Source organism: Xiphophorus couchianus, chromosome 12 (assembly GCF_001444195.1).
Source record: "Xiphophorus couchianus chromosome 12, X_couchianus-1.0, whole genome shotgun sequence".
Lineage (NCBI taxonomy): Eukaryota > Metazoa > Chordata > Actinopteri > Cyprinodontiformes > Poeciliidae > Xiphophorus > Xiphophorus couchianus.
The window spans coordinates 5,954,502-6,066,384 of NC_040239.1; the positions used below are offsets into that span (position 1 = coordinate 5,954,502).

Genomic DNA, 111,883 nt, shown 5'->3' on the forward strand with positions numbered 1-111,883 from the left:
TTCTTTTGAGAGTCATAGACATGTTCAAATACTTCTGTTGATGGGATGATGAGATTTTTTTTCTTCTTTCAAAGAAATAAAATAGCATAATGAGAAAAGCTGTGTCACAATATAGAACCTTAGATAAGGATAAAAAGAAAATACTATGGTTTTACTGCATTAATTACTTTTATTTAAAATAGAAATAAAATATTCAAATATACATTCCAGCTTTACTAATATCATGACAATTTGCATGGTTATTCAGATTTGTACAGACATTGATATAAACATGCAAAACCTAGACAAGTAGGAAAAGCCAGTGGGCAATATGAGTACAGACAAACAAGACAAAGAATTTGAAAGATTTCTTTGCTTTTTTGATATTTTTATTTTGCCACGTTGTTGTTTACTAAATTCTTATTCCCTTCTCCTTAGGGAAAACTTTTGGCGGCGCTCTATATGAGAACCAGGGTCTGAGACAGAGAGAGAGGAGAAATGGTGAGAAGTACTTTCCTTTTTCTTTTAATGACCAAGAAGGTCAAGTGGATTCTTGAATAAACTCCCCTGAGAGCTTTCTTTAGTTTATTCCTCTCCATTTGTATACAGTACAAGTGCATAGATACAGTTTATAAAACCAAGCATGCACAGCAATATTCATTTTTTACTTCAAATGTCAGAAAAACAAACATTTTAATGAAAAACTCTTGTGTTTTTTAAACTTTGAGAAAATCTTCGTAGAAAATATTTTGGTGTAAATCTTAAATGCACAATGCTTTTCAGCAAAATGCATTTCAGGTTCAGTGTGTATTTCTGTGACATGTTTGTCTTGGGTAATTGAAGATATATCTTCTTCTAGCAAAGTCACAATTTTTTTTTTGTGAGTTCTTCAGAAAATGTTACCCTAACAAGAATAGATCTGTCTTTTAATGACTTTGGCAGAGAAGGAGCCATCGCTTTAGGACAGGCTGTTAAGAAAAACAATATTGTGGAGGAGCTGAATGTTAGGTCAGAAACTTTGCTTTCTTTGGGATTGATAATCAGATGAAGTACAAGGGACAAGTTCAAGTTAAAAATGAGCATCCAGAAAGGACAAATGTCTTGTTTTTGCTTTTTCAACAAAACCAAGCTTTCTTTACAAATTCCTAGCGGTTATTGCTACTTGACTGAATAATATAATTTAAAAGATAACACTTTATGATTACCTACATCACACTCCAACACCCTTTTTCTGTTATCTGTATTTTTGTCATGCCACAGTAACAACCGAATACCCCCTGAGGGAGCCATCCACCTCATCACGGGCCTCAAAGTAAACAAGGCAATCAAACTCCTGAATGTAAGTTGTTGAAAAGAGATTGGTTCTGGCTTCACAAGCAACGGGGGGCAGCAGTGGATAAAATGGGATAAATAAACGGATCACTGTACTTTGCTTTTATGTCAGCACCACTGCTGAAGCGTCATGGCCACGGAGAGAGAGGGAAAAAAAGTAATCGCCAAGACTCTGAAGTCAGTTAAAAGCATGAGCAAGTGTGATTGATTATGTTTATGTGCCTGTGTTGGGAATCTTTTCCTGCATATTGATGTATGAGAAGTTGTTTTTTGTGGATTTAAATGAGATGATACTTTGGTTTTAAACGAATGAACTCAGTTTGTGAAACAAATGTAAAGCCCAAAGAGAACAAGGATGAAAGATAAAAAAGAAAAAAAAAACCTTCACATATGAATAGAGATCTGAGCCAAGATTATGGCAGTACGAATAAAATTAGCTGTTGTTTGTTAGGTTAACAAGTAAAGTATGCAGTGGGTGAGTGGAAAGTTCAGAAAGTTAATCATTTTAGGTCTCTTAAAAAGCAGCATTTCCAAAATTAGTGCTTCAATTTACACAGCTGGGTTTTAAAAGGTAACAGGATCACTACAAAGTTATATCACACTCACCTGCTACTTTTTATTACTCAGTAAGCATTTTTTGTAGTTGTTTGTTGTTTTGCACATCAAAAAATGTATATATGTTTCACATGTATCTCAAAAGACGTGTTTTTTTTTATAAGGGAGCGATTTTCTAACATCTAGAATTTAATTTCTATATTTATTAAAAGTCTAAATGCAGATGTGTTTTAGCTAAGACTTGCTAATGCAAAAAAATAAATAAACAAAAATAAAAAAACACCAAGAGGGATACACCCAGTTTTGAATTCGAGAGCTCTCAATCTGGAGCAGCAAGTTTTACATTTCTTGCTGCTCAGGTAACATTTCTCCATACATAGAACAAACTTGATATCAAACAAATATTGTGCTGTTAGTACCTGTACAATTTGAAGGATTAACAATTCAAAATAAAGTAAATGTGTTTCTATCCATCAGTGCAGTGTAAAACTGTTAATTTATTTAGCTTTTTGTCAGCAATAAAAAAAAGCATGTTTGTGCAAATCCAGACTATAGATTCTAATCTTTAAAACTTCTGTTTGTGACCAGATCAATAGAAGCCCCATCCGGAGCGATGGGTGCCATGAGATCCTTCAGTCTGTTAAAGTAAACCAAAATTCAGTCATGGAGACATTAAAACTTTCAGTAAGTGACACATTTTACCACTTTTTTCTGGCTTTTTTGCAATAGACGAACCGATCATTACATCTGTCACTTTCTAGGACATACCAGTCAACCAGGATTTCGAAGACTTGTATAAAGCAGTGAAAGAAATATTCCCATTGCTGAGAGTAAAACACGGAGGCACATTTGGCATACTCAGAAAAGCATTATCTTGAAAATTGCTACTGTAATTGCTGTACTTATTTGCCAGCAAAAAGCTAGGAAGTCTGTTCAATGTAACAGATGAAAAGGATAAAATCTTAAAGAAAAGTAATTTTTTATGAAGATTAATTTCTTTTACAAACTATGCCTCAGACTGAAATAATTATGTCTAGTTAAATCCTAAGTCACTTTAATATAAAGGTGAAAGAAATAAATGGCATTTCTTCAGTGCACCAAGCATATCATCCACAAAGTCTCTGAAATTGGGCAGATATTGAGGATGATTCTTTTTAGATATGATGTGATCTGATTTGATGTTATATAATGCAGGTGGGTAGAAATGATGGAGAGGATCAGAGAGCACTGCATTGTGTTTGAAAAGAAGTGAAAGTGGGTTGCACAAAAAGGATTTAAGTACAGCGTGACTAGTTTAACAGAAAAACCCAGCTATGAAAGAACCACTGTCCGCCGTTAGGTAACAGGTCTGTTTACAGCAGCAAGACAAACTCAAACTGTGATAGATACAGAAAAATGTCACTTTGGATGCATGTAACTCCCCCATACACAAGTGCCCCAAAAATGAACTCCAAACCAGATATTTTAGTGTAAATATCTGATAGATACAACTAAAAAGCTGCGTATTCACTTAGTTTTGTCAAATTTGGGAGATCACATAAGGTGTAAAAATTACATAACCGTTTAATAAATTTGTGGTAGACAGCAAGGGGAACGGATAGCATACAATGTGTTGATCTATTACTCAAGAGAATACCACTGAACATATAACTGAGTTCATTCTTTCAAGAGAGAAAAGACAGAAGAAAATTAACAAATTAGGAACAGAAGGAGTAGGTGATCTAAATTATTACAAAACTACTGCAAACTTTTCTCTGTGATTTTGACCTTTTCAGATGTGTTTGTTCATATCGTACTATAGGTACATTCGTAACAAAAGTTGGTAAATAAATGTTTTTTAAAGTGTAAAAGAAAAACGTACAAGCAACTTGCAGTTTATTTTCTGGCTCTAAATTATAATGACATGCGTCTTTTGATAATAATGTGATCGATCAAAAGATAAAGGGAGACAGAATATTTTGCTGGGATACACAATCACCTGTCAAAAGATTTTTTTTAAAATTATGGTACTGTCAGTTCTCAAGCTTATTACTGTGAAATAACTAACAAACCTTGGTGAAAATAAAAAGTATTACCCTAATGCAATTACTGAAATGAACAAATTTTAGCTTTGTTAACCAACAAAGTCTGTAAGTGTATTTGCAGTCAGAGGAGAGAAAACCTGCACTGAGTCATGAAACACATCTGCTGGTAGCTGTGAAGCCTGTGGATACAATATGATGACTCTGCACAGCTTCCAGTGACTTATTTATCTATTTGACAGAAGATGGAAGAGGGTTAATTCCGAAATGTGTCGGCATGCTGAATGCTGTCTGCTGAAATTCAGGCAATGTCAGCAACTGAATGAAGGGTAACAACCTGACTATTCTGTACTAAGTCAAAACGCCTCGTCTCAGCCAGAAAGAGTGAAAAGTGACAAATCAAAAAGGGAAAAAAACAGCTGCATGATTGCTTAGTGACACAAAGCCTTTACAACTTGAAGTTTTTACCTTTTGCTTTCAAAAGATTGAATACAAACCTAGCATTTATATGACCATCTATTGTCTTTTGGAGATGTTTTTTTCTTTCATACAAAGTGTGTCAACACTTTTAGAAATTCCTAAATGTATTTTTAAAAGTAATAACAAAACTGATGCAATTACAAGATGTCAACCTGTACACAGTATACATGTAAGCCTACTCTTTGCCTCAACCTGCACCTCTCACAGACCCTATCTGCTGGTCGAGTTTGCACATTGGATCATTGCTTCACAGAGTCCCGCATGTTTTTAACCTCTGGAGGGCAAAAACGTATCAGCGGTTTTCAACCCATCAGATTACCTGTCAATTCACCTCCCGGAAGCAGAGGTAAACATTAACCAGCAGGGAATGCTTGAGCGTCAGACAACTGTTTTGCTTTCCAGAGGAACATGGCGACGAGCTGCAGATCTGTGCAGAGTGCAGGACACGTTCTGTACAGGTGCTCTGTCTACTTACACCAAGCCTCCAGGTACGTTTGTTTTTTTTTTGTATGTTCATCCTTTCAAACTGGACGATAAACATTGTACATTGTTAGTCAGGAGATTTTTAAGTTTGTCAGCAAAACCATGAACTTGTAAAAAGTTGGAAATCATCTTACTACATTTCAAAATCTATCTGCTAACATTCAGAAACATAATTTATGTTCTTTTTCTTTGTTTAGAGTTAAGATCATGAAAATCACCCCAAAACTCTAACTGTGACTGTTGATTGTAATAGCACACTGTTAGAAATACACAAGTTTTATCTCAGTATTTTGAAAATCTCCTATAGATTAATATAAATTTGTATTATCAAAAATAAGTCCTAAATGTTATCTAAGACCCATTTGCTAACCTACTTTAATGATTTGCTAGACCTCTGAACCTTGTACTGTAAAAGCACACTACATGCACATTTAGGGCCTCCATCAGCATTGATTTCTGCTCTTACTGATATTAACAAAATTCAAACACAACTTATGCTTTTTTTCAAAAATGTTGTGGTTAATCATAGCTCCTAATTAAAGCCTTCAGCCCACAGTGTTACTAAATGGGGAGTTTCATTGACCCTGGAAGTTTGAGGGATTTAGAAAGCCTTAAAACATGTTTGTGAACTAACAGATGGCTTTCAAAAAGCACAAAATGGAACCAGCTCTCCCTGATCCATAAGTGTGGGGGATATATCACTCACTCATCCTGTGACATTTCAAATCCTTTGCAAAAGCCAGAAATTGAGGTTAATTGAAGCAGTTTTGAACGGATTTAGACATTATGAGTTTATAAAAAGCAACAAAAGTCACTGAATTGGAGGTTAAGCTGAATGTCGCAGGCCTGTTTAATAGTGGATATGATTGTTTTGTACAAATACAAATATTGATTTTTAGTTTCAATATACCTGTAGTTATCTATAAGTCTGTTTTTTCTTTTAAATAACACCACAAGATACCTACAACTTTTATAAACATGATGAATAATATAGTTTTCAGTCTGTGGTGTTTATAGTTTCCCATATTACAGTTTACATTTTGTTAAGCCACTGTCTATATTTTTCTTAGTGTTAAAAACAACGTACAAATGCTCCAGATCCAGTTTGAAAACTCAGAGTAATTCAATAGCTGTGCTCACTGTGCAGAGTCACAATTATTAGCAATAAACCGACAAAAATGCTAGTAGTCTGTACTGCATGTAAAGGACAGTTTATTTGAAGTGACGTGAGCTCGTACGACGCTACAGCTAGTTTACCAAAGGATTGTGTTGAAAATAATAATGGAAAACTGGCTTAAAATTAAGTCACTCAAAAGAAAAGCGTCAGATACCAAAGGAAATAAAACAACTCCAGGACTACTAATATGATTAGAGAAAGCTAAGTCACAGCTGCTGAAAATGTTTATTTGTCGTTTACTAGCGATTGGATTCCTTTGAAAACCTCTATGCGATCAGCAGTAGGACTCGACTCAGTTCATGTTTGCTGATTTTTATGACTTTGACTCTGTTTACACGTCTACAGCTATTTTTATTTTTATTTAATTAAAATAATTAAATGTAATTAATTAAATACAATAAATAAATACCACCGATAGATATGAGTATTTCTATCAATGGGTGGATTATTTTATTCAATGGTGCAGACAATGATTTTTTGTTTCTGCTAAAGCAACTCAAGTCTATTTTTCTGCTTCTCAATCACGAATAACCCTAAATGTTATGCACACATCCGATAAAGAACAACTTCTGTTTTTTATTTCTTTATGTTTGACAAGCTTAGACGCCACACTTTCAGAATCTGTAAATAACTCAAAATGCCCAAGTAAACGTGTTCATGGTTTTGTCGTGGTCAGTCACATTTACCAAAAAGCACGACTCTTCTCAGTAGGATGATAACAGAAAACAACAATATGTGAGTTAAGAGACTACTATTTTCATTTCAGGTTGCATTATATATTAAGATGTGTCGTCGGGCAATTTAAGAGGTCCGTGATTGAGTGTTAAATGGGTTAAGGTCTCCTCAGCCTGAAGAAGTACTGGTCTTGAAGTATAACTAAAGACTTTTTATTCAAAACTTACTAGTAATTAGAATCTGATTTGAGTCTCTCAGGATTTAAGTAAATATTTCTCACATATCTACTTCAGTGGGTGAATACAAGTTTTATGCTGCACTCAACCCACTGCCTGATACAGTATGCATATTTTTCATTTCAGACGATAACAGCATGACTATATTTTAGCCCATGTATCATGACATTTCCTACAATCCTTTGAGTTGTGTGTTTTTTTTTTACTATTTGAAAATTTCTCTATGTTAATGGTTTTTCTTTGCGCTTTTGTTTGCTTCTTTCATCTCGTTTCTGTGTAGGAGGTTTTCAGAAAGCAACGACAAAGGCTGGTTCCGCTCCTTATTTGTGCACAAGGTGGATGCGAGGAAAGATGCCCACTCCAACCTGCTGTCAAAGAAAGAGACCAGCAACCTGTATAAAATCCAGTGTAGGCACACGGTATTTTACTAACATACAAAGAGAGGGTCATTGCCTTTAAATGTGGGGTTGCTGAGGTTCAAAGACGTGTGAAAAATACAAAAAGAGGATTTCTGTTTTTTGTCTATTTAGCCACATATCTCTACAGAAAACAGCTAAATAAATTATGTTTGTTTAAATCCAGTCTTTGCTGAACCACAGGGACCTGAGAGCAAACTAAAATTTTCATTACACATGTACAAGAAGTGGGCGGCTGCCAAGTTGATAACATGATGTATCAATTTTATACCTTTTTATGACATCAGAAAAAATAGTCTTTTCTTTAGAGTCTTAGATCATAACTGTGTCTGTCTCCTAAGAAGAAATTACCATTTTTCTCCAGACTTTGATCTTTTATGCAGCGTACATCATGCTGTGCAGAGATTTCAATTGGAACATTCTATCAGCCATAGCCTATAACCTTGTGCCAGTGAAACAGCTTTGTATATAAAGTCTGCTGAATTGAGGTGTGAAATTACTTTGTTGGAGAATTTGATTGTGTATTTTAAAAGAAAACACAAGCTTTGATAACTATGTCTCTCTTTTCTTTTCTTCTTTTGTTAAGTTCACAACGTCAAACCCGAGTGCCTGGATGAGTACAACAACCTGGAGTGAGTGTTACCTGGTGTGAAATATTACTTTTATTAACTTCGCTTTCCTTCTTGTGTTTTCTGTCGTAGATTTTAAGGTTTTTTTTTCTTACTTCTTCAATATATTATGTCAAACTGTGTTGTCAGTTTAACCTTTGAAGAATAGAGAGCTATGAAGCAGTTGAAGATGGCAACAGATTTGCACTTCTGCATAATGTTTACTGAGGTTTCAATAACTTATTTGCTAGTGACAGGGTTTGGTTCCAAATGATTGTTAGGAAAGGCCAGATGATGCAAATTTTAGAGAGCTATAAATAGCCTGACTGTATAAACCTTGGCCTCTGCAATGGGAAAACTGTGGACTCTTCTAAACTGCTGCTTTGCACTGGGAGATTTAAAATTATGAATACAGGAGAATACAGTAAGAAGATAGCAAAGTAGTTTTTTCATCGATTATGATGTTGCATGAGGCCTTAAAGGAAATCTGCTTGTAAAAGTTGCTTAAAAGACAAACCACCTGCAGAAAGAATTACTAGATGTGATGGATTATGCTGCTGAGCAGCCACAGCAGGCACAGACATTGCATCCATGAAAAGGTTATCAGGACATTCCCTCCATCAGCAGGATCAATTTAGTGTCACATGTTTGCAATGAAAACCTTACATATTTGGGAAACATACAATGTCTTGCAAAAATATTCAGACCATTAACTTTTTCACAGTTTGATGTGTTACAATCACAAACTTAAGAGCATTTCACTACAATTTTATGGTAGACCAACCCAAATGTATATTGCATAATGTTTTTAAATTCTTGGATTATTTATTTATATTCAAATATCTTAGTCAAGATTTTGTACTACCAGATTTTGTTGCAATTATAGCTTCAGGTATTTTGGGTGAAATAGCCCAAGCTATTTTCAATGGACTTAGATTTTTATGTTTTGCCACTTATTCTCAATTGGATTTTGGTCTGAACTTTGATAGGGCTATTTTCACAAATGCTTTCATCTATGCAGTTGTAACTCTGCCTGGATGTTAGGAGTCATTCTCCTGATGGAAAATTTAACTTTTGAGTTTCTCCATTTTTTTCAATCTGAGAAGTTTTTTAATGAAATTTCCTACAACAGTAAGGACTTCTAATGCAACACTGGCTGCCACAGGAAACCCACCGCACAGCGTATTTTTGTTTTCAACCTCCTGAGTAGGGATGACTCATTCATGTTGCGTGAATCTTGCAGCTAGCTAACTTCATGCAACGTGTGTTTATCAACACAAACCCTAAAATTGCTAACAAAAATCATAGATTTAACTGAAAAATATTTGTTTTACCTGAATGCAAATGTTAACTTTGCATGTGTTTTATTTGTTGCAGACAGACCCAGTGATTATTCTTGGTTAGATAATCTGTTCCATCTTAATATGTAACTGAGTAGCTCTACTTGCATTGAAGTTAGTAGTCATAACATTGCAAAATGGAAATCACGTTAAAGGCTTGTGAATACTTTTTCAATGGGAAAATATTTTAAGTGATGAATTATAAATGATGAAAACATGATGAATTCACACCCTTTGGATTAATCATGCTTCTGTTTTGTAGAAATAGCCCATAAACCAATAACCTGTGTTTATTCTGGCCGCTTTTGATTACTTAGGTTGTAAACAAAAGTCAACATCTTATGGACTGATAGATAACAACAGAGACTGTCAATATTTTGTGATATCCAATTAGTTTGCTCTTGATACTTACACTGATGGCTGATGAAATTTAAACATTCTTATATTTTTTTTGTCTTTTGTTGTATTTTGTCTGACACAGAATGGGCTAAAAATATAAAAATGAACTCTTTTTTTCTCAACTTTTGGAGAATATAATGCTGATTTGCCTTTAGCAAAACAATATATTAGATTATGTTTGATAGAAGCATATTTGAGTGGAGTAACTTGCTTTGATATATTATCTAAACAGTACTTTATAAATACAAAAAAAACTACACTGATTATGTTTTATACCGTTTACTGATCCTTTTTGTGCTGATGGTAGGGCTGAAGTGCAAAGAAGACTACATCAGGATCAAGATTTCCCATGTGAAGTAGTTGGAAGCTGGAATATCTGGTATGGAGAGCAGGATCAAGCCGGTAAGCTGAAGTGAAAGCTTAAATGGGAACTGACAGAAACTTTACAAGACAGATAAGTTGGATTGATCCTAGATCCTGCAGGAGAAAATTCATTTTTCTGTCTCAGTGCCTCAAACACTTGCTTGAAGTGGCTTCACTTTGATCATAATCTGTTTGGAAGAGCGTGACTGAAGCCTGCAGAAGCACAGATACTTCCCCTGATGAGTCGACACATTGTCTTTCTTTCTACAGATGATCCTTTACAGTTTATGGTGTACATTAGGAGCATTCAGAAAAAATGAGAGCTCGAAATGAGATGAAGGTTTTGCATGCCACAGCTGTGTGGGTGGAATGTGCCTTAGTGAAGGGCTACAGTGACATCTGCTGTTCTTGTTGTTCAGTGCATCTGTGGCGATATAGAGGAGGCTATCCAGCTCTGACTGATTGCCTGCAGAAATTAAGAGTCAACAAGGTATGATGTAAGCAGTTTTATTTTCCAACTGTAACAGACCAACAAATTGTTTCATTCGTCTATATCTTCATGCATTTTGTTTTCAATTAACAACCATTTTAGGAGTACTTGGAGTTCCGGAAAGAGAGGGCTAAAATGTTGATTTCAAGGCAAAATCAGCTTCTTCTGGAGTTTAGCTTTTGGAATGAACCTTTACCAAGAAAAGGACCAAACCTCTATGAACTACGCACCTACAATCTCAAGGTAATTTGTGTTGGTCCCTTCAGGTTGCTGCTTGATGTGGAAAACTAAAATAAAATGTTAATTTTCCATTGCGTTTCAGAAATGAAATTGTAGCCAGATGTTGCTGATTAGATGCACTAGTTGGCAGCAGTGGCGACTTCTTCTTTAAAAGAACGGTTTAAGCAGTTTTCTGGGGAACACCAGAAAACTACCTAATGAAGACAATGCTAATGCAATGCAGGGACGATCTACACAAATCTAGAAAAGAATGGGTTCGAAATAAAATAATCAGGGCATTTTCAGTGATCCATGCAAAGTCCAAGCTTAACTACAGTGCTTCTGTGGAGCCTTAAGAGAGCTGTGCAGAAATAAAAGCTTGCAAACCTTCTTGAACTGAAAATATTGAAAACAAAAGTGTACCAAAATGTCTCCAGGACAATGTGACATACTGATAGGAAATTTAGTTCAAGTTAAATGTGGTACTATTGACTCACTGGAAATAGTTTGTTTTCCCATGACTATAATGAGACTAATGAGAACTATTTTCTGATGACTGTGATTATTCACCATTTGCATTCAATGGTGTTTACTTTTCACATTGAAATTATATGAATTGTATCGGTTGAAGCTTATTGCGTGAGCTAACCGCTAAGGTAAATTTGTAATCACTTCTACTACTGTGATTGCTAGTAATCAGACACAAATATGGCAGGATATTGACTGTTGTCTGCAAATAACAGCATTTTCACCTTAGACTTGATGTACTTTTTCTGAGTCTCCCTGCTGCATAATTTCTATTTTTTCATAGCTGACTCACTCAGTGAGGGAGTCACTTCTTTATTCCCAGGAAAGAAAGCAAACAGATCACCTCTGTTTGCAGCTAGTGCTTCACTTGCTCTTGCATGTAGACTCAAGATACAAAAACATTTTTCCTGATGAAATTACAGACGTATATAAAATATAAATGACATGCATGAATTAAATTAAAGCTGTCTGTCTTTGCTCTTCTGTCTTTCAGCCTGGAACCATGCTTGAATGGGGCAATCGCTGGTAAGACAAGTTTCACTTGCCTGAAACGTAACATCAGGCTCCTGAACTTCTGTTTGAGGAATTTTTAGATCTGTCTCTGTGAGCAATTCCCTCCTGAAAATAACCTCTCCCATTACAGGGCCAGGGCAATCAAACACAGACAGGAAAACAATGAAGCAGTGGGAGGGTTCTTCTCCCAGATTGGTGACCTGTATGTTGTTCATCATTTATGGGGTGAGTCATTTATGATGCTTGCTGTGTATCAAAATATGTTTCAGAGTTTTTGGACGAGTCATGAAAGAAAATAATATTAGCAACTACTGTATATATAACTTGTTCGTGGTAAGAGATGTAAATTACGGTCATATTGGTTTTAAGCAGATAGTTACATCCAAGCCATACTTCATCTAAATATTCATTCATGCTCATGTTTCTGAAATTTTATATATGGGCTGATGTCCAACCAAACGAGGAGTGAACAATTAATTTTCCAAGATGACTACATAAATACCTATGAATGTTGTTGAGGGTCAGATCATTGGTTGAACTTCATTTTTTCCAAAAATACCCAAATTTGATTATGAACTTTAAATATAATTTTAAAGGTTATTGGTGTCAGTGATCATTGCATCAGAATAAGGTGCAACACGCCACGCTGCCAGCTGAATGGTTGTGAACTTTTGTTATGTGACTGTGCATAGTTATTTTTTGGAAAAATACATTTTAAAATAAAAACTTTTTTTCCATGTTTTTGTATATCACTATTGTGTCTGATGGTGTTCAGTTAAGCTGTAATCATGGAGAACAAACTGTTCTCCATGAAACGGATCCATTTTACCTTTGACTTCAGTGAATAAATACTCAAGCAGACAGCTGCACAATTTTAGGAAAGTCAATTTGGATATTATTACATCTAACAATTTCTGTGATCTTAAGTATGCTTGACACTATTAGCTGAGTCAGCTATGGGCGCTGAGTGAGACTCAATCCAAAAGGCAGGAAAATATTTGGACTGCAAAAAAACAAACAAACACATAATGCATGTTTCATTTTATATTTTACTATTGACTGCCTCAGGTAGTTTTAGGACAGTTACCAGGCTGGATGTGGCTTGAAAGTCAAATCTGTAGATCTGAGCTAAGCCCATCTCGCTTATCACAGACTTCAGACAGCTGGGGAGGATAGATAATGCTTAATATTTTGTTTACAAGCAACCTTGGAATAAAAGGCATATCCTCACAGATCAACTTACAAACCGTTACACCTTGTATAAAATGTGACCCAAGCTCAGACATTAACAGCTGAATAAGCATTACGATTTGGCTTTGTAGGAGTAACTTTTATACCCTGAATGTTTCCTCTAATATGCGTACAACCAATGCATTTGTAAGCTCGTCCTGGGTAAATTTGCATACTGTTAGAAAGACTCTGATGGCAATGTTAGCTTATTCCTCAGGATGACTCAAAACTTTAAAAATAAAAACAGTCCAACTTAAAGACGAAACACGGAGATGGAATGAGAGTCACTTCTGTTTTATTATGCCGTTGGAATTTTTTTAGTAACAATAAGCAGTAATGCCCATATTTTTCTAATATGGGCATTATTGTATTATATTAACAGGAGGAGGATTTTTCTAAGTTTCTTGCTTATGCCTCATGACAATAGCAGAAGCTTATGTTGCAAATTTGGATAAACCAACAATTGTTGGTTAGATAGATAGATATTAATCTTTGATATTCTTTATGTTCCTTTTAAGCTCATGAATCATAAACCGAGACTCTAAATTCTGCACACATTTTTAGCTGCATGTAAACACTTTTTAGGCTGCAGAGAAGTAATGCACTGTTGTGATGACTACTGTGGTAAACAGAATATCTAATACTAAAGAATATTTTTGATAGTTTTGCAACAATCTTTGACAAGCAGATCCAAATATTACTTTATGGGAATATATGAATGGTGATTATTACAGTGAACATAATAAATGGAAGAAACAAGATACAGCAATGCACAAATTTTGTTTTTTTGATCTACTATAAATTCACTTACACATGATATAATATTTTTTATGTCTTTGTAGCCTATGAAAGCCTTCAATCTAGAGAGGAAACAAGAAACTCTGCATGGCAGAAAGAGGGCTGGGATGTTAATGTGTATTATACAGGTAAGACAAGTCCAGCAACAATAATGCTTTAAAAAAAACTAATAATGTCAAAAGAAATTTTTTTGTTTGTTTTGTGAGTTTACATTTATGTGAAAATATGCAATTTACAAAGGTGTCTTTTCTGATAAGAAAAAAAAAATATTGTGTCAGTTTTAGTGAAAGTTAATTTCTATTAAATGTGGAGTATGATAAACAGTATTTAAGAAAACTAACATCATACATCACAGAATCAAACCTGTTGGAGGTAGTGAGATGACTTGGGACTGCTTTACAACTCTGGATCTGGATTGATAATTGAACCATTTAATTCTCCTATCTCAGAAAATCCGGCAGATGAACATCTGGTCAACAGTTTATGACTTAAAATTTAAGCTCACTTAGGTTAGGCAGCAGGACCATCGAAAGTACACCTGGTAGGATGTTGATGGGTCCAAAGATAACACAATGTAGGTTTTGGAGTGGCCTACTCGAAGTTCAAAGTCTAAACTCAAATCCGGTTCAGATGCTGTCTCATAACCTTAAAACAGCTGTTAATGTTTGAACCTTAAAACAATTCTGCAAAGTGCAATGGGGCAAAATTACTCAAACGTAAAAGGAGAGACTTATTATCAGTTATCACAAGCACTTTGAAGCAGATGATGCTACCTTGATTGGCTCATCAGCTATTTTGTTTAGGATGTAATTACATTTTCAGACAGCACCACATTGCTTTGAATCAGATGTCTTTCCCTGTTTTAAATGAAGTTGTCATTAAAAAAATATTTTATGTAGTCAAATCATCCCTATTTAATCTTAAGATTTGTTCAATGACCCGAAATATATAATTGCAACAAAAAGCAAATAATTTATGCCAACTGGAAGGGAAAATGGTGTTAAAAATGTTGTTGAAAAAACTTTATGAATTACTCTCTACTTTGAACTATAAATGATAAAGTTGTCATTTTTAGTTTAAAGTAGAGAGGGAAACAAGCCAAAAAAAATAAATAAAATACTAAAGCAAGGAATATTTTAAAGCTAAAACCATAGTACCAACTGTCAAGCATGGCAACAAGAAGATCATGCTGTGGAGCTGTTTTTCAGCCAGTGGTGATTGCTGTGGTACAATAGGCATTGGATGACAATGAAGGACTGCATTTGAAATTCTTCAACTTCACATCAAACGCTATATATCTCAAACCTGAACGTAACATTGTGTTATTCTAGCTCAATAATATCAAACATGCATCAAAACAAGTCAACATCTTTATTACATCAGAAACTTTTTGATGGCTACAAAAATAAATGTTATCCTGTAATGCAAATTTTTGCACCCAAATCTTTTTAAGCATTACTACGGCTGTGAGCTGCATAGTCATTACATTCCAAAAATGTATTCAGTAGTGATGAACATTTCAATGATGAAAGAAAATGTTGATTTAAATAGATTCTATTCTTCATTAATTTATCCAGGTCTATGTCATAATATGTGTCTCTGTCTGTTCTCAGTGCCTTTGGTGAGGAGCATGGAGTCTAGATTAATGATTCCTACCAAGAGTTCACCTTTACAGTGAGACGTTGACTAAAACTACAAGCAACTCGATGACTAAAACTTACCATCATCCTTCCTCAGAGCTTATTCAGTGGTGTTTGTTAAATCTGCTGAATGATCACTATCTTCCTGCCTGCACTCCAGCCACTTGTTGAAAATTATACAGTAGTTCATTGTTGGGGGTATTTCAGAATATCTGTATTCCAGACAACTTGCCAATTATTTGAGAAAGCATCCTTTAAAAATGCTGACAAACGCTTAAAAGGAATTAGTCAGATTGACAGGGGCACAGTATGTGTCATTTACATTTAATTATAAATGTGTAAAAGAATTTTCTGGGAGTTTTCAAAGTGAAAAACTTTGAATATGAACTATTGTATGTGCAGAAAGATCTGCAAACCGCATGTGCAAACTTGTACTTTCTATTATGAATAGTTTTCAAAATAAAAGTTGACTTTTGTGGCGTTTTGAAAACATTGGCAACTCAGTAAACTTGAATGTGCATTCATAAATAAAGCTCAACTGTTTGAAATAAGTTAGTGTTGTTCTTTTTAATAATCTGAAAATTAATCATGCTTAACTTGAAGAAAACAACTGAAAGATAGAGTTACCTTTACTTTTTGTTGAAACTTCATTTTTGTACAACTTAAATCACAGGCGTTGACAAACATAGTTTCATCTTCTCAACTTGTCTTTTATAATGTATTTGCAGCCAGTTCAACATATACTTAAACTGGCAGCAAACACAAGTACAAATTGTTCCCTTTGCTCTTTATTTTTACTTCCTCTCTAAAGTTTATATATTTATGTGTGTATATTTTCTAAAGTAAATTATTGTTTTGGGAACCACTTTTCCTTTATTTTGAAATTCCAATACGGAAGTAATATTTCTGCTCGTTCATTCAAACTTTTCCTAAGCACGTGCGAGTCATTTAAAAGCGTTGACCTGTAGCTTTAACAGGAGGGGGCGTGTCCGCGTAGGGCAGCCCCTTGTATTTAAATATACAGTAGTTCAGGGAGGCTTCTTTCGTCGGATGTTTTTTTCGTCCTGTGAAACGAGCCTAGCGGGACGTGGGGGAGTACATCCGTCGGTAATGCTCCTCATTCAGGACTATATATAACATTTGAATGGCATCGTCCAGCTAGAGAGACGCTTTCAACGCTAAAAGACGAGCGGAGAGAGAACTGCTCGTTTGCAAGAAATATGGACTTGCAAATACTGGATCACAGACTCCGGGTCACCAGCATATCCAAGAACGGGCTGGTCAATTACACTCACCCTCTAATAAAACTGATATTTCTCCGCAACAGGACGCGGTAAGTAGGCTTCCTGCTCTGGCCGGGTGGTTGTGAATCAGTCGGGTAATCCAGTTCGGATACATACAGCGCCTGCTCATTCACTGGGTGGCCGAGCTATTGTTGGGTTGTTTGTCTGTGCATGCCTCACTCTGCAGCGACGGTAGGCATGATGAACTGCAGTCCATGAAGCTGTTGACTTCAGGGAAGTGTATTTTCTCACATAGGTGCAAACTGGGAGAAAAACTTGCAGTTGTTGAATATCAACATTACTCATTTTTGTACTTTAGTTTTCAGTAAAACATTTATGTGACTACATCCTGTTTCATCTGTAGGTGTGATCTGAAGGTTGGCAAAAAAAGTTGGGTTTTTTTGTTGATTTTTTTTTTGGTATCTCCAACACAAACTTGACCTTTTTGACTCCTAACCCACATCCATTTTTAAGTTGTTTACATCTCATGATTTCAGATAATCCCTGGAAATCCAGATGTTGTTATGTAATTGTCTAGTTCTCTGGCTGCCCCACATGTGCATGGATAGAGGAAGAGCTCTACATCCACTGCTCTGTCACTAAGCTGATAACATGCAAACAAAAATAAGGAACATGTATCGTCACACTGTTGTCACAAATCTACTGCTTGCTGTCGAAATTTCACACTGTTGTAAAATATCTTACAGCATTCATACCCCTAGAACCTTCTCACTTTTTATGTTATAGCCACAATTTTTTAATGTATTGGTATTTCATGACATAAACCAGGGGTCTCAAACTCCAGTCCTCGAGGGCCGCAGTCCTGCAACTTTTAGATGTGCCTCTGCTGCACCACACCTGAAAAGAATATTTAGGTCATTAGCAAGGCTGGGAGAACTGATCTACACAAAGAGGAGGTAATTAAGCCATTTCATTCCAGTGTTTTGTACCTGTGGCACATCTAAAAACTGCAGGACTGCTGCCCTCGAGGGCTGGAGTTTGAGACCCTGAAAACAGACCACCATATAGTTGCAGAAGTGTGACGTGGGAAGAACATGTTGCATATTTTCCTATTTCCTGTAAGCTGCAAAATGGAGTGACGCATTTGTCATCTCAGCTGCCCTGAGTCAGTATTTTGCTTTTACATCTATGAGCTTTGACAAAAGCTCTATGAGCTTTTTCAGATTTTCCTATCTAGAGACAGAAATGTTTGCACATTTGTTTGTTTTTGCAAAATAAGTCGGGTCAGTAAGTGTGAAAATGTATTTTTTTTTCTTGTTCTACAAATGTGCTGTTGGATGTAGGTCTGGACTTTGACTGGGACAGTATTGCATATGAATGAACATGTCTTGATAGCTTTGCAATCGATCAAAACTCTTTTTATTATTATTATTTTCAGATGATGCACAGAAAAGTCCGCAGTGAGATTTTCAAAACTAGCTTCATGTCCCAACGCTTCTTTAACCATCTAAACATCTTTGCCACTCATGTGCCTGATGGTTGTAAGCCTGTCACAATAACACATTTTGCTTAGCAATAATTTGTCCCAGAAGTTATTGCAATAAACAATAATATTGGTGTTTGAGTGAAAAAATGGTAATGGCATAATAATGCAAGTACACCCTTGCATTATTATGCAAAGTGTTCATTAAAGTCTATTAGAACTTTAATTTCTAATGAAGATTTAACACTGGAATTGGAAGATATTGTAAATATCCAAAATAAATAAATAAAACAACCAAAACAATGAATAAAATGGTTACTGAAGTCTCTGTACACAAAAAGAGGCTTGAGACCAGCCTCTTGTCTTTGTCTTGAGACTGAAGGCTTTTGTCTTTGGTAGATAGAGACAGAGAGAGACTCAAGCAAAACAATCAACTATGCAAATTTAAATTATAGAGGTTGTTTTAATTTAACGTGATCAATTGATGTATTGCTTATTACGACATATGCTTTAAATTAAAATGTAAAGCACATGAACTTGTACTTTGAGACACTTCTTTTTGTATCTGTTCATACCTTGTTGTCTCCTGCCAGTTGAGTCATCGTGTTGAGTAATAAACTAAGTTTTAACATGTCTGCAAGAAATAAACTTGCCAAAAAGGCATGATCTGGTTACCAAGAATTATGACCTACCTTTCTGCTTTCTGAAGTTTTCTCTGGCTGTATGATGAATAGAGTAATGCAGTGCTCCCCCTACCTCACTACCTCAGCTGGCTGAAATACACCTTTTCAAATGAATAAGAACAGCATTTTTGGGTGCTAGGATTTTCTTTTTTAAATGCAAAGAATATGCACAATTAAAGTGTTGCTATTAGACAGTGCTGTACATTTCTACAGAATTTTACAGCATAAATGCTATGATATAAAAAAAAGGTTATTTTAGGACCATGCTAAATGCATTGGCCCAGAACTAACCAGTAAAATCATCCATGCCTACTTCCGTAGATCTCCACAGGCCTCTATTTTGTTCTTCTCTCTCTTTCTTAACATATTGTGTGTACTTTGATGTTACATCATCACACTTCTATGGTGGATGTGTTTTGCCTTGCTTTTCCTGTTCTTATTGTGTACTTTTAGTTTTTCCTCTCCCTGTAAAGCTACATTTGATTTAAAAGGGAGGAGTGTTGGAGAAAGTTGAGCAAAAACAAGCCTGGCTTGGCTTGAATGGCTTTCTCCCCTCTGCTCCTTTCAGGCCTTCCTCTATTCATTAAAGAACACCTCCCTGGCCTGAACACAGTGGCTTTGACAGCAGTTCTGAGAGGAATTTTAATGAGTGGATCTCTTACAGCATTGCAAATTGCATATTATTACATCGTAGATCTTACTTAAACATCCATTATAAGAGGAGTTTTGGCACGGACTGAGGATTAAACCAGCTATGTTTACTCTGCCACTAATATTTAAAAAAATATGAATAATGGATATAATCCATTCACAAAGTCTGACAAAGCATTCATTATGCATTCTTTGATTGTAGTCTTACATTGTACTTTTAGGTGGGGATATTATCACAGCCCAGTATGTTGGTGTTTCTGCATTGTGGATGTAGCCCTGCAGGCGCTACACTGTTCTCCTTTCTTCTGTTCAGCTGTTAAATAACAAGAGCATGGCTTGGAACAATGCTTCAACTGAGCCAGAAACCCAGTTTTTCACATTTCTGCTTCAGTGATCTTCTAAAGTTGAGGCTCTCACTCCACTTTATGTTCTCACTGCCCAACTCTAATCAAGGCTACATGCATTCTTTTGTATGAATTAGACATAAGCCAGAGTTTTCTCCGGTTCAACATATCAGTGAGTAACCCCTCCCAACTGTTGCTGTACACACTGCCCATCAGCAGGCTTAAAGACTGATCCCAAACTTGTCCACTTGTTAAGTTTGATTTTCTGAATGTATTGATGGTAAAAACAATTAACATTTCTTCCAATTACCATTTGCAAATTATTACTAAACTTATTTAATAACAGTGTAAACAATAAGTTTGGATATGCTGCAGAAAAAGACACTTTTATTGTCTGACATTGAAGCTGCGGCATGTAACTTATAAAAATGTTCCTGGTCAGAAATAACCAGTAAGAGCCAGAGGAGGGTCTTAGTATCATCACACTCATGTACATGCTGCTCACACTCTTCCCTCTGTACAGTGTGTACAAGCTCAAGATTTCTGATTTTGCTGCTAATGTCAGAGAAACCACCTAATGTTAGGAAAACTATTTATCTGCGGTTATCAACGGATTAATAGTTTTTCCCTTTCCCTCTGCTGTGCCACAGCTCCTCCTCCACACCGTAACCTCACATCAATGCTCAGACTAGTTAGCATAGCCAGCAATGACAACGGATAAATAGCTTTTCTTGTAATATTAGGTTGTTTCTCCTCCATTAGCACAGTTGAACCTTGAGGTTGTACATATCGTGTGAGTAGCGCTTACACGAATGTGTTTGATATTACTCAGTCATTTCTTCTGACTCTGATTGGTTGTTTCTGACCAGGAGCGATACATTTCTGGAGATGGCAGTAGGACCACAGGGAGGAGGCAGAGGAGCTCAGTTTTTATTTTATTATGTTTTTTCTCCACAGACTACCTGTCTCATATTATATTGTCAGTTTTAGCAAAAATGCACAAAAAAAAAATTGTAAAACTTATTTCCTGCTCAGATTCCTATTTTGTCCTTGTTCCCGTTTTAGGTCAGTTAAAATTAAAAATTAAATGATGAGCAAGGAGGAGAACTTTTCTTTTTGCTTTCTTCAAAGTCATACATTTACATACACTAAGGTCGCCATTTCTTTAAAAACATTGTAATCCCAGGTGATGATGCAATGGCTTTGTTAGCTTCTGATTTTAAGGCAACACCTCAAACGCATTTCTTTGTGGTGTGACTTTATAAAAAAAATATATAGACCTTAACCAAACTATGCAAAAGAATGTAAAATGTTAAAGTATAGAAGTTGAGAGAACTTTGCCATCATCTGATGATATGTTGGCTAAGTTTTATTTCTTATATTTTGCATCAGTTTTCTTCTCTTATCATGTTTTCTCAGCTGGAATGTCAGTTGTAACCCCCCCCCCACCAACACAACCAGCCGCCCTCGGCCAACAACTCTGCTACCACCCGTTGCTTCGTGCGGCTGGATCAAAGTACAGAGTCTTGTGTGCTTTGGTTTTCATCTCCTCTCTGTCTCTACCTGTTGCTTTCTTCGTCTCTTTAGGTTATTTTCCTTCCTGCATCAGAGGAAGGAGCTTATTTTTCCAGCCCATTACCACCAGCAATCACGCTGGGGTGGTGTATTGGAGTGCTCTGCTAACATTAGAGCTCCACAACACTTGAAACAGGCTGTGCCTCATCACAGATCCTCCATGTTTCTTCGTTTACCAAGCCTTATTTTCTCCTTGAAACTAAAATTGTCTTCCAGAAGAATATCTCTTGGAGATCCGTTACAAAACTTACAGTCTGGTTCTGGTCCTTCTCAGTATAAGGTGCTGTGAAATATTTGTCCTCTTACAAATTACCTTTTGTTCTTTCTTCTCTTGTCACACTTTAAATGTTTCAGACAAAGATAACAAGAGTAAATACAAAATTTAATTTTCAAGGCTGCAGACCTGCTTCTGTTAAGTTCAGTATTCATAATTCAACATGAAAAAATAGACTGGGCAAAAATGGCATCGATGAGAGAGTCACTAAGCCAAAAAAAAAAAGCTCACTGTTGGAGAAGTGAGTGGTGTCTGTGGCTCATCAAGTTCACAGAGGGCACACAGTGTGGTGGGAGGTCTGGTATCAAACAGAATGAATATGCCTTATGTCAACGTGAACTCTTCAAAATGCCTAGGCATATTAAACTATGTTTTGTGAACTCTCTTACTTCACCAGACGCACGGAAAACTTTTTTCAAGCCTCAGGCCTAAATCCTAAAGAAAACCTGAGGGGTGAACTAAATTCAGGAGAGAACTGAGAACTCTGTAAGATGACTCTAGACAAATTATCAAAGATCCCTTTCTCTTCATATGATGCATGATCAAACAGTTGCAGGTTCAATATTCTGTTAACGGACAAATCTATATTTTTACAGATTTGCTATCAAAAACTAATACTAATTTTAAGTAATTGCAATCTTTTGAAGCAATGAAGAGGATTGCAGTCAGCAAAAGTTGTAAGGTCTTTAATTCTGCTGTGTTCCCCTTTGTATTTGGTAATAAACGGATGCCTCTCTTATCTATCTAATCTGTACTTTGCAAGCAGGAAATCAAACAGATGTGGTTCCTTCATGTTGCTTGACAACAAAAAGTGAACATATTGCTTTTACTTCACTTGTTTCACTTGCTCATGCAGGGTTGTTGCACCTGCAGGAAACTGCGAGCTGCGGAAGGTGAAGGTTCATCAGGAAGCGAGAAGGTCTTTCTAACACAATGGGCTGGCAGAGCCTGCTAGCACAGCTGGCAGTTACTGTTACAGTGTTTTCTCTTTGTGTCTTTCCCTCTTTGTCTCTCAGTGGTGTTATTGTCCAATCCCATGGCAGGGATTGGTTTTTGCTGAGTCAGGAGCTTTTGCTCTTGCACTCAGGCGTCAGCTCTAATAGCTTTTGCAGACTGATCTGCTGAGGAGGAAGGTGTATCCTCAGAGGGATACCATGAAGCAGGAAAATGTGATACTTCCTGTGGATGAAATGTCTGTCCTACAGATGTGACTTTTCATTCACAAATTTAAAGCCTTGCTTAACTTGGTAACTTGCATTTTTGTATTGTTATAATAGCAAACAATTTCTCCTAGCCACTCTTAAAAATAGAAGAACTTTTGCATAAGTTCTGAACTGCTTAAACATGACCTATGTGGTCCAGTGGTTTGGGTAATGTGGGCTTCTTTGGCAATCTCATAAATGCTAAATTAGCTTAGATTTTAGGCTTAGTTTTATAGGTCAAATCAAAACTTAGAACTATTTTTCTTGAACTGTTTTCAGCAGTTTGTTTTGCTAAGTCTAGGGCCCTGTTTATGCAGAGACTGGATTAGGTGTGTCCGCAAATATTTCTCGTCATTTAGGCTGTGTGTCCACAGGACTCTGGGATGCACAACATAACATTGCTATCTAACTCTCTAGTTTGTCATGCTCATTTTATTAATTCGGATCTTTTTTACCTTCCTTCTCTATTCCAGATGCAAGTTTTTTAGCCTGACAGAAACACCTGAGAACTACACAGTCGTCCTTGATGAAGAAGGATTTAAAGGTAAAATAGTAATGCATAAACATGTAAAGGCAATTTAGAATTTCATCTTGATTCACAGGCTGGGCTGGGAAAGCAAACTGGACTACCTGCAGAAAATCCATCAATCTTCTAGCTCCTTACCATTGCTAAGACCAATAGCACACAAACAGAGACATTTGTCATATTAATTTAAGTGATAAGATTAATGTTTGGCTTTCTGCCCAGAACATTTTGTACTTCACTAAAACCTCAAATGCAGAACTTGGGCCTCATGGGTTTCTCCTTAAGCAAAATTTGAATGTATTTGATTGGCAAATAAGAACAATCTTTCTGCCCAACATCTTTGTCATGAGCAAAGATAGTTTCTTGATGTTCCTGAGAAAGTTTGGCAAGAATTTGTGTCTGAGTAAAAACTAACACAAAAAGTAAAGAGAAGGAATGTGTTACCTATTCCTAATGCTCCCTCTTTTTTCTTAAAAGGATAACAATTTTCTGCCTGAAGGAACGCTGAGATCAAGCAGATCAGGGAGTTCAGTCCATTTTTTCTCAGTTTCTGAGTGATGCTTTCTCTCAGTATTTTACCTCAAAGTGTATGATGGCACTTTTTTGGAGATGTGATTGATTGACAAATAGATGTTTTGTTTACTGTAGATGAACAGATTCGTCATTGCCATACCCGCTGAAGCAGATGTTTGAAGGCATCCATTGCCTTCAGGGTTTTCTTGTTCTGAGTGCCTATTTTAGAAGCTAAGAGTTGGTGTATTGAGAAACCACAAGGGGCTGTCTGTGAAAAATTATGCCAACTAGAGCAAAGGCTCTTTGAAGGGGAGGAAAGAAAAAGGAGCATTCACAGTCAGTTGCTGTTTGGTAATGTTTTTAGTAAGGTTGACCCTTTACTGAAGCTTCCTGGTTGACCAGCAGTATCAAATTAAACCAAGCAATTGTTTATTTCCTATCATTTCCAAAGACATTTAATTCTCCACACTACTGTAAAAATATGGTGGCCCAAATTTACAGAAAACAAGACTTTCTAGCATTTTTTTAAGTGATACAGAATATTCTTATGTAGTGCTCTATTAATCACTATGTAAATGTATTTGCTTTTTAAAACGTCTTAATTTTACATAGCGTCTCTGTACCTGCCCTAAGAAGTTATCTTGATCTTGTATTTTCTTTGTATGTTTTACTTCATGTTTCCTAAATAGACATATTTCAATTATGGCTATCCAGCTTTGGAATCTTAGGAATTTACATTATTAAGATTTGCCTTCAAAAATCCTCTTAATGACCTATTAACATGTCTGAATAGATAACAAATACTGAATACTGCATACTGGTACTTGGTCTCAGTTTACAGCCTTTCTGACTGGTGTTGGCACTGTGGCCTGTCTTGAGCATGATATATTCTTGTGCTGCTTTTGTGACATAAATAGTGGGAGTTCTTTAGCTCTCTGCTTAAGGGGAAAGATGGAAGATAGCATTTCTGTTAGGATGGTAAAAACAGGAAATAGTAACTTTAAACTGCCTGATAATTTAGGACCTCAAGAAAGTAGAAAATGGATTGCATAAAATCTAAATGAGCTTCAGCATCAAATCCTATATGCCTGCATTAAGGACTAACATCCTCCATATATAGTGCCCCTATTGTACTTCATTGCCTATTTCTGGTGTTAACATTGATAAACTGACTTTTATGGATGAAATTCTAGCACTTTGTTGTAGATTTCACACAGTGTAGTCCAGAGGTAGATGTGTCTTGAATGATCATTAAAGGCTGTGGCACAAAGTTTATCAACAGAATAAAGTATCAGTAAAAGCTTGTAGTACCAAATCAAAGCTTTAATTATTAACCAATTTATTAAATTGAATCAGGAAATGCTGGAAAGTAAGAAATGTTCACTGGATTGTCTGTATTTGAATCCAAATAGAAAGTACACAACTCTTGCTAAGTTAATGTTAAAGCAGGCTGTTGCGGCAGGCTTCTCTTGAGTCGCCTCCTGCTGGACATATGAAAGAATGCACGTCTGAGACACTTGTACATTGCTGTTGTTATTCAATACAATAAGACTATTTCCATGTATCATAGGGTATGTTCAAAAGCTTACATTTTTATCTTGATTTGCCATGTGGATGATCATGGACAGAAGGCCATGTTGTTCGCGGTTCGACACAGATCACTCTTTCTTCCCTTGACATTTGACAGAGCTGGCACCCTCGGAGCACCTCCAGGTCGAGAGCTCTATCTGGCTGCCCCTCAATGTTGCCTCCAACGGCAACGCCTCCAGCAGCTCCCAGGCTGTCGGTGTGACAAAGATTGCCAAGTCGGTCATCGCTCCGCTTGCCCAGCAGCACGTTTCTGTCTTCATGCTCTCCACATATCAGACTGACTTCATCCTGGTGAGCGTCCTCTTAAAAACATTTGCAGAAATCTGTTGAATTTCTTCCTACCCGTGAGAAGCTTTTAGTCTCCAGGGTCTGAACCCCATCAGACAAAATAGGCCACCATGTCTGCATCTTGAGCTAAAGTCATTTCTGACAGAGCTGACAGCATCAGAAAATTGGTTGATGTATTACATGTCAAGAAGTAAATGAGCAAAAATGTTTAACAACATGGCAAACCACTGCGTCAGCAGGAATATTAATGGTTTACTTGCCGACTGAACTGTTTAAAGACTGCATTCTTTGGGCTTTAAAACATGTCATCTAAATATATGCAAATGTAACATTACATTTACATACACACCCCTGTTAAAATGCCAGAACTGTGTGATCTTAGATAAAAGAAGCCATGCTAAATCAATTAAAAAAGCAAATAATGTGACATTCATCCTGTTCACCTACAACTAAATCTGTATGTAAAAGCCACCTGCTTTTACATACTCTGCACACCTTTAACTAATACATTGCTGAAGTACCTTTTGATTTCATTTCAGCATTCAGGTTTTTTTGGGGTTTTTTTGTGGATAGTCTTTCAGTATTCCACATCTTTGTAATATTTGCCCTTTATCTTGCAAGATCTATATATATATTTTATCTCTGAATTGGCTCTATATATGCCTTGACTCGCAGTGATGCCAACAATAAAAATATCTATTAATTTTCAACTTTCTAACTGAAACCTGATGGTTTGGGGTCAAAAATTAACATTTTGAAGCATTAACAGTTTAATCCGCTTTGATTTAAAGATAAAATAAAGTAACCATAGAGCTTGACACATCACAATTAAAAAAGCCCAGAAAGTTTTTGATCAAAAATATCAGTTTAAATGTCTGTACACTTATGCAGAAGGTTGTTTTTTCAAATTCTCACTTTTTCAATGTCTCTTCTAAACAGCTCATATTTGTAGTTAAGTTGTGGAGAATAAAAATAGCTGTAATGTTAACAGGGGTGTGTAGACTTTTAGGAGCTCCTGTATTCAACACAGTTTTAAAATGTTACATACAGTACAGTGTTTCAGTTTGTTCCCAATATTTGTTTGCAGGTTAGAGAGAAAGACCTGTCAGTTGTCATCAATACGTTGAATGAGGAGTTCAACATTTTTAAGGAGGTGGAAGGAGAGTATGTGCCTGTGGGTTGCCAGGACTTTACCAACGGCCTCTTGAAGAACGCCAAAGAAGGTTTCAGCATGAATTTTCTTAACTTTCAAACATTCACCAGACTTGCCTGAGGGACTCTAACTCTAACCTAGAGCAGAAAAAGTGTTAACAATCTTGTAAAAAACCTGTTTGCTCACATTGTATTTAGTTAAAAATAGAGAATATATTTTTCTTTCCAATGATAAAACCAAATAAAGAAGTAGCATGCATTATAATCCAATTAAAAAGTAGCAGGAAAAGATTAGGGTTTCTATAGCAGCATATTTGTGAAAGTAAAATCATATTTTTGACTTAAAAAGAATAAATTAAAATATTAATATGTTGGAGATTTCCTACTTAATTTCTCTAAAAATGCTTTATTTCTTAGCCCTGTTTTTGACTTAGACTGTATTTCTAATCAAGTGGTTTTCAACAGCCACACTCAAATGTTTTTTTTGTTTTTTTTTACTGGTTCTGTGGAAACTTGTAGCTTCTTTTGTTTGACCAAACCAGTTTCATCTACACTGCCACAACTTGCATGTAGTTTTAGACAGCTTGTTTTCTTTACTTTTAATTTGGTACAAGATGAGATTCTTCTACATAAATCATTCTTCACAAAGTAGTTATGGCTTGTTCAAACATCACTTTCATCTGTTTTACAAACTTTTGCTATATATAGGTAATCAGTATATTTAATCATTGATCTATTGTAAGCCTATTTCAAGATATTCTTACAAATTTGTACATTTCACTTCTCCACTTTTTCTGTTAAGCTAAAAAAACTAAGTGCAAGACTGTGTGGTTAGTAAAATTTAATGATCAAACTAAGATCTGGTGATGATGGCCATCCCAGTTTAAAGGATTTAGATCTGTATTCAGCAGGACAGTAGAGAATTTAGATAGACATCACTAGAAGAACAGAATCAACAAAGTCTGCTTTAGGTTTTAGTGGTTATTCTGCACTAAATGGTGGCATCCTTTATAGGAAGCTGTTATTATGTAATCCTAAAGTTTAGAATATCCTGAAAGGTTCATTCTTACACAATCTCCTATGTCTTTGCATCTCCATGGGATCCTGGTATTTTAACGGCTCTTTGGATCAACTGACTTTTTAAACTGAATGTAAACTGTCTCATAAATACATCAGAGGGCGTCAGTTGTGTCCACATGTTGTCAGTGTGGACTTTTAGTTCAGCAGAGGAAATCAAGGTTTGTTGGAGATTTATTTATGGGTTCTAGAGCAAATGAGGCTAACAGTGCAAGATTTCAGGTGATATTTTTACAAGTGGTTATATTAGATTAAGGAACTTTTTATTGATTTAAAGTAAGAGAGACTGATTGCAGAAACGAGCTGTGGGGTGTTCTAAGTTGTTTCCAGTGAAGTAACTCAAGTACTATGGGAGAAGAACAAAGAAATAACATTGAATGCTTTGCTACATTTATGTCTATTATTATTATTATTATTATTATTATTATTAATTATTTCATGAATCTGGATTATACTGTAAGTGGGATTAAATTTTGGGCAGCAAAATTCTGCACAATAATGCATAGGACAGTCTGCTTTAATTTGATGGTCATCAGCATTATGAACTGATGTGCCTTTTAAATCAGTTGTCGGATTTATCAATACCCAGGTGTTTAAAAGCTGGGATTCGCCCAGTGAGGCCCACAAATGATGCCCATTGTAACAGTTGTGCCAACTGATAATGCAAACTCTTAAATTTGTTTATCCCAAGTCATTCACATTTGTGAAGTGGAATAATACATGTAACTCTAGTTTCTCTTTTTACCACGTAGACAACACTGGTACAGCATTTTCAATAATGCTAAAATTAAGCTGCAAAAGATTATAGAGGGTTAGGAATTAGATGGAAAATATCAACTGAGTCTTTGACCTGATAATTAATGTTCAGTATTTTATCAGTATCAGTATATTAGTTGAGTTTTTTTGTTGAAATGAAATGTTATGGGTCTTTTTTTCTTTTTAGACTCCAGTTGTGGACTTGATCCTTCCAGAAAAAAAATATGTGTTTTTCTTTGGCTTAAATTAGTTTATTAAGAGATTAAATTGACTTCATCCTTTTCCTCAACCAAACACCAAGCACATCCGAATTTTAAGGTGTTGTTGTGTTTGCTGTTCCTCCAGCCGTCCAGCCCACAGTTCACCCAGTGCTGATCCCACAGAACCAGTTCTGCGTCATGTCTCTGGACCCGGACACGCTGCCGTCCATCGCCACCACGCTCATCGATGTCCTCTTTTATTCCAACAGGTGAGATCAAATTTCTTCACAGTACTGCAGTACTGCACTGAAGCACAAGATGGCAGCACACAATCTCATTTCATTATTCGCTCAAACCATGTGAAATGACACCAGGTTGCTTTTGTATAGGTTTTGCACTCTGACTGTATTGCTGTAATTATTTGTTAAAACTGATAATCAAATGTGGGAAACTGAAAATAGACGAAGCATTTTTTTTTCAAAATTCTTATTTTTGTCTTGTATTATCTTTTTACTTTTTAAAAAACTTTTTCATTAGCTGAAAGCTGAAGTCATCAAAATGACAGAAATAAACACTTGAATTCTCAAAAGAATGAACCTATTTAGTATGAGAATTACTTTCTAAAACAAATGTATTTTTCATTGATAATTGCATTTAGAGATATACACATGTATAGCTAAATAAAATGCAAAATGAATATTTTTGCTGCCATTTGTTTTTGTCATTCTGAATGCGTTTTTGTGTTTAGTCCTAAGGAAGAAAGCGAATCGTCTACGGGTCAGGACTTGGAATGTATCAAGTTCTTCTCCTTCTCCCTCATCGATGGATACATCTCATTAGTGATGGACACTGAGGCTCAGAGACGGTAAGGATTCACTCACCGTATAGACATGTTTGTAGCTACCATTAAAACAAATAAATGACACCCTGTTAGAAACATTCCCAGTCTTCATGTTATTATATTGAACTATTATCAGTTGTTCTAGAGCAGGGGTGCCCAAAGTGGGTCCTTGAGGGCCAGCATCCTGCATGCTTTAGTTCTCTCTCTTAGCAAGTCAATGTTCATCGTAGCCCTTCTAATGAGCCATCATTTGATGCAGGTGCATTATACCAGGAAGAGAACTAAAACATGCAGGATGCCGGCCCTCCAGGACCAACTTTGGACACCCCTGTTCTAGAGTATACATATTTGATCATTGTTTCTTAGCTTATAGTAAAGCAATATCATATTGTTCCAGGTTTCCTGCTGACCTCCTGTTCACCAGCTCCTCCGGGGAGCTCTGGCGGATGGTCCGTATAGGTGGTCAACCGCTGGGTTTTGGTGAGGCAATCTGCTTTACCTTTTTTCTGATTTTGACAGAACAATAACCACTTTAACGTCAAGTTTGAAGTGGTCTGTATATCTATTTACTTTACACTAGAGCTTAAATGAGCAATAAAAATAGCATTTCTCTATTTAAATATTTTACCAGTACAACCTTTCTAAGACTCATCTTATAACTTTCAACATTATTGAAAAGATTTTATCAAGCAAAATGATAAAAATGAACAAATATCAACATAGTACTTAAAAGCTGTCACAGGAATTGAACACACTGAAACTTCTTAGTTAATGTGTATAAATGCAGTGCATTTGATATTATTATTATTCCTGAATAACCATGAAAATGTGATGCATGTTGTTGTCTCCTGTTCAAGTCTTAACTGTTAAAAGGGACATATCATACAAAATTAACATTATGCACATGCTTGTACTTCCATTTGGATCTTTAATGCTTAAACAAACAATCCAAGCGTTAAAAAAACATCCACATGTCTAGCAATAAATAATTTTTTTTGGTTTCTGGAAACTAGCTGTTTTACCATTGTATGTGCTGGAAAATGCAAATATTTTGATGTTGACTTGCCAATCAGAAACCACTTTCTGCATCTTTAATCGTTGTGCAGGAGTCTCCACTTCTTCTACATGAGAAATAAAAGTTTGTTCATTGGAAAGATAAACCCATACTGGTTGGTTTTAAAATTTAAATTTCTGAATCAACTTTTCTCACCATTCAACCACATCACATCTGCCTGTGCATTCTGTGGCTGCACTAACTCTATGTTCATACAGGAAATCTTGATCTCAATTCTGAATTTTTGCTAAAATCTGATTTTTGGACTTTTTTGGGGGGGATTTTGTTCTTCCCACTAATTAAATGTGACCTCAATGAGACTTCTGTGTAAATGGCTTGCATCCTCAGATTGCCCCACATGCACAAAAGAAGAACATTGACATGACACAACAGCACATTGTTTAAGAAGGTAATAATTTTGGAGCCATTTATGGATCAATTTTATTATTTAAACTGCAATGAGTGGTAACAGCACCATTCTAGAAACATAATGACTCGAACGAAGCTAACTAATAGCAGTGACATTTTGTGGAGCATATACTGCAACTTCTGTAGCGAAGTTTGTTTGGATGTTTAGTCAGAGATGGGAGTGGTCTGATTCAGTGATACAGACTTCTTTCATGAGTTCATAAGTAATGGCTGGTTTACCAGGACTCTTAATTTTACTGCACAGTAATACAACAACTCTGGATTAATATATTTTCTATATTTTAGCAAATGATTTTCTGGTACTGATTAACATTCTGGACAGAACCAGCATTTGATCCAGACATATATTTTATACTGTGAAAAGTTAGAAGTGAACGTCCAAAAAGTGCCCTCATACAAAATATGTTCATTTCCTGATATCTAGTAGGTAAATTCCAGCTTTTGTTTTTGACTGTGCTTTCCACAGAAAGCAGGGTGGTTGTTTCCATTGAAACGGAACTGTGAAGACTAACATAAACATTTTCAAAATTTAAAAAAGCAAAGAAATTCACAGAAAACTCCAGCATTTTTTTATGTGCATTTGTATTGATTTAGAATTACAAAAATGAGCGAACAGAACAAGATCTTGGAGTGAAAACTGTTGAATATTTTGAAGAAACCATGATCTGCTGTGTAGATTTGTATAGAACTGGATCTCCTCTCCTCCTGAACATCCTTATTACTAATATAAAACTGGCTTGAGGCAGGTAGAGCTGTCACAACTTAATTTTTTTTCATCCATCCATCCATCCATCTTCTTCCGCTTATCCGAGGTCGGGTCGCGGGGGTAGCAGCTTCAGAAGGGAGGCCCAGACTTCCCTCTCCCCAGCCACTTCTTCCAGCTCCTCCGGGGGAATCCCGAGGCGTTCCCAGGCCAGCCGAGAGACATAGTCCCTCCAGCGTGTCCTGGGTCTTCCCCGGGGCCTCCTCCCGGTGGGACGTGCCCGGAACACCTCACCAGGGAGGCGTCCAGGAGGCATCCTGACCAGATGCCCAAGCCACCTCAACTGGCTCCTCTCGATGTGAAGGAGCAGCGGCTCTACTCTGAGTCCCTCCCGGATGACTGAGCTTCTCACCCTATCTCTAAGGGAGAGCCCAGCCACCCTACGGAGAAAACCCATTTCGGCCGCTTGTATCCGCGATCTCGTTCTTTCGGTCATGACCCAAAGCTCATGACCATAGATGAGGGTGGGAACGTAGATCGACCGGTAAATCGAGAGCTTCGCTTTTTGGCTCAGCTCTCTCTTCACCACGACGGACCGGTACAGCGCCCGCTTGACAGCAGACGCTGCACCAATCCGCCTGTCGATCTCCCGCTCCCTTCTTCCCCCATTCGTGAACAAGATCCCGAGATACTTAAACTCCTCCACTTGGGGCAGGACACCCCCCCTGACCCGGAGAAGGCACTCTACCCTTTTCCGGCTCAAGACCATGGCCTCGGATTTGGAGGCACTGATCCCCATCCCGGCCGCTTCACACTCGGCTGCGAACCGATCCAGCGAGAGCTGCAGATCACGATCTGATGAAGCCAAAAGGACCACATCGTCTGCGAAAAGCAGAGATGAGATCCTGAGGCCACCAAATCGGATCCCCTCAACACCTTGGCTGCGCCTAGAAATTCTGTCCATGAAAGTGATGAACAGAATCGGTGACAAAGGGCAGCCCTGGCGGAGTCCAACTCTCACCGGAAACGAGCCCGACTTACTGCCGGCAATGCGGACCAGACTCTGACACCGGTCATACAGGGACCTGACAGCCCGTATCAAAGGGCCCGGTACCCCATACTCCCGGAGAACCCCCCACACAGCTCCCCGAGGGACACGGTCGAACGCCTTCTCCAAGTCCACAAAACACATGTAGACTGGTTGGGCGAACTCCCATGCACCCTCCAGGACCCTGCTGAGGGTGTAGAGCTGGTCCAGTGTTCCACGACCAGGACGAAAACCACACTGCTCTTCCTGAATCCGAGGTTCGACTATCCGACGGACCCTCCTCTCCAGGACCCCTGAATAGACCTTGCCAGGGAGGCTTAAGAGTGTGACCCCTCTATAATTGGAGCACACCCTCCGGTCCCCCTTTTTGAACAGGGGGACCACCACCCCAGTCTGCCAATCCAGGGGAACTGCCCCCGATGTCCATGCGATATTGCAGAGTCGCGTCAACCAACACAACCCTACAACATCCAGAGCCTTAAGGAACTCCGGGCGGATCTCATCCACCCCCGGGGCCTTGCCACCGAGGAGCTTTTTAACCACCTCGGCGACCTCGCCCCCAGAGATTGGAGAGCCCAACCCAGAGTCCCCAGGCTCCGCTTCCTCAGTGGAAGGCATGTTGGTGGGATTGAGGAGGTCTTCGAAGTACTCTGCCCACCGGCCCACAACGTCCCGAGTAGAGGTCAGCAGCACACCATCCCCACTATAAACAGTGTTGGTGCTGCACCGCTTCCCCCCCCTGAGACGCCGGATGGTGGACCAGAACCGGAATTTTTTTTCCATGTTTAAAATTCCCTAAAGATCATGCCACTCTGGGCAGTGAGCCATATTGCCCATATCAAGAACTGCCACTGGCAACAACTGTTTTTCAGTTATTTATTTTGCATCAAAGAATCTTTGCTTTTATCTTATTATTGCAGTACTATAATCTATGAACCTATAATCTATAATTATGTGATACTTTTACATTGATGGCATTTCCTCCTTGTGTTTCAGATGAATGTGGCATAGTCGCCCAGATATCTCAGCCCCTGGCAGATGGTGACATTTCTGCCTATTACATCAGCACCTTCAGCTTTGACCATGCTTTGGTGAGTCCAGAAGGTTTCCCTATGACACCTGTAGCGGTAGAAACTAAATGTATTTGGGTAAGATTTTGTAATCTTCACTTATCTCACTTTATTACATACTTCTGGTTTGAGTGAGCATCTTGATGATAAAAACTAGATTCTGAAAGTTATTTTCTTAAAGATTCAGCTGCTTGGATCTTTTGTCATCTTCCTGAAGACGTATGATTCAACCTTAAGGGGTTTTTTTGTACGAGTAATTCAGTCTTATGACTAGGAGGAAAAATTCTTGCAGCATGTAAAAAATGACCCTCTTAAGTGGAAAATTATGTCTTTACTTAGTCTTTACTCACAGGTTGGAGCTTACTCATTCTTTTAATTTCCGTGCACTTGAGATATCCTGATTATTCAAAATGTGAAAAACGTATATTCTGGCATTTTGATACTTAAGTTTTTGGAATCAGACTTGTGTACCTTCTCAGATTCCCAAGCAGCTTTGTGATTTCCTGACATCATGATTATTGATTTTTATCAGACTTTTTTTTTTCTTTTTGTACCCACATTGAAAGGTAATTTCTGCCAACCGGTTCATTTTAAAATGGATTGGGCACATTTATTTTTCCATGGAAACTATCAAAAAAATTAAAACAACATAAAGCTGCATACAAACTTTTGGGACAAATAGCCAATAAAATGTATCTTTTTTATCTTTTTCTTGATTATTACCGTTCTTTTCCTTGCTATTTGCAATCTTACATGTCAATAAAGTGCAAAACATTTGTGTAGCTAGGCTCTACTTTCCATTGCAATACCATCCATACATCCATCCATTTTCTTCCGCTTTATCCGGGGTCGGGTCGCAAGGGTAGCAGCTTCAGAAGGGAGGCCCAGACGTCCCTCTCCCCGGCCACTTGTTCCAGCTCCTCCGGGGGAATCCCGAGGCGTTCCCAGGCCAGCCGAGAGACATAGTCCCTCCAGCGTGTCCTGGTCTTCCCCGGGGCCTCCTCATGGTGGGACGTGCCTGGAACACCTCACCAGGGGGTCCAGGAGGCATCCTGACCAGATGCCCGAGCCACCTCAACTGAAAGTAATCTTGTTTCCGGTGAGAGTTGGACTCTCACTGGAAAAGAGCCCGACTTACTGCCAGCAATGCGGTCATACAGGGACCTGACAGCCCGTATCAAAGGGCCCGGTACCCCATACTCCTGGAGAACCCCCCACAGGGCTCCCCGAGGGACACGGTAGATCGCCTTCTCCCAAGTCCACAAAACACATGTAGACCAGTTGGGCGAACTCCCATGCACCCTCCAGGACCCTGCTGAGGGTGTAGAGCTGGTCCAGTGTTCCACGACCAGGACGAAAACCACACTGCTCTTCCTGAATCTGAGGTTCAACTATCCGACGGACCCTCCTCTCCAGGACCCCTGAATAGACCTTGCCAGGGAGGCTTAAGAGTGTGACCCCCCTATAATTGAAGCACACCCTCCGTTCCCCTTTTTGAACAGGGAGACCACCACCCCAGTCTGCCAATCCAGGGGAACTGCCCCCGATGTCCTTGCAATATTGCAGAGTCGCATCAGCCAACACAACCCTACAACATCCAGAGCCTTAAGGAACCCCGGGCGAATCTCATCCACCCCCAGGGCCCTGCCACCGAGGAGCTTTACCATTGCAATACCCTTACAGAAAAGAAGATGCATATGATCAGCTGTTGGGTGTCAATCAGGCTGACAAACCTGGACACTGCATTTTATTTCCATTTTTCTTGTAAAAATGTTCAACATCCATCAGGTTGTGTGTGAATCAGCGGTCCCTTTTCAAACCCAACCATAAATTCTCTGTCAGACTGAGGGCTAGGCTTTGACTTGGCCAGTTCCACAGCTTCCATCTTGTTGTCTTCAAACCATTTCTGTATTGTTTTAGCTGGAAGCCTCAGGTTGTTCTTCTGCTGAAACATAAATGCTTTTTTAGTAGTACTCTTCCATATGGAAACAAATTGTCCTCCAGGATGGCCCTATGTTTTGCTGAATTCATTACACCTTCTTTCTTTACAAGTCTTCCAGGGCCTACTTTTTATCTAAGCTCAAAATAAGGCAAAATTAACCTTCTGAGAATTTTTTGGAGAACCACATTTGGTTTCTACATGGTCATAAATATAAATTAGATTCCAGAATCCTCTAAAATGGGTGCATGTTTATAGCAAAATCCCAAATTCTATACTTGATATGGCTGCCATCTAGAATTTAAAGAGGCCCATGTGGTTTTTCAAGAGAGGGCTGTCTAAAGGAGTATCTATGCTAATTTTGGTGCATGTATCACCATTTGAAAGACTCTACTAAAGTATTGCATTATCTGCTGCACTACACAGTACAAGGCTTCCACTACCATGCTTCACAGTGTGGATGGTGTCTTTGTGGTGATGCACAATGTTTGGTGTCTGCCAAACTTAGCATCTTGGACAAATCAAACAAAATGACGTTCTTCCACCCAACCATAGAGTCTCCCACATGCCTTTTGGCAAACCTTATTCAAGCCTCCCTCAGGGAACTCCTTCAGCTCAGTCATAGTTACTAGCACTCAGTTAGTGTGGACAGCCTGATGTGGGCAGATTTACACATGAGCCGCAAGTCTTGATGCTTGATTTGAACTGAATTCCAGGGAATGGTCAGTTCCTTAAGATAATTTTTTGTTTCCATTGCTTAACTTATACTTTTCACTAACCTTCACTTTGATTTGCTTAGGGAGTTCTTTATTTTTCATGTTGTAATGGTAGCCAGGAATATTAATTAACCAGTGAATGGACATTCCAGACACAAGTGTCTTTATATGACAGTTACTTGAGACTCGGTCACTGCACTCAGGTGATCTCCATTCCACTCATTGTGAGATTACTAGCACCTATTGGCTAAACCTTTATTGACTTATCTCAGTCACTTTAAGGAGGGTGAATATTTACACAACCACTTGTTTTATATTACATATTTTTAATTGTCATTATTTTATAGAAATCAGTTTTCATTTTGAAATAATAGTTTTTTGGTATTTTATCTGTCATAAAAAGCCAAGATTTATTGATCATGATTGATTTGTTAAAGCAATTAAAAGGGTAAAATAGCTTTTTGGGGTTTTTTCTTCATAGAAATAGAAAAAAATTGGGGCCCTGTCAATTACAAAATTATATTGTGTTTTTTAAATTGTTTTTATGTCGGTACAAGACAAGAACCATGGAAATTAATAAAGTCAGGTTTTCAAAGGGAGAGATAGAAAAAAGAACAGTGTCAATTTGTAGCCCAGTTTTTCTCCAAGAGAGGTGGTTAGGCTGTGTGAGATTATCAACCATTTAGCATAGTTAGCTTTGCTACAGACTACTGTTTGCCTTCATTTCACTAGCATTTAAAGAACTAGGGGAAAAAGAATCTACCAACATATTCATATATTTAACTTGTACCTGTACCTTTTACCAGTTAACAGGTGAGTCAGTCAGCAGCAGCTCTAACCCCCATATCACAATAATCCCTCCCCCTGTCCCACTGAAAACGGTGAGCAATACTGTGTTCAGTGACAAGTTAGTCAGCATCATTCCAGGGAATCTGTGTGGATTTTTAATGTCTCACTGCTCTTTTTACAATTACACAACAAAACAATATACTGTATATTAGTGACAGAAATTCAAACCATCTTTATGAAGTTATAATAAAAAGCAGATTCTTGTCAGTCCAGATAGTCCTGCCTTAGCTTGCATTTATGGGATGGGATGGGTCAGGAGGGACATGACCCTCCTGACCCATCCCCTCCTAAGTGAAATTAAAGCTGCAGTATGTAACTTTTATTAACAAACGGTACATATTTGTTAAGCCTGTCAATATGTTGAGAGATTATCTGAGAATAATTTAATTCCTCTGCCTTCTCCCAGTGCTCTCTAGAAACAACAATCAGAGACAGGAGGTGGGTTTTAGTGCTGTCAATCACAATCTTTAGACGTCAGTAGTAGGTCAGGGAGGAGCTGAAGGAGATTATTCTTTTCACAGATAATCTGTCTCATAACAAACTGTCATGACAGAAAAGCAAGGCAGTTGCATGCCTTTAAAATTGTGATGCTGTTTATGGGTCAAATAGACTCAAGAAATTGTAACAGCAGGGAGGGCGGCCAATTAAAGTTTTTGTAGGCCTGTCGCGATACACGGTAAATCAATTAATCGTAAGATAAATTAAAACTATCAATGTCATTTTAATTATCGGCATTATCGTCTCTTCCGGCCCTTTTCTCTTTCTGTTGATGACACCGAATGAAAAAAGGCTCAACTCCGGTGCTCTCCACTGACTCCCCCTTCCTCATTTTACTTAGTGTAAAGCCCAGCGCACACCAGCTGTCGGCCGATTGTCGGCCCATTTTCAAAACCTGAGAGACCACACATTAGCCGACAGAAATCCTAGCTATAACGGTTCGATCGGGTTCGTTCCTGCCGTGTGGTGTCCAACAATGGGCACAAAATAATGGCTACAAGTTCAGTTAACTAATTTTAAAACCAGGCATTAATCAATGCTTTACTACAATCTACCTGCAATGCATGTGGCTAGTGTCAGCGTAAAGTCCTGACTGAATGAAAATCATTAGAACCTGTTTACGTCACGTTAACGAAGAACAGCTGAAAAGTTACCGGGTTTATCAACTGTGGTACCAATTTCGCTCCAACTCCTCCCCTTGTCATTTCTATATTCTTTGCATGTTGAATAAACATTAATGTTGTTTCCATGTATCATCCGCTGGACTTCGGGTTGCGCCGTGTCAACTGTTTGGGATTCCCTTCTATAATTTCCCCTCAGAAAACACGGAGGAGAATCCGGGCTTTCTGATTGGCTACCTGTCACATTCAACAGGCTGCGTTAAAGCTCCCAGTCGGGGAAAACCCTGATTTAGATCGGAGAGGCAACGACGATCTACCTTAACACACCACACAATCTTAGAAAGACCAACGTGCTAAGATTGTCTTAAGGGGAAAAATAGGAGCAAAAAATCATGTAGTGTGAACTATTGCATCAGGTAGTCGATGTGCCCATCTTCTCTATTTAAATCTAATTATTACTGAAGGGCAACATAATATACAGACTTCATAAGCTGCACTCTTTTGGTTGAATGCAGTATTTATTTCCACTTTGGCTTTATGTTGTTTAGTTTTTTTTTTCAAGTGAGTTTTTTGTTAATGGAGACTGAGAATCCATTTTATTTTTTGTTTTGTTTATTTTGTTTATCAGCTCAAGTGTTAAGTGTTCTTTTGAAAATAAAGTGCATCTATCTTTGGCAGGAAATCGCATGCATCATTTCCATTAAATCAGTGTAAAAAGGTCTTCAAACAATATTATCGTTTATCGCAATAATTTTTGAGACAATTAATCGTTGATCAAAATTTGCTATCGTGACAGGCCTAGTCATGGGGCCCAAGTTTCCTGGCAGTGCCACTGGCTATAGGAAATCCTTTCTGCTTACACACATCACTATCTACTATTAATATTTAAGCAAAATTGGACAATATAAGTTACAACAGCATTGTATTTCACTCTGGGATTAATACATATTCTTGAATTGAATTGGATCACATCAAGACTTCCAGTCTAATGAAAAACAAATTACAGCTTGTTGTCACTGGTTTCCACTTGTGATTTTTTTTTTTTTCTGAAGTTAAATTGGTGGACTTGAAATTGTTTAGAAATTTGCTTTCTTATCTTCCCAGATTGCTGGGCAGCACAGTTGCTCCTCTAAGATATTTTCCTTAGTCTTTCCATCTTAGTATTATATTAATACACTTGTAGCAAAACTGCCTAAAATCCTGCTTTTGTAACTATTACTTACTTCCTGTGAGACTACAGCAAGTGTAGTCTCACAGGAAGTGAGACTCCAGCAAGTGTGAGACTACAGCAAGTGTAGTCTCACTTGCTACTGATCAGTTAATTATACACATTTGATCAGCTCAAAGAAAAAAGTGATTTTGATGCATTAATTGATTACTTCAATTTTATGTTAAACATTTTCCATAGTTGAAGGTACTTTAGCACATGTTTTTTTGGTTCTGGCCAAAATTACGTATTTTTTGGTCTCATCTTTCAGTGGTTTTCATCTGTGTTTAAAATTATTGTCACACCTTGAACAGCTTTGTTTGGGTGCCTGAAGAATCTGGATTGTAACTTATGTATTGCTCTAGCTCTTTGTATGATGATTGCAAAGCAAAGAGGTGTATTCTGAAACTGTGGAAGTCCGATTTAGCCCCCAAGTTTCAGACCTGATTAACTGAACTTGTAAGTATCCTACATGTGGAAAGATTGGGATACAAACTTTCTGATACACTCTGAAGTTTTCTAGAATAAAATGTTGGACTATGTGACGGACTAATGATGCTCCCTTTACTCAACCACTTTATTCAAGTGTCTTCCAGATAAGATGGACAGTTGAGCAAATAACACAGTTGTGAAATCTGTCCCAGCCTTTTATTTATGTATTTATTAGTTATTTTATTATCATTTTTATTTATTTTCTTGTGTAACATTGACACTTTTTTAGTTTTGTTTTTTTGTTTCTTTTGTTTTGTCATTTTTTGTTGTTCTGTTGTCTCAGGTGCTTATTGTCTTTGTGTCCTTTAATATAATTTTATTTGAAAATCTTCATATTATTAAAAAAATATATATATATACATATATTCCATAGTTTAATCAGCAATGCCCAACTGTTTAGTCAGTGTCGTCTCCTATGTCAAGTGATGAATGCTAATCACATGTAAATCTGGTGAGGTTGGGCGTTTGCGTGTTTTTATGTCTATGTCATGACTCTTAATGTTCCACCCAATGAATGTTTTAGTTTGTAACTCCTTTCCGTGCCTCGCAGCATGTCATAGAATTACATTGTGTAATCATAATCGTTCCTTAACCTTGGAAAAAAAAAACCACAAATGGGCTCTAATAATAGTGAACCTGACGACATGCATAGGAAATCATTTTTAAAAAGTTCAACCACTTTTACACTTCTGAAAAAGTCTCCAAAATGACTGGTTGATAAAGGCAACTAGTAAGTAGGAGTATTCCTCTTTTGGTTGAATTTTAAGTATTCCTACTCCTAGAGTATAGCAGAGATAATCTTCCATGATAATGGAGGCAGAAGAAACGGGTAACTTCCCGAGGTCAACTTTATAAAAATAAAAAAAACCTATTTCAAAAATAAAATATCTCCCTTTAATTAATATTAATATTACCACTGTTCACTACTGGTGTCATCTTCCTAATGAACCTATATACATGGCAGTGTCTTTATTTTTTTGGTAAAATGACGCATAACATTTTTTGTAAATTGAAAGAATAGAAAATAACTGGAAATGAGATAAAAAACACTTGGGACAAATGCAACGACCAAATGATTAAAGGCATTCCTAACTGGTTGCAAAACCAAACCTTCGTCACTGCAGCTATGGGAGGTTACTGCCTGGCCTCTAATATAGCAAATTATAATTATTTAGTATTTAGGTTAAATAAATTCACTTCATCTAGCTGAATCTTTAAATTGGCAGTTCACAAATATTTTATTTCATTGCATTGGTCTGTTTTTGTATTTCTATCAATGTGCAACCTGTGAAGACTGGCTAATTATAACCTATACCCATTTGCTTGTCCTGTTATGTTCCTGCTGCTTAACCTGTCCATATATTATGTCATCTCTTTATTAAGAAAATTCTCTTTTATGCTTTTCATGATCTTTTATTTCAGTACTTTCTGTTTTAGTTAGCTTTCAAACCCCCTTTTCCCTTTTTTTCAGTGGGACAAGGTTCTGATAAAACCTAAAAGCTTTTATAGCAGACCAAAAAGGGGTTTGATGGAACAAGTGGTTTATAATGTATTTTCAACTCTTATGAGCGTGTGTATTCTTCGCATAACTATGTTTCTAATAAAAATATAGGTAAAGTAAATAAAAGTTCTGTAACTTTTCTTTTCCAGGTGCCCGAAGAAGACATCGTGAGTGTGACGGACATGCTCCACCACCAGAGGAATGAACCATCCACCACTTGACTCGTCGTGTCCTCCCCTCCTTGGTCAGTTCTTCTTGGACAGCGGTATCAGGAAAGGATGTTAACTGTGCCTAGATCCTCACTGCATCGCCAACAGTATTAACAACTATGACTTTGCCATTAAAACCAGGAGCGCTTCTTTATGACTTCTCTAAAGCTCGTCTGTGACGCTTCTTGTCTTAGCTAAGCTAGAAAAGATTTGCAGACAGCCCCACCAAACCCCAGGGGGCCTTGAAGGACACACATGATGCACATGATGGAGACAACAGCGCACTTATACAATTCAAATCAGAAATTCAGGTATGAACAGGTAAGATAGACTCTTTGTATTTATGCAAGATCCTATGATCTATGTCTGGTATAAAGTCAAAGTATTCTACAGGACTTCCTCATGTGGCAAACACAGACTACATAGTCTTCCTTTTATATGTACAGCTTGAATAATGAGACTAATGCTGGGTTCTTTTGCTTAATTAGGAGAAAATGCATAGTATTTTTCCCCGTTACATAAAAGGCATGTTCATGCACTTTGGAAGGTCCATAAGCAGCAGATAGGAAAAATGTGCAAAGTTATCCAAAGTGTTCTCTGTCAAAGATCTCTCTAATTGAAATTGGATGTTTATGCCTTGTGGTTGCAATCAGCCCATTAATAGTAACTGACACAGCCATTAAAACATATTTCTGTAGGCAATTAATTGTAGTTTACTCATTTCCTGGAAGCTGAGCATCAAAAATCATCCCTTACCTTTTTAAAATGCAAACATGACAAGAAGATTGTGGGAGAATGTCATATTATTCCAAGCCTTCTCAGCAACCTTCGAAGGAAAGACTTGAAAATGTTATAGCTATAAGCTGTAATTCCAGAATTGGTTTCATAATTTAGCTCCTCAACAAGTACAAGTATGTGGATATCAGGTTTCTAACTCCATAGCTAAAATATGTGAGAAGTAACCTGTTAATTATTTTTCATCTAAGAGTATTATGAGAGTTCTTTAACACAAGTTGTAGCTCATTTTCCTTTGATAAGAATGAGGAGTGTGAAATTCTTTTTTATAATGAGTCAGCATTTTTAAACAACAATGTCATGGTCAATAACACTATGTCTTAGTTTTTGCTACTTGCACAATAAACCTATGACTAATAAATTTCAATCGGAAGTTGTTGTTTTTTTGGTACAACTACGTTTTCTACCATTTCTGAAGTGTTCTGTAAACCTTTGTAACTTTTGTGCTGCTTTCTTCATTCAATAAAAACAGATTATATTAAAAAAATCTTATTTTTGTCACTGTAAAGTGAAATTATTTTGTACATTGTAGGCCAAGAGCATTGTTGAAATGTTAAGTACCTCATGACATCAAGGTATTTAGTCATTTAGGCTTTTTTAAAAAGGGAACTAATATGGTGATTAAAACATTATTGATGGATTTCTCATCACTGTATCTTTAAAAGGAAGTTTTGAAGTCACTGTCAACAATGTCATTACTTCACATCTAAGAACAAGGATTCGGGTATAAAAGTCTGTCTTAAAGGAGGACAAGTTCAGTAAATCTTTGCACCTAGATATTCAGTACAAGGCTCACATCAGTGACAGCGCTGAAATGGCTATTAGTATAAAAAAAACAAGGCACCTGAGACGGCCGGACCTTAGGAAACAACGCATTTTCAGAACTAAAAACTCAAGCTATTTGGCTTCACTGCTGGCTTCAAAGAACGGTTAGTTTTGGATGAAAAATAAGGTGTTGGTTGTTTTTGTTATTTTTCTTCATTTTTAATCTAAAGACTCTAAAGTTGTATATTTAAATGTCAGATAAAGAGTTAATTTATAAAAACTGAGATGAAAAGGAACCAGAGCATATCCTTGGTACATCGTGAAGGTGGACCACAAGATCAGAAAGCACAGATAAGAGATTTATTTTCCTTGTTCTCATGAAATAAGTCACTTTTTCTGATCTGATGTGTAAGCATTCATATGGAATGCTTACACATCATGTTTTATGTGCATAAAAATGAAAATAACATGGATGTCATTGTGAATCTTGGAATCTAGTTGTGAAACTCCTGATACAGTAAGAATGACTTTCATTGTTATGGTATCCTAGGTCGCTAAAAGAAAAATCATAAAGGAAAAGAAAAACGTTTTTGGGATTGAAATTGAACAATACCTTCAAATTAATTCCCGAGTCTTTAAAATTCTAAAACAAGCCGTTATCTGTCATGACGTAAGTGTCTAAAAAAATGTCAATGGAATCTTATTGAATGACTGAGTAGATTCTGTGTGGGTGTTGTCTTCTATAAATGCAATATAGGTCACTATTGTCACTGAAGAGCAACACCTTGAGTTAATGAAGTCACTTGCTACCATCATTATGGGCTCTAAGTTCAATGGATGTCTCATGCACTATGGTAAGTACTTTTAACTATAACTAAAAAATTGTTTTCAGAGTATCTAATATTTTCTTTTTAGTAAGTATAATTTAATAGATTAGCTTTTGTGGCTTTTCCTTTGGTTTTGTGCTTTTGCAACTTTTTGTAGTTGTTGGTATCTTCTCATTAATGTCTCCGTTTGATAATTGAGCATGACTTTTGTTGTTACTTACTGGAAGAGCAGTTAGATTAAAAGTTCAGGAGTTTTATGATACATAAAACCACTGAAATGTAAATCTTGGTTCTGTTTACAGACTTTTCTATGCCACTTTTAGTATAAACATTTTCATTTTAAGATGCCAAGAAGATCTACAATACTAAGATTTATACATGCACTTTACAGAAGAAAATACATAGTTTTCTGCTCAATGTCTGACATTAAAGTAGCTAAACGTTCATTGTTTTTAACCAGTTACACTTACACAAATATTGTTGTTTTCTAAAAGCTAGAATAATGGGATTAATGTGTTTTTCATTACGTTTTTATTAGTATCATTCAAAAATCGACATCTATTTTCTTTGTAGAATTTCATTATAAATTATATTATTTGGGTCAAACCTTGAGGGTGTTTATCCAAAAGCTGTGAACAGGTAGATTTGTTTTTTTTTTTTGTTTTAGAGTAGTGGTACTGGTCATTGTATCTGTACCAGGTCATTGTCTATAGCTGAATCCCATCTGCAGTCCCATTGCAGGCCAAGATAGGAAAAAGCCTAAAAAACAATTAAATACTGAGACATAAATTACATAAAATAATCCAGCAACATTATTTCATGAGTATGTATTATCTTACACAACTCTGAATCCCACACCACCAAAAAATATTTTTAAAAGATCCTAATCATTGAATGTAAATGTTTGGTTCCACCTGAATGTACATAATATTTTTTTTTATTTTTTTTTCTGTTTAGTGCTGGTCCTGGTGCTTCTGGGGAATCACTGGAGTCTTGTACTTCCAGCACCGACTGAACACAAGTGTTTGTTCGAAAAAACGGTGGATCTTATGAATTTACTGGTACATGAGACAAATGAGACACTGCAACAATATCTAAGTACCAGTGTAAGTGATTTTATAATTTGCTGTACCAAAGCATAATTCTGTTGCTAAATAAGTCCAAACACTGGCAACAATTTTTATCCTCACCAACAAATTATTTGAATTTGAATCAATTCTTTGTAAATTGTTGAATTTAACAAAAAAAACACAACTAAATACCAAAGCCCAACCCAGAAGTACTTTCAATGGGGAAAATAAAAAGAAAGAAGTTAATGGGTGCTATAGTTCCTTTCAGAAAGAGCAATTAATCTAGTATTGTGCAACTACTAAAAGTACCCAATATACTAGCATATACGCTATTCTTTTAGACGTAACAGTAAAACAAAATTAACCTTTGACATAGCTCTTAAGATGACTGATTGGCTGCTTTCTGAACTTCCCAGTTATCTGTGGCTCATGCTTTTTGCTCTTCAAATCCTTCAGATTTCCAGACAGAATGTTTTGTGATTGGCTCTAGTCTAAAACTAAAATGTGTATTTTAAAATGACTTTTTTAACCCACAATTTTTCACATTTGCTTTTCTTCTATCACAGAAGAAGAACAATTCCTGTAATCCTCACATTCCAGATGAGGTTCCTAGCGCCACGGTAGCTGGTTTCAACATGATTGAGAAGCTGCAAGACATCTATTCCAGGAATGAGCTTTTTTCTTTGCATCTCTCCCAAGTAGAAAGATATCAGAAGAGCCTTTTCAAAACAGATTCTGTCCTGGAATCTGTTTTGAACTCCTTGTCAATGCTAAAGATGAGACTCAACCATCTTTTAAAAACAGTAGAACGCCATATCAAAACCATGAACCCATCGACATCTGTGCCTGCATCACCTGCTGCACTGAACCTGCCCCATCAATATTTCTATGAAAAGAAAGTCTATGGATGTGGTGTTATAGTCAGGCTGAGGGACTGGGGACAGAATGTACAGGAGGTACTGGAATCCATGTGTAGCAGCAATATAATATAATATATATATATTATATATAGCTTTAAGAAGCTATATATAGCTTCTTAAAGCTAAGGGAAAGGGGAAATTTCTTAATGATGAGGAGTTTAAAAAAATAATTTGTGTTTTTCTAATGTTATTTATCATGGTCAAGATTTTTATTTAAATATTTATACTGATGTTGGAGTGAGATAGCATAACTTTATTCCTTTTATAATATTGTTGCTAAAGATTTTCTTCTGACTAAATGTTGTGTGCTCAGCTTTGACTCGTGTATCTCCTACAGTGATGATGATGAAATGATGGCCAACCTTTGCAGAGTTCACAGATTTTCAGAATTTGATGCCATTTTTGGTTTTGTTAAGACTGTAGTTAAATGCACTGGAATTGTTTGCACTATAATGTAGTTGAGACCTGAATTATTTAGATATTTATAAAATATGTATTTATTTAACAATAAGAACACCTGTCATTTTTATAACTGTATTTAAACTATTTATAAAAATTAATTTATTTGACTGGATAACGTGGTGTAATGGTAAACTTTGGAACATTAGAAGTGAAAAAAGAGGTGGCATTCTCTAAAAACTCAAGAGTTTTGAAGAATGAAATTATATTTTTGGGGGTGGAAATTGGCTGCTCAACTATATATACACCTGGGTACAAAATGATAGCCACACATCACTGATCATAGAAATACATTTCTGTGATAGAGTAATCAACAAATAATGATAATAATATATACAGTGCTTCTTGTGTGTTCTATCACTTACATTGCCTGTATCTGAGTTAATGTTGGATTAATATTGAACTTAATAGCTAACATTACCAAACATTACCAAGTATTTCTGTTTTACTTCTGCTCATTTTAGTCATGCTTCTCTGACTCTGGTGTAAATCATCTGCTCAATCAAGAGATGAGTGAAAACAGGTTTGCATCATTTGGGTCCATTACAGTGAAGAGGTAGCTACTGTCAAAATGTGAGAGGGTATGTTTTAGACTTTCTAACAATAAACTCTTTTCTGATTAAATTATCACACTCTCGGATATCTGTATTCAACGAGGCTTTCAAAAATGTTGGTGTCAGTGACTTGGAATATTTTTTTTGTAAATGATTTTGTATTATTTTAGAGCTGTTTATATGTGTTTGGGCTACCCACTTACTCAGAAGGTGGTATGTTCCAGTTACTAGGTGAGGCTCCTAAAACAGATTTTTGCACTCTCATTGAAGCAGCAAGTGTTTCTGTTTGTTTTTACTCCTATTTGTCTTTACTTTGGATTTATTGCTTTAAATTATGAATGCTCAACATTGTGGCATTAATATTTTGCATTTCTATAAATTATATTTTCCAATTAATTTTTCAGGTGTGTGTTTTTCTGTTTAGGAAAATGGACAAGGACAGTCTCAGGCTTTGTAAAGGCATTAGATTTTAGATGAATGTATTCAAGTTTATTATCCTGTGTCAGCCTGGTATTCCTTTCATTAGCTATTTTATTAAAGTAAGTCAGTCTGAAAAAGAACAAGATTCACTGAAATACTTCTAGTTAACTTGTGGTAAGTTGCAAAGATGCACAGGAAGCAGAGGCCTGTCAGAAAGGTAATGAATCAATCATAGCGAAAATGTGTCGTCATAAAAGTACCTAGAAATCAGCTGACGTTAAAGAGGCTTGACACAAATTTTGGATTTCTGGTTTGCAGTAAAAAACAACTACAAATGTTAGTAATGTGAAAGTTACAGCACTGTTCAGCTCGAGACAGTTTTGTGAAGTTCATAGTGTTTTTGTGTCATTTGCAGTATTTCCTTCAGTGGAAGCGACAAAAATCATGGTAAGATGCTGACTTAATGAATGAACCCTGCGCTGATAGGCGTATCACTTTTGTGTTTTCAAAAAAAGACATGACTGGAAATAGGGGAAGTTTATCTTCAGTAGATCTTACACGCCTCTTTTAGCCAGGTCATAAATATACATATGATGCTGTTTGACTGAGATGACATTTCTTTACTGATCTGTCATTTAAACTCTGTGCCCAACAAAAATGAAAGTCAGAGCAGGTACTGTATACCGTAAACTTTTTTTATTTTTATTTACACTGATAAATTTGCATCGACAGTATAATGTAACATATTTCCTTGCAGATAGTAATTGTTCTAAAATGTTGAAATTATGCACCGACATTTGCAGGTCTGCTTGGTGTGGCATGTGCCTGCATGGTGCTGCTGGTGGAGGGCTTGGTGGCAAGAAATGCTACAACAAAATGTATTGCTGGAGGAAGTTGCAAACTCAAAGAAATGGTAAATCTCACAAGACGACAGATGAGAGACAGCTTGTCAGACTTTGTAAGTATGCACTAGTGCTTGTATGTGCAGAATGGTTTACTTTGCTTTTAGGTTGTTGCCATTTTAATGCACTTTGAAGCTAAAAGGATAAAACAAAATTAAAGATATTTTAATCGGTTGCATTTTAAAGCTGTTACTGTGCATTCTTTGCTTAAACAAATACACTCATAGTTTTAAAGAAGAAAACAATAAAAATGTATTTTAATATGCATATATCACTGTCTAAATGCAACATCTACAGGAAGAAAAATAAGAATTATGTGACAAAACCTTCCTTAAAATATCAGAATACTTTAAATTAGTGTTGGAAATATTCTGCTCAGTACATGACAGCAGATTGTATATTTTTTTGTTCCCATGCCACCAGCATGGTATTTACAAAGGTAAACTACTGTATATATAACTGGATACTTTCGAAGTATTTATCAGCACTAATCTTAACTGACTCAAGTCTTGAATGGTATGTAGGTAAATGAGTAGACGAAAGGTGCATTTTGATGTAAGAAATACTTCCTGATTTAGTAACTGAGTCATCACATCCAAAGATTGTGCTAAATAACTTTAAGATCATGTTGAAATAAAATTTAAGACATTAGCAAAGTATCCATAAGCCTCGGTATGTAATGAACAACATTATTAACGTATGTAATGGACCTTTCTTTCAGGACAAAGTCAATGGGGAACACCTTGGTACTTGGTCGCCTGGCTTCCCTGAGCTGGAGGTTCACCTAAACTCTACTCTCGACGCATCAAAAGTCCTGTGTAGCCTCACCTACATGGCTGAAGGTCTGGAGAAAATCTTGGAGGATCAGAATGATCTGAATCCCACAAATATCTTACTTCACAATATGCTTAGAGAAACAATTACATGGGTCAAGATGCTTAAAGATTGCATGAAGCATTCTTTCGAGGCCAAATGCCCAAAGAAAATATTGCCACCCAAGATGCCTGAGTATACTTTTGAGAGGAAACAGTGGAGTCACACTCTGTTGATGTCAGCCGAGAAATATCTAGGTTGGCTGCAGCATAAAATTACAGCTAGAAAGGCCAGACAGATTAGCAAAAAGACCCTTCATACTAGTAGCACTGATTCTAGATACCTAAAAGGCAGTGTACATCATTTGTGATCGCATCGGAAAATAGTTCGTTTCAAATGCTGATCTGATTACAATTAGTGCCTTTAACTTCACCATTAGTGACTTTCATTCATGCAGCAATTATTTCTTTTTACTTTTGCAAGACTATAATAATTAAAAGTAGGTTATATAATTAAAAAAATAATAATTTTAAAGTAAACTGACAACTCTAATGGTACAATTTACATAAACTGTTAGCCTTGTGTTTATCAAACAGCCAATATGACTCACATATTTATCTTTTAAGTGCACAGTTCAGAACCAGTTGGTCTAATTTAGACAATAAATAGCTGCCATTTAGCATAGCAATACGGAAAAAAATACTAAGGATACATTTCCAAACCAAGACTTAAAATTATAATAAAAGTGGCAAACGTCAAAATAAAATGAAAGTGATTACTTGCTAAAAGAAATATTCTCGTACTTCTAAGTATTGCTGTTATGCTAACATTAAGCTAGCTATACTTCCTGGGCATCATTTCATCTACATAGACCAGTTCACTAAAATTAAGACATTGCTACATACAAGCTATATCAGAAATGGCTTTGTTTTATTAAATTTGATAACCCCCAGGAATTGACACATCTCTTTGTGACTGTAATTAATCAACTTGATGAGAAGGGGTTCTAATGCACTTCTTAATTACAGAAGGGTGTTTTCTTAGGCTTCACAGTGATTAATTGTTTTGCTCTGGTCACCCATCCCTTGTGAGAAGGCCAAACTGCCTGAGGGGAAAAGTTAATCTGGAAGAATCACTTTCTGAGGGTTGTTGGTTTAGCCTTTAATCAACAAACTGAGCATGAAAATTTGCAGCCAGGTGGGTATCTGGGCTTGCATCAAAGAAATAAGAAAACAATACTGGAAAACACAAGAGGATTCATTCTGGTCTCATCCTCATCACATCAGGTGATGAATTCATTCTTTGCCATTTATTCTTTTGCATGACTGTTACATTAGTGTTCAAAATGTGTAACGGTTCTCCAGACTTAAATGTATTTTATCAATGTGCTGATCCATAATCATGAATGGTATATATATGTTTTGCTGCAATAAAATTGTCATTTCAAGATTTTTTGACTTGCATGATTCTTTTATAGTACTTTAAACTTAGCATTGAGCAATACCATTTACTCTGTCAGCAGTCACCACAAAGGAAACTGCAAATGTTTCTGTTTCACAGTCACTTTTTATTAAATATCCATTTTATATGCATGCAATACACACAAAAGCACCGACACATTACTAGCCATTTCAGTTTTGTCCACAAAGCAAACAAACAAAAGAAAACAGCTATGTTAAGATTAAACCAGTTTCTTAATACGAAGATGTATGAAACAAAACCTGATGAGGAAGCTGTCTGTGCAGGAGACCTGATGATCATCATGGATGAATGTATGAAGCGTTCTATGCACTTATGAAGTGTAAATAATACAATTTAACATTTGTCCTTCTTTCTGAGGTTGGAGGTTTTGAATGTCTTCATTTGCAAAGATAATGCCAAACTGTGCCAAACAGCATTTATTTTATTAAGTCTCTTCTTCAAAGTACTTTTTTTTAATGATCCATGGTTCCACTTGTCCTTCTTAAACCAACTAGGTAGTTCCAGTTCACACAGGTAGAAGCTCTGGAGGACTCTCACCATAGCAATATTTTGCTTGGGGGTTTCGATAGGTGTTCTCATGCTGAACACTCTGTGCAAAAGGAGAGAGAATTGTGGATAAAGTTAGCCTTTTTTTTAATCAAAATCTAATATAAGCTTAAATTTCTCACTTAAGAGGCCCATAATGTTGCAAGCATTCACAGAGAATGATAAAGTCAATATATAATGAATATGGAAATATATTTAAATATAATTTTTGACACAGGAAATGAATGAGACAACTGTAACAAATTACTGATAAAAAGCCACTAGTCCACGGTTTTTAATCTGGATTACATAGATGCTAATACAAGCAAAAATCTTGGCTACTGTTGGTAGTACGTGTCATTAGGTATCTGTGGGGAAAAAAACCACAAATTTTATCATGGATATAAAAAGTCTACACAATGGAGTACGTGATTATTATGGTGCAAAACATGACATCAAGATAAATCATTTATACTCTTTTTCTAACTTAAATGTGTCATTTATGTGTATAATTTCCTGTTTGGTTCAAAAACAACATTGCACATCACCAAAAGAACACAATGCACACAGTGAAGGATGGTGGTGGCAGCATTATGCTTTGGGAAGGAACCTCAGTTCCAAATACTAATAAACGTTGGCACAACGCCTTTAAGATTCTGCTAGAAATATGCACAATAGCCCAAAGTATAAATTCAAATCAAAATAAGGAATTCCTTCCATAACTGGGTATTACATTTTAGAAAGGCCTCTGTCACATTAATAGGAAAAAGTTGCATTGTAGCTTAGCTTGGTCTCATTTCCCACCTTTCTTTTTACAAAGGTGCAGAGACTTTTTATATGCACTGCATATTCCTTATGCTTTGTCAATGTAAGCGAGGCTATAATACGAAATGCTAAAGTTTTATAACAGTACTCTTTACTGGGATCATTACGTACTTGTGAAGAAGTCCTACATTTGGCGAGGCACAACTCAAAATGATCCTCCACGGCTGTAAAAAGATTCTGGAAACCTTTAGCTGCACGATTCAGGAAGCGCTCTAGAAGAAGTTGCTGGGTAAAAATACACAGATAGGAAATGGGTCAAATGCAAAACACAAGATGAGCAGATAAACTATTGAGGTTTTTTGTCTTGCACAATCCAGTAGATAATGCAAAATCATATTCAACTTTGATAAAAGTAGACACAGAATCCTTGCATTTTATGATCATTTCTTAACGTTTATGTTGAAAAAAGGTGCAAAGAGCTTCTCATTGCAGTTATTAACCAAGTTTCTCATTGTGGTTATTAACCCTGATCTTGTAGAGCCCAGATGTGACAGACTACCTTATCAGGCTGGAGGCAACAAGACACGCAATACTCATAGATGCTGCAGCAGCCGTTGGCCAGGCAACTTTTACAAATATACTGTCTGGTGCTGGGAGCATTGACGTTACAGCAGCCATTAACCAGCAAGTCCTTTCTCTCACAGACATAACCTGTCAAACACAGGAAAGCATAAACATTGATTATAAATAAAAGGCGATGTTATCACTGTGATGATAGTGAGTAATGGTCACATGACATACCAAGTTCATCTGTGAGTAATATCTTGCCCTGAATGGAGTTTCGACACTGAGTAATCTGACGGCTGCTGTTACCCAGGTTGAAACGCACTTTCCAGGGGATGCGATGGTCTGAATCTTTAACTTCTAGCAATGTGCGATCCCGAATGGACCTCTCCTCCTGCAAAATCAAAGCAAGGAGATGTCAAAAAAATGCATCCAAGAAAAAAAAAATGCATAAAAAAAAGCTGGACAGAAGCATGTCTTTTCGCATTGGTATGTCAAATCCATCTGGATAGTTTTTTATTGTCTCAACCTATCAAATTGTGCAAAGTCTAACTCACAATAAAATTGACATTTTTATAGACTTGTTTTTTCCCCCCACATATTCAGTTTTGATTTTCACAATTTTCTAAATTTCAATAGGAAACCTGTAATCTAGAATCCAGAAAACAAAAATAAAGACACAAGAGCAGACTGTGTCTCGACTCAGATATGTTTCTGTGAACAACGTGGCATTATATTCAACACATCTAACCAAAAAAAAAAAAATTATAAAATCTGCTTAGTTTAATAGCAGTGCAACTAAAATCTAGGTAAAATATACTGCTTATCCATCAAAGTAACAAGGGAGAGTTGTTTTTAGCTCTGCTATTAAAAATACAAGAGGCCTGGTACAAGAACTCATTTAAATGACAGTACAAAATTTCACAACAAAGTCTAACTCAGAAGTGAAGTGAAGTGCAACAAAAGAAACAAACAAAAACAGACATATTAAAAATATATAATCAAATGATTGCTTTTGTTAAGTGGGCAACAAACAATCATCAATCTATCTTTCTTTTTGGTTCTATTTCAGAACATCCTTCCTTTGGCTTCTCCCACTTGTCCTAACAAGTTCACTGATAGACTATCTCCAGAGACAGTTGGCTGGACAATTGAACCTAATTGTTTATAAAAGTGGGAGGAACCTCCAATACCCTGAATAAAACTCTAAACTATGTGCAGAAAGGCCACAAGTTGTGGCTCAAATGCAGAACCTTCCTGCTACCAACTGTGCAACCATGCAGCTGCTTTTTAATATTGCACAAGAAAACATAAAGAGATATAAGATATAAATATATTTCTACTATCTTACTGACAACATACATTATAAGAATAAATTAAGTAATTTTATTTAGAGTTCCTAGCTTCATGTGGCCTGCAGACAAAAAAGGACACCCCTGTTTTAATTGTGCCAATAGTAACCTATAGAAAAGACTATTTGATAACATGGAAATGTTTGTCAGCAATTAATAGATTTAATCAAACTATACTATATAATCTATACATCCTACTGCAATAAAAGACGAATTTGAAAGCTTTTTGTACATCTTTACCTGGATTGTCACCAATAAATGTGGCCAGGATTGTACATCCCTGCCGAACCGCCCCCTCACCTCAGCAGAAGGTAAACCCATTTTCCTCAGGTGTAGTGTGTGTACCTGTTTCAGTGTGCTGGTGAGGAAGTAGATAAGGGACAATCCGAAGACGACCCCCAACACCCAGCGCCTCCTCAGTAACCTCCGTAGCATCAACATCATAGCATGACTTTTTTTTAGGAAAGTGCAGGTGCCAGTCCAGACCACCAATCCTCCTCCTCCTCAGGTATAAATCTCCGGACTGCCTTCAGCTTCGAGAAATTAAAAGCGATGTGACAAAAGGTGCAAAACGTGTTGAATCAAACCAGAGCTGCCTGCTGACTTAATGTCAACCTGATCTGTCATTGGATTCCATGCATAGTTTAGCTAACCCATGTTGCGCTTTTAAGCTTTTCCCATTTACTTTAGACTGACGAATCTTCCCGAGGAGCTGGTAATTAAAAGCATGCAGTGACCAAATAAAAGTAAACGGTAGAAAGGTAAGCTAACCGTGCTTCATCATAAAAGCTCGCTTTGTTAGCTTGCAAACTAGCTAGCTGTTGTTAGCATTGCATTAGCGTTTGGTGAGCAGTGCCAATGAGACAATGCTAACGTTGCCTAATAGTGATGTTTTGATCTGCACCGACGACGCTGTCTCGGAAATTTCCAGCGTTAAAAGCAGCAACAGTTATGTTTTTTCTGCGAAATCTGACATCTCGCTGTCAACAACATCAACACGTATCTCAAACACGGATGTGCTCTGATGTCATACAGGAAGTTTTCCCAGCAGTAAACCCTCAGCATCATTACCACCATCATCCATCCAGCGAGTCAAAGCTTTCCATGCTAACTATGACAGCAGCTGAAACAGAAGGGTAATTCACGAAGCTAACGCAGGTAAAGTAATCATGTAGGCTAGCCGTGCAACTATTAAATGCGCCAAGTAAAGCTGGAGACCTTAAAAATGGGCTTTAATAGCCATGTTGCTTTGTATTTACCTTTTCAGGGCTGGGCCATGTGGTGATGCCATGCAGAGGAGACACAGCAGCAACACGGATGGCATGTCCTCTGAAAGGTGGGAGGAAAGGACAGCTAGGACGCTGCAATCCACACCGTTATGTTGTTTAGTCTGCCTTGGTGGTCTTGACAACTTCTGTTACTATTCCTGATTAAGGAACAAAGATGGTCTATATTCAAGATCTTGTTCTAGTAGCTGCCCAATATGCAAAATTGATGTTCAGTGGGATGAGTATTGAAATTTAAGACTTTTCTTTAACACATACTTAATGCATTACTCATCAGTGTGCAACTTATTCATGAGTTGCTATGTTTACATTTTTAGGAATTCAGTGTTACTCCTACACACTGCAGTTGTAGCTTAAAATACTGTGATATTATGTCATTTGGGGCATTCCTTATCCTGCCATTTGTACAAACTGTTCAGATTTACCCTTTCAAACATATTTAGTTACTTTCACCATGGTTCTTTTTTTTTTACTCCTCCAGGGGGTCTTTTGTGGGCTCTAGTGTCCCTTATATGATAGTAGGCTGACAGGAAACGGGGAAGGAGAGGGGGGAAGACATGCAGCAAATGTCGTCGGGTCCGGGATTCGAACCCGCGACGGCCGCATCAAGGACTGAAGGCCTCCAAATACGGGTCGCACCAACCGCTACGCCACCACGGCACGCCCCACCATGGTTCTTTAAAATGCCTTCACCATGACATAGATATGGTTAAATTAGCCTTTCATTCCGCACATTAAGTCCCAAACATTCAAGATACTGGTGCTTTTAGCATATTTCTCTGTTGGCCTGCTCAAAATCTTAAATTTTCAGATTATAAAACTAATTTTGATATTTAACAATAGTGACCCATGCAGACACATAAAGCTGTGTTCAAATGGTGATTTCATTCACTGAGGGGGAAAAAAAGCTATCCAAACCATCTATGTAAAAAAGTATTTGGCCCGAAAACCTAATAACTAATTGTTAGCTGTTAGCTGCAACAACTGAAATCAGGAATTTGCAATGAGTCTTTAACATCACCCCGAGAAATATTGGATCACTCCTCCTTTCAGATTGTTTTTCTAATTGTACGTAGAATAATCTGATATGTTAAATTTATTTTTAGCCAATTAATTACATAAATGCAAAAGGAAAAGTGATTTCTTGAATAGTAATTGTTTTATAATCTATTTGTTTCAACTCAGAACTCGAAGCCAAACACTGGGGTCGGAGAGCAGCCTGGATGAGAGTGGCGTGTTTGACTGCCTGAAGCCCGATTCGTCCACTTCACCCCAGCAGATGTTCTCAGGCCTGGTGGGCATCCCCTCCAGCTCCGTCTCATCTGCTCAATTGCAAGCAGCTGGTTTAGTCTTAGGCTCTCCCCCTGAAGTTTTTATCCAGATGACTGCGTCTTCCAGGGAAGAAGCAGGCAGCCATCGAGCGGAGGGTGGCCCGTTCCTCTCCCGGCCGCCCCAGCACCACCACCATCACCACCACCACTTTCACCAGCCCCTGCAGCACAGGACATCCTCACTGCTCCAGCAGGCCACCACAGCAGCTAGCCCAGAGAGGCACAGCTCCAGGGAGGAGGGACAGGACGACCAGTCCACCCCAGCTCCGGCTTTGTCCGAGCTGAAGGCGGTGGTTGCGTGGCTGCAGAGAGGCTTTCCATTTATCCTCATTCTGCTGGCTAAAGTCTGCTTTCAACACAAGCTAGGTATTTCAATATTGAAATCTTTTTTGATGTACAGCAGTATTACCAACAAACTGTCTGTAGCAACAGATGGTTATGTTTAGTGGCCATGTTGCTTCTTTACTTTGCAGGTATTGCTGTCTGTGTGGGAATGATTAGCACATTTGCTTACGCCAACTCTACATTCAAGCATCAGGTTTCATTGAGGGTAAGAGAATCCGTAAAGAAAAGTCTTAATATTTCTTATTAAAGCTTCAGTCTTGATGCATCAACAAACTAATGAGGTGAATGTGTTTATACTTCTAGCAACAGCAGGTTCCATGTGCTTAATGTACACAATGCACCTTAGCCAATAAACTAAAGTTTTGCTAATTTAAAACAAATACAAGAGGAGTGTTTTTTTTAACCATCTTTAGGATTAACTTGACTCAGAAAATTCCACAAATTTTTCTAATGCAGAAGATTGCCAGCATTGAGTCTTCTTCCCTCAGTAATAGCATTCCTTGTATGGAACATTATCTGTTCAGAAAAGGATGTGATTGTTGAGTTTCCAACCACCTTTCTCCTCGCTTGGGCTGATTATACTGAAAACTAGTGATCTTCTGCAAATTTCTTAATGAGTCTCTAAAAGGCGCAGTGCTAATTCAGCTACATTTTCCCTGTTATTTTTGCCTACTTCTTTAAGGAGGAGCGGTCCATACTTGTTGCTCTGTGGATCATCTTGTTTCTCGGGGGAAACATTGTATACATCTACTACACTTTCAGCCATGAGGAGCTGCACCACAGGTCAGTGGAAGCTGAAGTGCTTTTGTAGGAGCTCTGTGTGTGTTCATCCACCATCCTATGTTGATTTATTTTGAAGTTATTCCATCATCGTGTGTTTTATTTTCACTTCCATTTCCTTTAGGGAGTGTTACAGTTCTTGTTGGTCATGCTCTGTGAGTATTTTATGTTTGGAGGTTTTGTTTTCTTATGTTATGCTTCTCATTTTTCATTGATCTTGTTTTTAAATGCACCATGCTGAGTAAAAAAAATAAAAACTGTTCACATGTGGTCTAACTCAATGTTGTTATTTTTCTCTAGTCTTATATTTGCAAAGCCCAGTCTCAACAGCTTTGACTTCTTTGATCTTATCTGGGTGGTTGGAATCACCGACTTTGTACTTAAATATGTCACCATCGGCCTGAAGTGCTTCGTCCTCTTCCTGCCCAAGATTATCATGGCCTTCAAGTCAAGGGTAAGAACCCTTTAATATTAGTTTAGAATGTAATTTATTTAAAATAGAATACAACTAATATGAGCACAATTGTCTGCGTTAAACATGTCTTACAAGTCTTATGTTTTGAAATGTCTCAGGCAGGTAAACAAAGAGAGTAAAAAAAGAAGCTTGCTTTTCTATGAAAACAATGTTTATGCCTGTTGCTTTATTATTTCCATTTCCAAGAAGAAAAAGAAATGTTCCTCAGTTATCTGATTTTCTGTACTTTTTGACTTCTTCTGCACAGCTTCTTAGATGCTGTTTCTTTCTGTAATTTGTCATTTGCAGATTTTCTCTTTATTTAGTTACTTCAGAAAAGATGCAGGCCATGTATTGTACCTAGCTCACAAATTATTTGTCATGACATTAATAATAAGTAATTGCTTTGATAATGTGTAACTCTTGCTAGTTTGTATTAACTACATTTTTTATACTTCTTTTAACTTGAAAGCAAAGCCTAACTGGTGTGATATTATATAGCTAGAAATCTGTCTGGAGTGAGTTTAAATTTCCATACATTTTAATGTAACTGTAGCGCTTTTTGATAGGTTAACAATAAAAAGTATAATTCTGTTAATCTGCTTAGCAGTGGATTTTGAACTTTCAAACACAACTGCACATTAGCGAACTCTTTACTTCACCTTCTAAAGACAAAGACTTAAAGTCAACATTTCAAGCAGTGAAGAGTTCACAAATGTGAAAAAAAAACAGATTTTCTAAACTATGATGAAATTCTCCCTTGAGTAAAGAAAGTGCTAAGGGGTCACAGTGTGAAGCTGTTTTGTATTCATAAGCTTTTTAAATGGTGCTCCTTAGGTGTGCTGTTTTCATGTTGTTGTCTGCTTGAGACTTTTGCTCTAGCCTGAGGCAAAAAGAACATGTCTGCAGACACACACTCGCATTGATTTCCATACAGGTGCAGTTCTTTGTGTTGGTGTGTGTTTGTGTGCTCGGTAGACGGTGGTGGCAGGGAGGAGAGGGGTGATAAAAAGTATTAGGATTAAATTTTCCACTGATAAACAAACCTGTAGGCATATCAGAACCACTTCAGCAAGCAACTGAGCTCATTTAGCCACGAGGGAGTTACAGGGGTGAGGTCATCCCTCCCTGGAGCTGGACCATTACCTGTTTCCTCCACTCACACGCACGCGCACCCCCTGCACACATACAGGGTTTAAAAGCTTACAAAGGAGTGTTTAAGTGCTGGGAAATCCCAAATTGTTTTATCAGTTTAATTTATATATATATATATATATATATATATATATATAAGAAATCCTCTGTAAGGTCTTCTACATTAAACCCCATGAAAGCTCATTATTAGTGTTTAAATCTCTCTACTGCATGCGGTCCAGTGAGTCACTAAAGATCTAACACAATGACTGCAGTCAGCACATGTCCGCTTTAAAAAGATCAATGCAATGCATCAATTTTATTACTTGTTGCATTAAAGCAAACTATTTTTTCTGCACAAATAATTCACCTGATCGCTTAGTGCAGGGTGTCCAAAGTGCAAAAGATTTTGTGTGGCCCCAGACTGCAATTCAAGAGTGGCTTCAATTCAGCCAACAAGCAAAAATGTTAAAACACCCACTGTTTTTGTTACTGTGATTATTTTATGAAAACTGGTCCTAACATTTTAGAAATGATGTCTTTCTTATATTTCAGGTGTAACATAAATTAAAGATTAATTTTCTTGAAGAACTCTAACAAGCATTTAATAGAAGTATTCTGTTTAGTTTATTGTTAAGCATGTAAAACAAACAAACAAAAAAATCACTATGAAATTAGTTTGTGTTTTCTTAAAAAAAATCTAATTTATTGGGCTAGAGGAACTTTCAACTTAACAGTTTCAGCCCACATGGCAACACGTTTTAAACACCACTGTCGTAACACATAATTGGTTGATACTCTCTCTGCATTTATTATGATGAAAACGTTATGAAACCAATGAGCCACAAAGCAAATCTGGGAATCAGTACAGAATCTACATGCATATTTACATAAATGTAAAACATAAGATAACAAGTTGTTTGCTTAACAGATTAATTTCTTCATGAAATGATTAAAAATAGGATAGACAATTGATTTTGAGTAGCTATGTGATTTGCAACCCTAATGAACTCTTTTTCTTTTCAGCTTTGTAAAGTAATAGCTATTACATTCATTTTCACAAAAGACATTAAGAAACAATGCAAAAAAGTATGAAAGAAAAATACTGACAGATGAGAACAAAGCTGAAAGAGTGACAATTTATCTTTTGAGGAGTGAGAGAAATGTCAGATTGGTAATTTGGAGATCTTAAAGACCGACACCCTGTTGAGATTTTTTAAGTGCACTCAATGTTTAGTTTTTTTTAAGAAGTGTTTTAGAAATTTCTTCTTTGAATAATAATGGAATGCCTGCTTATTTATGTTTCAGACATCTAATTTATGTATTTTGTGGCTCTAAAATATATTTCCCCTCCAACATTATTTGCCTTTTTTCCCTTGCTGGTTTGGCCTGTAAAGGTAAATTAAAAAATCCATGACATCCTTGTGAAACGATTAACTTTGATCTTGATGAATAAAAAACTACAAACACAAATTAGACTATTGCAAAATAACAATGTCTAAGATTCCACAAGGAGAGACTTGAACTCATTTCTGCTGTTGTCGTTTTCTTTGTGAGATTCACAAATGAATTCCCCTACAAGAAAAAAAAAAAAATTGCTTTGGTTTCTTTGATTATTAACCAATGCCTTTATAAGGAAAACACAGATATGCCCACCACACAAAATATAACAGGCAGGAAACTATTCAAACAGGGCCTGAAGTGCAGCTTCCTCAAAGCGACTGGCTTGTGTCCAAACTTTAAATTTGACAGTTTTCGCGTGGGCATGATTGGCACTGTGGGACGTAAGTCAAAGCTGAACAATAAGGAAGATGAATTAGCAGTTAGCAGAGGTCTTTCTCCCCTACCGACCTGGCTGCTTGTGCCTCTTTACCCACAGTCATCAATCTTTGTCTTCTCCCGTGCATGAAGTCATTATGCAAGCTGGGATGCCATAGGGCCCAGTGGGGAATCAAGTTTACCTTCATTTACCCACCTCTGTTGTTTTTTTCCCTTAATCTCCCCAACTCATTTAATGCACTTTGTAGCTGTAGGGACAGAAGAGTGTTTCTTTTCTGATTATTAGGAGGGAGTCCCTTTAAAGACAGTTTCCGAGCCCCCGTAGGGCTGGGCTTAAAGTGGGCACAGGGGTAGCAGGTGGAAAGAGGCGCTGCCAGTTTCCCTTGCAGTGAAGGGAAATTGCCTGTACTGCTGTGAAGCCACTGAGATCTGGACAGCGGCCATGTTTGGGCCGGAGGCGTGCTGTTTTAAGCTTTTAATACCACACTGCTCTTGACTAGATAGAAGAAGGCCCTGAAGCTACTGAGCTCTTTCTGGGTTTCTGACGGCTCAAACAAAGAAAATCCATTATCATTTTGGTGTATTATTTTAAAAAAATTTAAGAAAAACTTGCTTTAACTAATTCACACTGTCTGATTACTGGGTTTCTCATCTACCATAGTAGTTGTTCATTTCGCTTGGTTTTCCAGGGTAAGTTCTACCTTCTGATTGAGGAGCTGAGCCAGCTGTTTCGGGCTCTCGTGCCAGTGCAGCTGTGGTACAAGTACATCATGGGCGAAGACCCGTCAAACAGTTACTTCCTGGGAGCAACACTCATCATCATTTACAGCCTCTGCAAGGTAAGCAGGACCTCGGAGCAAAGATGTTGTTTTGGTACTTTGCATGCGGATCTTATGAAGTACAAACACTCATTTTTAGATTTCAGCTGTGTTTTTAGGCTAAAGCAGTGATAGGGACTTGACTCTGAGACTTGGACTTGAGTTGCATATCAGTTGCAGATACAGTCTATGGGCCTGATTTTTAATTACGGTGTCCTCAACTACAATTGCATAGGATATTCACTGACATTCATGATGTAACTCCGCATTCAAAATCTCATATAATTAAAATACATTAAGGAACTTTTAATTGAGAAATCTAACATAATGGCCAAGGTGTGGTATGTACACATTATGTGGAAGACTTCTGGAGATAAACCTGAGATTAAATTTACATTTAAATAGGAAAAATAAGGTCTCACAGTCTGGAGGAATAAAAGTTGATTAAGTGTGAAACCACTGGAAACCTACAAGGAAATATTGGAGTCGGTCATGTTTCCCTCTGCTGACAAGCTGACTTTGCTTTCCAGTCAGACTTGACACCTGCCAACAGTGTCACTAACTAGTCTAACGACTATGTCATCTCTGTTCTTGATTGACCAGCAAGCATGTCTGACCTAAAACCTTAAAGAATCTATAGTAATCTTTTGTGCCAGAATGGATTGCCAAACTGAAATGCTCTGAGGTGGAAGTGGAACACAAGGGGAAGTTACTTGCAGCAAGAGATCACAGTTAGTTCTGTTCAAATAAAGACACTTAAAAGTATTTTTAAAGCTCTGAGTCAAATATCTGTCAGTTAAGAATGCTGAGATCACGAAACGCGAACGTATGAATCCCTGGATTGTGCAAGGATTATTGTTACAATGCGGTTTGTATTGTCACATATATGTGACATCTTGGTCCAAGCAGTGATTCAGTAGCTGCGGTTCTTGTTTATGAGCCTCTCATTTGAATCAGATGGACAGTTTCCTGTGCAGTGAAAGAGGTGTTTTCCAATATCAAGGCATAGTAGTGTTTCGATATTAAGATACACTGATCCGCATGTATTGTTTAGTCAGTTTTGTATTAGTCAGTTAGATAACTGAGCAACTATAAAGTTAAAATAAATATCATCAGATCAGGGAGTTGTAGAGTTAAGTGGGAGGAAGGTTGTGAACCATTTCTGAGAAAACTAGCGATTTTCAAACAAATGCTTTGAAAATGAAACGGTCAAAACAGTTTTAAAGATTAATTTTGTACGTTTTCTTAGGTGGTAGAACTGCAGACAGTTTTCAAAAACATTCATACCCTTTAAACATTTCATGTTTTATGTTACAACATTGTACATTGCATCATATTTTATGTTATGCACAAATTATGCACCTAGAATTCTGTAATTATAAGTTAGTGAAGCTTAAGAAAAGGGACATATGATGTACATGATGCATGACTTCTTTTACTTACATCCGAAAATTGTTGTGTTGTGCACATCAACCTCCCCTACTCTGATACTCTTGTACCGTTGCTGTTGTAATTTTCCAAAATGTTCATGGAGTAAGAATATGTTTGCACAACAATATGACTTACATTTGTGTGCCTCATTCTCTTAAAGATTTAACACAAAGGCCTTCCATAAATATATATCCTTGTTTTGTAGAACAGTGTTTGAATGTTTTTGTTGTTTGCTTTTTGTTTCTTCTCATTCTGTTTAGATGCGATCTATATTTTTATTTATTTAATTTAGCATTCTAGAGCTCTAAAATAAATTGGAGATTACTTTTTGATAGAGCACTATGCACACTAAAAGTGACACATGTTGCTTTACACAAATTGAAAACACAGGAACAAGCGTGCAAAGAAAAATCAACAATTACATCAGTAAATGACGTTAACAAGAAAATAGACAGCTGTCATGAAATTTAAAACTGAAAACACTTGTAAATGAGAAAATACCAGGGACATACAGTACAGACCAAAAGTTTGGACACACCTTCTAATTCAATGGGTTTTCTTTATTTTCATGACTATTTATAAGGCAAGAAATCCCACTTATTAACCTGACAGGGCACACTACGAAGTGAAAACCATTTCAGGTGACTACCTCTTGAAGCTCATCAAGAAAATGCAGAGTGTGTGCAAAGCAGTAATCACAGCAAAATGTTGCTACTTTGAAGAAACTAGAATATAAGGGGTATTTTCAGTTGTTTTACACTTTTTTGTTTAGTGCATATTTCCACATGTGTTATTCATAGTTTTGATGCCTTCAGTGTGAATCTACAATGTCAATAGTCATGAAAATAAAGGAAACTCGTTGAATTAAAAGGTGTGTCCAAACTTTTGGTCTGTACTGTATGTAAACAATGCAAAAATATGATAATTCTATCACAATAACAAACTTCAACCGTAACCAAAAAGATAAAACATAAAATTACTTTATTATTGTTATTTTGAATCTGAAACAAAAAATCTAATTACTTAATATTTGTTATATAGATAAATAAAATAAAATTATGGATTAAAAAAAATAACAGAATTTCTAACACTTCTAAAAATGAAATTAACATTAAAACCATTGTCTGTTACAATGCTAATAAATTAGATTTTTTTTGTATTGCTTATCAAATTCAGCATTTCAGACAGATCACTGCAGACGCAAGCAGAATGCGTTGAAAGTAAAATGAGGATAACCACAACAGGCCCAGGTTTATATTGTTGTTTAATTTCCCATAACAACCTCCACCCAGAAGAGTGTTTTTTTCTAGATGTTTTTTTTTGTGCTAGAGAAAACCACATGAGAAATCTTTGGGCTCCTGCATTGTAGTGATAATGCAAAGTACCTTAACTTTTAGTTAATGTCAGCAGTTTTCAGAATGGTTTGTTAGTCTGTTTATCTCGTCACTAGCTTGCCTAGTTCCTTCGACTCCCACCTTTGCGTTCTATGGTTTGGTTATACTTGGTAGAGCAGCCAAAATGATAAAGCAAGGCCTGAAGCAACGACCATCTATATTTTGCAAACATCAAAAAGTGGAGATAGGTTGATTTGCTTGTGGTCTGTGAACAGTTATAACAAGAGCTTTAAGTATACAGGCTAAGCTAGCTATTTACATACACTGTGCTAAAAGACACAATCTTTTTTTGTTACTTTCTGATGTAAAATGTGACTAGCCTTTTTCCTTTTAGGACAGCTAGGATGACCATAGCTATTTATGCTTCCTGAATACCAAAATAATGAGTGAGAGAATTTGCCTGTAAGCAATCTGGGAAAGCCAAGAAAATAATATCAAGGCTTCTGATTCAAAATTCCCAACTTTTGAGTCAAATGGAGACACACCTGTTGATATATTTTAAGACAACACTCCTAAGCACAGTTCTTTATTGTGTGAGATCATAAAACAAAGTCAAAAGTAATGACATTTTGGAAGAGCAAGGTGAACCTCCCCATGTCTGGCTCATCCATGAGGTAAATATTCCAGATGCCTGAAGGTTCCATGATTATGTGTTCAAACAATTACATAGAAGGATAGGCACCAGGAATGTCCAGGCATCATATAGTTCAGGAGGGAGATGGGTTCTGTGTCTCAGAGATGACCATGTTTTTATTGAATGGTCTCTATCAACTCCAACAACATTGTAACGTCACTGACAGAAGCTGGTAAGAGAGAGTATTTGTCCAGAGTACCATCATAGAAAGAAAGGCAAATCAGAGATAAATAACCCATTGCTCCAAAAAACATACATAAAAAAACCCAAAAACCATTACAGTGTACAAATTCAGCCAGGGACAAAGACCTTTTGGAGACATGTCATGTGTTCTGAAAAAGCTAAAGTTGAAGGTTTTGGCCTGAAAAACCAGTGTTACATTTGCTGTAAAAGAGGAAAACTCACTAGCCTGAGATCAACATTCAAACTGTGATGTAAGTGGAGCCCTATTATTTCCGGAGAGTAGCAACCACAGTCGCCTTTACAATAGCTACAATCCTGGAGATCCCCTCTAAAGATTCTTGCAACTGCCTGTTTTAATAGTTGAAATGCATTAATACTCACAGTGGAACGGGTGTTAGATTGGCTGCTTTACTAACGCTAGCCAATAGTGTGCCAAGTAGTGGCGTGCATAGGTATTTCAGCTTCCCAAGGTGGATTTTTCAAATTGACGAATTTTCCATGAATAACTTGGAGTCACTTTCTGACAATACGGAACAACATCATGTTGTGTGGAGGTGGGTGTTTCGGCTGGATTGGCCAATACAGTTCACAGATTAGATGGTATCATAGGGAAAAAACATAATGTAGAAATATTGAAGCAACATCTTAAGACATTCGCCAGAAAGTTTGCGCTTGTCCACTGATAGATCTTCCAATGGACAATGACCCTTATGATCCATATTATCAATGTATAAATCAGCTTAAAGAGAACAAAGTCAATATTTTGAAGTCACTGTCACAAAAAAATCTGTCTCAGAAAATGTGTAGAGGTGAAAAGAAGTGTGCAAGCATGGCATCCCATTAACCTGACCCAGTGACACCAATTCTGCCAAGAGAAATGGGCCCAAATTCGAGCAAGATATTTTAAGAATCTTGCGGAAAAATATACACAAAATTTGACTCAAGTCATACAGTTTAAGAGGCAATTTTACTTACTTTGCTTTACTACATAGGTAAAGTTTTAAATTTAATTAATAAAGGAAAAAGAAAAAAATATACATTGTATGTAAATATCCTGTTTCAGTTGTGTAATGTGTTCTAAATATCAGATAACATATTTTAAAGCTGATTAAAATATCTTACAACATCCAAGAGTTTAGCAATATTTCGGTTTTACGTCAATAACACCTTCTAAAGCACTTCTGTAATTGTACTCACTCCTCACCTAAACAGAGACAGAACCACATCTATAAGCAAACCTGGTCTTTTTATCATATCAGAATCAAGAACAAAGAGGAAATGAAAAGCAGAGGAGAAAGCTTTCTTAGAAAAGGTTGCTTAGATAAGTGGTATTAATTTACCACATATATCCCTGCTGCAACTCCTTATCTGTAATTTTGTTTTTCACCAACATAAATATTTAAATGTTTCAATGCAGCATAAAACCTGGACGTCCTCAGTTGTTAGCATTCTCGCATGCAGCTGGTGAGCATCTTTAATGATCACTTCAGTTTAAAACTAATTGCACTCTGTCCTTTTTAATTGCAGTGCTTTGATGTTTGTGGACGGGTATCTGCAATACGCAAGGCGTTGGTAATGCTCTGCAGCTCCCAGGTCAGCCTCAGCCCAATTAAATTTCCTGCACACATCCATTAATGAAATTCTATTGTTTGTTGTGTTTTACATTTAAACAAGAATTTTAAAAAAATTATTCATTTTCATATTTTCTGGTTGGTTGATTGTGGGGTTTTTTTTATCCAAATTTAGAGTTACGGAGTCAGGGCCAACACTCAGCTGTGCAGTGAGGCTGGTGACGTCTGTGCTATCTGTCAGGGGGATTTCAAAGATCCCATTGCTCTCATCTGTCAGGTAAGAAGGTTAAATTCTCTAATGAATAATAAGTAATGCACGTACACCTAAGAGACAAGCATCAGTAAAAACAGAGAGATTTACTGCCCCCTATTGATTGTGTCTTTCACGTGGAGGTTACAGTACATCTAAAAAGTATTTTATGTCGCAGACTTATTTGTTAATGAATTTAATTCATTATTTTTCTTATAAACTCTTCATACAATAGACTATAATGACAGCAAAAACATTGCATTAAATTACATTTGAAATAAATAAAAAAAACACTTAGTCAAGTAAGTTATTTAATACTTTATTAAATAACCTTTGGCACCAGTTGCAGACTAAAATCTTTTTAGTCTGCAAAAAGATTTTTTTTAGTCGGTACACCGTTTTTGGTACCTACAACTGTAGGTATAAATACCAAAAAGCGGTGTACCATCCCCTCCAGCTCAGTCAGGTTAAATGGACTGTTGCATTGATATTTCCTTTTTTGGGGGGCATCGTTGCTGTTTCATTGTTCCCCCCTGCCTCTTTTGTTCTTTCCCCTCAGTCTCTTAAAAAAAGTCGTGTCTAGTCTGGTGCCTGACCTGATATCTCCTTCCTGCCATTACAGAGAATCTGCCTCTGATATTTAAGGCAACCAGACCCATCATACTTGTTTAGCTTACTTAAATTCTGTGCTACTAATAACTGAAAAACAAATGTCCACAGTCCAATTATTTTTTTCTCTATCTCCCTCAGATTTTTGTGAACAAATTTTCTAAATCAGTTTTACATCTACGATATCTATAAATTATAGCTAACCACAGAGGAACTCCAGAGCATGGTGATGGTTGGTCCATGCTGTGGGGATTCTTTTTTCTGGGTCAGAAATTGGGACACTTGTCCATGTAGACAGCATAACAGAAGCATTCTTAAAAAAATCATGTCTAAAATCTGTTGTTCCTGGAAAAACACACTTTTATTACTAGGGGTGGGCTTTTATCGTATTGTTTATTATGTATTGTGATCATTTTTTTTCATGATAAAATGTATGATTTATCATTCTCATGATAAATTCCGAATAACAATGTTTAAAACACCCCCAAACTGTCTGTATTTTTGGGATTGTAATTTATACTATTTTCTCCACAATTTGTTTAAAAAGAGTATAAATAAATACAAAAAAATCTATGATTAAATGCAGATACTGGTGCAGTTTAGTGATACAAATCATACTTTAAGTGACTGGTGTCCTAAAGAAGGGTATTACAAATAGGAATGTTTTTTTCAACAGCAGTATTTGTGGGACTGTGTCAGGCAGTCAGCCATACAGTAACCTAAAAAATAAGTAATAACTTGTTCTTATCATCACACAAAATATTGATAAACTTTAAATCCATATCACCCACCCCTAATTATTACTTATATGAACTTGTGTCATATTAAACATGCCTCACATTAGATAAAAAGTACCTGAGCATTTAAATTTGTGCTTTTTTGCTGCATGTTAAGGGAAACCTTTGTGCTTTCTGATCCTCCACAGCATGTGTTCTGTGAGGAGTGCCTGTGTTTGTGGTTCGACCGTGAGCGAACGTGTCCGCTGTGTCGCTCCACCGTCATCGAGGCCCTGCGGTGCTGGAAGGACGGCACCACGTCCACTCACTTCCAGATCTACTGAGCTCTGACAGGATTTACAGAATCAAAGGGGATACGCTTCGAAGCAAGTTGGACAATGCTGTGGTAAAAGTGTTGAGAACTGAATGATAGCGCACATAAGTCTAATTATCCACGCTGAGTCAAAGCATCAAAGTCAGTCATTTTATTTGTGACATATTTTCTCTGATCATGTCATAAAATTATTTATTGTGATGATGGTGTGCAGAATATACAATCCGTATTGTGAGGGATGTTATTTAAAGTAAACTTTGATTTTAAATTAGGTTTAATTATTTAAATGAAGTGGAATGTTTGAGCAGGATTACCAGCGGCAAGCTATAGTTAATGTGAAGTTTTTGGTCAGCTTGATCTATATTAAAGACAACATTCCATTTTGCTGCTGCTGCTTTTCTTGTGAGTCACATAGTTTTGTTCGTTTTTGTGAAGCATGTTTCAATTAAAGACAACCTGAGGGACATTTTCATTGTTTATTATCATAATTGCTGAAATTTCATTAGAAATATTTGACATAAAAAGAGCCCAGTTTATACAAAAAAACATTACATCAGAAAAGAGCTTATTCTCAGTAGTCACAAACAGCATAAAAGCATTTTATGCACAGGTCCAGCATTCATGGTGAAATGCTACATAAGACAGCCTCAACAGGTAATAATAACGCATACACAAATCTCTAAACAGGATCCAAACACTGTAAAAAACACCTATAAAAGCATCAGCTGTTATTTACATGTTTACAAAGAGAGTTTAGCTTATCTAAAAAAAGTACAGTGCATTGTGGAGCTTTAGAACGGGTGTATTTCAGTGCATTTTTAAAGGTTTCCTGTAGTATTTGCAGCCTATATGTGTCGGGTCTAATCAGTTTGATCCAACTGTCCCTGATGCACTCGGATCATTGGAGGAGAGAACATTCAAAGGCGCACCATTAGTAAGCTTTTCCCTCCGCTGGTACCAGGGGAGGATTACATCACTGTTTTGTTTTGTAAATGGGATGACAGAATCAGAGTGAGAAGGGGGCAGGACAACTGCAAATTCTGTCAGTTTAAAACTCCAAGTCCATCCACAGTGGGAGTTAAGTCAATTCAGTCAGCCTTCAATCTTGGAATACGAAATCTTTTAGGCCATCCCTTCGTCCTCTTCAGTCTGCACATTTCTCCAGCAACAGCATCCTCCTGCATCTCTTGCTTTAAGTGCAAATGATGTAAGCCCATTTGCTGTTCCGCATGTGATTTTTTTTTAGAGGCACCAGTCTACAGTGGGAGAAATGTATCCACATAAAACACATTAAAAAAAAAAAAAGTATGTCCCAAAAGGCAAACATGTCAAATCAGCTAGTAGTTATTGGGCAATCAGCAGCTATTTGATTATTTTTTCCCCCCTCTTTCTTTTGAAAAATCGAACAAATATCTGGATTTTAGAACAAAGGTGGTATTTTGTGCTTAAAAATGTAGCTTTGTCTTTAAAAGCTGGGACTTGTTTCATTCTTTTTTTCTTTTTTTTTTACTCCATTGTCTACACAATGCATAAAAACAAGAAGAATCAATGGGATCAGCTGTCTAAAGGGGCTGCAGCCTGAGAAAAAAACAGGTTATCTTTTAAAGAGTCATAGACACTGGTGTTATCTCACCTGTTGCGGAAGTCGCAACCACGCGCCCTACAGGTGTCGCCTCGCGCTGAGCAGCACAAGCAAGGTGACTTGCACCGCGAGGCACAGGAAGCCTTTGAAGTGGCCGCGCCCGGTCACTGCTGCCACCGTCACTCTGTCTCCGCAGCCGAGGTCGCCGGTTGTCTCCCCGGCTGTCCAACTCTTCTCGAGCTGGTCCCCGATTCTCCGTAGCCGCGACGCGAGCAGCTGAGCTACGGAGCAAGCAGAGGTGCGTCGGCGCGATGCGCTGCAGCTGGAGTCTCCCGGCCGCAGCAGAGGCTGGTCTATCGGAAGCCAGCACATCTTCGCCTCTGACTGAGCCTCCGCGCTGTTCCCTTCTTCTCTTAAAATCTGGGAAGGATATATGAACCCTCCTCCTGCTCCCTCATCAATCCTTAACTGTGTTTGCGATCCCCAGACTCTCCCCACCTCTCGCTGCTGTATTATTCATTACCATGTCACATGGTGTTTAGGGTTTACATCATCTTCTTTCAAGAGAAAGATGCGGCGCTTAACACTCGGATCTCGGATGTTTGGGTTCATCTGAAGAGTCTTTTGTTTAAGGAGACTGGACGTTACGTTCTTTTTCTCTGATGTACAAATTACTCTCACGCTATTCGCACTTTCAATCCACCTCACACACAGAGAATAAATTCTTACGCTATTATTTACACATTTTTGCCGCAAATATACCACTGAGAAAAAAGGAGAAAAACAAGGAATTAAATACTAGCGGAACCAATATAGTGCTGCTTTGTCCCTCATCGGTCTGTTTTTAGGGAAGAGCGACTTTGTTTTTGTCGGTGCCACAAAACACCGACAAAAACAGCAGCCCTGAAATAGGCTACTGTTAAACTTAAAATTACATATTCTGTTCTGTAAAACTTTAAATGCATGCTTTTTGAACGATGACATGGCAGCGAACGAGCTTGTTGCCTTCAGGGAACGCTGGAAACGAGAGTTAAAGAATAGAAAAGAAGAGAATGGACTCGTCTGCGTTCCTTCTTCCTCATCGTTCTCCTCCTCCAGGGATCATCCAGAGCAGAAAGACTTAAAGAAACCTCGTGATACTGTAAAACAAGAGGAATCGAGCTGTACTGAGGATGATGGAAGTGTTAGTGGTGGGAGCTTTGCTGTAGAGGCAGATCAGCCTCAGTATGTCTCCATTGCACGCAGTCTGTTGGAGGGGAGGACCAGTCCCCTGCTGGACAGGATTCAGGAGGAGAGAACGAGGAGAAAGAGGCAGTATCATAACATGACCAACATGTGCAGCGTATCCCTGCAGCAGAGGCAGCCTCAGTGGAAAGTGAAGAAAGAAGAGGAGCTTGTGGATCAACTCATTCTGGATCTGGTATGATGAGGAAGATGCTGGTTGAGCACAAATTCAGTGTGAAAGCGTAGTTTCCCCCTTACAGGTTTCTTCCATCTTTGATTTTTGCATTTCAGATAATCAGTAAATAAATAATCAATTAAATGGAGCACATAAATGACCTGACATGCAAACATAATTGGTTTGATCATTAGCTGTGCCATTAAGCATTTGCGATAATGGGCATTGTTTCTTCCCCATCAATGTGAAGGAATGGGCTGCATCTTTTTTTCCCCAGAAGTGTCTCAATTCAGTCCTATTGAAGCGTTTCAAACATAAATGTTTGGCCGTATTTCTGTCATTCCAGAGTTTCACTTAGCCTCTCCAAATCCCTTGTTTTTAGTGATTCAGAGGTGGTCTTACAAATGTACTTCAGACTATTGTCCTGCTGTACAATAACCAAAGTGCTCCTGGGCTTTGGGTCATGAGCTGGTGGCCGAGCGTTCTCCTTCAGGATGTCTGGTATAGAGTGTGTCACCATTACCCTGAGATTTTTTGAAGCAAAAAAGCCAAGACAGGAGAAATCTCCAGGGTAGCAAAAACTTTTTACAGTATTGTACCCATTGTATCTTGTGTTTTGTACTGTAATCCCTTTTCTTTGCAGAATGAAGTCAACGACATTCCCTTCTTTGACATTGAATTGCCGTACGAATTAGCCTTGAAGATATTCCAGTACCTCAACTGCATGGAACTTGGTCGATGTGCCCAGGTGAGGTGCAGAAACAACAACAAAAAACTGTGTACAGCTGAATGGCTTAGCTCCTTGTAAGAGGTTTTTGTCTTTAAATTGTCAATTATTGGCATGAAAAAATCTAAACGGGGGAAGTGTAGAGGGAGAAAGTTTAGCTTGCCTCACAATAATTACTTAATCCTTTAAAGTTGGTTTTCTTTTGCTATATTTCAAAATTTCATGCAGATTGAAATTCTTGTTTGAAGAGGAAATAATAGCCATGAGAAGTTCAATACAAATGGTAAAATTACATTTTGGTTTTTGTAGGATAAACGTAGGCAGTGTAAAATTACTGGGAATTTAATAACTGAATTTCAGGCATAAACTATGTAGACCCCTTGAGTTTTTTTCAGCACCAGAACTAAACTAGGGGAGGCAGAGTTTAGTTTCTGTGCTCCTTGGCTTTGGAACAAACTCCATGAAAACATATTTATCCAGTTCCTTTACTTCGGTCAACCAATCTAACTGGATTTTTTAAACCTTATTTCTTTTTGTCTTCCATTCATATCATGTAAAGTCCTTTATATTGTCTAGTGCATAAATTATTCTATTAAAAAACATTTCTGTCTTAAAAGAAATTGGTCTCAAAAGGCCCTTTTAATGATATGCCAACCTATTGTACATAGATTGACACACTGCCCCCACCTGTTGCTGCACTCTACAAGTTGGCTAACTGAAATAAAGTGTATGGACTTTATTCCTGCTCTCACTTCTGGTGTTTTACCACATACGCTTGGATGGTTGGATCCTGACCCCAGCTGTAGACCTGCTCTACATGCTTTTTTTTTTATAGGGTCCAGATTATGTTATTAATTAAATTAAAACAGATGAGATGATCAAGCATACTTTTAAGAGACTTATAAATCATGTCCTGTCATTAAAATCCATGTATAACTTTAGTTTTATTGTTTCTTTGTGCAGCGTCCGTAATTTGGCGATTAGTTACTTTAATTACCATTACCTTCTTCATTCTGTATTGCTTTGGGCAGCTCATGACTTTATTTTGTGCATGTTAGTAAATTAGATATTGAGTGGCAGATCCACAGCACTCGTGGTGCAGAGAGCCTGTTTTGGCAGGCGGCCGGGCTCGTTAAGCGGAAATGAGTGATGCAAGCTCCTAATGTATGCTGACTCAAACCACTGTCATGTTGTCCAACCTCCTCCCAGGTGAGCAGGGCATGGAGAGTCCTCGCGGAGGATGGCGTTCTGTGGTTCAGGTTGTGCCAGAGGGAAGGTTACCACCAGGGTGTCTCGGTGTCCAGCTCCCCCTGTTGGAAGAGCACCCTGCGAGACTGCAGGAACTCGGCCAGAACTGTCCGCTCCAACTGGAAGGTGAGCTTGATCTGTTCTACTTCTCTGAAATGGGAAGGTTTTTTTTTTTAATCAAATTACTAAAACTGTCTGAGAGGTGAAGTCGTCTTATTAAAATAACACAATAAAACTAACATGTAATTGACAGCAGACCATGATCACTACAGTGTTTATTTGCCAATATTTACGTGACTTAGAAATCTCATTGCCAATAACCACAGATTGTAGAGGTCAACTGTGCTGTTCTCGTTTGATTTACTTGTGGATAAGAAAAATAAATTCATAATGCATCTCCTTCACATTTTGCCAAATTACAACTGCACATTTGATTTACTGGGATTTTATGTGATAAATCAACACAAAGTGGTGCTTACCAGAGTAGTGGAACAAAAATGATGCATAATTTTTTTAATAATTTCCAAAATAGAATCTTGACAACTACGGCATCCATTTGTATTCAGCCAAAAATAGTGACGTTGGATCACCATTATTTTCAACATTTCAATAGTTAGTGAACGGATGACATCACAAATGTACCCCACAAAACATGGATAAAGAGAGCACTTAAAACACCATTTAACACATATTGTTATTTGTTTAATAACAATATGTTAAGCTTTGGACATTTTACAAAGTACTGTTCTTAATAATATTGACCTTTTAAGACATGGTGTGGTAGAAAACTAACATTTACCATCACTTCAAACATATCAGCTCCACAGTTAAACATGGTGGTGGCAGCATCATCCTGGGGCCATGGTCAGAGTTGATCGAAAGATGGATGGAGCAATGCATGGCAGCAATAACAAACCTGTCTGAGAATGCATAAGACTTGAGAATGAAATATGTTCACTTCTCAGCAGAACAGAGACCATAAACATGCTGTCAGAGCTACAATGGAATAGTTTAGTGTATTCATGTGTTAGTGTGGCCCAATCAAAACCCAAATTTAAATACAATTTATATCCCGAAGCAAGACTTTGATTTGAAGTTTATTGATGCTTTGTACAAAATGTAACTGTGTTTTTTTGCAAAGATGAAAAGCCAAAAATGTAATTCTTAAGATGTGCAAAGCGGAAAACACATTCACACTACACTTTTCAGATTTTTTATTTGTACAAAATGTTCCTTCCACTTAACAATCATACACTGCTACGTGTTGGTCTACTACACTAATTAAATTGTTTATAGTTTTAAGCTCTGCATCTGTAACTCTTCAGAATCGAGTGGGATCTGTCAGCCAGCTGCAGTTCGAGTTGGGGAAAATTCTGTGCGACGTCAGCTCCTGTGACAGCTTCGTGTTGGCCGGGTGAGTTTCAAGGACGAGCAGATCATGTCTGATGTCCTCTTTGTTTTAGCAGAGCTCACTTGGTCTCATTTCATCTGCATTGATTTCTCTGTCGCACTAAATAAAACTTGGTCATAGATTTTTGTGATTTAATGCCGGGGGATTAAATGAATGTAGAAGACGCTGTGTGTCCCTGTCTAAACCAATGCCAAAATGTTGCATTTACAGTGATGAAATGATAAATCAGGGGACGAAGTTTGGATTTATTTTTACAACTGAAAACGATGTATTATGCTGAACATCAACATCAAACAACTAGAATGCTAATGAGGACTTGGCCAAATACACAATGTTTTATATGAAATAAATGATTTCTTATTGACAAACACAAGGAAGTTAGAGCTGATTTAAGTTCCCATGTGTTAAGTTATTATTTAAATTAACTATTTCCTGTCAGAATAGAAACTAAAGAAACCGGCTGCTTAAATCCCAGCCTCCTCTGACTGGCTAGCTCAGGTTGTCTGAGCAGACTTCACCCACAATTCCTCACTGGCTCTAAAGTTTAAGGGATTTTATGTATTTTGTAAGAATTGACAAACAGCATTTGGTTAACTTAAAATTGTTTGAATCCTTATTTGGCCATGAGCTACTCTTTACATGTAGACACAGAATGATGGTAACATAATGACCTGTGAAAGACAAGTATTTCACTACACTCCCATTCAGTTAATTTTATTTATATTTCAACTAAATAAACTTATACACTAGATAAGAAAAGGACCCTAACTGAATAATGTTCAAATTAATTTAAATGCAATTCATTCTAATACAGCCTAGTTCAGTATAATTTTATGCTTCTGGCCAGACATGTAGCTCCAAAACATGATGATAGTGTCATTATTAACTGGGTAACACTTAAAGTAAAGGAATCCAGATCAGACCACTGAATTGAATTGTACTGATTATCTTTTCATCATGTTTCCTGTCAGTTGGCGGACCATATTAGGATCCAATTGAATGCTTTGTTTTCTGTTATAAGCTGGAAAAACAATAGTGACTTTGAAAAGGTCACGTCGTAATGATAAGACAACCGTGTCATAGCATGTTTAAAAACTGTACCTTGTGTGTGCTGTTCTCATTCCATTGTGCCATTATTTAAATCATTGTGCCTGATTGATATAATTGTTGTAGCTGATTTTACAGGCACATTCAGAGGCTTTCACAAGACCAGATTTGAGAATTAAACAGCAGTTTTATGACTTCAGCCACACATTAAAGCCATATGTCAGACCTCTGATGAAACCTCATGTGAGCAAATGACAGCAGGAACAAGGGTTTTTACATTGACAGAATAAGTCTTGATCAGAAATTGTGAATTAAGACAACTAATTCACAATCATATAGTCACATTATTGCTCTTCTTTGCAAAAAAAACAAGTAACAATTACATTTATTGAGGAAAGAGGACATGAATTGCAACTTAATCAGCTAAACCTGCCCTTAACTAGCTGGTATGAGGCAGTGATAAATTGTGAGGGACCTGGAGGGCTTAATAAGGGTGCCATTAAGGAGATCTGCAGTGTCTCCTGGGACAAAGGCTACTAGATTCCCATTAGTCCTGCTGGATCCCTTTAGAGAAAACAGCCTGTTTGTGTGGTTTCAAATTAGTAGATGTGCGGCACACAGTACTTAAACATTGAAGACATTTAATAAGTGGCCTGATGCAATGTGAACTCACTGCTAAATCCTCAGCTTTATGTATATGCTGCTAACATATTCATGATGTAAGTACATTCCTCATTTTTCGTACTTGAAGAGTAATTGAGCTAAATGAAACTATTTCAATTTGTCTAAAAAAGAATCAATAGCAGTTAAGAGCAAGTCAAGATTGATTTGATTGCTGACAGAAAACCAGTGGGAAGGTTGTTGGCTTTAAAAAAAAAAAAAGCAACAGGAGAAGCAGCGGCCATTAACCCAACTCAGACAGAGCAGATCTGCTGAGGCCTGCATAAATACCACTGTAGTCTGAGCAGAAACTTCTCCCCACAGAAGTTTGTTGGGCGACATCCAGCATGGTCGTCATGCTGATCGCTGGCGTTTTGATGATGCACCAATTAAGGAAAAAGTGTGTGCTTCTACTCCTGCCAAACCCTACAAATCCACCCCCACACACACACACACGGAGAGCTACTCGCATATACGCTTTGTGTCAAACTGGCTGTTACTGTACGACACATTGCAGCTCCAAGTCACAGAGACATGATTGAATCTGTGAAGGTGGCAGCATGCTCGTCTCTTGCAGTGAGAGCTAATCAGCCGGGGCAAAGAGATGAGAGAGGAGGTGTGTGGAGTTCAGAGCAGAGGGCTGCTCTGCTCCATTTGTTAGACATTTCTTCTCAAACAAAAGAAAAGTGTGCAGATGGAGGAGTGCTGAGAAGGGATGATCGCACACTATCATCAAGTCCTTAAAGTACTTCAGGGAACTGCTTGTCTTTTATTCCACTGAAAGCTAATCTGACCTCTTTTATTCAAAACATGTTGGTTGTATAACACCACTCTAAAGCCTAAAAGACATTTAAGCAATATCTAGTAACTCATCTGTTGTGTTATATTTAAGGTACACGTCTGGTGATGTGAGGCTTTGGGATACGTTGCACTGGGACTCAACATCTTCGTTCCTCAAGACCAACAGTCTTTCGGCGAACACGCACCCTAGGCCGCACGTTAGTCACGTCCAGATCAACAGCACAGTGGCTGCTGCTTCATATGAAGATGGTAAGTGGGTGTTTGTTTAATGTGGGTCTATTATGCAAAATTCACATTTTGCATGTTTTTATACTTCCGTTTGGATTTCAACAGTTTCTAAAAAACAGCCAAAGTGCTTAAAATGCCATCCAGCTGGTTTTTTTTGCCAATAAGAATTTTTTTTTGTGTCTGAAAAATTAGCATTTTCAAAAACCTTCCAATTGCTAAGTCACAATCGACGGGCTCTGCGCTGTTACCTATCAACTAGGGTTGCTCCGATCAGGTTTTTTTACTGATCACCCATGAGGCCGATCTCTGCTGATCACTGATCTTTGCCAATCACCTGGATTGGCTGTTAATTTTTCTTAAAAATTCGCTTTAGATATAAATGATACTATGTTATCTGGCAAAATTTAAAAATGATCTGGCAATAAATTCACCTAATTTAGACATAAATATGCAAAATACTTGCAGGCACAATACAGCAAGTATTCAGTCAAAAGGACAACTGATAAACCTGCAATCAGTAAAACAATATTTAACAGTAAGATTCTCAGCTCCATAAATTATTAGTCAAATAAATCTCACAACCCTTATCATCAAATAAGTATATAAAATAATGTCAAGTAATAAAGGAGACATCCATTTAAAGTTAAACGCAGGTTGCATCAAAATAAACAATCCTGAGTTACTGTCAAAATTTCCTGACTAGCTGACTAATGCTGGTTCTGATTGGCTGTTTCTGACTGAGCGGAATAATTCTGCAGAAACAGGGAGGAGGCAGAGGAGATCGATTATTTTTCATAGATTATCTATCTTATGTTAGGACAGCGAGAGTTTTAATTTTAATTTAATTATCTAAAAATCGTTTTGTTTATGCTGCAGCTTTAAGCAGACGTTCGGCGTGAGAGTTCATTGCTGGGTGGAGGATGATCGGCGCTACATCTGAAATATCACTACCAGTAGCGCGTAGCGGCGGTTCAACAGCGAGAGCAGATCCAGCTTCTTACACCGCCAGCTCGAAGACTTAAATTATTTTTCGGTTTATTTGTTTAGCTTTCTGACCGTCATGCTAATCCGGGCGAGTGTTGGTAGTTGTGCGCTGCTTTACCTGCTGCCTGGCCGCTCCGGTCCGGATGTCCTTTTGTTCCTGCATTGAGCCTTGGTGCAGCCAGACTCCGTCAAGTGTTTGTTTTTTTTAAATGTCATATTAGATTCGTTGAGTTGATGCATTTTGACGTGGTAATTTTCCGCCGCAACACGCAAACGTCCCCCTTCATTCTCAGAGAGTTCAAGTTCCACACGTCATGGTTTGTTGCCGCGCGCTTGCGCAGTGTGAAGAACATAGTAGAGCAGCTGCACACGCAGGCTGCGAAGTGAGATAAATGTGATCGGTTTTGGTGATCGGCAACAAGAGACCGCGATCACCGATCATACACTTTTTCACGGAAATCGGCCGATTATGATCGATGGCCGATCGATTGGCACACCTCTACTATTATCAACCCCGAGCTCCTCATCTAGCAGCCCGAGAGAAGCTCCGCCCACTTAGAAGATGAGCACATTTGGTCAGCTGGTTTTACTACTGTCTGCGCAGTACAATGGTTGCAGGAAAAGACTAGTGTTTGTTTTATTCACTTACCATTCATAATTCACTTGCTGCATTCTTGTTGGTTGTGAAGGAGGCTCTACTTCTGCTTTTCAAAGATGTACTGTTGTATATTTTTGTATCTCTTTGCAGCCATTTACGCATGAGAGTATAATGTTGAGTTGGGGGGCGTGGGCAGCAGCAACTTATTTGAATTTAAAGTGAGGAGAGGCCCTAAAACAGCTCATTCTGAAAAAAGGTGCTTAATAGGCAGAACTGACCAGACTAAAATCTCATGATGTAAGAATAATTTTGTGCACAAAATGTAATGAACATATTTGGGAAACCAGCAATCTATAAGACATTTGTGAGCAAAAAGATAAATATATAGTAGAATGACAATGCTGAACATTGTCTATACATTTAGATGCCTATTAAACCTTTATGCACAATGTCTCATTTTCAGCATTCGGTGTAGTGACAAAACTACACATAGTAGTTTGCAATGTGTAGTCTATGTGCATAGACTACACATTGCACATAGAAATCAAAACTCTTTTAGTCAAAGGTTGTGTTTCTGGCTTAGGCTGTGTAGACCTGTGGAGTACAGAAACAGGTGGGGAGCCCATCCACCACTACCAGATTCCCGGGAGGATCCAGGCTTTGAGTCTGAGCCCGGACAGTCCGGTCCTGGTCTCAGCCGCAGGGTCAGACGTTCGGCTCGACAGCGCCAATGACTGCGGCTACTGGAGGACTGTCTGCGAGACTCGTCTACCCAAAATAGTGAGTGGGACACTTTGGTTGTGTGTTAATGAAAGATGATGTTCCACAGATGCTGATTTTTTTATTGTGAATTGTACTTTTATCGTATGTATGGCAGGTAGAGAGCCTGACTTTTGTACCAAACCAGGCAGATCAGTCCCCACTGGTGGTTTTAGCGGCTGGAGAGGACGTCTACTTGTTGAACCCTCAGGAGGAGCAGCCAAGGACCCTGCACTCTGTTTATGGTCATCCTGTAACCTGTCTGGACGCCTCCAACAGCCTCACGGCTTTTGGGGTGAAGCGCACAGGCTGGGCCATGCATGATGGAGGCAACAAGGTGGGTTCAATTTCACCCTGCAGATTTTGGTAACTACTAAAAGGCAGATCTGAGAAGAGTAGTACAGTAGCTCAGATAGAAACACCAACAGGCATTTCTTGTGACTCTTAAGGCAGGGGTGTCAAACTCCAGTCCTCAAGGGCCGGTGTCCTGCAACTTTTAGATGTGCCTCTGCTGCACCACACCTGAATAGAATAATTAGGTCATTAGCAAGGCTCTGGAGAACTGATCTACACAAGAAGGAGATAATTAAGCCATTTCATTCCAGTGTTTCGTACCTGTGGCACATCTAAAAACTGCAGGACTGCAGCCCTTGAGGACTGGAGTTTGACACCAGTGCTCTAAGGTGTTCAATAAGAGGTTGTTTTGACTATACAGCTCTTCGAAATAAAAAGTCAAATCAAAGGCATTCATATCCCCTAGATACTGCAACAAAATCACATTTGTTCATGATTATTTTCAATATTGCATACAAATCTACAATATTTATATGAACTGACAATATAGTACGTGTGTGTTAATGGAAGAGATGGAGCTGTGTCAAGGTTTTGCCAGGGGTAAATGTGAATGTTGGCAAACTGGTTGTAGCAACCTGAACCCTCTGCATCTGGAGTTTAGATGTGCTGTAAAAGGGACTGCAAGCTACCTTGATCTCCCTAATTGCAATGAAAGGTTTCCATTAGAGTTAACAAGGCCACTCGTTTTCTCTGCAGGTGTGTAATGAAAAAATGAGACGTGGAACAAAGTAAATTGCAATTTGGTTTGGTTAAATGGAAATATGCTGGTTGTTATTCACAAATACAATTCATTGCAGAGAAAAGCAAAGGGGACAGAAATTTCAGGATTATGCTAATGTTTTAATTAAATGACCATATTCCTTTGCCTGGTAAGTGAATTAAGCCCTTATAGGTAAAAGATGTGTAATCTCTTTGAAACACAGAGTACATATTACATGCTGTAAAAGATCCAGACTCAGATATTGTTGTGAACTTTTACAACCAGCATTTGTTTGTCTAAATGTAAGCTTAGTCTCGTAGTGGCATAATCACCATTACCTTGTTTCCCATCAGATTCAACAATCATGAACCTGTGGGGGGTTTGTTGATATCTGAAATAACTCTCCTAAGTTACAGCAAGCCTTCCCTAGACACTTCTCTTAATTACTACAACCTTCAAGTGTACTTTTATCAAGTGTTGTTTCTTAACCAGCTTTTGTTTGTTTCTAATAATACTGTTTCCAAGGGCCTTGTGTGGCTAATTGACTCTTAAACCTTTACTTAGTACAAAGAGCCTTGAGACAAAATACTCATTTGGGGGATACTACTCTTGGGCCATTTAAGCCCTGGAGGGTATGTTACCATTGCTGATTTTCAACATAAATTAAAAAATAGACAGACTCAAAAAATGCACAGTGAACAATTTTCTTTTATTGGTATCTTGAAAGAAGATATTTGCTGTGAGAGATTTATTTATTTTTATTGGCAAAACAGCCACTCCTACATCATAGCTTCTAGAAAACTGGATGTACTTATTCAGCTGCAGCCCTAAAGCACCACATAGTGGACCAAAAGGAGTGTAACACTGATGTCTGGCTATAATGACAGTCTATTGTTTGAGTCCTCTCTACAGCTTTGTTTATTTCTGTAAATTAAATGATGATCCAGTTAGAAAATGCTGCATGAATCTCATTGATAGAATTCCAAATCTAAATAATTTCCAGGTGACTAATGTTTGTAATTGCTATCAATCCTAGATTTTCTTTTTGTGAGTAGTCCCCTTCTAAGACCTGGAAAAAAATAAAAACACTAAAATAAATTGGACTACTAAAGGTAACCAGCTTTATTTGAAGAGGCATACAATTCTAAAGCATTTAGAAATTAAATAATTGTTTTTATTTCTAAAATTCAATTTATTATTATCTCAAGCTTCTCTTTCAAAAAGATGATTTATCAGATTAGAAAATTTATCATCTTCAAGATGAAATGTAATATTTAATCTTAAACTGACTTAGTTTTAATTCAATCAGAAGTTTGTTAAATCTTTCTAAAATAATTTTTTTCAGCTCAGATCCGGGCCAAAATTCAGCTCTAAATAATGCCAATTCATGATCAGTGAACACTCTCACTAATTAACAAATTTTGGAAATTTAATTAACTAGTCTTTCACTCTTGTTCCACTTCTATCAGCTGTTTCTTAAAGCACAGATGACAAAACACAATTTGGCTGCCACCGTTTTTACTGTCTTTAGTAAAGAAACATATGCTTCATTAAAACCTGTCAAGATGCACAGAGCTGATATCCGAGGAAATCATCTCACACCATTTTTCACACGTAAGAGTGACACTTTTTCATTTACAGCGTCTCGACTCGGATGAACCGAATGACATTAACCTGTTTTGTTAACTTTATTAAGACTTTGTGTTATTTTTTATTTTCTTACTTTGATGCAGTTGCATTAGTAAAACTCCGTTCAAATTGTAGATATTTCTGTTTCTGCCGCTCTTCCATGTCTTTGTTGGTTTGTCCTGGCATGTGTGTAGAAAACGTGTGTGTGGCTGAGGCTTGCCTCCAGATCCTTGTTACTCCTTGCCTTCCTCTTGTCAGTGGACCAACATCACCTGGGCACACACCCAGCTCATGGCTCTGTTTTCAACATGAGCTGGCATTCACATTGGCAAAGGGTTCATCTACTACAGAAGCTCTGCCTCAGTGCTGTCAGAAAAAAAAACCAGTTGTTTCTTTATGAAGAAAAGATCAAATGAGCAGATTTATCTGAATGAACACAAAGTCAATATGATCAGATCAAAAGTTCACCTTTAATTGCAAAAACATAAAATAATCTATTACAATTTGATACACATAGTAACTAATGTTAAAATAAACTAATCAATAAGTTTCCATGCTATAAGCGTCAGCTAAAATATTCTAAAGTGAATGTTACCCACCTGAGACTTTCAAGGCAAATCCCTGCAGTCACTAACTAGAGTGTATTAGTTCATCTGTTGCCCAAACTCAGTCTGTCAAGTGAGAGTTCAATTAAAATACTTAAATCACATCAGTTTTAAAAATTCTTAGATTTTAGGATCCTATAGTGGAATAAAATCACCTGTATTTACCAAAATAATGTACTACATGGGGATCAAATTAGTTTTTCATCCTATATCTCTTGTGTTCCTCAGTGTTTTCCGAACTCTGTGCACTGTGCAGAGGATGGTTCTGGTTCCCCACAATGGCTTTGGCTTTCCGCACCACCTGCTGCTCAGATATAACAGATAGTGCGGTCTGTGGGAGGCCTGTTATTTTGCTGGCCACCTTCACCACCCAGCTTAATTGATAGTCAGGAATGAGGCCAGGCTATGTAGTTGCAAATTAGTGTAAAATTGTTATTTTGGATTTTAAACTGCAGCTATCTCCAGCATAACCTAATACCGGTAACTTCTTAATTTAACAGTGTCTGTTTGCAGATTTTGCTATATTGCTCCCTGACCTAGCTACTTGACCTGCTTATAGCTTTTTCTCTTTCATAGTACAAGTGTGCTGCCGGTTCCTCGACAGGAGGAGTACTTTTGAATTTATCCGAAAAGAACAAAGATATATTTTTTAAAAGTATATAAAAGAACATTTCTTTTCTTTAAGCATCAAATAAGATTCAAGTTCGTTTTGATGCTTTTCAATAAAAAGGAAAAAAAAAATCTAAACTTTTCTGTATTTCACCTGTTGATTAGCGATTTTCCCCATCAAACTAGTGTGTATCTTTCTTTTATTTCACTGTTGTATAAAACTTGCCCTAGGTTACAAAAAACAACAAAAAGATAAAAGTGCAAAGGACAGTTTCCTTGTATCTAATGCTATAGATAGATAGCATAGCATAGATAATGCAATGTATAAATCAATATGCCAAGCCAGACATTTGACATATTGAAATACATTGCGGCTTACGCGTCACAAATCTGAGACAATTCAAATGTTTTGCATGGAAGTGCTACTCAAAGGTAGAAGTAATGTGGTAATGACATTAACATTACTCAATCTTAAGCCGCACTGTGCAGGTGCACTGTCTGCACTAATGAAGATCACCGCTGCATGACAAATGCCTAACCCATTTCTGATAGTGTTGGGCTACGGTCCCCATCCAGGGACACCAAGAAATTTTACTTAATGTGAATGCTGTAGGCACAACGATTGGAAGGATGGTTGGAATTAAAGTTGGAAGGAGAATTGGAAGCAGGGTTGGAATGAGAACTGGATTTAGGGTATAATCTTTCTATGATTCTGTAACTTAATTACGGTAGTTAATTAGCTTTCTATCTCCAGACCAAACCAAAACATGTTAAGCAATGCCACAGAAATATTGTTTAGGGGTTAAGTTTTGCACTAAATTACTTGTATTTTCAGTGAAGAATCCAAAATTAACTTCATACAAATTTGAAGAGTTAATCTCCAAAGTAACTGCATAGTTTTTTGTTTTTTTTTGGTTTCGCAAATGATTTGCTGTGCTCATTATGTTGTGTTGTAAGTACCAAATAATGTGAAAGCACAAACTCTGTGCATAATATTGCATCTGGTCCAGTGGGCTAATCTCTGTTTGTCCACATGGTGTCTAAACCAAATGAGGCCCTGAGCCCGTATTTGTTCCAGATGTGGGTGTTTGTTTAAGATTTAATGTAGTCTTGCATAGAGAGAAAGCAGTGGTTCAGCTTTTTTTCTCAGCAGGCTATTGTACAAGTGTGTCCCTTCCCTGATTAGGTCTGAATATGGAGGACGCTGCTGAATTCTTTTATGGAGGCAAAAATATGCACACACCAGGTCCAACACAACTCATAATTTCTCCTTTCTGCTCAATAATAAGAGTAACTGCTGCAGTTAAGCCTTATGAGTTCCGATATAGTCGCAATAGCAACATGAAAGGATTTCTCTGAGGAACAGCAGTGATTTTATAAATGTCATCTGTTTAAAAGCATGCAGAGTAATCACATTAACATCGCAGTGTAATTCAGACTTTCTTTTGTCTGCAAGCTTCAATAGCCGAGCACCAGAGAGAGCATTAGCCTAACCACTGCACTGTATCCGTGCTTACTAATATTCTTCCTGGTCTTTGAACAGCCCCCAGTACTATCACAAATCAGCTGCTTATCCTCTCTCAGTGACAGTTCTTCATTTTAGTGGCTGAGGTGGGGACGTATTTAATAAAATTATCTTCCTAATTTTGCGGTGATTCATTGAGAACAGCAGGCTGAACCTCATTTCTGCATTCCAGTCTCCTGAGCTGTCCAAATCCTATCAAGCTGTCATTTCGAAGTCCAGTGTGGTTTGGGCTCTGCCCTGGGGTGGAGCACAATTAAAGCTTCACTTGGCCCAAATATGGGGACACACAAAAACTGCTGGCACCTTCTGAAGGTTTATACCCTGCCTTCCAATATTTATTAGTTTTTATATGTATATTTTTTTCTTCTTCAAATGTCTTTCTTTTCTGCTGTCTGTTCCTGCCTTTTCTTTTCTTCTACCTTTTGGCTTCCGTCCTTTCCATTTCCCCCTCTGTTTTCCTTTTTGTTTAATTATTCAAAGGCAGTTCTGCCTGGCGGTTAACCCGTTTGTTCTGTCTGGTTTGGATGAGAAAACACCAGCTGCTAATTGATCAATTAGGCCAGCACCAGATGACATCATTGAAACTTCTGTAAAGAGTTTATTGCAGCCATCAAGCTGTAAAAGACAGTAATTCAAGTTTGCCTTCAAGTTTCTCTCTAGTTAATCTACTTAAGTCCTTCTGTGTTTTTACTTTACAAACAAGGCTTTTTCCTACACGACTGCTCCTTTATTGTCTGATATCCTATATTATTAATACACAGTTTTATCATTAGTTTTGCAAGTTTAAGGCACCCTTTTTGTGAACTGAAAGAGTAAACTGCTTACGGGAAGAGGTAAAATATTAAAGGAATGATAACACTTTTTCATAAAAAGTACCGGTACTCCTTTTCTGTTGCTCTCTGCCAATAATTGAATTAATTTCAGTTCAGTTTAATATATAATTCTCTCTAAATATAATCATCCCCCACTGTAAATTGTGTTTGTTGGTAAAAGTTATGAACTAGCGGCTGTTTGTTAGAAACATATGTAAGTTTGAATTCAAATGGGTTGTCCAAATTGAACTCCAAATACCACTTTTAATGACTATCACAGTCTCAAAATTTCCTTCCTCTGAAACCAGACCTTATTGAAGGTCTGTTTAGCATCAGTGTCCTATTCAAAAGTCAACGGTGCCCAAACTTCAGACAGTGCCAAGGCTATGCAGCCCTCACAATCCAGAGACTCATTTTTGCTCCCAGGTCAGTTAAATAAACTTGTTTAAAGCAGCAAATGTTTCATAATCTTTTTTAAGAAGGAAGCTTGTTATTTTTAGTGTTGTAAATTTGTTGTCATATTTGAAGAACAACATTTTCACCTAACTTCTTAGGTTTTAAATAGAGAAAACAAACAAAAAAAAACTTTAAATGTTTTTAAAACATTTTCTTCCACCTCATTTTCTTCTATGAGGTGTTATTTGTGGAAAATTATGTTTAAGAAATGAATAGTACCTATTGAGGACTGGACTTTTACATTGCTATGTACTAAAAGTGTGGATTTACATGGAATGTTTTCATGCAGCCTGATATACACTTTTAAATATAAAATATTGCAGTATGTAGAGTAATTTGCAATATTTTCTACAGGTTTTTATTACATCTACCGACATTTACACTAACAGAATAGATAGTTTTAAGCATATTATTTGTTACTGTCTGAATTTTTGTTGAGGTTTTTTCCTTTGTATTTAACATTATGGCAGTTTTACAAAATTGTGACTTTACATTGTATCATATCAGCTCTGAAATGAACGGATTTCCTCGGTCGACTGATGTGTGATCCTGGATTTCAGATCCACGTCTACAGCCTGGAGACCGGGAAACCAACAGTGTGTGTCGGCAGCTCGCCGGGAGATTTCACTTGTGTCAACCTGAAAGACAGCCCCCCTCATCTACTAGTGTGTGGAAACAAAGACAGAAGGTAGGACACCAAAAACACTCACAAGTGCAGATAGAGAATGCACAAACATAATGCACTAGTGAAAACAGAAAACTGAGCTAGGGACGTAGACAAATGTTTGATGAAGGAGGCCTAGCAGAATATTCTGGAAGTAGAGAACAGGTGTTTACAAAATGTGCGAGAAGACAATAACTCTATTATATTTGTGCATTATTCAAGACAGTTTCTTTGAAAAAAGAAGCTTCTCAAAGCTTATTGAGAAAAAGAAAGGCATTGAAATACTAACAGGAGTGATATTTTGCTCTTTGTCTTCTCCATTACCTATTAGATGTTAAGAGACGAGAATTTCTGGCTGTAATGACTTCACCCAGCAGCAACAACAACACACACACACTAATGTGCACATGCTTGCCACATTTGGCTTGCCTGTTAAAGAAAAGACGCATAAAAGATCCATTCTCATCTATTCTGCACTTGTTAGAGGGTGCCGTGGTGCGTAGGATGCCAGGAAAGGAGAAATCCCTGGCATGTCTTCATCCAAAGCTGCCCCCGCTGTTTCTATTCAGCCCCAAACCCATCTGGCTGTTAAGTAGTTGGCTTTAAGTGAAGGAGAGACCACATCATACTGTTCAGGTTCTGTTTCTCCCATTCCTGCTAGTTATGATTAACAGCACCTGCACAAAGACAAAGAAATAGTTCCGTTTGTTTTGTGAGTGGCTTCACTCTTGGTCTTTGGTTTTTGATCAGATTTCATCCAGATAGGGGGAAAAACAACTCTAGCTTGGCTCTGCCACTTTGGCGTCAGCCGATGCAGCACAGAGTCGAGGACAAATGGGAACGGTGGAGACTGACGGACAGTCGGCGTTCTTGGCCCTTTGTCAGGGTGGCATCAAGCCAAAGCCTAATGCATCCCTTCTTTTTGTCCAGATGAGTTTTGTCACTCTGCATTTTTTTTGTGAGATCCAAACACCGGATGAAGTGTCCAGATAAGGCCTGTGTGGAAAAAAGAACACATCTGTGCAAACAAGACAAGTCTGAGCAGGAAATAAAGAGAAAACAGAAAAGTGTGAGGTTGTTAGCTAATGGGTACCCGTTCTGCAGAACGCTTTGTTCTGCAGACATTAACAGTATGAAACAAAACAGTTTGAGTGATCAGTTTGCTTTTCACTATGATCCTTTTACTCAGTTTCCATAAAATATTTATAGATTTCAACAATGTAAAACTCAAATGTTTATAACAAACAGTTTTTTTGTAAGCAGGTGACTTGTTTTGCAGTTGATTTAGGGTGTTTGAGCAGTTTTCTTTTTCTTTTTTCTTTTTTGGGGATTTTATCTCAGAATAAGACATTTGACCAAATAGCTCCAACACCAACACATTGCTATTTCATCCCTTCCTACTTCCATTTCATATAGGCAAATCATTTGTACTTAACTCTATCTGATTATTTCACCAGCTAATATTTAACCTTTGCCTATTCGTACATGTTGCTGTTTACCTTCTTTTGATACCCGTTAGCAAACTAGGTATGTCCTCATCTATGCATAACAGTTTATTTCACGTTGTAGACATAATATACCATGAGTAAATTATGATAAAGTAATTTTCAGAAACAAAAATTTAAAGATATTTGGTTGGTACAAAATGTCCTAAGACTAACATATCCTTAAGATCCTTGATCCTTTTAAAAAACTGATCCTTTTAAAGACTGACAAAAACTTTAAAAGCAAACAGCATTTTGCGTTTTTCACATCCAAACATTTTTTACAATATTTGAAAGTGCAGATTTAGGTTAGGAAACTTTTATATTTTTTAATGCAGTCTACATGTTCCCTGCTAAATGTTTAAACCACCTGACCTTTTAAAGTCTTTGTAGAGTCGACCAACATTGAATACATATTTAGTCTATCACAGTTTAATCCTGTAGGCATGTTCCCTGTCCCTCTTAAGCTGTTCAGAGCTCTGCAATTATTGACATTAAAACACATTTTCACGCTGTGAAAACATTTTAGGTCAATAAAAATATTAAAGTCACTGCACAAATAGATTCTTTCTGAAAAAACAACATGAGGAGCGTAAAGCTGTCCAGTTTGATGAAGAGCGACTTTGTTAGCTGTGCTTTAATAATTTAAGTTAGGTTTTGGTCTTTCTTTAAATCATTTTTTAACACATACAAATGCATTTTAATATACTTATGAATCTGAAAATACTTTTATGTTTATCCAAAAATTACATACAGCTTTTGGTAACTGGCAATACTGAGATCCAACCAAAGTAAAACAGAGTCCAGACATTGTAAGAGAGAAATAATTTCTAGTCTTTCAGTTATCATTTCTACTATAAGTTTTGCTAAAAAGGCAGATGCTTGTGGAGTTTTTTGGTTATGTTTCAGATGGATGCACACCAGAACAGAATTTTTTAAAATGTGAATTTGTCAGTCTTTTCTCTGTTGTTTCTGTAAATTATTGATGCACACTTAACTCTAAAAACAACACAGTTTGCTTCAATAAAAAGATTTCTATCTCACATGAGGAGATAAAAAGTGTATTTGTTAGAATAACTTGAAGATGATGTGACCCATAAGTTTTCAGACTTGAATCTGGACACATGAAACTAAGCTCCAATGGCCATTAAAGGAGATTTTATAGCATTCTTAAACACTAGATTTGTTGCTTTGATGTGCTACAGTGTATGCAATAGTCTTTGTCTCCATTTTGACTTGAAATTTAGTAAACATAGTTCATGTGGATGATTGTGAACTCCAGATCATTAGACTAAATCAGACGTCATGCTTGGGATGATTAATGACTTCTTCTGGCTTTCGAAAAATAACTGTTCAGGAGTGGGCTGTGCGTCTCTCACACTTTCTTCGTGATTAATGGAAACGATTCTGGCCAGTGACAGTTCAGCAAAGACGGTCGCCTCCAGCATTAGGTTTATGGCTTCCTGTGGTCTGCCAGTAATGTTCATTCCTCATTGTTTAAACGTGCGCCTCCATCACGTAATGCCACTAAACAGGCAACGAGCTGAAGACAAACAAGTCCACGGTGCCCATTTAGCCATTTAACTTTGATTCTTTAAAAAAAAAAAAAAAAAGTTTTGATAGTGGAAAATGAAATCCGCCTGAGTCCCCAGAGTAAATTTGATTATGGTAATGAATACTTGGAAGAAGGTTGATCCTGGATGGAGTCATGTCCTGGATGCTTTCAGCTGCAATAAAGCCACGCCGACAACAGATGGAGCTGAACGTCCCCTGGGCTTTTGTTGCTAATGAAACACACTGAGCAAAAATCCTCCTCTTATTGCATTAAATCCATTGTAGAAAGCAGCACTTTAAAATCCATAATCATAATTATTTTAATCATAATCTTGCACTATATTGTTTTAACACATTTTCTTCTAATAGCAATAACTTTAAGAACAAACATCAACATGTATTACAATTTCTTCCATATTTTTTTTAAACACTATGACCAGGAGCTCAAATATTCAGCTGTTGTTTTTGTAAGTATGATGTGTTCTGGCCCAGATTTTTGTTGGTTTTGCATTTTATGAATTACTTATGCTTAAGCCTTTCTATGTTTCTTTAATTTTGTTGGTTCTGATGTTAAACCAGACTACTTTACATGTTTTATCAGTATAGGTGTTCCTTTCCTGAAATAAAAAAGCTATAAGGGTTTCATCATGATTGGATGCAAGTCTTTTGCAGAAAAAACAACAAAAACAATTATAATCGTGGGAAAAAACATGCTTTTAATGGTGAGACTATTGCAGGTGGGTGGGACTATTAACTTTCACAATGTCATCCTTGCGCAGCAGAAAATGTAAGAGTGCTCATTGTTTCTGTTCCTGTTTAGAATAGTTTTTTTAATTTTGTGTTTATCAGAATAAGTTGGAACAAAGTCACAACAAATCTCATTCAGATAATTAGTCAACTTGTAAGACCACCAGATTAAATTTATTTATTTGCTCTCCTCTTCCATACAACATGATCTATACGATGATGCAGATTGCACATTGTGTGCTTGCCTCCAAAGAAAGCACACAACTAACAGAAAAGCTCATGTGCTGCTCTTGCTAAACAAAAATCCCAAGCATAAAGCAGAATCGTTCCCTTTCTGTTATGACGCAGAGTGAGAGTGTTTGACCTCAGGTCCAGCTCCTCTCTGGTATCCCTGTATGCCCACCACCTGGGTGTCACGTCAGTGCAGGCAGACGACTGGAAGATTGTGAGCGGCGGAGACGAAGGACTGGTGTGTGTTTGGGAGATGAGGATGGGAACTAAGCTGTGGGAGATGCACAACAGGTAGGACTTTAGAAGATCCAACTAAAGATTTTCTGACAGTTTTCCACCTTGTGGTTGTGTCACTAGCTCTTTTTATTGTTATTTTATTAGCTATTTTTTTATTATTTGTTTGTTTTGGAAGGCATCCAGTAAGGCATGTTCGCTTTAACACCAGCACCCTGGTAACAGCCAACATCCCCGATGACAAGTCGCCACGTGGAGCCTGCATCACAGATGATGACCTCACAGCTCACCGCAGGTCACCATCTTCTCTTCTACACCTATTAAAATGACTTTATGCTTGACATCCTTTAAACATCCACTTACTCCTCTTAAAACATGTCAAAAATAATTTGGATAACAGGAATTTTCTGCTTCTGCAAATCAAATTTAAAAGAAAATCTATATTCTTAGTTGATTACTGCTACTTCTAGATGGTTATTTAATTTTCCTCTGGGATTAATAAAGTATGTCTGAATTGAAGTGAACTGAATGAGCTTTCAGTCATATGTGTATTGATCATTAGCATACAGACAGCAAAAATAAGAAGTTGCACTGTAGTCTGGTTTATTGCGTCAACGAAATCTTACCCCTCCCTGCAAAAAGTTAAAAAATCCTTCACATTTATGAAAAGTAATCTTTTTCACATGTCTAATGTTCAGATCTTAAATAAAAGTCTGTAATGCTGTAACTGTTGTTGGTTCTTTCCATTTCAGACACAGAGGAGTCATCAGCCATTATGACTTCTCTGAGGATGCCCTGTCACAGGAACACATCTTGCCCATCTGCAGGTCTGACTACATCGACTCATCCGGCTACAACTACAACATTAACCTGGCGGTGCCCTACGACAGGCTGTCTGGCTCCCATCCATCTCACTGACCGCTGCAAACAAAATACTGTCTGTGAAGCAGAATGGACAAAAGACACATTAATCTGTCTGATTGTCACACTGCTAATTTTTAGTTACCCTTTAGTACCATTGTGGTGCTTTTATTAGGATGCAAACAGCTCATCTGCTGCAAGATTGCCACCTTGATACACATTGCTGTACATTGATTTGTTTTAATATTTGACTTTTTAGATCAGGCACGGTATGTCATTTATCCACAAAAATTGTCATATTTTGCAGTTTTTCAGGGGGAAAAGAAGAGAAAAATCCAGATATTTATCTTCCACTTTTATTTAAAATTCAGTTTTTTTTTAAATGAGGGGAAAATAAATCATTTCAGTAATAATCAAAATTAGTGGTTTTTATTCTTTTATAACAGTAGTGTTTTATTATGTACAGTTTCAGTAGTAAAAACATAAAATATTGTATCCTGATTTTTGAGGAGGACTGGTCCTGTCGTCCAAATGCTCAGCACAGTAGATCACCCGTAACATACTTCATCTTATGTGTCAACCTTTTGTTTCAAGGTAAAAATCTTTCATGTTGCACAGTAGTAATTTCCAAAGCAACAGTGTGAGGTCATAGTAAATATAACTAAATGCAATAAAACTAAGAAAAGTTTGAGGAGTTTTAAAATATCTAAACTGCTCTACATGCTAACATACAGCAATAAAAAGGCTTTCTATTATCAAACCTTAAGTTCACAAGTAGCCTGCAGTTTTGAGGATCTTACAAATTTTTTATATTGAAAACATGTTAGTGCTTGAAAAAGCGTTTTGCTTTTTCCCTTTTAAGGACAGAGGTGGTTCTGCTAAAAACAGCAGCAACATCAAGAGTTCCTTAGACCAACAATTCCCTCAGGTGGGTTATTTTCCACAACGCAGATTAGCGGTGTTCATATCCAGAAAGCGGACATACATCCTGGACTCCATTTCAAGGTCTTTTAGAATCTGCGGACAAGCAAAATGCTGTCATTAAGTCACAAAGTGTATTTAGGTATTTAACAAAGCGAGAAAAAGTGCTAACCTGTTCAAAATGTTCCAATGTAATTCCTTCGTAGAAGTCATCCGGGCCCTGGAGCAACAGGAATCTGTTATTTTATTGGTCCAACAGTGAGGAAGGAATATTAGCGGCGTGATTTTGGTGACTTCTCTTACCATGTTGGGCACATTTGTGCTCGCCACCTCCAGCATGGCAGCATCTGCTATCGCCCTAGCAACTTCCTGCCCAATGGACTCACTTTCTGAAAGAAGTCCCTCGACAATCTTGGATGTAAACAGAAAATGAAGACTTCACTGAAAAAGTTAAAACTGTAGTAGAGGATAATGACAACTGAAAAAGAAACGAAACATAGTTCTTTTTTAAATCTGAATTCTGACTCTTTTTGAAAAGTTTTTGGACAGAATCATTTAAAGAGCTATTTCTGTCATAATGTGAACTATTTGGTTTTCTCTCTCATGGAAAATACTACTCATCCAGCATTTTTGTTCTCAGTTGTTTTCTTTCCCAAAGCCATTAATTGAGGTAGTGCTGCTTTTAACTTTGCATGCTGTCTTTCACGCTCTATTAATGTCTTTATAGGTTTAAATTTAAAGGAAAAAAGTCTTCCTTTCTATTTATTTTATAACGTATCGCGATATTGCTCACTAAGTGACCTCAATCCTTTAATGGTTCCTAAACCTGTAGATTTTTTTAACCTTCTCTGTTGGGACTAATTATACACTACTTTTGACGATGAGAGTGTGCACACACTGATTCATCTTGTACCTGCTAAAGCAAGACAATATGGAGCAAGTCATTATATCCACAATAATGTAACCTTGGCAAAATGATCAGTTAGAAAACATGTAATTGAATTGACTTCCAATGCTTTGTGCATGTTTTAGTGTTTCCTTTCATCATATTTGACCTCAATCTAGTTCAGATGCATTAAAAATTATTATGACAAAGAAAAATATGCCATGCATCAAATGGGACAGAAATCAAATTTTCTTATCTTAAGAGCTTTGGACTCAAGGTCACCTTTTGTTTGAGAAAACTGTCATTTTACTGACAAGAGCTAGCTTAGCTTTAATTGAATTAATTTCCAATTTTATATCAGTGGAGATGCTTTACTTCCAGATCTGCATGCGGCCATGTTTATTCTAAGTAAAGCTGAGTGTTCGTAATGGGTATCTACTACATGCAACCATATTTCAAAACAAGGATTAATGTAATCAGTGTTAAATAAAGCACATAATGAGCACCTACCTTTCTGTACTCCTCCAGCGTAATTTTGCCATCACCGTCGGTGTCGTGCATGTTGAACAGGACTGGAAAAACAAAACAAAACAATTAGATTTTTGAGGAAATTTCCACCCACAAATTATGGGATTGCGCCAGAGGAAGTTGTGATTACAGGGCCTGTCAGGATGATTCAGGGATAAGATAATGAAGCAGATCCTTCAAGCCATAACAGGATTACGACTGACACTGCAATGCCCAGAAAACCTTTTTGTTCTCTAAGTTACAGCAGTTTAATTTCTCAAATGGTTCTTTCACATATCAAAGACATCTGGATACTTTTAAAGATAGAGAGGTAGAATTGTTTGATTCAGATGGATGGAAATAAAACTTCTGCTCCAACAAAAAACAAAATGCAGAGTTCATATGACTGATAAAAAGGTGTTTAGCCTATTTAGACTAAACAAAAATGTCTTTTTACTTGGGACGACAAACAATTGGACTCTACAGACATTAGAGAGTACAATGCTTTTGAGTTCTTATCTTACACGTCTATCTTCTGGTTGAAACAGGAGTATAGGGTAGAGTCTGTAATCCTAAAGGGATACTCAAATATTGAGGTCATTTCTCAAGTTTGAGGAAAGACGTTCTTTGTACAAACTAGGAAACTTTGGTCTAAACATATGTTTGCCAATAAACATATGTCAAACATGTTTACTAAAACTAAGGTTTTTAGTTCTTGCTGTACTTACAGGAAGGAATACTTTTATTTTTCAGGTAGTGACTTTGTCATTGTCTCATCACACAAAAGAAATATTATGTTACATAATATAGGTTTTGGTACCTAGAGTGCCTTGCAAAATGTTTATCTATATACTTGAACCTTTTCACATTTTGTCACCTTATACTGTAAGTATCAACTGCTATGGGCTATGAGAATTTATGTGATGAAATTAGTTCTTAAATGGAAGCAAAAGGTTATGATTTACAAAAGAAAAAACATGCGAGTATAGAGTTTCAGCTTTCAGTGTTTTGTGATATTTCTCCATCAGCTTTGGTCACCTAAAGGCGGACAATTTTGCTAATTCTTTAGCAAATACATTTATCTCTGTCACATTGCTTGGAGTTTGTGAATATAACTTGCTAAGTCTTGACACAGATTCTTAATTGGTTTTAAGTCCAGGTTTAACACTTAATGTGTTAATTCAAACCATCCCAATGTAACTCTTGTTTTTATGTTTAGGGTTGTTGTCCTTAGACTTAGACTTAGACTGACTTTATTGTCATTTTGCATGCACAGGGTGTATACAGAACGAAATTTCGTTGCATACGGCTCAGGACAGTGTTTTGAGCTTCCAATGTTGTGAGGTTACTCCAGAATAAAATAAAATACAGTATAAAATATGAATATAAATCTAAATATAAAGTACAGGACTGACAGTAAAATAGAAGTTATTTAGCTCTGTACATGTGCAAGGTATAAAGTGGAGACCAGATTTTGAGTGCAGTCCAGTTAAGAGTTCAGCAGTCTGATGGCAAGTGGGAAAAAGCTGTTTCGGAACCTGGTGGACCTGCACCGGATGCTGCAGAACCTCTTTCCAGAGGGCAACAGGGAGAACAGTCCATGGTGGGAGTGTGAGGGGTCACTGATGATGTTTCGGCCTCGGGACTCGCAGCGCTGGGATGAAATGTCCTGAATGGAGGGAACGGGGGCCCCGATGATCCTTTCTGCTGTCCGCACCACTCTCCTCAAGTTCTTCCAGTTGGAGGCGCTGCAGCCTCCACACCACACAGAAAGGCAGCTGGTCAGAATGCTCTCTATAGTGCTTCTGTAGAGCGTCTTGAGGATGGGCGGGGGCAGGTGTGCTCTTCTCATCCTCCGCAGGAAATACAAGCGTTTCTGTGCCCTCTTGACCAGAGACGTGGTGTTCACAGTCCAGGTGAGGTCGTTTGTGATGTGCACCCCCAGGAATTTGGTGCTGCTGACCACCTCCACAGCCGAGCTGTTGATGAGCAGTGGAGCGTGGCTGGGCCAGTTCTTCCTGAAGTCGACGATCATCTCCTTCGTCTTGTCAACGTTCAGGATCAGGCTGTTGTCTCTGCACCAGTCCACCAGCTGCTCCACCTCCTCTCTGTAGTCCAGGTCATTGTCGTCTCTGATGAGGCCCACCACCGTTGTGTCGTCTGCGAACTTCACGATGTGGTTGGTGGCGAACCTGGGGACGCAGTCGTGTGTCATCAGAGTGAACAGCAGAGGGCTCAGGACGCAGCCCTGAGGGGAGCCTGTGCTGAGGGTGATGACATCGGAGGTGTGTTGTCCGATCCGGACTGACTGAGGTCTGTCGGTGAGGAAGTCTAGCAGCCAGTTGCGCAGGGGGGTGCTGAAGCCCAGGTGTCCCAGTTTTCCTGCCAGATGCTGTGGGATGATTGTGTTGAACGCTGAGCTGAAGTCCAGGAACAACATCCGCACATGAGTGTTCTTCTCCTCCAGGTGAACCAGGCTCAAGTGTAGGGTGGAGGAGATAGCATTCTCAGTGGAGCGGTTTCGGCGGTAGGCAAACTGGAACGGGTCGAATGTGGGGGGGAGTCTGGAGACGATGTGTTCTTTTACCAGCCTTTCAAAGCACTTCATCATGATGGGAGTCAGTGCCACAGGCCGGTAATCGTTGAAAGAGGTGACTTGAGGTTTCTTTGGCACCGGAATGATGGAGGCAGTTTTGAGACAGTTTTGAGTCCTGTTGCCAGGTGAACATCCCCCCCGTCTCAAAACCTTCACAGCCTTTAACGGGATTTTTTCCAGGCTCCTGAGTTCTTTCCCTCATTCATCAACTGTGACAAGCTGTCCTTTCTCCAGACAAATGTGGCCACATCGTGATGTTGCAACCATGATGCTTTACTGAGGGATGGTGTGTTCAAGGTGATATAAAGCTGGTTTTCTACCCAATGTTTTACATAACACTTTCTTTCAAAAAATGTGATGCACAGAATTGATAAATATCCTGTCAATAAATTATCCTACATGACCTGTGGATCTCTGCAACTCCCCCAAAGTTACTGTGGGTCCTTTGGCTGGTTCTATGTTTAATTAAGTGCTTCACCAGGCTGACAGCTTGGATGGACTGATGAACTGCGATGTATTTTTATGACTTAACCCTGCCTCTCCACAGGTCTCTGTCCCATGTGTTGTTAAAAAAAAAAAAAACACTCTGAGGCCTTCAAAGACTGATGAACTATTTACTAATTAGGTGACGGTTGCACTATATTTTATTTAAAGGTACTAGAGGAAAAGTGGTTGAATGAAATCAAACCCTACATTTTTCATATTTTTATTTTTTTTTAAATCCCTGATCAATTTCCATCTATCTCACATCTATGCAATTTCCCAAACACAAACAGCTTCACAGAGTGCAACAGGAAGTGACGCAATGCATCTTACTTAGTCACAGCCACTAACTGATACCCAAAAGGAGCTTCTTCTTACTTATTCTTACTGGTTGGAAAGAGCTGAAGGCAGCTGACGGCTACTTAGGAAATGCTTAAGTGGAGACAAATAATTAAATGCTAGAAATACAGAAAAATTGTAAATTTTTCCTTTTTTTTTTTTACAATTTCTGGATATTCAAAGCCTTTTTTCCCTTTCTGCACTGAGAAAGATAAAAGAAAAACATTAAAGAAGCACTTTAAATTTTCTTTCTTGCAACATGTTCATAACAAATTAAATCATAAAACATCATTCACAATATTCTCCAATGGGATGTCTTGTGATTTATCACCAAAAAGTGAGCCTTGCTTTGCCTTTTGCTCAAGTAAGGATCTGATACATGATTTGATCATTTTACTCTTAGAGATGTTCACGTCTGTGGTGCATGTGTTAAAAAAAATGATGTAGACATTCAGGAAGAGCTGCAAGTCAGAATGCAAAAGCGTGCAGGATTTCCTCTTCTCACTGAGATTAAACTGCAAGCTAACTCTTGCTGAGCTCAAACTGAGCTGAAGCATGGCTAGGCATAATTAAGTACAGACTACTCAGAAAATAAGCTGGAAAATTGAAATTTTTCTATCTAAAGGTGGCGCCTTTTGAATTTCGTTGTCCTTGTCACAATGACAATAAAGATTTATCTTATCTTATCTAGAATCAGTGTAAGTGTGACTATTAGTATGTCACTGCATAAACACAAAAACAGTAATTAGCAAATAGTCTTTCACTGTATAGCAGTTTGCTTTGAATGGGAAAAATAGTTCAAGCAGCAAAAAGGACAATTCCAACCATTCTGTCAGTTTTCAGTTTGCAGATGTGAAACTGAAAATGTGATCCCAATAAATCACATTTTTTTCCATTATCTAAAATGTTTCATAGTTTGTATGCCACTGAGACCCCAGGAAATGCACAATATTATGGCAGGATATTAGTCGTAACAATATAAAACAAGTTAAAGGGGAAGGAATACGTGGAAAAATGTATCTTGAAAGAGATAAAGACATAGTTAACTGAAAATAATTACCAACTGTTTGCCCCCAGGTCATGCATTTGTCTTTGTGACATTTAGATTTGAGAGTTTGCTGTGGCCACATTCACACGATGGAATACCTTTGAGCTGCTTCGAGGCAACAGCTGACATGCCGCTACAAATCCTCTGCTCATTCACACACATACATGAGTCGTGTTGTACTTTTGGCCTGGTATTCTGAGCAGACCAAGTTGTGTTGTAGTAAAAATGTTTTACTCACAGCGAACCTTCCGTTTTCTCATTGCCGCCTTCTCCTCCGCTGATGTTTTAATACTTGGAGGACGGAAGTGGGACATGACCATGAGGAACTCCTCAAAGCCGATTTCCTCATATGATCCCAATTCATTATTATGCTGGTTCCTGTATTTCAATCAAAAGCATTGAAAATCACCTAATTATTGTTGATAAATGTAAAACAAATGAAATCTGTAAACTACCTCACTACAGCATTAACTAGTTGCAATAACATTTTACCCACATTATAGCCTCCACATGACTTGTGTTTTAGAGAACAGAAATCACATGATTATACCACAAACCAATGCAGAGAACACTCCAGCGAAAGACTTCTTTAAAACACGCTGCTGCTTATAAATCAGTCAAATTCTCATCATTCTCTTGCAAAAACACAAGAATGTTCAACTTTGGATTTCTTCAGGCATCTAAAATACTCAATAATGTTTGCCAAACTCCACTAAGTGATAAGTAAGACCACCAGATTTTCTTTATTGATTATTTAATAATGTACATTTTCCTCCCACCTGCCTAGTTTACATTTTCACAACTGCTGTTTGTGGAGAAACACTGAACTTTTAAAGTAAGAAAACAAAACTTTTTTGTAAGTATTTAAATAGTATTACCATTACATTCAGTCAAACTGCGGAAGTTGAAAACAACTCCCACCATGTAGCAAGTAAAGACCACCAACTTTACCGATTTAAAGCCACGCTCCTCAGGGATGCTTCCTGCTTTTTAATTCTAAAGTTTTTACATAATTTATAATGCAAATGCATATAAACTCCAATTGATAAGTCAAATACTGAAAATTCAGAAATGTTTCCACCCTATTAAATGCAGTTACCGTATTTTCCGGACTATAGAGCGCACCTCACTATAAGCCGCTTCCACAAAGTTTTTAAAAAACAAACTGGAAACGTACATATATAAGCCACTGGTATCTCCGCCGCTCTTGGTTTTCCACAAGGAATAAATGTGCTATTAAGGACGTTAGTAACAGAAAGACCACATGGGATATGGTGTTGTTTGACTCTACCCACCTTTTATCAAAGAACGCCTTGATAATTTCCGTTTTGATGGGGTTATCGGCGAGAGTTGGTATGTTCTCCAGGTGTTCTTTTCTGCAATGCAGCAAGAGAAAGTCCATTATTACAAAACAGGACATCATATGACAGTCTCTGCATTTTTAACTGATTTTAAGTCAATTTTGTAAAATGTAGCTTGGATTTCTTTCATTCTGGTATTGACAGAACTTAATGTTCATTAATTAATGAGCACCATCTATAATTTTCAATGCATTGCCATTCCCACTATCTATCAACTGTACGGTCTTTACTGCAGTGAAGACACTGACACATTTAATATTTCTGATGTAATTAACATAAATAAAGACTTTTTAATTAACTTTTCAAATTGATATGATTATCCGAGGACTTTTAATTCAGATTTCTTGACTTTATTTTTCTCTGCAGAATTAATATGACATTTGTCATAGCAGTTATTCAAAATGGGAAAGACTAGAACGTATTTACATGAGTCAGATGTGTTTTGCTCTTCATAAATCAGGTAATTGCTACTAGAAAATTGCTACCCTCACATGCTTGCTCATATCTACAGCTAGAAAGCCTAAAACAAGTGGATCAATAACAAACAAGGGCCCACAGTGCCACAACACCGGGTGAGGACAAAGAAGGGAAGACAAATCTGCAGACCTCACTAATGATCACTGTTAGATCACTGTTATCATGGCAAATAGTGGTATGTTTGACTCACTAAATCTTCAAAACAACGATTAGATGAGATCAACATGCTGGTGTCATACTCAGGTAGTTATCCCCAACAGAATTAGGTGCCTTTGGTAGAAAGAACTGTCCACAGGACAGCGTCGATTTCAACCAATTAAACTTGAAAACAGTAGCAATAAAACAGGAGTGTTGTTTCCTGTTTGTTCAGCTAAAGGACTCCCACAAAAAAATAACACTTATGTTATCATGTTCTACTGCTTGTCATCAGTTTAAACATGTTTGCTGTAATAAGAAGATAATCACGTCTTTGGAAACTTGATTCGTATACACCTCCTGGCTCAATTTACTCTTTTCCAAACAAGCAAATAGGATTTCTGTTGCTCTTGTGGTGGTATTATTCTCAACTACTGTAGAGCTCTGAGTTCATTTGCATAAAAACTGTATCTGGTGTGACTGTTGTCAGCAAAAGTTATGTCTGTGGGATAAAAAAATGCACCTTTCTGAATGCAACTTCTTGTTTGAATTAAAATAATTGTAATATTAACAGCATTCATGATTTACTTTTCCAAAAGTAAGACATACTGTAAACAATTTTTCTGTGTAGGTCTAAGTTTTAAGAAATTGACACAGATATTTGGACAACTCTGTCTGCCGAGTGTGGATTCAAGCAAATACTAATGGGGAACTATCTGTGTAGAACAGAGGGAACAGACATTTCCTGTCCTATTATCACAAACATAAGCATGTGACATTTTCTTAAGGCTATTGGGACTTGAACTTATATTGTGTAGTTTTGTCAGACTATAATTCATATTTTGGTAATAAAGACTTTCATGTTTGGTGTGAAACAGATTATATTCATGTGAAGAATCACCTCATACCCACTGTCAAGTGATTCTATGGGCTTCTCTTTTCAAGTGGGGAACCTTATCAGAGTGCACTGCATCAAAAAGTCTAGAACATTCAAAATAATAATCCAGTGGCCGCTACCAAGCAGTAAATTTGTTGAATTGCTGTATTTATCTATGGGACAATGTTATTAAAAAAATATGCACAACATTAACCTTTTTTTATTAGGCAAATACGTATAGAGGGACTGTATGAGTTTCATTATGTTGGACATAAAAAAACACATTCAGAAACATTACCTTAGTGTTTTTTCATTTCCACACAGCTGCTGAAATCGCATGTGCAGGTTTTTAATCTGCTCGGTTGAAACTGAAGAAACAAAGACGTTTATCATCAACATGTAAGCCAATATTCTCCCCCCAGTTACTCACAGTTCAAGCAATCCAATAGCTAAACATGGATTAAAACCTTGATAAACAAGAGTGCATTTGCACTTAAAGGGTTCCATCCTGATGCACATTCATACTGCCTGAAACACTTCAATTGAGCACGTCCTGCTGGCAAAGTAAACAAACCATCCTTAGTAACTGCATCTAAAATGATTCTCAGAATCATTAACGCCATTGGAAAGTTTTAGCAGTGTATTCTCTGTCAAATAAAGTCAGCAGCTGTGTCCGCTCAGAATGTGGAGGTGAGTTATGTCTATGACCTCACACAGACACCAAAACAAGACTGTTGTTCTGGATGGGTGGAGTCACAGCTCAGCACAGCAAGCTCATTTAAAAGAACTCAACTTGCACAACAAGACAAACAAACAGGCTGAACAACAACTATGCGGTCTAAGATCAGTATCTGCCAATGCAGTTGAAATTCCAATGCTTACAGAACAAGTTCCTAAGTCTGCAACTACGTCTAAAAAGAAACAAAGACTACAGCTGTAACCCTTATGGAGACAAAGGCATTAAACAGTCCAAAGTCTCCTTCAGATAGTGTCAATAAAGGTGGGCACAGTCAAGGATGGATGCGCTCAAAGTACATGTCTGCACATGTGAAGGTATCCCACTAATCTCATCCACTCCCATTAATTCTGTCCTCAAACACTTCCACTGCCATCATTATAAGTAAGTGTGACGGCTGCATTGGCTTTAAAACTAAATGAACGCTCCAGCTTCTTCAAGTTTAACTTTAACATCGACACATGCTGTTACATTTCTGAATATGGTCGAAAACATAACATGGATCATTGAAAAGAGCATTTCTTGTGTCCCTCACACCAGCGTATTTCCCACTGTGGCGTTGTCAAACACCAGTATAACCACCAAAATAAACAGATGTCTTGTTTTTCTTATACTTACATCCAGTTTTTCCCACCATGTTCTCGTATTGGTACTCGGAGTGTGTTTGTGTGGCTCCCATCTCTCCGGCTGTCTGAGCGGTGCGTCGAGGCGCACGGTCTACTTGGACTGACTAAAACTTTTACACACTTGCAGCTTTATCCTACTTCAGTGGGCAGGACATTGCTGGTGTGCTCTGCTGCCTCCATGTGGAGCGTTTTAGCATTTTTCGAAAAGAAATTAACTTACAGCTTAAATATCAGTTTTTACATCGCATTGGCATATTATAGATCCGCAAACATCCACCAAACAAGTGCTACTCTCTCAATCTGAACTCTTACTGTTTTATGTCAGTTAGGATTACCAAGATTATTTGGTACGGAGCCCTCTAGGGGACATGGGGAATTTTTTTTCTTTTGCGTTCCCTCGCAAAACTTTTGCGTTACCTCGCAATACTTTTGCGTTACCTCGCAAAACTTTTGCGTTCCCTCGCAAAACTTTTGCGTTACCTCGCAATACTTTTGCGTTACCTCGCAAAACTTTTGCGTTACCTCGCAATACTTTTGCGTTACCTCGCAAAACTTTTGCGTTACCTCGCAAAACTGTACTGGTCAGTTATGCAGCATAATTGAATACTGCAAGCCTTTCTTACGGTGGGCGCCGTACTTTATGCTTTAATATAAGGTTATGTGAGGTATTTCCATGAATTTTAATATCTTTTTGTGAAATATCTGAAGTTTTATTTCTTTCTTTAGGATAGAAAGGCACCACAAACCTACGATATAAACAGAAACCTTCCGTAAGTAGGAAAGAAATAAAAATACATTATAATTTGGACTATTTCTGAGTTATTATCGCGGGTAATAAATCATCTGACAGTTTTGATTGTGTCTCTGTTGTGTTCTAGTCTGAATGGTTTAAAGAGCTGCTTTCAGTGCCGCTCCATCTTCGCCTTAACAGACATAAACATGCAGTAAAAAATAAATCGATTTTCAATCAGTGTTTTGCACCAAACAGTTTGTACTGTTAGCAAGTTTTTATTATTAAAAACACGACAAACTAATGATGGTAAAGGGCCGAACTGGGTTAACTCTGGGAATCTCATCTGTCCGTTTATCAATCAACTCCAAACCTTTTCTTTGTTCTGTCACAATTATCGATTTATTCCATTTTGATGATCAGGTTCCAAACTCTGCAAGGACTGACCGCCCCGCTCACCGCTTCCTAATACACACAAAGCCAGTATCCTTCCCATTCATACCTGGTGACGTCACGCCCACATCGACACACCCACCACACAAGTGTCAAAGCCGCTGCTCCTGTCATATCAATAATTACTTATTTCATTCATATGGCTCTTACAGAGCCTCAGTGAAAACTTGTTTATTATTATTAACTGTTTGGTGCAAAACACTGATTGAAAATCGATTTATTACTGCATGTTTATGTCTGTTAAGGCTGAGATGGAGCGGCACTGAAAGCAGCTCTTTAAACCATTCAGACTACGAAAACAACAGAGACACAATCAAAACTGTCAGATGATTTATTACCCGCGATAATAACTCAGAAATAGTCCAAATTATAATGTATTTTTATTTCTTTCCTACTTACGGAAGGTTTCTGTTTATATCGTAGGTTTGTGGTGCCTTTCTATCCTAAAGAAAGAAATAAAACTTCGGATATTTCACAAAAAGATATTAAAATTCATGGAAATACCTCACATAACCTTATATTAAAGCATAAAGTACGGCGCCCACCGTAAGAAAGGCTGGCAGTATTCAATTATGCTGCATAACTGACCAGTACAGTATTGCGAGGGAACGCAAAAGATTTGCGAGGTAACGCAAAAGGTTTTGCGAGGGAACGCAAAAGTATTGCGAGGGAACGCAAAAGTTTTGCGAGGGAACGCAAAAGTTTTGCGAGGTAACGCAAAAGGTTTTGCGAGGGAACGCAAAAGTATTGCGAGGTAACGCAAAAGAAAAAAAAATTCCCCATGTCCCTTAGAGGGCTCCGTAATTTGGTTCTATTTTATGGAAAGCATTTCTTCCTACAGAAAGACACCCCGGCCCACATAATGCTGCCACTACTGTACTTTAAAGTTGGAAAAGCGCAGGCGGGACACATGGGTTCCAGTTGTAGTAGGAACTGGGAAATTACGTGTCGTGCGAAAAAATCTGTTCCCCCGGTGTCGGGAGGCGGATCTGACCATTTTCACGGCGCTTCTGATCGATTTCTCGGTAAAAACAACTCAGTTAATTATGTCAAGCTTGTAACATTTAGTTTAGTCTGCAGCTATTGTTTACAAAATTGTAAAAAATAATTAAATAAACGAGGTCTTTTTACGCTGTTTTGTGTTATTTTAAACGCCAAGAGAATCGGTCTTTTTCCAACTTTTGTCACTTCCGCCTGACAGAAATAAAAGTCAGTCACCAAAACACAGTTTTCCAACACGTAGCGTGTATCTATAATTTTTCACTGCTGATATAAGAGGATGGCTGAAAGCATGGCACAAAAATTAAGACTTCCTGAAAAGACGAGAGTGTAGACTTTCTGGTAAATCCCGTTCTAATGTAAAATATGACAGATTACTGTATTAAGGAAATTTCTAGTATAGCCTACTACAGGCTATCGCACATAACAATATTTGAGAATTTGGCAACAGTTGCCCTTTATTCCCAAACGTTACCCGGGGAGGAGAGTAGAGAACAGAGGTGGGGACTCGAGTCACATGACTTGGACTCGAGTCGTTAAAATCACGACTTGAGACTTGACTTGAAAAAATGCTCAAAGACTCGGACTTGACTTTGACTTTCATGCCATTGACTTGGGACTTGACTCGACTTGAAGCTGTTTACTTGAAAAGACTTGATATTTTTTACTCAAAGTCTTAAAATTTAAAACACATTATTTATAAAGTGGCGTCATTAATTAATGTCACTCATTCCGTATCAATATGCGCAGACCGTCACTATGGTTTTCCTCTCTCCTTATGTATGTATGTGTACGTAGCTGCAGCACAACCAATCAAATTAACAGGATTTGGACGTTTAAAAAAACGCGGCAAAGCTACAGAGCTCAGGGAACGAAATACGAAATAACCGCTCGAATATGCTTCCGCGAGTAATTTCTTTTGGCTACGTAGGTTATGAACTTTCGACTAAAAAACGAACTGCAACTTGTAAAACATGCAAGAAGAGAATATCGGATGGAGATGCCACGACGTCCAACTTTGTCCGGCATTTGAAGCTTCACAAAGATCGGTAGGTGGCGCTTTTCTTTTGCTGTAAGATAGCTGACTTTAGCTAACTTCGTGTTAGCATGTGTACTCCGGGTTAAATTGGTGATTATTTACCATAAATCCGGTCCGTCAAATGCCTCCACAAATAATGTGCACCGTGTTAGCTCAGGAAGCCGGTGGATAGTGAGCGGGGCTCCGGAACAGAAAGCAGATTCTGGACCTGAACACAGGGAACAGAGTCTCTCTGTCCCATCATGATGATGAGCCGGGTCTAGTATCATCTAAGGATGGTTGGTGTATTTGAAGACATCTACGTTGGGAAATTATATTGACAATATGTTGTTTTGACAGGTCAGAGAAAAGAGGAAAAAACTGCTGTTATGGTTCTTTGTATTGTGCTGTGGAAATGTCAGCATTTTCGTCTTTTTTTATTGAATATTAAGTTTAACAGAACTGGGCAATAAAGTGGTCCAATTTAAAAATGTTTTTTATACTTTGTGTTCAGCTACACATGTTCTATCATTTGAGATAAATACATATCTTAAAACGAACAAATGGTCTTTTATTTGAATTTTATGTATAATTGCAAATGATAAAAAAAAATAAAAACGACTTAAAATTAAAGGTTCCTGACTTGAGACTTGACTCGACTTTTGCCTGTATTTACTTGAGACTTGACTCGGACTTGAGGACAAAGACTTGAGACTTACTTGAGACTTGCAACACAGTGACTTGGTCACACCTCTGGTAGAGAATTGATATTTCAGCTGCCTGAAATAATCTGTTCCCCCTCCATAACATGGGAACAAATTAATTCAGCAACAAGTCTTTAACTCTGTTTATTCCTTTCATCATCAACAATAAATCAAGTAACTTTGAAAACATTTGCTCTGTATATGCCAGAGTTATGGGGGGAGGAGGAGAGAAAATGGATATTTCAGCTGCCTGAAATAAACCATTCCCCCTCCATAACATGGGAACAAATTAATTCACCAACAAGTCTTTAACTCTGTTTATTCCTCTTATCATCAACAATAAATCCTGTGAATTTGGTAACATTTGATCATTATTTGCCACAGTTATAAGGGGGGAACCATATATTTTAGCCACCTAAAATAATCTGTTCCCCCTCCATAACATGGGAACAAATTAATTCAGCAACAAGTCTTTAACTCTGTTTATTCCTCTCATCATCAACAACAAATCATGTAAGTTTGGTAGCATTTGCTCATTATTTGACAAAGTTATAAGGGGGGAACCATATATTTTAGTAACCTAAAATAATCCGTTCCCCCTTCATAAAATGGGAACAAATTAATTTACAAGAAAGTGTTTAACTGTGCTTTGGAAACATTTGCTCTTCATTTCTCAAAGATGAGGGGCCTTGGGATTTAAACTTTTTTCCATAGCTGCCTTATATCAAAGTCTTGTAAGTATAAATATCAAACAGTTTTCAAAATGTAATTTATTAACCATTAAAGAACATACATAAACAAGCACACCACAGCAAACTCAGGAACAAAGGCAAACTAAGGCAAACATGCAAAGCAGTGATAAGTTTTTCCAGTTGGTGGGCTTCCCACACATGCATGATGGAACCACCTCAGACACACGTCACACTGGATCTAGGAAAGAAACCAAAAATGTCAGTTTTTTTTTTAGAAAAATATGTCTTTACAATTACAATATACAATCAATCATTTTAGATTCCCTTATATTCCAACTGCTGGAGGATCATATCATAGCTTGTTTACGCAAGATAAGATTAGATAAAACTTGTCCTCTTCATTTAGTTCACTAACACTAAGTCTTTGAATAATTCTAAAAACTTTCCTACCCAGTTCACATCCGTGTCACTTTCCATCTCTCCACAGAAGTGACACAAGTCTTTTAGGTCCTCTGTTAACAACAAAAGTATAAAAACACACACACACACGATTATACATGTACAATCGTGACCGTATATATGTGTGTGTATGAAACTATTACACAGGATGATGCTGGAGCACGGGGAGATGATGCTGGAGCAGAGGGGGGTAGAAGTATTTTGAGGTCCTCTGCCAACTCCTCCACTCCAATGATGTCCTCCACAGCACCGTCAGTCTTTCAACACAAAATTAATATTTCAAGTGTCAGTTCAAATCTGTCATTTAGAAAGCATACACTCATCATATTTATGGCATGCTACTGTGAGATATCACAATATATTCTGGAAAAGAGTATACTGACAATGTCTCTTGAAATGGTTTACGCAATTTTCACATTTATAGAAAAAATTCTGAAAACCTTTTCAGAATAAAGTCCTTTGTGAATGATGCACTTAAAGTAGATGCTTTACATAAATTCATGACCTCACTGAAATTTAATTCAGATGCAAAGTCTTCCTGACTATGCAAGAAAACATAAAATGTTTTTGAAGAAACTCAAGTGGTAACTGAAAAATAGAATTTTTTTACTTAAATACAATACCATGAAATGGAAAGATTGACCATAACCCTACCATGTAATGTTCAGGGACTTCCGAGGGATAGCGTGCCTCTCTTCCGAACAGGAGGAAGTATGGGGAATACTGTGTGGTTATTTGTTTTTTGGTGCGTATCCCAAACATCACAGCATCCAAATACTCATCCCAGGTGTGTGGATGGCCATCCACAACCTTACTCAGAGCTCTGAAATACACGAAAAGTGTAAGATGTCACACATAACACCTGATTTCTTACAATTAGCCTGATTTTGTAAGTAGTTTAGCAAATACACGTCTTGTTTTGTGATCTTTCTTTGAAAATGTATAGATTAGAGATAGTACTCACCTTTGAATGGTCCCATTCATTTTTTTTAACCAACCCATTTGTTTGGGGATGGTATGGGAACACAGACTTTGTTTGATATTGAGAATTTTGCACACTTCCTGGTTTATCTGAAAATTTATAAACAAATAGCTCTGACAAAATAGACTGCATATTTAAACAACATATCGAACAAAATAGTGTGAAGGAAGACATTCATTGTGTTACATTTCTCTAAGAGATTCAAAATAAATACTTACGGAATTTACAAATTCTCGTCCTTGGTCTGTCAAAATCCTTTTGGGGGCTTCAAACTGATACACAAACTTAATTATGCATTCTGTAACCTCAGGTGCTGATTTACTCTTTAGTGGATATGCCTGTGGCCACTTCGTAAAATAGTCAATCATGACACAAATATACTTGTGTCCAGATTTTGTTTCGGCCAGTTTTCCAATGAGGTCCATCCCAATTAATTCAAAGGGATGGGTAACCTTAAATGAAAGATTTAATAGATTAATAAATAAATTTAAAAAAAAAAATAGAACAGGAAAATTTTTGAAAGCAGTATATCCATCCATCCATGCATTTTCCTCCGCTTTATCTGGGGTCGTGTCGTGTGGGTAGCAGCTTCATAAGCAGTATTTTGTCAAGCTAAAATAATATGTTCTCAGTATATTGTAAAATGTTTAGTATAATAAAAATACATTCCTTAATTTTATACATCAACTTGTTCAAAATGTAGGCCCTTTGTGAGAACATGGACAAAGCAGGAGAACCAACCACTCCACTGCTGCACACTACCATGTAGTCTCACTAAAACTGTTTCTTTTTACTATGAATTACTTTACCTTTATGGGAGTATAATCTGATGGCTGTTTCAGTGCTTGGGCACTGGCCTGACAGGATGAGCACTCAGAGACCTGGGAAGTGAGTGAAACACAAAAACCAACAAGAATTTAACACATGCAAAGTTGACATTATTGGACAATTATAGTTTCATACTGGTAAAACAAATACCAGTATGAAACACATTTATTACACATTTATTTTCCTAAAATTTAAATCTTGTATTTGGTATTACGAAAGAAAATTCTTTATTTAGTCCACTGCTTATGTAACATACCCATTTCTTGATGTCCACAGACATTCCTGGCCAATAAGATCTCCTTGAGATGGCATCTGTTGTTTTTATTTGTCCACAATGTGCACCTGTAGGGCTGGCATGGAAGTCAACAAATATTCTTTCGGCTTCCTCAGCACCTTTAACAACTTTGACCTTTGTTGAGGACAAACTGCCTTTGTGTTTAACATAGAACAGGTCATTTCCTTGGAAAAGATAAAGGACACCAATAAAAATATGACCGAAGCATGAAATTCTATTATTAAAATACATGTATAATTCTACAAATATGCAAATGTTTACTACTACCTGAGTTATACATAGAAGCTGAAACAAGAAGCATGCAATAAACAGAACATGAAGAAAGACATTATCAAATGCATATT

At 37.4% G+C, this 111,883-nt stretch overlaps 7 protein-coding genes and 1 long non-coding RNA gene across 8 annotated transcripts; 5 read left to right on the forward strand and 3 right to left on the reverse strand.

Moving 5' to 3' along the window:
• Positions 1 to 4,735: 4,735 nt before the first annotated feature.
• Positions 4,736 to 16,033, forward strand: nipsnap1 (nipsnap homolog 1 (C. elegans)). The gene is made up of 10 exons (XM_028032688.1): positions 4,736 to 4,855; positions 7,219 to 7,346; positions 7,941 to 7,986; positions 10,009 to 10,103; positions 10,484 to 10,554; positions 10,657 to 10,797; positions 11,795 to 11,826; positions 11,945 to 12,039; positions 13,887 to 13,970; positions 15,456 to 16,033. Exons 1-10 carry the CDS (start codon positions 4,776 to 4,778, stop codon positions 15,518 to 15,520), a joined length of 837 nt encoding a protein of 278 aa, XP_027888489.1. The 5' UTR covers positions 4,736 to 4,775; the 3' UTR covers positions 15,521 to 16,033.
• Positions 16,034 to 16,504: 471 nt separating this feature from the next.
• castor1 (cytosolic arginine sensor for mTORC1 subunit 1) lies at positions 16,505 to 43,490 on the forward strand. The gene is made up of 9 exons (XM_028034516.1): positions 16,505 to 16,815; positions 23,412 to 23,482; positions 25,665 to 25,858; positions 26,943 to 27,078; positions 29,186 to 29,309; positions 29,789 to 29,905; positions 30,279 to 30,361; positions 34,112 to 34,206; positions 42,157 to 43,490. Exons 1-9 carry the CDS (start codon positions 16,703 to 16,705, stop codon positions 42,226 to 42,228), a joined length of 1,005 nt encoding a protein of 334 aa, XP_027890317.1. The 5' UTR covers positions 16,505 to 16,702; the 3' UTR covers positions 42,229 to 43,490.
• A 5,018-nt stretch (positions 43,491 to 48,508) lies between these two features.
• Positions 48,509 to 51,190, forward strand: LOC114154966 (uncharacterized). Its single transcript, XM_028034518.1, has 3 exons — positions 48,509 to 48,699; positions 48,830 to 48,984; positions 49,650 to 51,190. The coding sequence occupies exons 1-3, from the start codon at positions 48,684 to 48,686 to the stop codon at positions 50,109 to 50,111; spliced, it is 633 nt and encodes a 210-aa protein (XP_027890319.1). The 5' UTR covers positions 48,509 to 48,683; the 3' UTR covers positions 50,112 to 51,190.
• Positions 51,191 to 51,287: 97 nt separating this feature from the next.
• On the reverse strand, positions 51,288 to 55,807 carry spring1 (SREBF pathway regulator in golgi 1). Its single transcript, XM_028034519.1, has 6 exons — positions 55,689 to 55,807; positions 54,775 to 54,962; positions 53,315 to 53,471; positions 53,073 to 53,224; positions 52,685 to 52,798; positions 51,288 to 51,812 (listed from the first exon to the last, which is right to left on the reverse strand). The coding sequence occupies exons 2-6, from the start codon at positions 54,871 to 54,873 to the stop codon at positions 51,729 to 51,731; spliced, it is 606 nt and encodes a 201-aa protein (XP_027890320.1). The 5' UTR covers positions 54,874 to 54,962; positions 55,689 to 55,807; the 3' UTR covers positions 51,288 to 51,728.
• Positions 54,874 to 69,944, forward strand: rnft2 (ring finger protein, transmembrane 2). The gene is made up of 10 exons (XM_028034515.1): positions 54,874 to 55,587; positions 55,697 to 55,765; positions 56,901 to 57,412; positions 57,520 to 57,596; positions 58,074 to 58,174; positions 58,472 to 58,625; positions 62,228 to 62,377; positions 67,526 to 67,591; positions 67,745 to 67,846; positions 69,354 to 69,944. The coding sequence occupies exons 2-10, from the start codon at positions 55,719 to 55,721 to the stop codon at positions 69,486 to 69,488; spliced, it is 1,344 nt and encodes a 447-aa protein (XP_027890316.1). The 5' UTR covers positions 54,874 to 55,587; positions 55,697 to 55,718; the 3' UTR covers positions 69,489 to 69,944.
• LOC114154968 (uncharacterized) lies at positions 69,941 to 71,268 on the reverse strand. The gene is made up of 2 exons (XR_003597655.1): positions 71,112 to 71,268; positions 69,941 to 70,734 (listed from the first exon to the last, which is right to left on the reverse strand). It is a non-coding gene; the product is annotated as an uncharacterized LOC114154968 (long non-coding RNA).
• Positions 71,269 to 72,004: 736 nt separating this feature from the next.
• Positions 72,005 to 94,038, forward strand: fbxw8 (F-box and WD repeat domain containing 8). The gene is made up of 11 exons (XM_028034514.1): positions 72,005 to 72,480; positions 73,103 to 73,207; positions 74,396 to 74,560; positions 75,760 to 75,848; positions 78,445 to 78,602; positions 80,747 to 80,943; positions 81,041 to 81,259; positions 88,173 to 88,300; positions 92,410 to 92,583; positions 92,705 to 92,821; positions 93,279 to 94,038. The coding sequence occupies exons 1-11, from the start codon at positions 72,043 to 72,045 to the stop codon at positions 93,442 to 93,444; spliced, it is 1,956 nt and encodes a 651-aa protein (XP_027890315.1). The 5' UTR covers positions 72,005 to 72,042; the 3' UTR covers positions 93,445 to 94,038.
• Positions 93,801 to 104,528, reverse strand: tesca (tescalcin a). The gene is made up of 8 exons (XM_028034517.1): positions 104,372 to 104,528; positions 103,316 to 103,385; positions 101,463 to 101,543; positions 100,406 to 100,545; positions 95,705 to 95,766; positions 94,612 to 94,719; positions 94,481 to 94,528; positions 93,801 to 94,404 (listed from the first exon to the last, which is right to left on the reverse strand). The coding sequence occupies exons 1-8, from the start codon at positions 104,430 to 104,432 to the stop codon at positions 94,321 to 94,323; spliced, it is 654 nt and encodes a 217-aa protein (XP_027890318.1). The 5' UTR covers positions 104,433 to 104,528; the 3' UTR covers positions 93,801 to 94,320.
• Between the last annotated feature and the right edge of the window lie 7,355 nt (positions 104,529 to 111,883).

What these genes read in the sequence shown, in the direction of transcription:
- LOC114154966 (XM_028034518.1), top strand. An exon ending in GAGACAGCTTGTCAGACTTT is followed by an intron (nt 48,985 to 49,649) that starts GTAAGTATGCAC and finishes CCTTTCTTTCAG; the next exon opens with GACAAAGTCAATGGGGAACA.
- fbxw8 (XM_028034514.1), top strand. Translation starts at nt 72,043, where the DNA reads ATGGCAGCGAACGAGCTTGTTGCCTTCAGGGAACGCTGGAAACGAGAG. An exon ending in GACAGCTTCGTGTTGGCCGG is followed by an intron (nt 75,849 to 78,444) that starts GTGAGTTTCAAG and finishes GTTATATTTAAG; the next exon opens with GTACACGTCTGGTGATGTGA. An exon ending in AGACTCGTCTACCCAAAATA is followed by an intron (nt 80,944 to 81,040) that starts GTGAGTGGGACA and finishes TATGTATGGCAG; the next exon opens with GTAGAGAGCCTGACTTTTGT.
- nipsnap1 (XM_028032688.1), top strand. Translation starts at nt 4,776, where the DNA reads ATGGCGACGAGCTGCAGATCTGTGCAGAGTGCAGGACACGTTCTGTAC. An exon ending in TACTTACACCAAGCCTCCAG is followed by an intron (nt 4,856 to 7,218) that starts GTACGTTTGTTT and finishes GTTTCTGTGTAG; the next exon opens with GAGGTTTTCAGAAAGCAACG. An exon ending in TGTTAATGTGTATTATACAG is followed by an intron (nt 13,971 to 15,455) that starts GTAAGACAAGTC and finishes GTCTGTTCTCAG; the next exon opens with TGCCTTTGGTGAGGAGCATG.
- castor1 (XM_028034516.1), top strand. Translation starts at nt 16,703, where the DNA reads ATGGACTTGCAAATACTGGATCACAGACTCCGGGTCACCAGCATATCC. An exon ending in TTTCTCCGCAACAGGACGCG is followed by an intron (nt 16,816 to 23,411) that starts GTAAGTAGGCTT and finishes TCTCTATTCCAG; the next exon opens with ATGCAAGTTTTTTAGCCTGA. An exon ending in TGATGAAGAAGGATTTAAAG is followed by an intron (nt 23,483 to 25,664) that starts GTAAAATAGTAA and finishes GACATTTGACAG; the next exon opens with AGCTGGCACCCTCGGAGCAC.
- spring1 (XM_028034519.1), bottom strand. Translation starts at nt 54,873, where the DNA reads ATGATGTTGATGCTACGGAGGTTACTGAGGAGGCGCTGGGTGTTGGGG. An exon ending in TCACCAGCACACTGAAACAG is followed by an intron (nt 53,472 to 54,774) that starts GTACACACACTA and finishes TTGATTTTGCAG; the next exon opens with GAGGAGAGGTCCATTCGGGA. An exon ending in GTTGCCTCCAGCCTGATAAG is followed by an intron (nt 52,799 to 53,072) that starts GTAGTCTGTCAC and finishes ATTTTTACCCAG; the next exon opens with CAACTTCTTCTAGAGCGCTT.
- tesca (XM_028034517.1), bottom strand. Translation starts at nt 104,432, where the DNA reads ATGGGAGCCACACAAACACACTCCGAGTACCAATACGAGAACATGGTG. An exon ending in CATGGTGGGAAAAACTGGAT is followed by an intron (nt 103,386 to 104,371) that starts GTAAGTATAAGA and finishes TTGTTTCTTCAG; the next exon opens with TTTCAACCGAGCAGATTAAA. An exon ending in GGAAATGAAAAAACACTAAG is followed by an intron (nt 101,544 to 103,315) that starts GTAATGTTTCTG and finishes GCTGCATTGCAG; the next exon opens with AAAAGAACACCTGGAGAACA.
- rnft2 (XM_028034515.1), top strand. Translation starts at nt 55,719, where the DNA reads ATGCAGAGGAGACACAGCAGCAACACGGATGGCATGTCCTCTGAAAG. An exon ending in CTGCTTTCAACACAAGCTAG is followed by an intron (nt 57,413 to 57,519) that starts GTATTTCAATAT and finishes TTTACTTTGCAG; the next exon opens with GTATTGCTGTCTGTGTGGGA. An exon ending in TCATGGCCTTCAAGTCAAGG is followed by an intron (nt 58,626 to 62,227) that starts GTAAGAACCCTT and finishes TTGGTTTTCCAG; the next exon opens with GGTAAGTTCTACCTTCTGAT.